The sequence below is a fragment of the Peromyscus californicus genome, unplaced genomic scaffold (assembly GCF_007827085.1).
Source record: "Peromyscus californicus insignis strain IS unplaced genomic scaffold, ASM782708v3 Scaffold_5__1_contigs__length_169319896, whole genome shotgun sequence".
Taxonomy (NCBI): Eukaryota; Metazoa; Chordata; class Mammalia; order Rodentia; family Cricetidae; genus Peromyscus; species Peromyscus californicus.
The window spans coordinates 102,475,982-102,617,099 of NW_026294573.1; the positions used below are offsets into that span (position 1 = coordinate 102,475,982).

Below are 141,118 nucleotides of genomic sequence, written 5' to 3' on the forward strand. Positions count from 1 at the left end.
ACTGCAAAATCGGTTCAAGTCTGTGTGTCCCCATATCTACTACCAGTACTCAATCCAATCTCTTGTCTTTTCACTACAGAGTAGCAGTGTCAAAACACCCACCTTCTCCACCCCTTCAATGGCTTCCATATACATAAAAGAAAACCTTTATCATGCCTTATGAAATACTAATGACCTCTAATACCCTTTGATCTAAGACGGGGGTGGTGGTGAAAGGGGGAATTGGGGTGAGTGCACATGGCTGGACAGTCAGCTTAGCGGTTAGGAGGTGTATCGCTCTTGCAAAGGATCCACTTGGCAGCTCACAATGTCTGTACTCCAGTTCCAGCAGATCCAACTCCCTCTTCTGGCTTCCAGTGGCTCCTGCAAGCGCAGGGTGCACATAAACTCAGGAGAACACTCATACACATAAAAATAAAAAAAAAAAATGTTAAAAAAACAACAACACAACACTTTGTATTTCTCTAAGGAGCAATCTTGCCTCCCTTGACTTATGAGTCTTCTCACACAGACTTTCCCTGCCCTTTTCCATATGGCTACTCTGATCACGTCCCTCAACCCCTAGTTTTAAATACATATGGACTTAAATAGCATCTCGTGTTTACCATCTCCACTAGAGAATGGATTTCAGAACAGGAGCCATCACAGCTTTGTTCTCTCGGGCCGTAACTAGTAGTTGGAGCAACAACTACTACACATCATTTACATACATCACCCACTGCTATACCAAGCAAGAGCTTTCCATACAACCATGGCCCCAGTGTCCCTCCCGACTTCTAGCCAGGGTCAGTCTGTTCGCGGGGTGAACCCAGCTCCTATGTGCTCATCCGCACGGAGCCCATGGGGCTGTTAGGCTAACGGTGCCGGGAAGGATCCGCGTTGACCCCCTGGGATCCTCCTGCAGTTCTCGCCCACGGATGCTATTCCTGCCCCTTCCGAGGCCAGGCTCGCCCTCCGCCGAGGCTCGCTAGCTCCGCCTTCCCTCCGGTCTCGGGGCGGCGCGCTCACTGCCGGGCTCCACCCCCGCGTCACGTGACGGCGGTCGGGGGCGGGGCTCGCGGCGAGGTCGTTCCTCCTAGCGGCCCGCCGCAGTCCTTGGGCAGCCCTGCGGCTTCCAGGGCGTCGCGGCCGCGGCCCCGCAGCGCCGCTCCCTGAGGTAAGAGCGCGGGTTCCTCGACGCACCCCGGAGGCTTCCCGGAAGCCCGCTGGTGCTCCAGGCCACCGGCCACTCGCTCCTGCCGCGGGCCGAGCCTGTGGCTGGGGTGCGGGGACCCGGCCTGGGGCAGTGCGGGGGTGGGGGGGCTTGGCCGCCGGAGTTCCGGGAGAGCCGTGCCTTGTCGTCCCCCGCCCCCCCAACCACCCGCTGTCGCCTCCAGCCCCAGGCTTTGCGAGGATGCAAGAGAATTAATTCTACTTTGCGGTTTGCAGCCTTCACCTGGGGATGCAGGAGCGAGTGTGCAGCCGGGCACCCAGTGGGTCTGGTTTTAAGCAAGTTGCGGAGACTCGGTTTCTAAAATCTTTGAAGGAGGAGGGATAACCCCTGTCCGGCCTCCCCCCTGCACCGAAGAAGTGATGGCAGTGCCATTTGGTGAGCCAGAACTCCGGAGTTGGTTTTAGTTCCATCACCCACTAGCCAGGCAATCTTGAGCCACGTCGATGGCGCTTCTGTTAAAAGTAGAGATGAGTACTTCGGCCAGAGGCTGCGGTGAGGATTGAGTGTGAAGAGACCAGCACAGTGCGGGCCAGAGGGCTCCTTAGAGAGTGCTCTCAGTATGAGCATTATTAAAATAGCAAGCTAGAGAGGGCTCCAAGAGAGACGTCTTTCTTGCAGTAAGCACAGCGTCCACTGTGTATGTGATCCTGAAAACAGTGCCGTTTTTGGCTGTAGAACCCTCTCCCCTTTCCCAGGCCCCCTTTGCCTTCTGGTTCACATTGGCATGGGAACCTGTTGTTCCTACCGAATGAGTCAGGCAGGATGGGAACGCTAATTTACTTGAGCAGATGGGTATCAGATTCCCTCTGAGGGGAAAGAAAACTGCCAGGCATGCGCTCCCACCAAAAAAAGCACAGTAGAGTGATTGACTGTCTATTGGACGATGCCTAGGAGCCCATGGAATCCAGCTGTCTCCAGCACATAAAGGAACTGGACCCAGAACGAGGCCAGGACTTTGATTTTGCTCAGACTTCAACACTGTTGGCGCTGGGTAGTAGAAAGAATGCGTGTGCTTTCCTGTGTTCGTTTATCCCGGCTGCGTGTTTGTGCATCTACAAGAAACTGGATGGAGAGAAAGCTAGGAACCAGACGATGGTGTCTGCCCCCGTGAAGCTGTTTCCATAGCTGGTTGTTAGTTTGAGGTTATATAAAAGTCTGTTTTGTGCACGTGTGTGTGTGTGTGTGTGTGTGTGTGTGTGTGTGTGTGTGTGTGTGTCTCCCTCTGATGGGTCTCAGTATGTTTTAGGATAACAACAAGTTCCAGCTCCCAGAGAGCTTGCCTCATAGCAGCTGGCCCCAGGGGACCAGCACACCAGAGAGGCTTGAATTGTTTCATGAACCTTGTCAGGTCTCCAGCCCTGGTGGAAGCTTGATGAGATTTAGAGTCCGGAGAAAATGGCACTTCGTTGAAGCTTTAGGAAAGGATTTCCTCAGGCCTAGAACGCTGCATTTCTTTGTTTCTCTGGTTTCTGGCCTCTTAGTGTTTCTAGATAGCTAAAGCGAGCAGCCTTCACCATAGTGCCTTCATTTGGTTTCCATGGTTATCAGGGGAATTACATTTTCATGATAGCACCCAGTAGCGACCGAGCTGTGTGGCCAAGCAGCAGCCTCTCCCCCACCGAGCCCTGCTTCCTGGTTTGGTTTGTTTTTCAGTTGTAGTACAGACATGGTCTCCCTTTCCTTTGGTCCCTCCTTTCATCCTTCCCTTTAATGAGTGGCAGTGTGAAGAGGGATGGGAAAAGAACAGAGAAAACAGAGACAGACCTTGGCCTGAGAAATCGGGAGAATCCTTTTTAGGCCCAACCCATTGATGATGATGATGATGATGATGATGATGATGATGATGATGATGCAGTGCTGTGGCATAAAACTGAGGGTGTTGGCCGGTCGGTGTCAGGGGCAGGTCAGTGAACCCCTGGAAAGGTGTAAATGGTGAGCCAGCAAGAGCTCTCCTAGGCAGAGTGGCAGCGCTGGGCAACAAAAAACACCTCACCTGCTTTTCAAAGGAGATGTGAAGGAAACATGTTCCTTTAATGGGCCGCAGTCACAGAGGAACACTAGGTAGCACAGTGGCCAGTAGCCTTTTCCTCTGGAGTCACCTGCCGTGGGCTTTGTATGAACGAGCTGCTGCTTTCCCTTTTAGCTGACATGATGGGATTGTCAACAGAAGGGGGCTAGAAAAACACCTGTTTGTATCCATCTATTTCAGTTTCAGTGTCTAATCAGTGCGTCTCATTTCTCAAGTTGGGCACTAATGCAGTCACGCATTTGTTTATTTTTTCAAGTACCCTCCCAAGTCTTCCAAAACCCTCACTAGTAAGGATTCTGAGCTCTGTAGAGGCGTCTGTCGCCCAAAGAGGTCCTTTGAGAGGAGAGAGAGCAGTGAGCGATGCACCCGGATTGTTTTCTCTGACAGCTGCATGGTGTCACTGTGGAAGAGTTGCTCTTCACAGTTCAAGATCATGTGGTAATTGCTGCTCAGTGCCCTTTAGGGACCAGCTCCACACCAGCAAGATCCCCTGCTTGGACTCTGAGGTTAGAGCTTTTTTTAGGTCACGCTCACGTGCTTAGCTTTGTGTTTCCCAAAGCACCACTTGTTGGGCCTTGCATTGAGCCTGCTACTAGGCTGTCTTTTTCTAGCCTTCTGGGGTCACTGTCGACCACCGACATCCTCCTCTTTTTCAAGCCTTTTATCCGAATTTAAGGACTGTGTCTTCCTTCCCTTCTCTAAGCTTAACCCAAGTCCCTTTGGTCAACTGCTTCCACTTTGTCACCAGGGTTTTACCTAAGCAAAGATGCTCAGGAATGGCAGATTTCAGGAAGATGCCATCCTAGGCCTTTGGGTACCTCTTCAGCCTTGTTTTTCCAAGTGTAAGAGGGGTGGGTCCTTGGGTGATTCTTGGCAAAGGCTACATCTGTTCCCAGGTGACCGATTCCACCTGCAGTCCTGAGAGGTTAGGCAGTTGCAAACATCTGCTCCTTAAGCTGAGGGTGGTGCATGCTTGCAGTCGCAACTCTCTGTAGGTGGAAGCAGGAGGGCCAGGAGTTAGGTCCACCTAGGCTACGAGAGACTTTATTTAAGGAAAAATGAAAAGAAAATAGACTTTACTGAAAGTGAAAATGTATTTGGTATATATTTGGAATTTGGAAAGCAAGGTTTCAAATTAAAAACAAAGGACTGTGGTTGGCAGTGTGGCATTGTAGCTCTTGAAAGGCTGAGGCAGGAGGATTGCTTGGACCTAGAAGTTAGAGTCAGTGTGGCAAGATCTCAACTCAAAAACAAACAAAAAGACGGTTACAGTTGTTTTGTTTTTAATGACAGTTTTTGTGTTCTCAATTTTTCTAAGAATCAGTGTATTTATTTTGTTATCTTTGTTTTGAATGTTTTTTTACTCAGAAAGATAAAATATACAGATGGGGCCCACGAATGCATAGTTTAGCAAATAATTATGAGGGAAATGACAATGTAAAGATTGTAACCTTAAGAAGTGGAGCACGGGCAGTGCCTCCTTCAGACTCTAACCTGGGCAGCTGCCATCTTGACCTGTAGATGAACATCATCTCTGTTCCCTCCATCGTTTGTGTGCACGTCCCTACACGGTACCATCTAGTTAACTAGTCTAACTTCGTCCGTGTGAGATCACCCTGTCTGCACCTTGTGTTTTGCTTCTTTGGCTCGGTGTATCACTTGGCGTGCGTCCATGTGGTAGCCCCAGTCTGTCGCTAAAAGCAGGCGAACAGGTCACCGTGAGTGCAGTCAGCAATGGATGGACGGGGGCTTGCCAAGAACTTTCTCAACATATTCTCTCTCTTCTGAACTGCGTTGGCTCGTTTGTCTGTTTAGTGGCGGGGGGCATGCACACCTTGGTTCTCCTTTCACTGTGTGGATTCCCAGGATGGAACTCAGATCATCAGCTTGCCTCCTGAGCCAACTCTCTGGCCCTCCTCAGGCATAGTCTGTTGTGCATCTGAACAGACTTCTTTAGGTTCCATTCATCTAAATAGAATTGCTTTGTTGGTGGTGGTAGCACGTGCTCCCTCACCTCCCCCGACACACACCTTGATTGGTTGGTTTGCTTTTTGATACAGGATCTTACTGTGTAGTTCAGGCTGTCCTGGAACTCAGTATGTAACCGAGACTGACCTGGAACACACAGCAATCTCCCTGCCTCATACCTGTAGCCAGCATCTACAGATGTGAGCTGCTATACCCAGCTTCTAAATTTCTGTCTTACTAGCAGTTTGTGAGTTCTACTTGCTTCCAATCCTTAGAGATTCTTGCTTTGGCCAGTTTATTTAACTATTCTTGGGTGTATAAAATCTCTTGAGGCTCTAACTTGCTTTCCTTGTTAGTCACTGATATTGAGCACTTTTTTTTTAAGGTTAATAGGCTAGCATCTTTGTGAAATACTCAAGTCATCAGACTTGTTTTTTTTTTTTTTTTTTTTTTAAAGATTTATTTATTTATTATGTATACAGCATGTATCCCTGCAGGCCAGAAGAGGGCAGCAGATCTCATTACAGATGGTTGTGAGCCACCATGTGGGTGCTGGGAATTGAACTCAGGACCTCTGGAAGAGCAGACAGTGCTCTTAACCTCTGAGCCATCTCTCCAGCCCCCCAGACTTGTTTTTTAATGTGGTTCCAGGTTGGAAGGGTTGACAGGCACTTTATCCAGAGATCCATTCAGCTGGTCCTGCAGGGACTTTAAGTTAAACACACACTAGATCCACATATACGTGAAAACATGCACTGTTTGTCTTTCTAGGTCCGGGTTGCCTCACTTAGTATAATTTTTTCCAGGCTCATCCATTTACTTCCTCCATTTACTTTCATTGTCTATAGGTACCAGGTTTTCATTATTGATGGACATCTGTTCATCTATTTGTCAACAGAGTAGCAGTGAACATGGATAAGCAGATACCTCTGTAGTAGGGTATGGAGTTCTTTGTGTATGTCTGGGAATGGTATAGCTGGTCATGTGGTAGGTGTATTTCTAGCTCCTTGAGGAACTTCTACATTGATTTCCATAGTGGCTGTACCACTTTGCTTTCCCACCAACAGTGAATGAGGGGTTTTCTCCCCGTACATCCTTGCCAGCATTTATTCTCATATGTTTTCTTTCTTAAAAAAAAAAAAAAGACTTATTTATCACATATACATTGTTCCACATGTATGTATGCCTGCCTGTTAGAAGAGGGCACCAGATCTCATTGTGGATGGTTGTGAGCCACCATGTGGTTGCTGGGAATTGAACTCAGAACCTCTGGAAGAGCAGGCAGCGCTCTTAACCCCTGAGCCATCTCTTCAGCCCCCTCATTTGTTTTTTACTGTTAGCCTTTCTTACTGGGGTAAATGAAATGTCAATGTAGTTTTAATTTGCATTTCCCTGATGGCTAATGCAAATGTTAAATACTTTAAAAGATATATCTTATTTGTATTTAAGTTTTTTTTTTAAAATTGGATGTGATGATTTAAATATGTCCTTCTTAGTCTCAGACATTTAAATACTTAGTCCCCATTTGGTGGCACTGTTTGGGGAGGATTAGGAGGTGTGGCTTTATTGGAGGAAGTCTGTCACTGGAGGTGGGCTTTGAGGATTTAAAGACTCACACCCTCTGCTTCCTGCTTGTGGTTTAAGATGTGAGCTCTCTCCCTGCTGTTCCAGCCATCACTCTAACTGTGGATTCTAACCCTATGGAACCACAAGCCCAAATAAACACTGTAGTTTCCTTGGTCATAGTGTTTTATCACAACAATAGAAAAGCAACTAATACGCTGGGTTTCACTGTGTATCCCAGGCTGACCTAGAATTTGCTATGTAGACCAGGCTGGTCTTGAACTAACAGAGATCTAGCTGCCTCTACCTCTCAGATGCTCAGGTTGAAGGCAGATGCTACCATGTGTGCTCAGTGGTCATCACTGTCATCATCTTCTCCTCATCTTTTATTACATTTAGTGTGCGTGTGTGTGTGTGTGTGTGTGTGTGTGTGTGTGTGTGTGTGTGTGTGTGTGTATGTGTGTGTGCGCGCGCGCGCGCACGCGTGCGCGCACTCACGCGCATGTGTGGCGGTCAGAAGACAGTTTTCAGAAGAAGGTTCTCTCCTTCCACCTGTGGGTTCTAAGGATGGAATTCAAGCTGTCAGATTTGATGGCAAAGCCCTTCCCTTCTAAACTATCATGCTGGCCCTTGTTTCTCCTTCTTTCTTCAGTTCCGTTAAAATTGGGTAGTGTGTTTTCTTGATGTTTAGTTTTCTGAGTTCTTTATATAGGCTAGACACCAATTCTCTGTCAGATGTGTGTGTATGGCAGAGGATTTTCCCCCACACTCTGTAGGCTGCCTCTTCAGTTAACAGTTTCCTCTGCAGTCTAGAAGCCTTTTAATTTCATGAGGTCCCTCATGTTGATTGTTGGCCACTGGGGCCCCATTTAGAAAATCTTTACCTAAGTAAGTATATCATCAAGTATACTCCCTACTCTCCTTGTGAATTTTCAGAGTTTCAGGTCTAACATTGAGATTTTGACCCATTTAGAATTTTGTGTACGGTGACAGATAAGGACTAATTTTCCCCACAAGACTAGGAGAACATCTCAGAAGAGGGAACAGAAAGATTCTAAGAGCCAGAGTTTGGGGAGGACCAGGGTGAAATAGTATCTTCTGGATATGACAGGACTGAGGGACACATGGACCCACAGCAGCTGTGTTACCTGAGAAGATCAAGCCAGTCAGTATTCCAGCATGGAGTGGGAGGGCCTCCAAGGGGGAGCTATTGACAGCTGATGGCATCTGCAGGGGGGAGTCAGTTTTCTTTTAAAAAGTAACCTCAAAGCTGGGTGGCACACACCTTTAATCCCAGCACCCAGGAGGCAGAGGCAGGCGAATCTCTGGGTTCAAGGCCAGCCTGGTCTATAGAGCGAGTTCTAGGACAACCAGGACTACACAGAGAAACCCTATCTTCAAAAAGCAAAAAACAAAGAAAGAAGTAACTTCTGATAGGTTGACAGTGGGCTGTCCCCCACCCATGCATATATGGGCAACAGAAATACCAGACTCAAATGCTGCCTCCCGAGTGCTGGGACTTTCCTCTTTGGGAAAGAGATGAGTTAGCTGGAGGTTAGAGGACATATCTGGGAGGAGTGGGGGATGAACAGGGTCAAATACATTTGTCTTAGTCACTGTTCTATTGCTGTGAAGAGGCACCATGACCAAGGCAACTCTTACGAAAGAGAGCATTTAGTGGAGAGCTTACCGTTCAGAAGGTCAGTCTGTGATCATCAAGGCGAGTAGGTAATGGCAGGCAGACATGATGCTGGAGAGGTAGCTGAGAGCTCACATCTCATCTGCAAGTTGCAGCGGAGGGGGAAACAGAGACAGAGAGAAAAAGATAGGCTGGGCCTGACTGGCATGGGCTTTTGAAACCTCAAGCCCACCCCCAGGGGCACACCTCTTCCAACAAGGCCACGCCTCCTAATCCTTCCTAAACAGTTCACCAACTAGGGACTAAGCAAATATATGAATCTGTGGGGGCCATTCTCATTCAGACCACCACAACGCTATATACGTGTATTATTGTCTCAAAGAATTAATAAAAATATTTAAAAAAAAATCTCAGGCTAACAAGATGGGTCAGCAGGTTAAGGTGCTTATTGCCAAACCTAACAACCAACCCAGTCCCTAGAATCTGCATGGTGAAGGGGAGAACTGATTCCCACAAATTGCCCTCTGACCTCCACAGATAAGCGATGACAGGCGCCTCCCTCCAAAATAAAGGAAATAAATGTTTTTGAAAAAGAAAGAACATGTCTTTGTCTCTCTGAATCCCTTTCTTGCTTGCTCTAGTTTGGCTACATTCCTTAGTCCCTCAGGTGATGTCTCCTGAGTTTCTCCCATTCCTGACAAGGGACATGGATATCCTGTCTACTTTGGATCAAGTATCTATTCCATGTGGTACCTTGCCCTGGCTAAGGCACTGTGAAGGACAGCCCATTGGGATAAATGGACTGGACACAGCTCTAAGAACAAGGAAAGTGCTAGTGTCACAGGCCTGTGATCTCAGCAGCTTGAGAGGCTAACGAGGAGGATCACAAGTTCAAGGCCTGCCTGGGCAGCAGAGTGAGCTCAAGAGCAGCCTTGGCAATTTAGTAAGACCTTGTCTCAGAAGGGGACGGGGGATGTAGCTAGCACATACAAGGCCCTAGGGTTGTTGCCTCTACCATACAATGACTGAATACAAATGAGGAGCATACACTCTGAGGCTTGTGTGCAGAGGTAGACAGAGGCCAGCCTAGGCAATACAGCAAGACCTTTTGTGAAAACACAAAGATGAAAAGCTTGGTTACGTGTGTAACTCAGTGGAAGCAAGCTTGTTGAGTGTGCACAAGGCCCTGGGTTCAATCCCTCATGCCACCAGAAAAATGATGTAGAGTAAAATTAAGAGGAGGATGGGGAAGTCCGTTGGTGTGGCTGAGGGCCTTGGGGCTGCAGGAATCCAGACTTCCCACTGAGTTCTGGAAGGCCCAGCATAAGGTCCTCCAGTTCTTACCATTCACTCCCTTAGCTGTACTTGAAAAAACCAACTCCCTAGAATTTGACGTTGGGAACTTGGGGGCCATGCCCACCCGGGTGAATTTCTGCTGTCAATGCTGTTCTAATCATCCTCATGAAGAAGAGAACTTACTCTCGTTGCCATTTGATGTTCAGGACCCAGGAACCTCCTTCCCTCAGTTACAATAAGGAATTCTTGGGACTGGGGAAATGGCTCAGCAGTAAGAGCACTTACTGCTCTTTCTGAGGACCTGAGTTCTGTAGCCCTTAGTAACTCCAACTCCAGCTCCAGAGGACCCAATGCCACTGCTGGTGAGCAGCTGATCATAGGCCAAGGCCATGCATAGTCAGCACTATCTCCTCTGCACTTCAGACATCTTTTTTTTTTCCTTCTGTGTAGCCCTGGCTGTCCTGGAACTCTGTAGACCGGGCTGGCCTCAAACTCAGAGATCCTCCTGCCTCTGCCTCCCAAGTGCTGGGATTAAAGGCGTGCGCCACCACCCGTCCACTTTAGACATTTTTGTTTCTTCCTAAGGTGCTGAGAAAAGTGGCTCAGAATGTGGTGAAGAAGTAGAAGGGTGTGATTTAGGAAGACACAGGAAAAGAAGTCTACCATTTACTGTGCGTTTACTGTGTGTCAGGCTCCTGGTAACTGCTTCCCAGACATCTTTCATCGGCCCAACGAGTCCCTAAGGTAGTATTAGCTCCATTTTTATAGATGAGAAGGACAGCCAGAGACCAGTCTGACTCCATTGAATGTCTAATGTCACCAGCAGAGTAGCAATCACTTGGTGTGGAAGTTGCCTCAAGCTGAGCATGATTAAAGGGAAGCGGCTAGAGCGGTCTGTGGCTGGCTGGGAGGCAGAAGGTGATGATCTGATTGATAAAGTTTAAATGGTTGAGGTCTACTCACCCTGCAGGTAAAGTGCCTTGGATTTTTGTAGATTTTGACTTGAAATCCTAAGTCTTTACACTAGGCTTCCTAGCAGAACACTGCCAGTCCAAATTAGACCTTTTATGATGCTCAATAATAATTGCAGGACCAACTGAATCTTTCTTATGGTCAGTGAACATAAGCATACACCCGTGATGTGTGGCCAGGGGTGCTGTACCATCACTAGCCATGAAACCCAACATTGTAAGAAGGAACCTGGGCAGCAGGTGGTTGTACTCCAGGGACTTTGGACTTAGTTCAGGTTAGGAGTCCATCCAGATATAGTACTGCCAGATGCTGGGGATGAGATGTGCAGTACAGTTTGCATTGTGAGTGCTCTCCAAGATGACACAGCTCCTGAATAAGTAAGCCCTCAAAATACCTTCCTGGTGGGTGTGGTTAGCCACGCTTTAATCCTAGCACCCAGGAAGCAGAGACAGATGGATCTCTTGAATTGGAGGCTCGCTGGTCTATCTGTTGACTTTCCAGGCCAAGCAAGGCTATCTAATGAGACTCTGCCTCCCAAAACAAAAACAAACCAACAAAACCCCGAACACTCCCTTCCTCGCCCTTTCAGCTCTGCTTATTAAGTTTGTGAGAATCAGGATGAAGGGCCAGTTGAACGATTCCCTGATGCATGTTCCATCCTACGTCAGCCTCAGTGAACAGCCCTGGGCTCACAGAGAAGGGTAAAGAGAGGCCCCGGATGGCCTGAACCGCTTAGTGCCCCTGACTTTGATCAAGCACACAGTGTTCTGAATTACAGCATCTGATTTCAACGCTGCACATATCGTCTCTTAGATCAAAGAGAGCTGAGGCTTGAAGGAACGATGGAATGCCCAACTGAGACATTTGTCACCTTCAGGGTTTACGTTTTTTCTCCTTTCTGAAATCTGTGGATGTGTGTGGGTACAGGCCTGTGTACAGGCTTTTTGTGGCTCAGATTTCCCTCTGTATGATATTAGAATGGACTTGAACTAAAATCCACAAAAGTAGAGACATATCCTTTGGTTTGAGATTTTAAATCATTAACCTATTACAGTTGCTCTGCTGGACGGTTTGTTCTTACTTAACTGGTGCTTTGTATGCCTCACAATGTGGGTAGAAAATCTTGTTTTCCCTCTACATGGATACTAAAGGTTTGAGCTGCCCTAGATCCTTAGTTCTTATTGATTTTTAAAACTTAATCTAATCTCCCACCACTTTGAAACTAAGTAGGAACTAGAAAGTGGTTTTTGTTGTTTGGGTTTTGTTGAGACACCAGGTCTTGTCTACAGCCCAGACTGGCTTCAGACTCACTGTCCTGTTTGCCACCACCCAAGTGCTGGGATTGCAGGTATGTGCACCACGATGGGCCATTTCTGTCTTTATATCTGATCATAGAACATGAAAGCAGGGTTCAGGCACCTGCCCTCAAGGTTAGCCAGTAAAGGGGAGGCAGAGCCCAGGCTAGGATGGGAAGCCCATTGGGTCCTTCTTGTAGGAGTCATTTTACCAGGATAGGTAGAACCTTTTGTGCAGGGACTCAAGGCAGCTCCCAAATTAACTAGTGACTAGTTGAGGTGTCCATGGGAACCAGCTGGCTTTTCTGGCTGACCCTGGAACTGTATCAGTCTAAGAACGGCTTCCACTCCAGGCTCTTACTGACACCTGGCTTCTCTACAAACTTTCTTCCATTCCTCGACAGGCTGTCTTACTCCTGTCCGAATTTCAAGTGCTCACCCATGAGGCTGGCTTGCCCCACCCCCCAATTCTCCTCCCCAGCAGTGACTCGGGCACGTCCCTTGTCATTCGAGTTCTCGCAGGCTGACTTCCTTCATTTATCTGTAAAATGAAGACAGGACTGCTTTAATTCAGTGCTTCTCAAGCTTAGAGTCCACACAAGTTCCTTGGTGATCTTGTTAAAATGTCATATCTGGGGCTGGAAAGATGGCTCAGCAGTTAAGAGTACTTGCTGCTCTTGGTTGGTGGCGCACACCTATAATCCCAGCACTCAGGAGGCAGAGGCAGGCAGGTCTCTGGATTTGAGGCCAGCCTGGTCTACAGAGGGAGTGCCAGGACAGCCAGATTGGAGACAGAAAAACCCTATCTTGAGAAGTAAAACTTAAATAAAAAAGTACTTGCTGCTCTTGCAGAGAATCCGAGATTCGTTCCCAGAACCGCACAGGGGCCCACAACCACCTGTAAGTTCAACTCCAGGAGATCTGACATCCTCTTCTGGCCTCTGCAGACACCTTCCCTGATAAGGCATATTTTTATACAAGCACACCACACATATACATAGATAAAAATTTTAAAAATGCCACCCCTGATCCAGTAAGTATGTGATGACACCCAAGATTGAGTGTTCTAACAAACCTCTGGATCCTGGGGACGCTTTTTTGAATTGTATTGCTTGGAAGAGATGCGAAGAGAAAAAGATGAAATAATACTTTGGGAAGAATAGCATTTTATTGAAACTGGGTGTTGCTTGGATGTAGCTTAGGTTGGCCTAGACCCGTAGATCCCCCTCAGCCATCTCCCGATGGAGTTTCAGGTGTGTCTGTCCTTCCAGCAGGTTTTTATTCTCTGAACAAGGGGTTTTCTTCTCTCGAGACACTGAGTGGTCTTCCATTTATGTGTTTTGTTTTGGTTTTGTGATGGAGGGCATTTTGGTTCGAGGGTATTTGGGGGGGGGTGTTGTTTTGTTATTTTGGTTTTTGGGGTTTTTTTTTGGTAGATGAGTCTTTGTCTTCTACCGGCTAGGGGAACAGGACCCTCATCTGCTTCCCGACTGAATCGTGAAGCCGACCACACAGTCTTAAACATGGCAAGTGATGAGCACAGGCTTAGTTAGGTTTTACTTCCTGTTGCACAGGTGTCTGTGTGGCTGTGGTTTGAAGTCTCAGCAGTGTCAGCCATGTGACAGTTTATTCATTCCGTGTTAAGTGCCCACCATGGGCAGAGTTCTGGACAGATTACACACAGTAATTCAGAGTTCCTGCCCTTAAGGGGGCTTGCATTCCACTCAGGAAAGGCAAAGAGGAGGAAGTCTCCAGATGGTCTGTTTTGATGAATGTCGGTCTAGGTGGGCAAGCTGGGGTCAGGAACTGAAATATCCCAGATTCTGAGGCTGGGGTGACAAAAAGCAGTGGGAAGACAGACAGAAAACCCAACAAAGCAGAGCCTTCATTCTAGCACTTTCCATGGGGAGAGTACTCCAGTGCTCTGCCTGTCATGTCCACTCTCCCCATGGCCTGTACCTGCTGTACTGGCCGAGGTGACCAGACTTTTCTCTGTCTGCATTCTGTCACTAGTAACTCATCTCACGCCAGGTCTCTATTCAGGGGCACTTCCCCAGAGACTGTCCCTGATAGCCTTCTAAAATAGCTCCCAGCAGTTGTTCACATGTGCATGCGAGCACAGGCGCGTGGGAACACACAACTCCTGCTTCATTGCTCTGTAGCATTTGTGTTAACATTTGCTTAATTTCTTGCCTGTCTCTGAGGATAGGGACTTCCTCTTCCTTATTGCTTTCCAGCACTTGGAACAGTGGTCTGGCTCATAGTGGGCAATCAAGTATTTGTTAACCAAACGTCACTTTTTTTTTTTTTGTAAAAGAAGAGCCACCTGGTGAGTGGTATTCATCTTGGTTCAGAGGTGAGGAAATGGGCTCTGAGAGGTTCAATCAAGGACCTGCTTCAGGCCACAGGGCTGGGAAGCAGAAGTGCGTACTTGCTGAGAGCTAAGTCTTGTGGGCTTCCCTTCCAGTAGGAGGTCTCTGCCCCGCTTCCTGAGGCTGGGGATACCAAGGGGCCTGGAGGCATGTGGCTCTCTCTAGTGGGAGGGTGGAGGAGACCCCAGAAACCCTGAGCTCACCTCTTAGGAACATGTTAAATATGGAGGTGCCGGGAGCCTACCTCACTCAGGACCTACTTTCCTACACATTGTTTTTCCAGTTCTTACAGACGTCACGTTACAGGTTCACAGGCCCTGGGGACTGTTGTTGCTTTTTAATTCCATGCTCAGGGGCCCCAGTGGCAAAAAGGAAAGGCAGGACTTATAGAAGACACTTTTTAAAAAGTGTTACCTAGTTAGAGAAGTCCCTTGCTGCGTGGATCCCCGTGGACTCCTGTGAAGATCGTATACATAAAGCCAAATAGAACAACAGAGAACTGACGGTGGACCTCTAGGGGACTCTTACCTGAGCTTCAAGGGGACTTGGAAGGAAGAACTATTGGCCTCGGCCTCTCTAGACTCAGACCCCTGCAGTTGGAGACACAGCTGAGTCTGGAGGGAGATAGAAACTGCCGGCCTCTTGAGAGGCCGGCAGCTAGACTGTTTGCCTCTTGAACCCCAAACCCGAAGAAGCCCTGGTGGGTTCTGTGTGGGATGTGGTCTTTGATCTTTGTTGTTTTCCATTGATATAACAAAATATTTGAGCACAGATGATAAAAAAAAAGCAAAATAGATTTATTTAGCTTATGTTCAGGAGCATGGCTACACATAGACACCTGGGATGTGCCTGTTCCCAGCTGCTTGAGCAGCTGAGAGGAGAGGATGAGTTGAGTCTGAGAGTTCGTCTTGTGTAACACAGCAAGACCCTATCTTTAAGAATTAAATCTAAGAACATGGTGTCAGCATCCGCTCTGGGAAAGGCCTCTTGTTCTGAAGTTAAATGGCAGAGACGGTTGCATGCTGAGATGGCCGGTGACCTGTCACTAACGCCGTCCTGGGCATCTTACTCTAACAACCTCATCCAGTGGTAATTAGCTCCCAAAGGCACTTTCAGATGCCACTGACATATGACTTTGGAGATTAAGTTTCTAGCACATAGATTGTTGCAAGACATACTCAAATCATTACAGACGCCTTTGCCCCAAATTTCCCAGATAACCCCACATTCCGAGGGGAAAACGTTACCATTTAATGTTTGCAAAGTTGGGAGTTCCTGCCGTCACTGCTCCACTTACATCTTCTGGGTCTCTTAAAATACAGCTCTGCCCAGGCCACGCCCCTCCTGAGAAACCTGTGCTAGAGTGCCAGCTGCCCAGTGTGTCACTCAAGGCCTGTGCCAGTGTGGACCATGTAAGCGTGTACAGCGTGAGTGCCTCCAGGGAGGCAGGAGTGAGAGCAGCCGGGGAAGTAATTGAGAGCTAGATGCCTGCTGGCTTTGAGAAGAGCACAGCACTTCCTGTGGGGCATCCAGGGAATGGGCGATCTCAGGGTTTCCAGAGGCTTTGCCTGTGCCGTTGGAACAGCGGTTCTGAACCTGTGGCTCTCCACCCCTTTGTCAATCCTCTGTCTCCAAAAATATTTGCGTTATGATTCATAGCAGTAGCAAAATTACAGTTACAAAGTAGCAACGAAATAATTTTATGGTTGGGGTCACCACAACATGAGGAACTGTAGTAAAGAGCTGCAGCGTTAGGAAGGTTGAGAACCACTGCTCTAGAGCGTCATGTGCTCTGCTGGATGGCGAGGACTGGCCTTTCCCATAGTAACAGGCTGGCTCCCGGGGTCTTAGCATCTTCCTTCAAAGAGAGACATAGTCTCAGGTGTAGACCAGGCTGAGAACCAGACTGAGATCTGTCTGCCTCTGCCTCCTGAGTGCTGAGACTAAAGGGGTGTCCCACCCCTCCAGGGTTTTTACTCTTTGATTCCTTACTCACATTATTGCTGGAAGATTTTCTGTGTAGAAATTTCTAGATCAGTCTCATTATGCATTAAGCTATGTTTATATGATAGGTTTATATCTGGTTGAGGAAACAACCTGATAATGGGGTGGAGACTTTGTGGAGATTCACCTCTATCTGTTGACTTATTTATAACTAGTATAGTAAGCTTGTATTTTGTGCTCAGTTTTAGATGGGTTTTGCTGTAGTCTTTGTAACTGAATTGTGGCCTGGGTTTCTTTCTTCTTCTTCTTCTTCTTCTTCTTCTTCTTCTTCTTCTTCTTCTTCTTCTTCTTCTTCTTCTTTTTTTTTTTTTTTTTTTGGTTTTCAAGACAGAGTTTCTCTGTGTAGCTTTGGAGCCTGTCCTGGAACTCACTCTGTAACCCAGGCTGGCCTCGAACTCACAGAGATCTGCCTGCCTCTGCCTCCCGAGTGCTGGGATTAAAGGCATGCGCCACCACCGCCCGGCAGGCATTCTTTCTTAATAGGCTGCTATGGTAAAGATGAGAAACCCATCTGGGACAGGAATTGGCATGCTGGGTACTGTAGTATATCACATGGGCCACACAATGAGTTGTCTGGGTCAAACACTTTTTATAGTAAGCTAGGTTGAAGCTGTACTTAGCATGACCAGTGGCTGTAATTTGGGTAGTTGTGATTTGGATGGCTTTTAACATCTGTCCTAGGAATGGGATATTAGCAACAGATCCCAGAGGGACCCTCGTGGACAGATGTGGCAGGCTATATACATGAGGATTAAGGTCTCACTCGGGAGCACCTGCCAGTAGCCTTTTGTAGAAGTAAGGGACTCAATGGATCTGGCATCTTGGGAAGTGCCCCGGAAAGAACAGTACATGGTTAACTCAGGAGAACCAGGATGAGCAAGTGGGACGTGGAGACAGGGAAACGGGTGTAGAAGTAGGTCAGAGCCCCAAGGAGTGATCAAAAGATACTCTCTCCCGATGCAGCAGTCAGTCCTGATGCAGATGAGCAAGGCTCCTGGAGATGTCTAGATGATGAAGTTAGATATTTCGACGAGAAATTTATGGGGATGTGGTAGTTCTGATGCTTATAAATTGAAGTCACAGGTAACAAAGGAGAGTGAAGTGAGAAGCAGCCAGTAGAGTCTTATAAATTAGCTTCTCTTTATAGGGAGGTAGAAAACAGAAAGATAAATAAATGGTGTGGCAGGGGATCTGTTAAGTGGGAGGAGTCTGAGTCTGAGCTAGGAAGCAGAAATGTAGTGTGTGAGGGTCAGAGCTAGGCAGAAGAAATGAAAAAGTGTGGTCCCAGGAGGTGAGGCAGAAGGTTGCAAACTGAAGTCCCGCCTGGGCAGCTTAGTGAGATCTTGTCTCAAAATGAAAAGCAAAAAGAGGACGTGGATTAAAGCTCAGTGGTAGAGCACTTGCCTGGCATGTATAAGGCCCTGAGTTTGATCCTCAGCATTGGGAGTGGGGAAGAGAGAGAGAGAGAGAGAGAGAGAGAGAGAGAGAGAGAGAGAGAGAGAGAGAGAATGAGAGAATATGAATGAATATGCACAAGAGCACTAGCTTTTGGTATTAATAGCAAAAATTGGATGTGGTCAGCTTATGCCAAAAGGAGAACATTTACTTATTCATGACAAAGTCTCATAGCCCAGGCTGGTCTTGAACTCCTGATACTCCCAAGTGTCTGGATTAGAGTTATGGGTGACCACACCCAGTCCAAAGGGAAATCTGTCAGAGGGGCATGGAGATAACTAGCATTCAAAGGTCAAGGGTAAAGCTGAGCTTTCAGACTGCACCGTGACGTACGGAGAAACTGGGATGCCCTTTGCTCCAGTGCGTTCTCTGTTTCCTTCTCTCCATGCAGCTCAGCTTCTCCTTCCTGTCCACCATGGGAAAATGATCGCCAGCACCTACTCCAGAGTTTATTGCTTAGGAAAGAAGTTGCTGGTGGCCCATCATCCGAGGAAGAAGCCAGCAACTAGATATCAACTCATGTTCATCTAGAGAAGGTCTCAGTGTGCCCTGTGTGCCAGTTACAGCCAATCAGATGCAGCCAGAAGCCTGGGTACCATTTTGTTGTGTGTTTTTCTTCAGAGCCCCCTGCCTCTGTAATCGTGGGGTCTAAATTGTTGGTAAGGGGGGAAGATATTTCCCAAAGAAAGCAAGGAGGCAGACAGTGGGGCAGCCGGCCCTGTAGATGGTTAGGACATTGGGCTTCTTGCATCAGGGAGTGGCTGAGCCAGGGCCAGAACCCACACAGCCTTCTCTAGGGAAAGAGTGGTGAATTGTTGATCGGAATGATAAAGGAAAGACAAATAGGTACCTAGTTCTCATTTGTATTTGGGATATCCAGACTCTAAGACCATTGCAGCCAAAGATGGCCTCGCTCTGTATGAATCCAAACTCTGTTAGGTAGATCCCAGGGGTATTCCAGAGATCTGGATTCTGTACTTCCTCAATACATGCACCTGTCCTCACCTTTTTTTCTGCCTTGTCTTCATAGTTCCTCTCTAATCCTTTCTGTGTGGTTGTTACGCTTGTAGTGATTTAAATGAGAATAACCCTCACGAGATCCCCTGTTGGTAGCACTGTTTGGGGAGGCTCAGGAGGTGTGGCCTTGTTGGAGGAAGTCTATCGCTGAAGGTGGGCTTGAGAATGAGAGTGTGGAAGACAGCAGTACTCAGAGCTGTTCAGACCGTGGAGACCCAGCTCGACGTCAGCTAGCAACGAGGCCAGGACCTTTCTGTGACACTTTGGCGAAGAATGTCGCCGCTCCACTAGTATGGTCCATCACACTCCCCTCACCGGGTTTAATGGCTTTTCTGGTCCAGAGTTCCAAAGTCTTCCACATCCTTCCAAAAACCAACATGGTCAGGTCTGTCCCAACCATGGTACCAACTTCTGTATGAGCCGCTTTTCTCTTGCTGTGGTAAGACACCATGGCCAAGGCAGCTGATATAGGGGAAGGTTTATTTGAGCTATGGGACGGAGGGGTACGAGTCCCTCACTATCATGGTGGGAAAGCAGACAGGCAAGGGGGCAGGGACAGCTGACAACTGGCAGCTTGACGTGCAAGCAGGGTACAGAGAGGGCGGACTCAGAATGACAGGACTCTGTAAACTCTCAAGCTTACCTCTAGTGACACACCTCTTTATCCTCCCCAAACAGTGCCACCAACTCAAGACCAAGTGTATAAACATCCGAGCCTGTGGGGCCCATTCTTCGTCAGACCACCACATTCTACTACCACATACTTAACGCCACATCAAAATATAAGATGTATGCAGTCCTCAAAAGTCTCAACACTGTTTAAAAGTCCAAAGTCTCTCCTGAAACTCAAGGCGCTCTCTTAACTGTAACCCCTTATAAGAGCAAATCACATACTTCCAGCATTACAGTGGCACCGAATATACATTGCTGCTCCAGAAGTGAGGGAAGGGGGCATAGTGAGGAAATGCTGCATCAAAGCAAGGCTGCTGCCCAGCAGGGTAAACTAATCCTGCAGCTGCCTGGCTGGTGTCAAAGGCTTAGACAGCTCCGCCCTTCCTGCTTTGCTGCCTGGGACAGTACCACAGGGTTCTCTTCACAAGGTGGGACTCTGGTTGCCAGGAGGTCTGGGGTCATATTCTTGGAGTACCTGACTGAAGAGAGTGGAGGCTGACCTCCTGATGGCGGGGATTAGGTGAAAATCCCCACCGGGTCTATAGTAGTGACTTTTCTTGTCATTCTGACCAAAACAGCCTAAAAGAATTACTTAGTTTGCCTCTTGCTTTCAGGGTTGACAGTGGCTTTTAAGTATATGTGGTTGGGCAGAATATCAAAATGAGAGAGTGTGTGGTAGAAAAGGAATTTTGTTTGTTTGTTTATTTGTTTTTTAAGACAGGGTTTCACTATGTAGCTCTGGCTGTCCTGGAACTCACTCTGTAGACCAGGCTGGCCTCGAACTCAGAGATCCACTTGCCTCTGCCTCCCAAGGGCTGGAATTAAAAGCATGTGCCATGTACCTGGCTCGTAGAGTACGTTTTTAAGATATTTATTTTATGTGGAAGTCTGCATACATATATGTTCTTATATACCATGTAGTGCATGTGCCTGTAGAAGCCAGAGAAGGTGTAGAATCCCCCGGGAACTGGGGTTACAGGTGATGTGGGTTCGGGGGTCTGAACTTAGGTCCTCTGGAAGAGCAGTACGTGCTTTTAACCACTGAGCCATCTCTGGCCTAGAGCAGGTCCTTTACCCAATGACATATGGAAGCAGAGAATAAGGGTATTACCCGAAGAGACCAGGGCAAGATACAGCTCCAAGACCATGCTACTGGGTCCTGCTTCCTGTAGCTAGGCCCTCCCTTTCACTACTGATAATGCCATCATAATATGAATCTATCCAGGGGGGACGAGCACTTTAATTCTGTCAGAGTCCTCCTGACCTTCTGTGTCTGCAACTGCATCGCAGACTCACCCCAGGAAGGCTTCACTAATCTCTTAGCGTTGTTCCCCCCTCCCCCAGACAGGGTTTCTCTGTGTAGTTTTGGAGCTTGTCCTGGATCTCGATCTGTAGCCCAGGCTGGCCTTGAACTCACAGAGATCCGCCTGGCTCTGCCTCCCGAGTGCTGGGATTAAAGGCGTATGCCACCACCGTCCAGCTTTTGCTGTTTCTTAATCTAACCAAGTTAACAGTCAAAGTTAGCCATTATAGATTCTTATTGAGGAAATGAAGCCCTCTGATTGGCTGTGCCTTGCTCACTTGCCCCTCCCTGGGGTCAGGAAATGTTATTTTTAAAAAGGAAACAGTAAAAGGGGAGTAGACAAAGTCTCCTTTTGTATCTTTCTCCCAGGTGACCATGGAAACGGGTGGCCTCCCCCTGGAGCTGTGGCGCGTGATCCTGGCCTACCTGCACCTGCCTGACCTGGGCCGCTGCAGCCTGGTTTGCAGGGCCTGGTATGAGCTGATCCTCAGCCTTGACAGTACCCGCTGGCGGCAGCTGTGTCTGGGCTGCACCGAGTGCCGCCACCCCAACTGGCCCAACCAGCCCGATGTGGAGCCCGAGTCCTGGAGGGAGGCCTTCAAGCAGCACTACCTGGCCTCCAAGACCTGGACCAAGAATGCGCTGGACTTGGAGTCGTCCATCTGCTTCTCTCTGTTCCGCAGGAAGAGGGAGCGCCGCACCTTGAGTGTTGGGCCAGGCCATGAGTTTGACAGCTTGGGCAGTGCCTTAGCCATGGCCAGCCTCTACGATCGAATCGTGCTCTTCCCAGGTGTGTACGAGGAACAAGGTGAGATCATCCTGAAGGTGCCAGTGGAAATTGTGGGCCAAGGGAAGTTGGGTGACGTGGTCCTGCTTGCCAGCATTGACCAGCACTGCTCAACCACACGCGTGTGCAACCTTGTCTTCATGCCAGCCTGGTTCTCACCAATCATGTATAAGGTGGGTGCACATTGGATGCCGTCTAGTCCTGACCCCACAACCTTGGCCTCATTCATTCCCCTTTTTGGTTAGAGTTGAGAGTTCAGTAGTTAATTCCTATGCACATACTCCCGGGAATTGAACTAGTCAAGAAGTGGGCACACAGGTCAGTACAGAATTGTGATTTGTACCTTATTTCCCTCAAAGCTGCATTAGAAATGAGAGGTGGGCCGGGCGGTGTTGGCGCACGCCTTTAATCCCAGCACTTGGTTGGCAGATCCAGGCGGATCTTTGTGAGTTCGAGGCCAGCCTGGTCTATAGCGCGAGATCCAGGAAAGGCTCAAAGCTACACAGAGAAACCCTGTCTTGAACCCCCCCCCCCAAAAAAAAGAAAAGAAATGAGAAGTGGACAAAGGACAAAAAGTTTTATACCTCTTCTATTCCTAAACAGATCAGCTAAAGCACCAGGTAGAGCAGGTGGCAAAATGTGCAGCATGGTGGCAGGACATTGGCTGCTCACAGCAGCATGTCCAGAGAGGGGGCAGTGTCTCTCGGCACCTGTGCCCTCATCCTGTGCTGGAGTCATTGCTTCACCTGGAGGGAAAGTCAGGCAATATCACTCCAGCGTGGCATTCGTCTTCTAAACAGAGCACGTGTGGAGGAAGGAACCTGTGGCCCTGCAAAGAGGCGTGGAGCCTGTGCATTGGCTAGAAGCGTGCCTGTTACAGTCAGTCTCGTCTCTCTAATGCTCGGCACCTCACTGGCCATTTGTGACACTCAGTGTGCACCAGGCGTGTGCGTTACAGCCATCCCTCACTTCCTCTTCCCCACAGCCCTAAGAGGAGGTTGCGTCACCTGGCTTTATAGATGAGGGAAATTGAGGCCCAACAACAGCAGCATAGCCGAGGTTTCAGGCTTATGGGCAGAGCTTGGATCCAAGCCTTATTAATAATCCAGACAACCTTCCATATACCCAGACATCTGTGGTGACCAGTAGCTGTGGTTCCCTTGGGCACAGGAGGGGGATTAGCAAAAGTCAGAGATGTTTCCTAGGTGGGTAATTAGTGAGGTTAGAGCTCAAATCCAGGCCCTCTGATTTGTAAAATTACATCATGTCAAAGTCTTTAGGAGCCCCGAAGCCTGCTTTTTAGCTCTTGGATGTTTCAGAAGGAATAATGGGTGTCCCTGTGCTGGTCTGCAGACCTGGAAGTAAAGTTTGCTTCTAGAAGCAAGGCTCCATACCCTTCATGCCTTGAAACCCATTGGTTCTGAGGGTAAACGCTCATTTGAGACTCTGCTGCTGCCTCAGAAGCACAGCTGTAGCTCCTCAGGAGACAGACCTGGTCACAGGCTTCTTTGCAGTTAGCTTTCTGGTTTGGTGCTTCCCATAGGTGAGTTCCAGGTCTATGATTGTCTTTCAGCCAAAAAGGCACAGAGGTCTGAGATGTCCTTGCCTGAAAACTGAAAAGGCCAGGATGATTTCACAGAAGTTTTCAGTGATCTCTTAAGAGAACATTATCATTGACTGCATCTTCAAGAAATTGAGCCGGGCAGTGGTGTCGCACGCCTTTAATCCCAGCACTCGGGAGGCAGAGGCAGGTGGATCTCTGTGAGTCCGAGGCCAGACTGATCTACAAAGCAAGTTCCAGGAGAGGCACAAAGCTACACAGAAATCCTGTCTTGAAAAACCAAAAAAAAAAAAAAGAAATTGAGAGGATCAAGGAGGAAAGACAGCTTCACTGGTAGCAGGGAAGTCAGGGAGCCATGAGGAAGCACCTAGAGCCCCTGAGGTCAGAGAAGTCACCCTCCTCCAAAAACTATCAAGGCAGGTCACTGATAGAGAATATTTTTAACTGCTCAAGGGGGTAGGTCTGTCTGGGTCGTTGATTAGACTCATAGGATGCTCCTTTATTTCATGGTTGAGATGTATCTGGTGGAGTTTATGTGAATCCAGAAAGGCTATAAAGCGTTTGACCGCACCAAGCTTACCTGTCATTCAGGCCCAGGGTCCCAATTGTATTAACAGGTTCAGTGCTTTCCCGTTCAGTGCTACCCCTAGGCTCCGGAAGTCTTTCCTTGTGTCTTTGACCTCAGATCATAGTAGTTAACTGTCACTGAGTGGTTTATAAACTAGCAAGCCCCATGCTACAGACAGGGAAACTGAGGCTTAGAAGGGTGAAGCCATTTGTCCTGGGTAACACACTTGGAAGAGGCAGAGCTCTGGTTGGCCACCAGGGCATCCTCCCACCCCTAGCAGCCATCCTTGTCTTTTCTCTTTGAAGATAAGACCTGTCATGTGCTTTATTCCACCACACACCAGTAGCTGCACAGACTCGACTACCCTAATGCCTGGGGCTAGGCTAACCCCACCACCTGCTCCAGTCCAGGAAGTCCTCAGTTCCTCTCCTGTGCCCTTTAGAAGGACAACAGAATTGGAAGGATGCAGTGATGGGCAGTTTTTCTCGTGCCTCTGTGATGAGGACCTACTCCCCAGTTCCTTTGGGTGACAGCTGGCATGCCAGTCTTTTACGGAAGAGTAGGAAGTAAAAACCAAGAGCCTCTCTGTCTCTGCCCTCCTTGAAGAGCAGCTTGGGTGATGACCATCCAGACAAAGTGTACGCTTCTTACCATGTCTTCTCCCTCTTGTCCCCAGACCACATCAGGTCACATCCAGTTTGACAACTGCAACTTTGAGAATGGACACATCCAGGTCCATGGCCCGGGTACCTGCCAAGTGAAGTTTTGTACCTTCAAAAACACCCATGTCTTTCTGCACAACGTGCCCTTGTGTATGTTGGAAAACTGTGAATTTGTGGGCAGCGAAAACAACTCTGTAACTGTTGAGGGCCACCCCTCGGCAGATAAGAACTGGGCCTACAAGTACCTGCTGGGCCTTATCAAGTCCTCTCCGATCTTGCTCCCTGCAGAAGACCATGAGTTTTTAATGTCCTTGGACCTAGAGAGCCGGGACCAGGCCTGGAGCCCGAGGACCTGTGACATTGTCATCGAGGGCAGCCAGAGCCCTACGAGCCCAGCCTCCAGCTCTCCAAAGCCAGGCTCCAAGACTGGCTCCCAGGAGGCGGAAGTGGGCAGCGATGGGGAGAGGGTGGTGCAGACTCCAGACAGCAGTGACGGCGGCCTGAGCCCCAGCGGTGAGGACGAGGATGATGAGCAGCTCATGTACAGACTGTCCTACCAGGTGCAGGGCCCACGCCCTGTCCTGGGCGGCTCCTTTCTGGGCCCTCCACTACCAGGAGCTTCCATTCAGCTGCCTAGCTGTCTAGTGCTGAACTCCCTGCATCAGGAGCTCCAGAAGGACAAGGAAGCCATGGCGTTGGCCACCTCTGTGCAGGGCTGCCTCATCCGCAAGTGCCTCTTCCGAGATGGCAAGGGTGGTGTCTTTGTCTGCTCTTACGGCCGAGCCAAGATGGAAGGAAATATCTTCCGGAACCTAACTTATGCAGTGAGGTGTATACACAATAGCAAGGTACTTCCTAAGGACCGACGCTGTAGCTGGAGGCCTCGCTGGGTGACCACTGCCGAGAGCGTGAGCCGGGCTTTGTGAGAGGACCCCTGTGGCTATGTGGGAAGGGTGTGAGGAGATATGTGCCTGTTTCATGATTTTCAAGCTTATTAGACACACTTGACTGCCTGTCCGTCATCTGACTTGGATAAGACAGACTTCTCATTTCCCAGAAAAGAAAACAGGCCCCAGAGAGGGAAGGAGTTGGGTTTTTTTTTTTGTTGTTGTTGTTGTTGTTTGTTTTTTTGTTTTTTCAAGACAGGGTTTCTCTCTGTAGCTTTGGATCCTGTCTTGGAACTCGCTCTGTAGCCCAGGCTGGCCTTGAACTCACAGAGATCCGCCTGCCTCTGCCTCCCGAGTGCTGGGATTAAAGGCGTGTGCCACCACTGCCAAGTGGAAAGGAGTCTTACTCGGGGTCATTGAGCAAGTTTGAGACAGAGCCCAGGTCTTGTACCTCCACTGACTGTATCATTCTGCTTCTCAGACGTGTTACCTAGGTGTCTGTAGAAGACATAAGTTTGTTTGTTTGTTTCTTGTTTCTCCCCCGACAGGTCAGAGAAGATTTAGAGAGACGTGATCACTGACATCATTTTAGAATCCAGTGGGATAGTTGAAAAGGGTTGTTCTGCAGGAGCAGGTGTCTGAGCTGAGCAGGATGGAGGGAGGAGAGGGTGCAGAGCAAGGGGAGCATACGTGATGGGGAAAGGGGGAACATTCTAGAAGCAAGTACATCTGTTCTGGGCCCGTTTGTGGGGTTCATTCACCCATGCAACTGGAACACGTTGAGAAGCCGTGGGGCTGGAGAGATGGTTTAGTGGTTAAGAGCACTTGGTGTTCTTCCAGAGGACCCAGGTTTGGTTTCTAGCACCCACATGGTGGCTCACAACCATCTGTAACTCCAGTTCCAGGGGACCCAAAGCCCTCTTCTGAACCCCAAGGGTGCCAGGCAAGCACATACATGTACACATAATACTCATACACATAAAATAATAAATCCTTAAAAAAAAATTAAGACAAAGTTGTGGAGAGCAAGCAGGAGCCATCTTGCCCTGAGTCTAAAAGGGTGGACATCACACTCAGTGCAGCCCGCCAGCCACTGATGAAATGACTCTTGAGGTGAAGTCCCATTGAGTGCTGTAGAATGACCTCCATGTCTATTAGTGGTTGGTCCACAGAGGGTTTTGAAGGGTGAGCAGGCCATGAGAAGGAAGCATGGCTATGCACCTGGAGGGGACTACTACTCCTTCTTCTCCTTCTTCTTCTTCTTCTCCTTCTATAATTTATTTAACTTTATTTTATGTGCATTGGTGTGAGAATATCAGATTCCCTAGAACTGGAGTTACAGACAGTTGTGAGCTGCCATGTGGGCACTGGGAATTGAACCCGGGTCCTCTGGAAGAGCAGCCAGTGCTCTTAACCACTAAGCCATTTCTCCAGCCCTACCTACACTTCTATACTGTGGACAAGAGTGTTCCAATGTGACTTCTCTCTAACGTCTGATGGCCTGGTGCCCTAACATTAGCAGAGGTGCTCAGTAAACCCATAAGCATTGTCCAGAGTTCAGTGTGGGGCTTAAAGGCATCTAGAATGGTTAATTACAATTGTATTTTAACTGTATATTACCAGGCCCACTTCCAAGGGAGGTGTTAGGTGGTGTTACCATGAAAACACAAGACTATACTATATTATAAGTAGGAAATAGATTTTTTTCCTAAAGGAAGAGGGACTAGCATGGTGTGCATATCTGGAATCCTAGTACATGAGAGGCTGAGGCAGGAGGTTCACCACAAAGCCAAGGCCAGCCTGGGTTACATCGTGAGACCTCGTCTCCAAAGGAAACAGATGTGGAAAGAGGCTAGTTTACTTCCACAGGTGCTATGATGCAAGGATTCAGTTTGAGCCCTCAAGGAGGACTTTTCTCTTCACATAGTTATTGATGGCATGGCTGTTGAGCAAGATTCTGGCTCTGCTGCCCATGCTTCCTTAAGGTATGGTGAAGATGATTAAGGTTACGTATGGAAAGTACGAGGTTGGTCATGGCGGTGCGTGCCTGTAAGTCCAGCACTCAGGAGTTAAAGCAGGAAGATCACAGATGGGAGGCTAGTCTCCGCTATGTACCTAGGCCCTAACCTCAAAAAAGAAAGGGGGTGGTCAGGGGAAGGAAGGAAGGAAGGAGGGAAGAGGCAGGGAAGGGGGGCTTAGCAGTGCACCTGGTATATAGCAGGTACTCAGTAAGCCTTTTTCAAAGCGATAGCAGTCTAGTTGAGAGGTTCTCCGATAGATGTGTCAGAGGTGTGGTACAGGAACCAGAAGTGAGGGCACCTGACCCACCCTCAAGGAGCCAGGACAAGACTCCTAAAGTAATGCCATTAGCTCAAACTGCAGGAAGAATAGGAGTTGGCAGGTGAAGACTCGCAGTACAAGAGGTGAGTGAAAGAGCCTGGCGTCAGAGGACGTAGCACCCACAGGGAGTTGTGAGTTCCTCATCAGCTATGGCAGGTGTGTGTGGGGTGACAGGAGGGGTCCAGGGAGGGGGTCTGGTGGCGCTGCAGAGGTTGGAATTCTGGAGGGTGGCTGAGAACCACGGGGAGGTCTTGTGGTCAGATCTGCCTCAGAAAACTCTGTGGGGCTCCTAAAGATGGAAGGGAGGGGAACAAGACTGGAGGTCTGGAGGTAACGTGGTCCGGGGTTGGAGAGGAGAGTGCAGCAACCTGGGAAAGGAGGGCCAGGGGAAGGATGACTGAGAATTGAAGCCTAGATTTCTGGCCTGAGTGCAGAGAGGTTAGGGTGTGGGGAGAGACGAGCCTAGCTCTGGGTATACGGAGTTGGAACGGGTGACATCAGGCAGAGGTGCCGTCTTCTCAGCCCGGAATGTGGAGAGGTGTGCTGATGTGCCGGGAGCATCCGGGAGCTGTCAGTGTGCAGGCCATGGCTGGAAGCATCGACAAGGACAGATGAGAACTTACACAGCCTTAGCTGTAGCTGTCTTGAGTGGTTGCTCCAGGAGACATTTGGCAGGAGTTATGTGGCCAGAAATTCCTGGTTAGTTTCTAGCAAAGAATCTAGAAACTGATTTCCAGGGATTTTGACTAAAAAGGGACCAAGCTGACTTTCCTCCCATAGTCCACAAGTCACAGGCAGGACCTGAGAGTCTTGGGCCACCTGTCATCAAAATATCCCGGGGGCATCTGTTAAAGTGTCCAGGTTCTTGGGTCCCACAACAGAGAATGGGACCAGGGACACGTGGTTGGAAATAAAAAGTGTGTGCTCCGGAAGTACTGGGCTGTGACCACATGAACCCTTACAGGCCATTTGCCTAGCACTCTCTCTCCCATATCTGTGTGGTGGGGCTTTCCTTGAATGTGTTCTATTGTGTGAAGCCCAGGTGGGGAAGGGCCCCCAGTCTCTTCCTGTCACCCAGCTGTCACACCCAGGGTAAAGTTGGCTTTTGTTTTTCCATTCTCCTCTTTCCTAAGGGGCCTGGGGTATGTTGCCTTTACCTCACTACTTAAGGAAAGTTAGAGATGGGTCCAGGATAGTTGTGCTGACTCGTTTTCTGTCAACATAAGCTAGGGTCAGAGAAAAGGGAACCTCAAGTGAGAAGATGCCATTATATGACTGGGCTATAAGCAAACCTGTAGGGTATTTTCTTAATTAGTGATTGATGGGGGAGGGCCCAGCCCATTATGGGTGGTGCCATCCCTCAGCTGGTGGTCCTGGGTTCTATAGTGAGAAAGCAGGTTGAGCAAGCCATGAGGAGCAAACCAGTAAGCAGCACCCCTCCATGGCCTCTGCATCAGCTCCTGTCTCCAGGTTCCTGCCCTGTTTGAGTTCCTGTCCTGACTTCCTTCAGTGATGAACTATGATGTGGAAGTGTAAGTCAGACAAACCCTTTCCTCCCCAACATGCTTTTGGTCACAGTGTTTTATCACAGCAGTAGGAACCCTAACTGAAAACAGGGGTGTGGTGCCTTACTCAGAGTGTCTGCCCTGCTTGCCCCCAAGCCTGTCCTGTCCTATTATACTTTGGTAAAGTTTTTGTGGTTGAGACACAGTCTCACTGAGTAACCACAACTGGCCTCCAGTTCACAGAGGTCTTCCTGCCTATGCCTCCCAAGTGCTGGGATTACAGGGGTGTTCATTCCTCCACACCCATCTCTGCTAGAATTTTACTATAATGAAATTGTTTATTAGTAGAATAATTTATCTTAATATAAAAAATTTTAAAACAATATGAATATGTTTATACTTATTACATACAAGAAATTGGAACAGGAAACACATCCTTTTATGTAGGAGCTACATTGTGCTACCTCGTTTAAAGAGACTTCTTAACACACGAATTTCTGATACTCTGGTTTGGTGTAGGAGGTCTTTCTGTTGGGCCACCAGCTCCCCAGTAATGACATGGAGACTTATTAATTATGAAACCTTGGCCTTCAGCATAGGCTTGTTCCCAGCTAGCTCTTATAACTTAACCAGTTTTGATTCATCTACGGTCTACCTCGTGGCTTTTCACCTCTCTTTCATTTTGTATGTCTGACTTGCTCCGTGTTTCGCTGGCATCTCCCTCACATGCCCAGATTCATCCTGAGTGCCTCCCTCTGCCCGGAAGTCCCACCTAACCTCTCCTGCCTAGCTATTGGCCATTCAGCTCTTTATCAAACCAATCAGGTGCCTTGGGCAGGGACACATCTTTATAGTGTACGAAAAGATTATCCCGCAACAGTTGGGCGTATCAGTAGTTTTTGCATACCAGTGACCACACCAAGAAAGATTTGTAGTTAAAAGGAACAGGCATTTTTCTTACAAAAATGAATTGGTGTGCGCACACACATGTGTGCATGTGTGTAAACGTACAGGTGTGGATTGAGCTCAGGCCCTTTCATCCATGCAGCTAGCACTTTGCTGACGAAGCCATTTCCCCATCACTTAACTAATTTTTTTCATTTTAAATATCTTCCCTTAACTACTTTTTGTTTTCTGGTTTTCTTTTGTTTGAGACAGAGTCTCACTACATAGCCCAGGCTGACCCCTAGTCTACCACCTTCCTTCCCTGTTCCCCCAGCGCTTTAATCCCCAGGGATTAAAGGCATCCAACACCATATTCAGCTTTAACTAAATAATATTTTTTAAATTAAGAATTGGCCATGGGCCAGAAGTGGTGGCACATGGCTGTAATTCCTGGCACCCGAGAGGCAGGAAAGCCCGTGAGTTCCAGATGAAGCTGGGCCTCAAAGCACCATGGGCTGGGCTGTATCTCAGTGACAGAGTACTTGCCTAGCAGGTGTCAGGTCCTGAGTTCGAGCCCTGACACTGCAAGGAAGAGGACAGGGTCTTGCCGGGGAGAATGCGTTAGCACTGTACTTAGCACTGGCTGCGTAATCAGCACTGGCTTGGGCAGGGGGCTTTTGATGAAGGTTCAGTGGGAAGGACAGATCTGGAACTGACTGAATTAAAAATTGCTGTGGGCTAGGGATGTGACTCAGTTGGTAGAGCTCTTGCCTGGTATGCGTGAAGTACCAGGTTCAATGTCTAGCACTACATAAAATAGTGTGTGGTAGTGCAGCCCTGTGATTCCAGAGCCCGTGGCTCCCTGGAGCTCAAGGTCACTGTTGGCTAGAGTGAGTGTGAGGTCAGCCTGAGCTACTTGACACTTTTTAGAATGCAAGATCAAGAGCATGAAGTTTGAAGATGAATGGAAATAAACAAAATAAATAAATGAAGGAAGGGAGGGAGGACATGGCTGCTCCTAGGTGTGGTGGAGGAGCAAGTTTATTGTAGATAAAAGGGAGAGCGTAGCCAGAGGCAGGGACAACTGGGAGAGTCCAGAGTGGACATGACCCTGAGCTGGGCCCTGTGTGGAGAAAGGGGAGAGCCAGGAGGGTAAAGGGGAGACAGGAAGGGAGAAAGGCTGGGTAGGTAAACCGTCTGGATTATATAAGGAAGGGCAGCTGGGGGAAAGGCAGCCTCTGGGCTGGAGAAGTTTAGGGTAGAGGGTGGGTGTGCCAGCCAGAAGGACCCTGTAACAGGGAGGGACTGAGGGATGCTGGGAGAACCTGGCGGCCAGGTCCACTGATGACGTTAAATGGGCACCTCAGTTAGCCCATTGTCCTGGGTTTGAGACCTAACAACGACCACTGGGTCCGTGAGCATCTCTCCATCCCGGCATCTGATTATGAGGCTTGAGCCCAGGACCAGGCTTCTGAGCTTTAGTAAAACCCTGGCATGAAGTAAACAGCGCACAGGGCAGTGTCCCACTGGATAGAGAGATTGTGTCCTCGGAAACAAGAGTGGGAACTCTTACCAACTGTGAACTGCTGGGACTGTGTGGGAAGGAAAAGACTTGCATGCTCTTCTTGTAGGGTTTGTTATTACTACACAGTGTGTTATTACTGCACAGTGTGTGTGCGCGCGTGCGCATGTACCACAGCGTGGGTGTGGAGGTCAGAGGACAACTCTAGGGAGTTGGTTCTCCCCCCACACTCTCCTGGGAATTGAACTCAGGTTGTCGGGCTTGTCAGCAAGTGCATTCACCCCCTAAACCATCGTCTCCGGCAGTTTTTGACCATCCTTTGACTTTGTCTTTCCTCTGTCCCGCTTAGATCATCATGCTCAGGAATGACATCTACCGCTGCCGGGCGTCAGGCATCTTTCTGCGATTGGAGGGTGGAGGCCTGATCGCCGGCAACAACATCTACCACAACGCAGAGGCTGGCGTGGACATTCGCAAGAAATCCAACCCACTCATCCTGGTACTTTCCTCCGTCCTTGGGCCGTTCAGCCTGGCTCTCGATTTTTAGAAACCTTGTCTGAGGATGTTTAAGTATTTCAGATTGGTTCCTGCCCATTTTTGTGTGTCCTCGTCTCGTGACTCTAGGTGTATTAGTGATGACTTTGGAGAAGTCACCTCCTGAAATCGTCACACCAGTAGGTTTACTGGACAGTGAGTCTAGTCCAGTTGGTGAGTCCCAGCTTCCATGAGAGGCCAAGCCTTAAGAGATAAGGTACAGAGTGATGGAGGATGATACTCAACATCAGCCTCTGGCCTCCATGCACATGCACACATTTATACATGTGCACATACACAAGCACACGTTTATCACATACACAAAGTCCTTGCATATATGACCAGTATATGAGAGGCTGGTTCCTTCTCTATTCTGGCTTTTCCAGAGATTTCCAGAAATGGGAATGTTGAGTTTAGAAAGGTGGTAGGCATCCTGAAATGGATGCTCATTTCAATACCAGATGCTTCTAAAGCTGTAGATATTAGTCATCCTATGAAGGAGAATGGGTTTCTAGGTGGAGGTGTGGGGTGCAGGGGGGTGAAGGACCTTGCTGGCTACTAACAGGACTATGATTTGAGTTCAGGCAATCTAACTCAGGATGGATGTGCTTAGCTCATTCTAACCAAACGGGCCCTGAGAATTCTGAGAAGAGAGTTCATAATGCACTTAAAAAGACACACCCAGCCAGTGACTTCTGCCCATCCCTTCCCCTCACGGGGTCGATGCTGTGCAGCTGGGTGATCCACTGCCTCCACGTAGGAAGTTCCTGACACTGTTACTGGAAAGATGCCAGGAGTCTGCTGGCAGAGGGGCAGGCTGCTTCAGCAGGCAGAGCAGGGTCCTGGCTTAGTGCAGTGAGGCAGGTAAGTCCTGTCGCATGTGCCCACCTCTCTAAGATCTTCAGTCTTTTGAAGGGCATCTCGGGCAGTGACTGCCTGTGAGCTAGCCAGCGCCTTCAGAGATCTCAAAAGAGAGCAAGTTAGGAGAGCTTGTAGCCCTGTAACCTGCTGTGGTGGTTACCTCTTAGTGTACAAAGTCAAAACAAATACAGCCAGGGCACCTGGGTAGAGAAAGGCTGAGCTGAGCAACTGTGGCGTGAGTGTGAGGTGTTTCGAAGATGACTTCCTCCCTGTGCAAGGAGGCGTGGGGACTTTAATCCAGGAACTTTGTACATGTTCATGTAGAAAACACTGTAGGGGTGGGCACATTTCCAGGCATGCTCACGTAGGGATGCATTTTAGTTTAAGGCCATAATTTAAGAAGAGAAGATGGTGAGCACACTTCAGACATGCTTAGCTCAAGGTCATGGAGCACATGCTCAAAAGGTTAAAATGATGGACAGAAACACCAGGACATGCTTTGATTTTGTCATAGTCTTACTTGAAGATAAAGGAAAGAGTATTTTGATGGTGCATTAATGTAGGAATTTTCCTACTTTGATTAATGGCTCAAAACAAGATGTGTTTTAAGGCTCTGTGACATTGTTTTGTTTGTTTGGTTTGGGTTTGAGTTAATGTTTTCTTTAATAGGGGCTTGTTATAGCTCTAGCTAGCCTTGGACCTGGGATCCTCCTGCCTCAGTGCTGGGATTACTGCTCTGCCCAAGCTGGGCAACCTGGATTGTTTGGAAGGGCTTGTTGACCTCTAGCATCTACACTCATTCACATACCTGTACATATAGACACATACACATGCACACACATATACTTCTACACACATAAGTAATTAGAATGAGAAAATTTTACCAAAAGTTTTGTGATCTCAAATTTTGAAGTCTCTACCCTAAGAGACAGCAAAACTAGGTTTCAGATCAGCTCTCTCATAGACATTTTTTCCAGACTCATTCCTGTTCCCTGTTTGTACAGAGAGGAGTCAGAAGTGAGTCTCCTCAGCATCCTGCACTGATAGACCTCCTCTGGTCTTTGTCCATGAGGCAGGTAGCCCCTCAGTCCTGCATCCTTTCACAGGCCTCCTTTGAAAAAGGACCAGAAGCCAAGTGATTCTTACCCCTCTGTGAGGGTAGCCTCCATGGAACTGTCACTGGCCCACATTTTCTTGTACTGAACTGATGCCTTTCCCTGAGGGGTGGCCACATGGGTCCAGGTTGGTGTGGCCTGACTGGATGATTTTGAATTGGGGGTGGGGAGCTCTGGAGAGGCTCAGACACTTTCCTCCTGCCTTGGAAAAAAAGCACAGGGTGCCTCAAAGGCAAAGGGCACATAGCCATTCCAAGGCTCCAGGGAGGACCCCTTCATCTTCACATCCTACTGTTTGCATGCACACACCTGTGCAAGGAAGGCAGCTACAGAGCTTAGTCCCTTAGTTGGGTGCTAGGGAACTTGTGATGGTGTTCTCGCCATGGTTGCATCCATCTTGGTGCAGCTGTGAGGCGGTGTGCAAGCATTCTCCGCACTCTGACATTCTGTCCGCCACATCTCACTTTCACTTCCAGTGTAACCAGATTCACCACGGGCTTCGATCTGGCATTGTTGTCCTTGGCAATGGGAAAGGCGTCATCAAGAACAACCAAATCTTCTCAAATAAGGAGGCTGGCATTTATATCCTGTACCACGGAAATCCAATTGTGAGGTAGGTACTGCTCCGCCCAGACTATCTGGCTCTTCCACGGCCCTCACGCCCCTTCTCCGTGTCTGTCTTCCACTTGAAAGCCTGTTTGTTTACTACAGCTGTCTGCGAAGAAGCCTCTTCAGCCATAATCCCACCCCAGTACCACAGCTGTCCTGCCACTCCCGTCTTCCCTTCCAGCTAGCTGTGAGCAGGCATTCTGTGTGGCTGGCAGACACTACTGTGCACTTCTAACAGACACAGCGAAGGCAAACACGTGCCGACTGCTCCCCGGGAGCTGACTCTGTCTGGAAGGAGGAAAGGCACTTGCCAGCAAGCCTGACAAGCTGAGTTTGATCCCAGGGACTCACAGAGTAGAGAGAGAGAACCAACTATTGCAGGTTGTTCTCTGACCTCTGTAGGTGTGCTGTTGTATATGTGCCCAGACACACAGACACCGAATGAATGAATGGATGAATGGATGGATGAATGAATATATAAAAGACGACGGCCCTGGCTGTGGGAGTCCAACTTCCACCTTTTGAAGGGTTCTTGGGTGGAGGAGAGAGGAATGAGGAAATATTAGGTAGAAAGACAGAGATGTTAAGAAAGATAAAAGACACAGGATAGGTTTGGGAGGGCCCTGGGTCAATACCCAGCCACCCAGAGCTTTATTCAAAAGGGCTTTTTATAATATTCGAAGGGGAGAGGCAAAAGACCTCCCCCTTGTAAGATCAGAGCACACCGTACAGCCAAATGCAGACCCTTCCAAACACCTGGTAACCACACCCGTGGCCAAATCATCCCATTATGCAGCCCTGCTGGGTAAAGAAGCTCAGATTCTCTGAGTAATTCTGGCCTCCACATGAATGCGGGCTATGATCTTTATGTGCTGTAGGTCATCGGTAGGAAGGGAGGGGCAGGGTTGGGTGTGTCCGCCATCCTAGCAGTAGTCGTGGGGCAGACTGATGGGCGCCGTTGGTGCTGTCAGGAGGAAAGAACCATTCTGGCTAAGAGCATGGAGGAAAGCCTTTCACTAGAAGTGCCATTTGAGTTGATTTCAATGGCTGGGCATAGTGCATGGAAGAAAACTTGCCCAGCATGCACTAGGCCCTGGAAGGTTCAGTCTTCCACATTAAAAAAGGAGGAGGAAGAGGAAATGGCTGGGTTTTTAAATACGGGTAGGACTTGAACTCTCTCGGAGCTGTAGTGGCCGGTTCTAGGAACAAGAACAGTAGGAGGACAGGTGGCCAAGCAGCCAGGGAGGGGCCCTCCGCAAGGGCAGCAAGTGCTCAGCCATCTCTCCTGTGCCAGTCAGTGTTCTAAAATGGAGGCTGACCCTCCATTTTAGTGAATCAGTGCCCGGTGGGCTCTGTAGTGCGACCTTCTGTACCCACGGGTATGCCTCTGCCTCTGCCATGCAGCGTAAGAGTGGAAAGAAATGGCGGAAGGCCTTGTACTGAAGCGGACAGGCTGCGGCAGCCAGCCTGAGAAGGGTGGGCTGAGATTCTGAGCAGAAGCCTCAGTTACGTCGGAGCGTTAGGAAAGCTGGCTTTGGTGTGCGGCAATGCGCTCTGCGATGCTTTTCCCCGGCACTTGTCCATCCGAGTTTGTCTGAACGTTGTTGGGTGGCACTTAGCGATGTCACTTGGGGAAGTTCCAGGTCATAACCGTATCGTTGTTCCCCATGTTTTATCTAGTCCTCCTACTTTTAGGCAGATAGTATCCGTTGCTGAAGACAGCTTGCATAAGCCTAGCGTGTAGACCTAGTGCGCCCTGCTTGTGCTGGGAAACCATGAAAGAGTCAAATGAAGACTCCCAAGTCAGTGTTGCTGTTTTTTAAAACACAGTCATCCTGAGAGGATGGGCTGTGCTTTTATTCCTCCACATTTCTCTGTTTTAGGAGGTGGGTACAGAGGAGGGGAGGAGAGGGGACACAGCAGAGTCCTCGATCCCCAGCTGAGGCACCACAGCACTGAGAGCTGTAGAGCTCTGATGAGTCTAAGAAAGCTTGGTACAGCATCCTAGGAATTCTTCATGCTGCTAAGACTTGCCCTGTGATACGTGCACCATGGTGACATCTCTGTTAATGGTGTGTGTTGACTGATGCAGTACAGAAAAGCCATAGAGAGTTGGATATTATTGTGCTTATATCCAGAGTTATGAGTTTAGTGTTGGGTCAAGCTGTCCCAGGGCAGATCAGGATTTCCAAGTGCTTAGCTTATGGGATTTCAAAAGGCGGCTGTTTCCTGTGATGTGAACTTGGGCCATTAGGAAGCCTACTAAGGAAGGAAATGGGGCAGGTGAGGGGTCTGTAGGTAAAAGCACTTACTATGTAAGCCTGATGACCAGAGCTTGATCCCTGGAACAGGTAAGTCATGCTCTGACCTCCACATGTATGCTGTAGCACTTGTGCACCTGCGCATGCACACACACACACACACACGCGCGCACACACACACACACACACACACACACACGCGCGCGCACACACGCACGCACGCACGCACTCGAACAGTAACATTTTGAAAGTGTTTTAAAGGAAGGCACCTTGAAGTATGACATAGGTGCCTTGGTCTCACATCTTTCCCTGTCTTCTGTTTTAGCGGAAACCACATCTTCAAGGGCCGTGCAGCTGGCATAGCAGTGAACGAGAATGGCAAGGGCCTCATCACAGGTACGTGATAGGAACTACTGGAGCCATAGCCAGCCAATGCAGGTGGCAGCTGAGCCCCCGTCCCCCGGCATCACCCCCACCAGCTTCAGGCCCTTATGCCACTCCTTTGCTTACCCCAGACCTCCTTCTGTGATTAGCAGGTGGGCATTCAGGGTGCCAGTTCTATGGGGGTCATGCTTTTCATAGGAGGGCCCAGCGCAGCGTAGGGGGAGTACCACCTCTGCCAGCTGCTGGCCAGCCAGCCCACACCTCCAGCTGCACCAATTAAACAGGTGTCTGAGATTTCCATACTTCAGTGTGAGCTTCTGCCTGCTCTGCAAGTCTGTCTGCCCAGTCCTTACGTGTCTGTGATGTCTCAACTCATGCCGCTTCCTGTGGGGAAGCCTGCCCTAGCTCCCCTCATCCATAGAGAATGCCCGCTGTGCCCAGGACACCTCCTCTGTTGAACAATTTACAGAATTTCTTAGTGCTTTGTTTTGTCTGTCTCCTCTGGTGCCAGGCAGGGATCACATCTGCCCGCTATATCATTAGAGCCTGGCATTTTCTTTTCTTGGTTTTTTGAGACAGGGTTTCTCTGTGTAGCCTTGGCTGTCCTGGAACTTGCTATGTAGACCAGGCTGGCCTCGAACTCAGAGATCTGCCTGCCTCTGGGATTAAAGGCGTGCACCACCACCTCGCAGCATGGAGCCTGGGATCTTGATTGCATGTAACCATCCTTTACCAAATACTCATAACTCAGTTGTAGACCACATGCCTGGCGTGTGTGTGGCCCTAGATTAGATCCCAGCATTGAGAAAAAGGAAAAAACAACAGACAAACAAAACCACTTATTGAGCACCAACTGTGTGCAGCCCTAGTTTCAGGAGCCGGACATGGGGTGAAAAAGGAAACAGATACCAACTCTGCTTTCAGTTAGAAGAGAAACCATGTAAATAAGTAAAAGCATATGTAGACAAAACCACCCATCTGAGAGTGATGCAGTCATTTGCGTAAGTTGGTAGAAGGACTGTGTGGGCACTTGAAATCGTCTGATTGTCGTGGACCTCAAGGATGACACATAATTCAGAACCTGAGCGATGGGAGGAGTCCGGCTCTGGGTGCAGGGCCACCTGTGGAAGCAGACTCACACCTAAGCAGGACTGCTTGTAGGATGGAGTGTATGAGCAGGAGGTGAAGGGGGTGAGATAGGCTTGCAGAGGCAGGAAGAGCCCATCACACGGGGTCTATAAACACCTCAGCCGGGTGGTGGCGGCGGCACATACCTTTAATTACAGCACTCGGGAGGCAGAGGTAGGTGGATCTCTGTGAGTTCCAGACCAGTCTGGTCTACAGAGTGAGTTCCAGGACAGCCAGGGTTACACAGAGAAAACCTGTCTTGAAACCCTCCCCCACCGAAAAAAAAAGTGTCCCAGTCCCTGGAACCAAGTCTGCCTTGTCACTGTGCTGAGGTAGTAGTGTCCAGGACCACCCTTCTGATGTGAGACTCTTCTAAGTCCTAGAAGAGGTAGCTCCCAGGGATGGGGCAGGGCAGTGAGGTCAGGGTGCAGGCCTAGGCTGAGGACAAGCAGTCTCAAGGCTGCTGGGTAGAGTGGGTATGGAGACACAGGAGTGTACAAGACAGACAGAGACTTTGTCCTTGGGAAAGCGGATGAGTCCCTGAAGCAGCCAGTGAGTAAGCGTACTGGCTGCTGGCGGCCTAGGGGTGGGTGTCCTGCTCGGGGTGAAGGTTGGGGAGTGCTTTCTTTCAGCTGTCCTAGTCATCATGGCCTGCGCCGGAGGTGGCTCTTGGGTACTGACCTTTCCACGTCTCCCATAGAAAACGTCATCCGTGAGAATCAATGGGGAGGGGTAGACATCCGCCGTGGCGGCGTCCCTGTCCTCAGGAGCAACCTCATCTGCTTTGGCTACTCCGATGGTGTGGTCGTGGGCGACGAAGGCAGAGGACTGATAGAGGGGAACACCATCTATGGTGAGGAGCATGTCCCCGGGGCAGTGTTCTACAGCAGCCCACCTGGGAGGCAGAAAGCCCAGCTTTCAGCGTTAGCCTGGGGGTTCTGAGAAAGCAGTCAGCTCCTCCAGGCCTCAGAGACATCCTGTGTAAAACAGACATGGTCTCGGGCCTCTTAGCGGGAGGGCTCCTCCTATACCTCCTGACGCACCTGGAGCCCAGAGGTCAGCAAGCAGTACTGCGTGTGAGACAGTAAAAGGCAGGGTGTTCTCTGCTACAGTGGCCCTGTGAGCTCCAGTTCATGGGCATCTAAGTCCTCCCATCCCTTCAATGCAAACAATGGGAGATTTCACAGAAAAACAGGGTTATTACAGAAAATACTGTTCTCACCATGGGACTGGAAGCAAAGCCTTAACTTTTCTGGACTGTATCTAGTAATGTCTGTAGCTAGTGTTCTTCAAGCCTAACTGTGTGCGTTGTCACATTTAATCTTCAAGACTACCTTGTAGAGGTACAGTTATCAACCCCAACTTAAAGATGCGGATGTCTACTAAGGCACACAAGCCAGTAACTCACTCGGTTCCTCCTAGGAAGTGGTAGGACGGGGGTCACACTGAGTCAGTCCCTCCTAGGAAGTGGTAGGACGGGGGTCACACTGAGTCAGTCCCTCCTAGGAAGTGGTAGGACGGGGGTCACACTGAGTCAGTCCCTCCTAGGAAGTGGTAGGACAGGGGTCACACTGAGCCTGTCCCTCCTAGGAAGTGGTAGGACGGGGGTCACACTGAGTCAGTCCCTCCTAGGAAGTGGTAGGATGGGGTTCACACTGAGCCTGCTCCCATGCAGAAGCATTGGTGCCCCCTGTACACTGCCCCATGGAGCTCGGCAGTGGTCAGAGCACTTCATACCCTGCGGAATGGCTCCAGATAGTGAGGCGGATTGATCATTGCCCCTGTGTATGAAGGAGAAGCCCATAGCCAGAGCTGTGAAGTGACTTGTCTCAGTACGTTTTAATTCCCCTTTTGGGGTGACACTGGGTGCTGCTTCACCAATCTTGGGTGTCAGTGACAGGCTTTTTTCACTGTCCCAGCTAACAAAGGCTGTGGTGTGTGGATGATGTCCTCCAGCCTGCCCCATGTCACCAGCAACCATGTGAGCTACAATGGCCTGTATGGAGTGGCAGTGTTCAGCCAGAAAGATGGCTCTGGTGAGTTTCCTGGAGGCCATGGGGCTCAGGAGAACTTCAGCGAGGATGGGGATGCCATCCTGTGGGAGACGGAGCTGGAGAAGGAGGATGACCCCCTGCGGCGGCCCGTCACCATAGCTCTCGTGGAGTCTAACAATATTAATCACAATGGAGGTGAGTGGGCCCCCAGCCCCTGTGGTACCTTTCCATGGCTCCCACTGTCCTGGGGCTCTCCATGCGCTGCTCCCAACCCACCCTTCTAGCTTCATTAGCTGCTTAATGAATAACTCAGCCCCAAGACTTTCCCCCAGACTCAAATCCATTTCTTCTTCCTCTGCCCCACTGACTTCAAAATGTGTGGCTTTCGCCTGAAATCCACTTTCTTCCTATCCACCCCACACCGACGAGGCCTTTCTAACTGCAAACACACCCCCTCACCCTTTCTTCCTTGGATTTGTGCCCTGACCCATACCCAATGTGACCTGCATGTGTATCTGTATGCCACATTCATGCCTCATGCTCATGGAGGTCAGAAGAGGGCATTGGATCCCTCTGGAACTGCAGTTACAGGTGGTTGTGAGCTACCATGTGGGTGCTGGGACTCGAACCAGGTGATCTACAAGAGCAAGTGAGATCAGTAACAGCAGCCCCAGGGGAGCGAGTTCTGCCTGCACACACCCAGTGAAGGAATTCTTTCATGAAGCTCTGCTGCCTGGTAGCACAGGCTAAGCCATGTAAGATGACTCATCCAAGCTAGGGAAAGCAGCCCCGGTGTTACCAAGAGGCTGGCTCAGACAGCTGAACCAGCCTAGGGCGTGTCCCCAGCCGCCCCCTCCTGGTGCTGCCTCGGTCCCTTTACTACTGCGACCTCCTACCACTATAGGACGAGGCTGTAGGAGACCTGGGGTGGAAGCGTGGGCCGGAGGACTGTTGGACCTAAGGGATCTTCTTACAGCCTGTGTCCCTGGCCACCTTAGCAGGGACTCGGTGCCTCTCCCCACCATCCTGCAGCGCACTTCAGGCGAGGCTGTTCCTCCTGACTGGCATTGTCGGGATTGACTCTGGGATGGATCACCTATGCTCTTCCCACTCCCACACTCTGTAGCATCAGGACTCTTTGTCCAGAGCAGCGAGGCCCTGCAGGTCATCACCAATGTGATCCATGCCAATGGGAACAGAGGCATCACCATTGTTCAGAGCAGCCAGCTCACAAGGGTGGCCAACAACAGCATCTCCTGCAACCGCCAGAGTGGGGTCAAGGTCGAAGCCCAGTGCAAGGTGGAGCTCTGGGGCAACGGTATCTATGACAACCGAGGCCATGGCATCATTACCAAGGGTGACAGTACTGCCGTTGTGGAAAATGACATCATTGGCAACCGGGGCAGTGGACTGCAGCTGCTGCCCAGGTCTGACACTAAGGTAAGGGTAGGATGTGTATGATGCAAGGTACCAGCGGGCCTCAGGCCTGGCATGCACACTTTGCTGAGAAACAGAACCGTCAGCACTCAGAGCTGTAAAGAGAATCAGAACTCAGTCTGGATGACATGGTCCACAGAGGGGGAGCCTCACAGAGGGGGAGCCTATAAACTGGGCCCCAAAGGAGGGACAAGAGTTCTTCAGCAGGAAGCCAAGAGTCATGGTGCTGGGAGCCTTCTGGGTGTCTTCTTGGTCTCTGTGTCAAAGTCCCAGCTATTTCAGCTCTTTGCTGACAGAATAAGCCTGCACTGGACCATTGTGCAGTAGATACTGTATGCCAGGAGAGAGTCCGTAGGCCTTTGCACACACTGTGGTCTGTATGGGGAGGCCTCTTAGTCATCCATATTCCCGACTGTCACATTTTTAAGGAAGACCTGCAGAGTCGCCCAGGCTATTTGAAGTGCTCTTTTTTGGACCTTTGGGGCATCTGCCCACAACCTCCTGAGCACTCCTCAGAGCTTCATGTTTCCTTACCTGTCCTGGCACATGACCATGAGCTCTGAGCACCTTTAGGTAAAGCACTGCAGGGTGCTAGGGCTTCTTCGTGGTAGAACCAGACAGACACAGCCACTGCCCTGTGGACTGTCCCAGAGGTCCTCAGCTCTGTAGCTCCACAAATCCGCAATGCAGGCAAGGAGTAAAGAACTGGACTCTCTGAGTCCCTAGGAACAGGAGCAGGAGGGGTGCACTGTGAGCTCAGTCGGGCTGCAAGTAGGCATGGCTTCTGGCACAGCACCCTTCTCTGTTCCTTCTTCTGGGAAGAACTGTCCCCAGCTCAGCCCCCCTACAGCCTGCCCGTCAGCTCTAGGACACCAGTGGCTCCAGCAGGCTACCCTCTGCTCTCCACCCAGAGCTCCTTGCTCCGTGCTGACCTCTCCAGCACACGTAGACTCGCTGGTTTTATAACAGTCACTCACTTGCCCGGTGTCCAGCAGTCTGTGAGTCTCTGTGACAAGCCCTGGCTGCTTCTCCCAGGTACTGAAGAACCGGATCCACTCCTTCCGTGCCTATGGCATTGCAGTGCGGGGCCGTGCGAAGGCCCTGGTTCAGGAGAACATCATCTTCCAGGGCAAGGCCAACAAGACCATCTTCCAGCAGATCACTAACAACTGCGAGTGCATCATGCAAAACAACAAGTTCCTGGTCTTCAAGAAGAAGTAAGTGGGCTGTGGAGATGGCCCTGGGTAAAGCACTTGCTGTGTGAGCCCGGAGACCTGCATTTGGATGCCAGCACCCATGCAGATGCTGGTCATGCTGTCTGCTGAGCCTCTTCCTTCACTTAGCTGAGTGCAGTGTAGCTGGCCTGGGGCATTGCTTGAGTCGCTCACTCTTTCCCATCCTCCTTTTAGGCTGGCATACAAAGCAGGAGGTTTTATTATGGCATTTTTATCCATGTGTCATTAATACGGTGCTCTCCCACTGCCTGTCCTGTTCTTCCTGCACCCCTCTTGCTGGCCCCCTTATTCTCCCAAAATAGTCCCCCATTCTTCCTTCCTTTCTTTTTTTCTGTTCTGGATAATTTATTTAGTTACCTTAACCCTCAAAGATGAGGAATACGAACAAAACTTTGGTTGTATGGTTCATGCCTTTAACCCCAGCCCCGGGAGGCTGATTCAGGAGACCACCAAGTATGAGGTCAGCCTGAGTTAGAATATCTCAGAAAAAGTGTGAAGATACGTTTTGATCCATTTGATACTGTGACTAATGCTGTCCAGTTCTCAAGGCCTGAATTTCATTCAAAGATTGTCAGTGTTACTAATTCTCTTCTGCTACCTCTTTATGAATGGTCTCTGGGAAACTAATTATTTTAACCTTGTAAATGTTTGGGAATGTGTTGACCCTGAATGTTTTACTGAAATTCCAAGTTTAGTATTCATCTGTAAGTTTTATTGGACTCTAGCTGTCTTCATTTGTTGATACATTGTCTAAGCCAAGCCTGCTTTTCACACACAGTTGCAACACAGTTGTAAATACAAGACAATATAAACTGTCTTAGGGTTTCTTTTGCTGTGGAGAGACATCATGACCATGACAACTGTTACAAAGGAAAACATGTAATTGGGGCTGGCTTACAGTTCAGAGGTTTAGTCCACTGTCCTCATAGTGGGAAGCATGGCAACACACAGGCAGACATGGTTTTGGAGAGGTAGCTGAGAGTTCTACATCCAGATTTGAAGGCAGCAGGAAGAGACTATGAGACACACTGGGCCTAGCTTGAGCATCTGAAACCGCAAAGCCCATCCTCAGTGACATATTTTCTCCAACAAGGCCACACCTCCTAATAGTGCCACTCCCTTTGGGCCTGTGGGGCCATTTTCTTTCAAACCACCACATTCCACTCCCTGGCCCAATAGACTTGTCATCATATCATGATGCAGAAATGCATTAAGTCCAACTTCAAAAGTCCCTATAGTCTATAACAGTCTCAACCCTGTTTCAAAGTCCAAAGTGAGACTCTTCTGAGACTCGGTGGAATCTCTTAACTGTAATCTTCTGTAAAATCAAAATGAAAATACAGATCATATACTTCCAATATATAATGGCCCAGGATTACCATTCCAAAAGAGAGAAAAAGAACATAGTGAGGAAACACTGGACCAAAGCAAGACCAAAATCCAGCTGGGCAAACTGTAAACTCTGCATCTCCATGTCTGATGTCCAAGTGCTTTTCAGATCTCCAACTCCTTTCAGCTTTGTTGACTGTAACTGAGAGAAGTGTAACACACTTCTCTCTCTTGGGCTGGTTCCACTCCCTGTTAGCATCCTTCCTTGGTAGGTATCCCACGACTCTGGCATCTCCAACATTCACCTTCACAGCTTCACTCCATGGCCCCTCGAGGCCTCCATGCAGGGACAGCTCTGACATTCGCCTGACCTCAGTGGCTTCCTTAGTCTCGGAGGGAGATTCTATAACCTGTTTTTTCTGTCCTTGACTCTAAGCTCAGAACCACATGGCTAAAGCTGCCAAGTTCTGCTGTTTGCTGGAACTGGAACGTGACCCCCACTTTTCCCCACTCCCATCCCTTGTTCAACTACATCTTCACCAGCTTTCTGGTTTGTTTTGTTTTTTAAGATTTATTTATTTATTATGTACACAGAAGAGGGTACTAGATCTCATTATAGATGGTTGTGAGCCACAATATGGGTACTGGGAATTGAACTCAGGACCTCTGGAATAACAGTCGGTGCTCTTAACCTCTGAGCCATCTCTTTAGCCCCAGCTTTCTGTTTTTGATGGTTTCCTTGACTGCCTAAGTTTGGCTGTCCTGGAACTTGTTCTGTAGACCAGGCTGGCCTTGAACTGTGAAACTTGACTGCCCCAGCCTCCTGAGTGCTGGGATTAAAGGTCTTTTGTTTCTTCTCACAAGTTGGAAGCTTAGCCGGAAGGGATCTTACCCTGACGTCACCACTCCCTTTACTCCATCTAACGTCAGGCTTTCTTTAATCTGTTTATCCCCTTGAACACAGGACTTAGCTCCATCCCACTTCCTGCTGCCCCTTTCGCCTCAAGCTGTACATTTCATATTTTCTCTTGCTCAGCTTGCTCCTCTTTATTATAGATATGCATAAGAGTGAACACTAGGGGGCTGGAGAGATGGCTCAGAGGTTAAGAGCACTGACTGCTCTTCCAGAGGTCCCGAGTTCAATTCCCAGCAACCACATGGTGGCTCACAGCCATCTGTAATGAGATCTGGCGCCCTCTTCTGACCTGTGGTCATACATGCTGTATACATAATAAATAAATAAATCTTTAAAAAAAAAAAAAAAAAAAAGAGTGAACACTAATAACCACATGACAGACTATTTTGAGATTACAACTGCCAAAGCAATCAATCCAAAACCCTTCAATTTAGCCTCAGGCAGATTTTCAGACAAGGGCAAAAAGCAGCCACATTCTTAGCCAAAATATCACAAAATAGTCTCTAGTCACATAAAAATATTCTTCTCCGGGCGGTGGTGGTGCACGCCTTTAATCCCACCACTCAGGAGTTCGAGGCCAGCCTGGGCTACAGAGTGAGTTCCAGGAAAAGCGCAAAGCTACACAGAGAAACCCTGTCTCGAAAAAAAAAAAAAAATTCTTCTCCTCTGAACCGTCTTGAGCCAGGCCCCCACAGTTCAAATCACCCTCAGTATCACTGTCTTCCATGCTCCTACTGATATGGCCCATTAAGCTTACTTAAAGTGTTCAACTGCCTTTCTAATCCAAAGTCCCAAAGTCCACATTCCTCCAAACAAAAACATGGTCAGGCCTATCTCAGCAATACCCCAGTCCCTGGTAACAGCTTTGTCTTAGGGTTTCTATTGCTATGAAGAGACACCATGACCGTGGCAACCCTTACAAAGGAAAACATTTAATTGGGGCTGGCTTACAGTTCAGAGGTTTAGTCCATTGTCATCGTGGTGAGAAGTGTGACAGCATGTAGGCAGACATGGTGCTGGAGAGGTAGCTGAGAGTTCTGTATCTAGATCTGAAGGCAACCAGAAGAGACACACTGGGCCTAGTTTGAGCATATGAAACCTCAAAGCCTGCCCCAAGAGACACACTCCCTCCAATAAGGCCATACCTCCTAATAGTGCCGCTCCCTGTGGGCCTGTGGGAGCCATTTCCTTTCAAACCACCACATAAACCTAAGATATTTACTGTCAGGGCCATTATAGGAACTTCATAGACCTTTGATTTTAAACAGCCAAGTTCTAAACTTTCTGGAATGTTCTGAGCTATTCCAAGATGACTACTATCTGAAAAACTGCTCTTACTTTTTAATTAACAAGTACCCAGCCATATGTAGTGCACAACTATCATCTAGCACCTCTAAAAGTGATAGCTGGAGGTGTAGCTCAGTGGCCCTTGGCCTAAGTCCATTGCTGCCCTATCCCCCAAAGCATGGCTGAACTTAAGCATTCTCTAGAATTCTGTCATAGCGCACAGTAATTCTCTGAAACAGTGTAGATTTTCCTTCCCATCTGAGCTGAAGTATTTCACTTAGGACTGCATGTGAGAGGGACTGTGTACATTACTCAACAAGACACCTGACATCCTGCTGGAGCCCTATTTACCGTGCACACTGGTGTGGGCTACTGCTTTCCTACGGTGATTGGGGGGAGAGGTGGGGTGAAGACCACCATACTTTGAAGTCATCCTGGGCTGGCGTGTCCAGAAACTGGCAGCTAGCTCTTCTGCACATGCTCGGAACTCCACAGGACAGTTAGGTGCAGGCCTCGAGGAAAGGCCCATCCTTCATCTCACCTGTGTCCTCTTTCCTCCCTTCCCCACCCTCCCCTCAATGGTCCCTCTTCTTGCTGATGTCACAGAGTGCCTGACAGAAGCAGCTTCGGGAAGGCAGGGTTTATTTTCCCTCAGAGTTTGAGGGTGGAGTCCGTCACAGTGGGGAAGCCATGCTGGGGAGTCAGCTCAAGCTGTGTCGGCAGGAGCGTGGGACAACAGCTGGTCACATCATGTCTGCCATCAGGAAGCAGGCGGATGGATGCCAGTGTTCTGCTTGATCTCCCCTTCTGTCCCCCTCGGCCCTTAGGGTGGTACCACCCACATACAAGCTGTGTCTTCAAACTCCTCAGACTTCTCTGGGAACACCTCCCTCCCCGATACACTCACAGACAGGTCTGTTTCCTAGGTGTGAGGGCTGTTCTTGGCTGTCAGCTTGACTATATCTTGAATTAACTAACACCCAATGGCTGGGTACACCTGTGAGGAGTCGGTCTTTAATGCAGTCTTCTGAGGTGGGAAGATGCCTTTATCTGGGCCACAGCTTCTGGGGACAGTCTACATAAGGACACGAAGGAGGACGCTCTCCTCTTGGCCTGCTTGCTGGCACTGGCAAGGCCATCCTTCACTGGCATTAGAACCTTCTTTGGGATCTGGCATGTACTGAAGACCAGCTGAGACATCCAGTCTCACGGACTGACCAACTGCTGGATTCTTGGACCTTCTGTTAGTAGATGGCTGTTGTTGGACTAGCTGGACCACAGCCTGTAAGCCAGTCTAAGAAATCCCATATATATAGAGAGGGGGTGTTTATTATATATATTATCTATATAAAGAGAGAGGTCACGGAGGAAATGAATATATATGTGTGTATATATATATATGTCCACTGTATATACATCTATATGTATATATTCATTCTATTAAGCTCTGCTCCTCTACAATAAGTTAATCTAGTCACATTGACAATGACGATTAGTTATCATAGTCTCTTTTCACACAAAGGCACTTACAAACCTAAGTCTAGACTCTGCAGGAGATGTGGTATTTGACTGAGTCTGCTTCTCACACATGATGTAATTCTCTCCAGCCCCATCCGCTTTCTGCCAATGTCGTTTCACTCGTCTGTTGATGGGTGTCGCAGCTGGTTTTCTCTGATGGCTGCTGTGCACAGTGCAGCAGTGAGCCCGGGTGTGAGGGTCCCTGTGGTGGTTCCAGCTTTAGTTGTTTTTATTTTGTGTGTACATGTGAGTGTCACATGTACTGCATGTGTGTCTGCGTCACGTGTGTGCCTGGTGTCTGCAGAGGCCAGAAGAAAGTTGGATCCCCTGGAAGTCATTCTGTGTTTGTTTGTTTGTTTGTTTGTTTGTTTGATGGAGACAGGGTTTCTCTGTGTGGCCCTGGCTGGCCTTGAACTTGGTAAACCAGGATGGCTGGAGTACTGGGATTAAAAGCGTGTGCCACCATGCCCGCTTCATTCATTCCTTTCCGTTGTCGAATGGTTTCCATGCACTGATGCAGCAGCCGGTTTGCCTGCTCATCACTGATAGGCTGAAGGGCTTTTAGGTGGTTTCTAGTCTTGGGTGATGATAAATAAGGCTGTTATATCATTCATGCTCACAGAGCTAGTGTGTTTGTGCATGTGGGCGGGGAATAGAGATAAAACCCACTGATTCATATCCATATCCAGAAATATGGGGAAATTGAGGACCACAGAGGAAATGTGACCAAGGCTCCATGCAGAAATGCAGCAGAGATCTGTCCCTCAGTTTCTTGCTTCCACCTCATTGGGCAGTCACTGATTTAGGAGATAAAATCCACACCTAGATTTAAACTCCGAGATCCAGAGAACTGTTCACCCAGTACTCTCAGCCTCCGACTCACTGGCTTTCCTTTCGCACCTACAGGTCTGACACCTGGCGCCTGGTGAATCCACCAGCACGGCCTCACCTTGAAAACTCAGGCAGGGGCTCCTCTGCGGCCCACAGTGGGCATATGGTGACAGCCATGGCAACCAGGATCTCAGCCCGTGTGGAAGGTGGTTACCACAGCAACCGCAGCATCTTCTGTACCATCCTATAAGCAAGAAGACCTGCCTCAGACCCAGGCCCCAGTGGGTGCTCAGAAGAGCTAGAGGCTAAGACTCTTGGGATGGAAGTTATGCCTGGGAAGACTCCCAGCCCCACCCCCATCCTGCACACCACTGCTCCTGTAAAGAGGGTCCTAGGCCTCCTGGGGACTAAGAACAGGTACCTCTAAAACCCGTCAGCTCCACAGCCTTCAGCAGGGAGGAAACATTCCCCTAAGAGAAAGGAATAGCAATTGGGAGTGTTTCCAGTTGCTCCAGCACTCAGAGGTTATGAAGAGCTAGGGAAGTTCAGATAGCACACGCGGTTTTAGGTCAGTTATTCCACGCTGCAGAGAACCTCACTTCACACAGACCAAGCCTAGACTCTTCTCAGGGAAGAAGGGAAGTAGCTGTGGTAAGGTGGATAGCTGCCCCCTTTCCTGGACCTGCCCCTCTTGGTCCCTCCGTGGACTGTACAAGCCTCCCAGCTGCCTCTGGGGGCTGCAGTGTTTTCACTAAAGACGGTTCTCAGACTGGCACATGGCCTTGTGAGCAAGGAAGGGGCTTGGAGCAGGGAGTTCCTCCTGAAAAGCTGCCCCAGGAGTGACCAGGGGACATGCTGTAAAGAAGAGGGACAGGTGGTGCTGGGCCATCAGGTGTGCAGGCCGGCCGGGCGGGCTGCATGGGGATGAACACAGCCCCACTGTCCTCCAGGAGCCCCCCAAGTTCAGAGCATTAGCTCATCCTGCCACAGGATTCAGTGTGTGTGGGCACGCCTCCCAGCTGCCCCTGCGAGCTCCAGGCTGTCTAGCTGGAGGAGCCCTCTGCCATGCCCACGTCCTCGTGGATGATCGGCTGCCTCGACCAGCCCTACCATAGTCCCCACTTGTGCCTCGACCAGCCCTACCATAGTCCCCACTTGTGCCTTGGCTTGAGCTTGTCCGTCCTCCTGGCATGCCCTTCCCAGCCATCTCCATACGTGCAGGCCCCACGTTTCAGTCAAGGGTTAGCTCAGACACTGCCATCTCCATGTGACTCCCCTTGCTGCAGGTGATATTGTCCCCCCCAACCCCAAGCCTCACCGACCCTCTCGCTCCCTCTCAGGGCACTGAGCACTTTCTGCCTTGCTTTGGAACTCTCTGGGTCCATACCCTGTCCTGCCTATTTACCTGTGACTCTGAAGGCAGAGCCACCTCTGTCTGTGTCCTTAAGTCCCAGCCCAGGGCCAGAGTTGAGTTAGTGGCCTATGTGATGAGACCAGCTCCCAAAGGGCCTCACTAGACTGTACTGTGACTGTGACAAGCTTCGAGAGCCAGGTGGGCTTGGACCCCACTGTGGAAGGGACTGCATGCAGGGCCAGCTCCGCCTTGACGATCCCTCTCCCACTGGGCCTTTACTGCAGGGCCCTCCCCAGTCTTTGGGGTCACTGTCCTCCTGGGCCAGATCCCGCTGGCCCTGTGGAGCCCTGGGTGCTGCTGTTGGGTGGGCAGGAGGGGAGCTGACTTCTCCCGAAGCACTCTGGGAACAAGAACACTGGTCTGCAGTACTGTCCTTTGCACTTCTGTTTGGTGGACGCAGTGTGAGTCGCTGTATAAAATGCTGCCTTTGTTATTTTGTAAGAAATGACTTTTCTGTGAACCAAGTACTTAAAAAAAATCTCAGCAACCAAAATAAAGTTCTATATATTTTAAAGGAGGCGCTTCCGGGGTCTTAAGTTGTCCACACATTTGCTGGAGTTTCAGGTGACCAGCAGGCCCCTACGGGTGCCTCTGCCTCCACCGAGACAGCAGGACTCGGGACTCATCGTATCAGCTTGCTCCCACCATGCTGAATTCAAAAGTTGAACTCCAGTCCTGCCTAGGGGCCCTTCTGAAGACAAACGCTGACACCACCTCCATGCAGATCACCTGCTGAGCAGAGTCCTCAGATACATGAGCATGCCTTCCTGGACTTGGGTCCCTCCCTCAGCATCTGAGTTTTTCTGTACCCACCTCCGCTCAGGCTTAGGTGATGAGCTCGGGCTTAGGACTGTTTTATATTAGTGTTTTGACATGTGTGTGTGTGTGTGTGTGTGTTGTCAATGGCACACATGTAGAGGTCAGAGGGCAACTTTGGGGGAAGGTGGTTCTCTGCTTCTCCGGTGTGGGTTCCAGGGAGTGAACTCGGGTCGTCAGGCTTGGTGGCAAGTACCTTTACTGAATACTAAGCCATCTCCTGGCCCCAGGATTAAATACTTTTGTCAGTTTTCTTAGTCTTATTTCCTTTCCTTAGAAAATGGTTTGGTTTAACTCTCAGCAGCTCACCCCTAAGCTAAGGCAAACCCATGTTTTGAACTCTTCTCTGAACAAGGGATGTTCAGGGAGTGCTCCCTCTTACTGACCTCCGCCATGGGCTTCTTACCGACTGCTTTGTTCTTCAAGCGGTCATGTGTAGCTGAAGCAACCTCTCAAATGCTGGGATGACAGGCATGTGCCACCACTGCCAGCTCAGACGAGACCTGTGAGTTGCCTTATGTATCTCTTTCTTCCAGTGTCCTAGAGGATCCATCTCCTTTGTGTAGTGTGTGGCATGTGCGCGGAAAGGCCGGAGTATCCGGTGTCCTGTGACTCTGCCTTCTTCCTCTGAGGCAAGGGCTCTCCTGGAACCCAGTGTGCATGCTTTCCAGTGAGGCTGGCAGCTAGGTCTGCTTCCCGGTGTTGGGCATGTGGGTGTTGGGCTGGAACTTAGGTGTTTGTGGGACCTTTAACTACTGAGCTCTCCAGCCCCCAAAGAACTGTTGTTGTTTTGAAGTCCTGTTGGTAAGGATGTGTATGCGCCACAGCTCGTGAGAGGAGGCAGGACAACCTGCATGTGTTGGTTCCCCTCACACCGTGTGGACCCATGACAGGCTTCCAGTCAGCCTGTCTTAAACTCACTGCAGTCATGACCACAGGATTACCTGGTGCTGTGAAGACTCAAGCCTCTAGGAACCAGTGGGTCTGCCAAGGCCTGAACCCAAAACCAAGTGAGACCCCATGGTGATCACGCTTTCCATTTGCATTCATCTCCAAGTCCCCACTCACTTGGCCAACCGGGCCCCTCTGTGTGGTCTCCACGAGGAAGAAAAGCTGTGCCTGTCACTTCCTGATCTGGCTCTGCTGTATTGTAGTAGCTGTCATTTTAGATCCACCACCCACCCTAGCAGAGCTGGGAGCCTCCTCTGATCCCTGCTCTGCTCGGTCCTCCTCCACCTACTGCGGGGTCCTTCTGAGTCCTCTTTATAAATCTTCATCCTTTTTTGTTTTGTTTTTTCGAGACAAGGTTTCTCTGTGTAGCTTTTGGAGCCTATCCTGGAACTCACTCTGTAGCCCAGGCTGGCCTCGAACTTACTTTTTTTCCTTTTTTAAGGTTTGTTTTCTTTTTTCTTTTTTTCTTTTTTTTAAGATTTATTTTATTATGTATACAGTATTCTGCCTACATGTATGCCTGCAGGTCAGAAGAGGGCGCCAGATCTCATTACCGATGGCTGTGAGCCACCATGTGGTTGCTGGGAATTGAACTCAGGACCTCTGGAAGACCAACCAGTGTTCTTAACCTCTGAGCCATCTCTCCAGCCCCATTTTCATCCTTTCTTTAGGCTCTAAGTTGAGCCTGATGTGATCCTTTGACCCAAATGTCCCCAGAGTCCCCCAAACTCTGCACATGACCCAGCAGGAGAGACATCTGCCATTTGTAACCACAGCAACACCAAAGGAGTAGGATGGAGTCAAACCTGGGCCATCGCTTTAATTTCTGCATGAGAGGTATAACTGGGATGCTGGCTTCAGGCATGATAACCATGTGTAAGGCCTCAGGGGTCGTGGAGCACAGCAGAGTCCCAGACAGGCCCAGGCTCTGCAATTCTCCTCCTGCCTCAGTCTCCTGAGTACTTGGGTTATAGATAAGTCCCACAACATCCAGTCAGCTTCCTTTCAGAAAATAAAAATGGGAGTGGCCAGAACAGCCCGTCTGGAAACATCTAGCTCATCTTCTTCCGCTTTGAGCGGTCTGAGGTCTGGACCGGAGGCAGGGGGACAGACAGAGTGCCCAGTTTGTGATCCTCTTCCCTGCCATCTGCCAGGGTCACCTTTCTTTTGGAGATCTTCAGCCTCATGGCTTTTGCTATCTCAATCATCCTAGGGAAGAAACAGAACACATGGAGAGGGGCCCTGTGTGTGCAGTTCAGGTCTGACAGGGGCCAAGAGCACACTGTGCTCTGGACCCTGAGGCTGGGTTGTTCTCTGCCTCCACCCTCGCTTCTTCACCCCTGGCTCCACAGAGGAGCCCTCCCTAGTCACAGCAATTCAAAGCACACAGGGCTACTCAGAACAGAAAGCACACTTTTGGGGAGTGAGATCTTGAGAAAGTCTTTACTTCTCCAGACCTTAGATTCTTGTTAGATTTTGGGAAATCAACGAGGGACTGTGAATGAATTCAGTACCATGCCTTGCAAAGAGAAGGCACTCAAAGTTTCTCACCAATCAATCATTCATTCATTGAAAATTGTCTTCTGGTCCCAAGATATTTCCATGAGACTCCTGTCCCTTAACCACCCTTCAGCAGAGCCTCGTGCTCTGGGCAGGAGTGGAACCCAGCAGGCGGCTGCAGGGCCCAGCATTGCTCTACTTTGCTCACCTTTTCTCACTGAGTTTCAGGTCCCCCTGCAACACTGTCAGGTCTATCTGGAAGTTATTTATGTGCAAGGCAAGTACGATTGCATACGCAGTGATCTTGGCCTTCATAGAACTTGAAATTAAGTTCCGTAAACTGCAGAGTCAGAGGCAACGGAGGAGAAATGAAGTTAAATTCCAAGTGCTATGTAAGGACACCAGAGCCCTATCCTAACTCTGTAGTCAATGTCCCCAGTTTGGGGAGCGGGGGGTCAAGCCACACAACCTGTCTTCCAAGGTGCCCAAGTCTCCCAGTGGACAGTGAGTCAGCCCCTGTTTCTCCTGACAGACAGACAAAGCCCTGCCCACATTTCCCCAGGTGGTGTGGTAGCACTGCACTCATGAAAGCCCTCTGTATGAGTCTGTTACTGTCTGCTCAGCAGGCCTACAGGAAGAACCACCCCAAACTCAATGGCGCCCAGGACAATCAGGAGCAGGAAGCACAGCCCCATCAAACAGCAGCAGGCAGGGCCAGGAGACTGCTGGAAGTTGTCTTCTAAGTCACCATGCCTCTTCCGCAGCACTGTGCTCATCAGTGAGCACTTCCCTGCAGGGTGCCCCACAGCCAAAGACCAATGAACACTTCCGAGGGGGACAGTGGAGGATGGAGATGTGTCCCCAGGAGCCTGCCAAATGGCAGTGAGCTCTTTGGCACTGGATGTCTGGACGGAACTGTACCTGACCCCCCCCCCCCCCGCCCCCCCATCCGCTTCTCCTTCCCCGGAAGAGCTCCCTGACCTGCCGCTGTTGTAGGTCAGGCAGGTGAAGTGCTTCAGCAGCTTGGCGTTGATGATGTGGGGGATTCCAGGCCCCAGGGCACCTAGAACACAAGGTTGCATGGATCATTTTCCTGGAAAGTCCACAGGCCACACATCCATAAGGGGGCGTAGAGGGCTGTAATGGCCAGAACCCCATGATAAGAGGAACAGGGGCCCAAGATCCAAAGCAGCCACTTTAAGATCAGACGCACACAAGACGTGTTTGTGAAGGGTGTGTGAAAAGGCAGAATAAACAGGCTGAGGAGGACTAAGAACACACACTAAGATGTTGGAAAATAAAGTAGATTGCAGATGGAGCCAGTGAGAAGGTTCAGTGGGTAAAGACATGCCACCGGGTTCCATCCCCAGGATTCACGTGGCTATACGGACAACTGATCCTAAAGTTGTCCTCTGAGCATAGATACACTAGGCACGCACCCCACACGACCTCCCACTGGAGAGACTGGGATACGAAACATGAGTCAAGGAGGTGGGCACACCTCCATCCTCGGTGCCTTTCACAGTAACAGTGAACAGACACACCTTATGCTGAAAACCCCAGGTGGCTCCTGCTGGCTTTCCAACTTGGGGTGGGTAGGAGAGAGGACCACCACATATGGTCCTAGAAAACAGGTGGAACTGAATTTTAAACATTCAAACTAACTCTCTCAGTGTGAAATAAACTGCCACAACACCCCCCTCCAAAAAAAGAAAGAAAATGCCAAGCACAGTGGGGCACGCCTTTAATTCCAGCACTGGAGAGGCAGAGGCAGGTGGATCTCTGAGTTCCAGGCCAGTCTGAACTGTACAGTGAGTTTCAGCCAACCAGGGCTGTGTAGTGAGACTGTCCTAAAACAACGCCTGCCTCAAGCTTCTTCCCAGCAAAGCCCTGACTTCTGCTCCTTCTCTAAGTGGTGTGTGTGCTAACAGCCTCCCTTAAATTATTCATCTCATCTGACCTGGATACTGTGTTTTACCTAACAAAAGAGAAGCAGGGAATGTGCTCTCTGGAAGCCCCATCACCCTGTCCCCATTTCCAGAACGGAAGAAGGAAATACAAAGAGGAGAGCCCCGCGAGGCTCAGGAGGAAGGGCAGATTGCTCGGAGGGCCGGACAGACATCCCTGGGGTGATGAGAGAATTACAGACAAGTAACCCGTGGACAGAACGAGGATGAAATGTCTGGGGGGGGGGGGGGGGCTTACTTTTCCCCTTTATCACTTTCTGAGCTCGAAATCTGACGAGGGCATCTAGAAACCAGATGCTCCGGGCCTGCCGGTCTCGACGCCCCTCATCTGACGGCAGCGACTTCAGCATTTCGATGACGAAGGAACAGTGGCTAAAACAAGGAGGGGAAGAGCAGCACGTGAGGGACAGACAGACAGACAGACAGGCTGTCAGGAGCCCACCAGCACACTGTCCCCACACCCTCCATACACTGAGCAAGGGGGCTAGGGAGGCTAGGCCTGGCCGGTGCGCAGGGTTTGAGTGACAGACTCCACCTCACTGCTCAAGGCCGAACAACAATAGGGAATAATTCCCAAGATCAACCCCAGACCTCACATGTACACAAGCCCCACACAAACACCACCGCACACACTCAGACACATACTCACACACTCAGACACACACACACACACTCACACTCAGACACACACAAAATCTAAAAAAAAAAAAAAAAACAGAAAAGAGCAGGGCTGAAGAGGTGGCTCGGCAGTTCGGAGCACTTGCTGCTCTTGCAGAGGGCCTGGTTTGTTCCCAGCACCCCCACTGGGCCACTCACAACTGCCTGTAACTACAGATCTAGGGGATCCAGTGACATCTTCCACTGGCACCCACACTCATGCCATATACACACATACATAATCTTAGAAAAAAAGAAGAAAGGAATAATTAGAAGACTCAGAACTAAGAAATAATCTAACCACAATCAAAAAGTTGTTTTAAGAGGGTTAATCTCTGTTATTTCAACTAAATACACAATATTTAAAACATGTATATTTAATTTTAGAAAGGTTGGCAAGCACACCGTCACAGAGAACCTCTCACTGTGGCTAGCACCCACGCCAATGCCAGCCTCTGGGCATTGCCAGTGACAATCAGCGTCAACACAATGGTGGGTCTGGAGCTGGCTTTGGTCCCAGGCCCCATTACAGGACCCTGCCACCATCTCTCCAGCTGTAGGCTCTACACACATAAGCCAGTCCTCCCCCTGAATCCACCCACAGCTCCTGGAAGCCTAGCGTCAAAGCTTGCTCCTTCATTCCCCGGCTGAGCAGACCCCTCCCCACTGACTCTCCTTTCGGAGTGGTCTCAGCACTCAGTGTTCTCTGTCAGGTCCTGTTTCCCATCGTGACTCACAGCTGCCCGTCTGCCCATGAATACCTGTTCTCCTCAACCATCTTCAGGATGTCTTCTGATGTGACCTTTCTGAACGCTTCGGATGGGCTCTTAAGAGCATCATACTCAGCCGGGGACAGAACTGGTTGCAGGTCAAGAACATGACTGACCACAATGGAAAACCACTGAGCTAAGTCATCTCACGGGGCCTCATTTCCCAGGCAGGAAAGCTAAGGCCACAGAGAAGGGACTCACAGAGGACGTAAGGTGGAGCGCAGACCCGAATCTTAGACCCCAGTCCAGGGGTCACTTCCTCCCTGGACCTCGCCCCCTTCTCTTCATTACCAGAGCCTCTGTCAGCATTCTCCAATTAGCCAGGAGTTCTATGCTCCAACCCTTCTTTCAGTGTTCTGCTCTAGTCTTTGATACCAGCCAACTCAAAGGTTATATTCTGATGATTTGTGGAGAATGACTCCCACAGGGCTAAGCTGTGCCCCTCTGTCCTGTTACTGAATGGTGGGTTTGATTCCCAGGAGTGGGTCCCTCTGCTGATGAGGAAGCTGAACTGACCAATCTCTCACTAACAGCACTGGGACGTGGGAAAAGGTTTGGATGTCACGCTTATTAATGTCACGGGACCATGACCACCCTTACACAGCCTGGCTCTGCCAATGTGTACAAACATCATAGCCTGCAAATTCGGCACCTTTCCAGCTGCAAGGATACTGTCTTCGAATCTGTACACGTCTTCGGGCTTGGTTGCATCAGCATAGCAGGGAGGGAGGTAGAGGGAGTCATCCTGCAGGTCATCCTGCATGGCATCGCTGACCAGAGCTTTCAGTGGAGGAAAATTCATGTGAGTGGCACCCTGTCTGGCTGCAGGCTCTGCCTGGATGCAGGCTCTGCAACACTCCATGAACCCCATGCAGTGGAGACCACATGGTCCAAAACTCAAATCTGACACCTGCCAAGATCTGAACTGCCCGTCAGGCTGATGCTCCAGGAGTCCCAGCCACGCAGAAGGTGGATACAGTGGGTTTGCCCTCAAGTAACTCAGAATGGAGTTAAAGAGACTCGTGCTAATAAACAATCACTACACAACATCAGAGAAGCTACGGCCGTGCACCAAGGGCGGGGCTTGCACATGTCCCTTCCCATGCCTGCCTCCTCCCCTTGACTGCAGACAGGACAGTGTCACCACCTGCATCTGTGAGGTGAGTGGCAGATGTCAAGTCTTTTCAGGCACACTCTTTACCCCAAGTTCCAGCGGCTTACCATTCACACCCTTTGTATCAATGATGTTCTCTGCGGCTTTAGTTACTGTGAGATTCAAAGATTCGCTGCCAACTTTGTTCATTCTCCTGGAGTTCAGGGACCGCTTCTGCTTGGTGCTTCCAAAGGCTTCAATGCAAGAATCCAACTGTGTAAGAAACAAACTCAATTCCTAAGGACAGGCTGGGCAGCACGGCTGTTTCCAGGTATGTAAGCACGAGCAAGCTCTGGGCTCCCTAAGTCAGGATTACCTCATCTGTCCATCAGGCCGAGTCCTTTCTCATACCTGTCCACCTCGCAAGACTGTTCCACATCAGGACTGGGGTTTGCTGCACTGACTCCCAAATCTATAGTTAGCTTTCCATCAGTACAAAAAGACGACTTGACTGCAATCGGGGTGGGTAAGTCGGCGGCACAGAGCCTACCAATCTGCCATCTGCCCCAGTAACAGACACAGTGAATAAACCACTCACTCCCCACCGAACCACAGGGTCGTCTTCTCGCTGCAGTGGTCCAGGCAACACGGAAAGCTCAGGCCGCCACCCCGGGCAACATGACCTCACCAAGAACTTCCTTTGTTTATGTGAGTCTCCAGTACAACCATTTTCTACAGTGTGGACCAAAACCTCAAAAGCTTTCTGCTACAGCTCTAGCAACCCAGAGAACAGGGTGCAAATGCTGACATTAGCGTGTTCACCTGGCCAAGGCAGCAGCAGGCCTGCTCCCTAGGAAACTGGAAGGTCTCTGTGGGTAGCAACCAGGCAGAGAACCACAGACCGACTGAGCTGGAGAAGCCAGTGAGGCCCACGTTCAAGGCGGCTGTTGCACCGAAGGGGAAACCAGGCCCCGGGAAAGCTTCCATAACTGTCACTCACCTTTTCCCTGAAAGTCTTGGTCTGATTCTCCTGAGGAGGCTCATACTCAATAGCATCTTCTACAGAAACACAGAACAGGAAGAAGGTGCACTGTGAGGCTCACAACGTGAGTATTTGACTATTTTTTTAATGGGCTCTCACGATGCTGCCCAAGATGGTCTTAAACTTGTGAGTTCAAATGCTACCCTGGTCTCAACCCCACGAGCAGGGGGAGGTGCAGGCCATCAGTCACTGTGCTCAGCTCTGCAAGACCTTCAAAATATTAATAGCGCTTAGCATTTATTTGGCATTAATCTAAGAAAACCAGACTTCCTTATTCCGAGATTTCCCTAACATGAATGTACACTGTGACTACTGACTGTACGCCTCAGTACACAAGTAGGAGAACCGGAGAATGGGCGTCCCCCACTTTAACCTCTTAGTCAGAAACAAGGACAAAAGAGGCCTGCAGACACAGTCACCTGCCCGGGCATTGTCCCAGGCCAGGCCAGAGGGAACGGAAACCAAGTCCTTGGCTCTTCCCATAAGAAGATTTGCTTTTCTGGTCAAAGACTTAAAGGCAGCTGTAAATGGAGTGTGGATTTTCCCACGACACTCTCCAGCTTCCCACAGAGTACTCACATAGCGAGCCATATAAGCTGGTGGCAAGAACACAAGCGCTGCTATGGCCCTGCCTGAGTTAGCTCAGCAGCAGGTCACCTGACTCAGCCAGGTTCCAAGGCTGGTAACAAAGGAATAACAGCGCGTAGGGAGGAATTCTGTGGTGCTCATGAAAGGTATGCACAACAGGGAGGGGCACACAGCAGGGACCCACAGCTGAAGCTGTGCGTGTGCTGGCCGGAACAAGCCAGTGCTTACAAACTACTTACACAAAACACAAATGTACCCCGTCAAGACTTAACCTCGGAGTCTGAAGAGATGACTCGGCAGTTAAGAGCACTTGCTGCTCTGGCAAGAGGACCCGAGTTCAGTTCCCAGCATCCACAGGATGGCTACCAACCATGTGTAACTCCAGTTCCAAGGGATCCAACTCCCTCTTCTGGCCTCCATGAGCAAGGTATGCATGTGGTGCACAGACACACATGTAGACAATAGAACCATACACAGAAAATTAATAAATCTTAAAAAAAGAAAAAAAGAAAAAGAAAGAAAAGAGCCAGCTGGTGGCGGCGACACACACCTTTAATCCCAGAACTCGGGAGGCGGAGACGGGTGAGTCTGTGAGTTCGAGGCCAGCCTGGTCTACAGAGTGAGTTCCAGAAGAGGCTCCAAAAGCTATATAAAGAAACCCTGTCTCGAAAAAAAAAAAAAAAAAACGGGGGAAAAAAAAGAAGAATTTAAACAATTTCACCTTGGTGGGCTGGTAGAGGGCCAGCAGATAAAGGTTTTTGTCACCAAGCCTGGTGACGTGAGTTCCCATTCCTGGATCCACATGTTGGAAGGAGAAAATCCACTTGCCTGAATTGGCCTGTGACCTCCACACATGCACTGTGGTGTACATACACACACACTAAAAATAAACTAATATAATAAGTTTTTAAAATTCCCACTGGAATTAAGAAAGTCTTAGGGATGGTTCAATGCGTAGAGAGCTTGCTATCCAAATGTGAGGACCTGAGTATGAATCCCCAGAACCCATGGGAAGCTGGGCATGGTAGCACACATCCGGGATCCAAGTGCTCCCACGGTAAGATGGGAAGCAGAGACAAGAGAACCCCAGATGCTCAAGGAGTAGCCTGCTGGCCTACTCAGAGCCAACAGACACAAGGTCTCAAACAAGTAGGTCAGGACAGCATGTCAAAGTCTGCTTTGACCTCCATACAGGCTGTGGCATGTGAACACCTGTACTCACTCACATGAAGAATTAAGAAAAGTCTGTAATGAAAAAGAATGTAACTATGAGACACCTCCCTTGACAGTCTGTACAGATGACTACTCATCTTGCCTTAAAGGCTGGTTTCTGAGACAACATCTGTAAATGCTGAAGAGAGTCTTACTTGTCATACACGGTCCTTAGCTTAGTACTTGAAGTATAGTATGGAATCAATAAATGATACACTTAAAAAATATATATCTAGGGGGCTAGAGAGATGACTCAGTGGTTAAGAGCACTGGCTGCTCTTCCAGAGGACCTGAGTTCAATTCCCAGCACCCACATGGCAGTTCACAACTGTCTGTAACTCCAGTTCCAAGGGATCCAACACCCTCACATAGACAGAAATGCAGGCAAAACACCAATGCACATTAGATAAATAAATAAGTAAATAAATATTTTTAAAATATATATATAACTTTTCAAATTAAAAAACAAAAACAAAAACAAACCACTTGGCAAGAAGGCACCCTATTATGGCTGAGGATAAGCTGTGTTTGCCGGGTAGACACCAAGTTTTGAGTTCACACCCCTTCACCAGATAAGCCTGCATGGTGATACACACCTGTAAGGCCAGCACTCAGGAACTGACAGCAGGAGGACCAGAAGTTCAACGCCATCCTCAGCTACCCAGCAAATTCAAGGCTAGCCTGGACTACATGAGACCTTGTCTCAAAAGGGTGTATGTGGGGGAAGCCGTTTAGAAAAAAATTACAAATGCCTTTTAGAAAACAAAAACAAACTAATTCAACAAACCCAAAGTATGCAGCTTTTCAGTGAGTCTTCATTTCTGGAACCTACCAGCAAAGAGTGGCTGCATGTTGAACAACTCAGCATCATATACTTCCATCTGGCCAGAGGTCTTATTAAGAATTCCCACAAAGTGTCTGAGTAAAAAAGGAATAATACGATAGTAGGTTATTCAAAAGGTTATTATTTATACAATCCTCTTTTTTCCTATTTACAAATTCCTAGCTTCTTTTAGCCAGAGAAAGGCATCTACTTGTTCACATGTAACAACAATCCCTGCATGGAGCGGGAACAGGAGGTGATGAAAGGGGAGGGAACATCAAATGGTTGTGGACTGAAAAAGCCACCAGACTTCTGATAACTGGTCACATTCAGAGCCACTGCTGTTAATGGAAACACTTCTGAGGTCATAAGAATCTAGAATTAAATGGAATTTAGGCACACATGAATTTTATGGAGACAAATACCGGTAAGACCTTGTTCCTCCTGGGGAGAAGATCTAGCTGAAGCAGGGCATCTTTGTGAGGGGGATGCAATGTTAAGATTTAGCACACTATGTTACTCTGCCTTCAGGCTGGAGCCCAGCAGGGACTGAAAGGCCTTCAGTGTTGGCCATCATGAGAGCCCCTCTGCACTGTGTCAGCCTGTGAATTAAAGACTCTTCAAGCTGGGTGGTGCTGTTACACAGAGGACACCAGAGGCGTGCAAAGAGCAAAGTTGCCGAAGTCCTTCACTTCACCAGTGACATCGCTGGGTTCCTTTCTTCCAACCCAGAGGCCTTGAAGATACCAAATCCTCTTGTGCCAAGGCAAGCCTGAGGCAAGCTTTGACCTACTGATCACACATTCTAAAACAGCAGACACAGCTGTCTTTTGGGACAGTCAGTCACAAATAATGTCATAACAAATGAGGTCTTTAGGAACTTGCCAAACGCAAGCCATCTTTTCCTTTCGAGGGGCGTCTACACCAAGTATAAGGAACTTTTGAGTCTAGAAACACAAGGCCTTAGTAAACCTGCAGGTCCCCCCAGTACCCCCAAGATAAAGACTGAAGATGTGGTGTCACTGTCACCGCTGAAACCCTCTTGGCACCTCTGCCACTGCCCAGCTGTCCATTACCTGCAAAGAGTGTTGCATTTGAGGGCGCCAGTCCCAAAATTGTTCCCAACATAGGAGAGCCTGTCTGTTTCAGCTGCCTGAAAAACAGGGAGTGTTCCATTACAATCAGTGTTGAGGGGTGCTGAGCATGGGCTCTTTTTGACATGTGCAGAAACCTTAGAATCCAAGACCAGAATGTATCAGCCCGAGATAGCCTCCAGGAGGTGATCTAGCCCCACCACATCTACAGGAATCTAGGGTGTCTCTGGGGGAAAGGCAAGAAAACTTTAGAGAGGGGACTCCAAATACCATAAGGAAGCTTCGACGTGACAGGTGAAGAAGTTCTTGGGGGAAGTGACACCCTGGATTGCATGAAATTGAAAAGCTTCTTCTCAGCAAAGCGAATATTACCCAAAGTATAGAGAATAGAGATGGGGCTAAATCCCCGCCAAGGATAGTAATATTCATCCAACAAGGGATTACTATTTAGAATATACAAAGAACTGTAAAAATTAAATATAAAATCAACCCTCAAATAATCTAGTCAATAAGTGGGCTGATGAGCCAGGCAGACAGTTCTCAAAGGAAGTGACGCAAACTGCTCAAAATATTTGAGACGTGCTCGAGACCCTTAACCGTCGGAGAGATACAGAGGAAAACTGCGGGGAGGCCTGCTGAGCTGGCTCTCTGGAGAAAGCTTTTGTGGTTTAGATGATGGATGGCCTGAGTTAGAGCCCCAGACCCCACAGGGTTAAAGAGCAGATCCAGTGCCCTAAGTTGTCCTCTCACTTCCACATGCATGTGTACACACACACACACACCCACATACACACACGCACATACACACATGCACACACACACACACCCACGCACACACACGCACACCCACGCACACCCACACACACGCACACACACCCACACACACGCACACACACATACACACGCACACACCCACGCACACACACACATACACACACACACGCACACACACCCACGCACACACACACGCACACACACCCACACCCACGCACACACACACACATACACACACACACGCACACACACACTCACACACGCACGCACACACACGCACACACACCCACGCACACACACACTCACGCACACACACACAAGTATATACACACACACACGCACACGCACACACACACGCACACACACGCACACACACCCACGCACACACACAAGTATATACACACACACCCACACACACACGCACACACCCACGCACACACACACACACACACGCACACACACTCACGCACACACACACACGCACACACACACACACGCACACACACACCCACGCACACACACAAGTATATACACACACACACACACACGCACACACGCACACACACTTTCTCACACAAAATAAACTTAAAAAATACAGAAACAAAAAACCTGCCTTGAGGGCTGGCAAGATGGCTCATTGAGTAAAACTGGTTGCTACTAAGTCTGATGACCTGAGTTCAATCCCCAGGGCCCGCCCGCGTGTTACAAAGGACTCCCCAAGTTGTCCTCTGACCTCCAAATGTGCATCACAGCATATGTGCACTCCTTCCTCCCTCCCCAAACTCACACAAATAAGAAATGTTTTTAAAAATTGCTTAGAGAGCCCGACAGTGGCGGCGCACACCTTTAATCCCAACACTTGGGAGGCAGAAGCAGGTGGATCTCTGTGAGTTCGAGGCCAGCCTGGTCTACAGAGTGAGTCCCAGAACAGCTACGGCTACACAGAGAAACCCTGTCTTGAACACCCCTCCCAAAAAAATTGCTTAGCGATTCCATCACACCCCAACCAGAATGGCTATCCAAAGAAAACAAACAACAGATGCTGGTGAGGATGTGGGGAAAGGAACCCTTATTCACTGCTGCCGGAAGTGTACACTGTTGCCGCCACAATAAAAGTCGATGTGGAGGGTCCTCAGAAACTGAAAAAGGAGCGACCCTGGGAGGCGGCTGCACCGCTCTCGGGCATCCACCCAAAGGACTCTTCTGCAGTCGTACACAGATATGTCTACGATCATGTTTATTGCTGCACTATTTACAACAGCCAGGAAATGAAACCAGGCCAGATGCCCATCAATGGGAAAACAGAGAAAATGTGGTACATGTACGCAATGGAATTTTTTCAATCATAAAGAAAAATAAAACCACAATATTGGTGGGAAAATGAATAATTAAATTAAGTTAAATAAATCAGAATTAGAAAAACAAATACGGTTTTCTCTCATATGCAGAATCTAGATTTAAGTGTGTGTGTGTGTGTGTGTGTGTGTGTACATGTACCCGTTCAGGACATGAGAGTAGAACCATGAGAAAGAGTAGCAAAAGAAGGGGGAACGAGAGGGTAATAACACATGTATGTAATGAGATATTCATGTGTTTGATATGCATGCCTTAGTTACGCAGTGCTGCTGGAAGCCAGGAGAGGGTGTTGGATCCTGTGGAACCGGAGTTACAGACAGATGTTGCCCCGATGGGGGTGCAGGAAATTGAACCCAGGTCTTCCAGGAAAGCAGGAAGTGCTCTTAGCCATTGGGCCACCTCTCCAGCCCAGTACGTATGTCACGAAAGGGAGAATTACTTGGGAGGAAGGCAGCAGGAGGGAAACGGGACATGGCGGAAGGCACTAGGCAGAAGGCAGTGATAATACAGATGCAATTTTATTTTAATTTATTTTGATTTTATGAGCATTGGTGTTTTGCCTGCATGTATGCCTGTGTGAGGGTGTCAGGTTCCCTGGACCTGGAATTACAGACAGTTGTGAGCTGCCATGCTGGGAATTGAACTTGGGTCCTCTGGAAGAGCAGTCAGTACTCTTAACTGCTGAGCCATCTCTCCAGCCCCCAGATAAAAAATTTTAAAATGAGAGAGAAAAATAAAGCACCACAGAACCGGACAGTGAGGTCTTGGTCTTCCAGCACTTATGGGTACAATGGTTCTGTGAGTAACTGCCTTGGCCCAAGCTCTAGAGCTTTGCCAACCTTTCCGACATCAGTTCTTCCTATACCCCAGACACTGGGAATGGCTGGCTGATTTCCCAATCAGACAAGCTTTCCTTCTTTTCACTTTGGCCACCAAACCCCAGCTGTCCAACTGTCCCCGACTCTTGCAGAGCTCAACTCTGATGCACCCTTCCCAGGAAGGCATTCAGACATGTGGAGACTTCTTTTCCTCCTGAGCTCCCCAGGCCCTAAACCCTGAAATTTTTCTGCTGTACATCTGTACTACCTAGACAAATTACATCTCTGGAAAGCAAACATCTCAACCCTCGCACCTACTGGGTAGAGACCAGAAAAGGTATTAAGCAGTGGAGCCAGGTAGTGGCAGCACACGCCTTTAATCCCAGCACTCAGGAGGCAGAGGCAGGCAGATCTCTTGAGTTCAAGACCAACCTGGTCTTCAGAGTGAGTTCCAGGGCAGCCAAGGTTACACAGAGAAACCCTGAAAAACCATGGAAAAAAAAAGAAAGAAAAAGAAAAGAAGAAAGCATCCTGTAATGCACCCACTCACCCATAACAAAGTATTAGCTGGCTCAAAAACATCAATGGTGTTGAAGCTGGGAGCTGGAGAAAAGGCTCTGGAGTCCTCCGAGAGGACTGCATTTGACTCCCAGCACCCACGAAGTGGCTCACAATACAATGCCGCCTTCTGGCCTCCACCAGCTACACACACACACACACACACACACACACACACACACACCAGCTACACACACACACACACACACACACACACACACACACACACACACACGTATGCACGGTGCATAGACAACAATGAGAAACACCCAAACACGTAACACGGTGCTGAAGCTGAGCTCTTGAAGAACGCTGCCAAAGCTGACTTAGGCGCTTCCTGAGCCTGCTACGTGCGGACACAGTGAATATTCAGTAAGTTCATGTCGGAAAAAGAAATACAGGAAGCCAGGAGTGGTGGTGCACACCTTTAGTCCTAGCACTTGGGAGGCAGAGCCAGGCGGATCTCTGAGACGAGGCCTGCCTGCTATGTCTACACAGTGAGTTCCAGTATAGCCAGAGTTACACGGAAACACCGTGTCGAAAGACAAATAAAACCCAAATATGTGAAAAGTCGTCGTCTCACCCAAAGTCTTGCACATCAGTGCAGCCACAGTTCCATTTGCTACTCCTCCTTTTCTCCCCTCAAGACCTCTCAGATCTGCCCTGGAGAGCCCAGACAACCTGTACCTGCAGCACTTACCAGGATCCGCTGATTCTTCAGCCTGTGGTTTACCGAGTCGGTGCTGTTGTACAAGGTGAAGCGCATGTTGCCTGGGTTCTGCAGCTTCCCATTGGAGAACTGGACTGTAAGTGTAACCCAAGAATAAGATGAGCAGGACCAGCAGGGTGTAGGGGGAAACCCGTGGTTGGGAATCCGTGGCGATAGCAAGGGAGCTCATGTCGGACTTTCAGGGGGACCGAAGAAAGTCCTGGTCCAGTACTAAAGAGGGAGATGGGGGGTGGAGGGGTGGCCTCTGGGCAGAGGTTATGACAAGAGAAAATGACTGCGGGAATGTCATTAACTGGCAGAAGAAAGCGGGAACTCTGCTCCGTGGAGGGGGAAAGGGGCGAACGAGAGACCTGGTGAGATGGCCAGGTCCTGGGCATTGCCCTGAGAAGTGTCCCCGCGTAGCTGTGAAGTCATGACAGAGGAATGGGAGGATGGCTGGGGCTCTGTCCCAGCTCCAGGCAGTGGGCAAGAGGGCTACGCGGTGCCCAGACAGAAGGGGATAGGGCTAGGCCGGTCCGGTTCCGCAGTCTTTACCCAGCACAGCTTTCTGCCTGTCGTCAGGCTCCCCACAGTACAGCCACCTTGCACTCTGTTGCACCTCGGTCTCCATGTCTTCAGTCTGTCCGTCCAGCATGGCAGACGCCGCCGGGGTAGCCATGAACTCGCCGGCTCGCACGCGGACGCATACACCGGAAGTGACTCTCTGGCACCGCCCAGAGCACAGTCGCGAGACCACGCCCCCTCGCATGGTGGACTTCGTCGCGGACCACTCTTGGCTCCTCCCGCGATGGCCACGCCCCCTGGTAGGAGGGCCTCTGCGAGATGCGGTACCTGATTGGGACAGTGCTCCCGGCTGCGCCCTAAGTTTTATCACCGCCAGCATCCCAGCTGGCCAAACGCAGAAACACAGCATCTTCAGCCTAGGTTTTGCATGGAGCTACCTCCAGCTTAGCTCCATGTAGGTAGAGGACTGTCTTTTCTCTCACCCACGAAAATACCTTCCTAAGACCTGAAAAGGCCAAGTTGAAACTTAGAATCCTCAAATATGAAGTCCTAAAGCACCAAGCGGATGTGGTCGTGGGACAGCGGCAGCTCCATAGAGCTTCCCATCCACACGCTTGGAGAGCAAGCTCTATCCATCTCCCACCATGATACCTCCTCTGGCAGAGGCGTTAATGCTCTTTGTCCCAACCAACTCCAGAAGGATAGGCCATAGGGAGTCACGGAGAACTCAGGTCATTTTGATGACAGCTTCTGACGTGGAGTAGGAGGAAGAGTCTTGGGTAATGGACAGATTCAACAACTCTTTTTTCCTCGTGGGGAGCTATCATAGGAAGAGGAGGAGCATAGACCTAGGCCAGAGCCCCTTTGCCCAATACAGGTCAAGGCTGATTCATCTTTGTTCTCCAAAATACTGTCTTTGGAGAACCTCATGCCCACTTCAACACCCAGACAATTACAGTGACCCTAATGCTTTCATGAGCCTTTGCCACGCTTTCCTAATTACTCCATTATAGAAACGGCAACATACAAAAACATTGCGAGCCCAGCGGCGGTGGCGCACACCTTTAATCCCAGCACTCCAGAGGCAGAGGCAGGCGGATCTCTGAGTTCGAGACCAGCCTGGTCTACAGAACGAGTTCCACGACAGTCAGGGCAACACAGAGAAACCCCATCTTGAAGGAAAAAAATTGCAAGTACATTACAAAGAACTTCTCCCCTGAAAATTAAAATTGTCAATCTGATAACCCACTCACCACTGAAGACTAGACTTTCCTATGTCCAAAGGACTTGGTATAGTTTGAGTGTAGACTGTCCTCCAAATACCTATGTATTAAAGGCTTGTTCTATGTGGTCGGAAACATGACGCAGCGGTCAAGAGCATTTGCTGCTCTTAAAGACTACTCAGGTTCAGTTCCCAACAACCATGTCCCTGGGCAACTACCGGGAACTCTGGTTCCAGGGAATCCTAAGCCCTCTTCTGGCCTCCTTGCCGCCTGAACACATGTGGTCTGCACAAGCACATTCATACACACAAAATAAATAAATCTTTTTTTTTTTTTTTTTTGGTTTTTCAAGACAGGGTTTCTCTGTGTAGCTTTGCACCTTTCCTGGAACTCACTTGGTAGTCCAGGCTGGCCTCGAACTCACAGAGATCCACCTACCTCTGCCTCCCGAGTGCTGGGGTTAAAGGCGTGCGCCACCACCGCCCGGCAAATAAATCTTTTGAAAAATCCTTTAAAAGCTGTGCAACAACAGGAGCTGGAGAGATGGCTCAGAGATTAGAGCAGTGGCTGCTCTTCCAAAGGACCAAGGTTCAATTCCCAGCAACCACATAACAGCTCACAACTGTCTGTAACTCCAATTCCAGGGGATCTGGCATCCTCACACAGATATGCATGTAGGCAAAACCTCAGTGTACATAATAAATAAACAAATCTTAAAAGGGGGGGGGGCTGGAGAGATGGCTCAGAGGTTAAGAGCATGGCTCAAAGGTCCTGAGTTCAATTCCCAGCAAGCACATGGTGGTTCACAACCATCTGTAATGAGATCTGGTGCCCTCTTCTGGCCTGCAGGGATATGTGCAGACAGAACACTATACATTATAAATAAATAAATCTTAAGAAAAAAAAAAAAAAGCTGTCCAACCCCCATGAAACTGTTGGAGATGGTGGAAACTTTAAGACTTGGGATGAGTATCTTCAAGAGACTGGATTGCATGAAATTGAAAGGAAGGGCATGGCCTCAAAGAGAAAGCCACCAGGCCTTCCTCCTCTTTCCTACCTGACTGCCAGATGAACAGCTTTGCTTTTGTGATATACTGCTCACCCCAGGCTCTAAGCTATGGGACCAATCAGTCATTGAAAACGTCCAAACCTATGAACCAAAAGAAAATAAATTGTTCCTTTTTATGAGTTGTTTGTCTTCATTTTGTTGTGTTGTTTTAGACAGCAGTGTGTGTGTGTGTGTGTGTGTGTGTGTGTGTGTGTGTGTGTGTGTGTGATCCTGGCTGGCCTGGAACTCACTCTGTAAACCAGACTGGCCTCAAATTTACAGAGATCTGCCCCCCAGCTTTGTCTAGTCTATTTTGTTACAGTAACAGAAAAAAACTGACTAAAGCCGGGCCTCTCCTTAAGCAATTTCAATACAGTTACCGGAATAAGAAAATTAACTTTGATACAACTATATAATCCTCCCATTATTCAAATTCACTACTGTCTTGGTGCTTCTTCACAGCTAAACGATCCTGTCAAAAATCCTGTTACAGCCTGATGCTATGCCTTACGCTTGTGATGCCAGAATTTGAGAGGCTAAGCTAGGAAGACTGCTGTGAACTTGAGGGCGGCTTGGGCTCAAGTGAGAGCTGTCACACACACACACACACACACACACACACACACACACAGCTTTGCTTTTAGCTGTCACAGCTCTTTGACTGGAAGGTTACTTTCTTTGCCCCTACTCAATTGTTCTCGGTTAATTGTTTCCAGAAAGGGAGATGAAGAGATGGAAAGGGATTCGTTGTCTAATTATTCATCCGCTGCTTCTGTCAATCTTTTCCATGCTGTTTCTTTGATGTTAATAACTAATTTTGGAGCTAACTGGAAACACATTTCATTTTTAAATTATTTATTTATCTGGTTCCCAAGAAGGAATGTGTGTAGAGCAAAACTGCTCATTTGGTGGACAATATGAAATGGGGGAGGGGCTGAGGTCCCTTCTTCCCTTTAGGCTCAGGCTGCCTTCCAACTCCACCTACTGTGTCCCTGAGGGTGACTATGAACTCCTCACCCTCCTGCCAAGGGCTGGTGTTGCATGCACCATCACACCCAGCCAGCGAATTTATCTCTATTCTTTTACTTCTGCACCTCCAGCTCCTCGGAGGTCCTGTAAAAATGGAGACTCTCAATAAACGTTGGTTGAGAAAGCTGGCAAAATAGCTCCGTGGACAAAGGCATTTGCCATCAAGCTAGACGGTCTTCGTAGGACCCCCCTAGTGGGTAGAACCCACCGGACGGGAGAAGAGAGCTTACACAGTAGCATACACTTGCACACAATCACAATAAATAAATATGTAAATAGATGTGAAAAAAATAAGTATTGAATGAATGAGTGAAAGGGTAGGTAATAGGTCACTAATTCTTGGAGCCTAGAACATTCTTAAAACCAGTTAGCATAGGGTTTATATATAATAGATACTATGTAAATGTTCGCTGGTTAAATAAAAATGAACAGATATATCAAAGTTAAGAGGTGCCAAGAAGCCGGGTGATAGTGGCACACGCTTTTAATCCCAGCACTCGGGAGGCAGAGCCAGGTGAATCTCTGAATTCGAGGCCAGCCTGATCTACAGAGCGAGACCTAGGACAGACACCAAAACTACACAGAGAAACCCTGTCTTGAAAAATCAAAAAACCAAAAACCAAAAACCAAACAAACAAACAAAGGAGGTGCCAAGGAAGACCTCAGTATAAGGAATCAAATACAGTTCTTGAGGTAAGAGTCTTGCCCCTCTATAGGATAGGGACACTATGGCCGTGCTACTCCGAGGGCCATGGCCTGTGGAAACAACAGCATGATTACCTGGGGCCCATCAGATCTTCTGACTGGAAATCAACAGTAATGAGGGTACAGTTGAAGTGTGGGAGGCGCTGTCACACCAAAGTGACCCCCTTTTAACGAACCTCATTGCCGGCAGGACATGGTCACTGAGAGCCCTTTGCATTGGCTGCTGTGTTACCGGTGGGAAAGTGATGAAGTCACCACAGGCAGGACTTCAAAAGATAGACATTCTGCCCAGGAAAGGAGGTTTTAGAGATGGGGAGCTGGGTCAGAACTGTAGTGCGCCTCAGTGTTGTTCAACTAGTTAACAGTGACGCAAAATATACAGACAACATATGCATATGCGTACCTTAAATAATAACTGAAATGGGACAAGGTGCTGGGAGCCTCGTAAAGTCAAAGATTCACAGTGGCCTCTTCTGGATTAGAAGTGTGGATTACTAAAGGTATGCAAAATTTACCATAAGAATCTTTACTTCTTAAATTTAGTTGGAGATTCAGAGGTATTTGGGAAACTCTTTTGGTGTGTTTTTAAGAAAAGGAAAATTTGAATAGGGGATGGGGAGCTGCAAATTTCTCCTTTTTCAGGGCAATATCCCCATCTGCTGGTGTTTCAGGATATCGCTATGTCACTAATGAAGGAAGAAATGCAAGGGAGACCCTGGTTTGCGGTGGTTTACCCAGAACTTCCAAACGCTGCCCCTGCCCCATCTTATTTCTCTCCTTCCTTTCTTCACCTCTGCCTCTCTTTGTCTTCCATGCTCCTCCTCTGTGACACCCCCACGCTTCTGAATCCTCTTCCATTCTTCCCTTTTCTTCTGAATCACTTGATGCAGGCTGCTCGAATGCCTATAGACAGGGCTCTGGGAGGCTGACTTCAGTGTGGGCAGCCTTTGTTTGTTTTCTTTGCACAGAGCTCAATCTACTGCAGCTTCAACCTATACCTGTAACCCGGGTTCTGATCTCCAGGGCCATGGAGAGACCAACCAGAGCCTTGTAAAAGTCTCCCTCCTCTTCCTTCTCCTCCTCCTCCTCCTCCTCCTCCTCCTCCTCCTCCTCCTCCTCCTCTTCCTTTTCCACCTTCCATGCTTCCCATTCACCTGCCTCAGTAACTCCTTCCAACCTCTCCACTGTTCCTCACACACCAGCACTTGTAGATCTTTTTTTATCCTGGTTACCTCTGTGAGCCACAAGTCAATATACCTAGATCTGATGTCCCACATGAGTCAGTACCCATCCCTGGGCTAGGCAGCGCAGAACAGAGAGTCCATCCTTTACACGCCGCCGCTATGTGCATTGTTTATTTACTTATTTGTTTATAGACAGGGTCTTGGAACATGCCCCTGACTGGCTTAAAATGCACTGCAAAGACCAAGCTGGCCTCTAATTTGGGGTAATAGTACCTCTGCCTTCTAATATGTGGCTGATTGTGTTCATTTCTAAGTATCTCTGCTTCTTGATTAACTTTGGGACAGCAGTAAGGCAAACAGTAACCTTTCTTTGATAGGTTCTTACTTTAAGGCTGCCCTTACATGCACCAAGTAGCCCAGGTTAACTCAGAACTTGAGATCACCTTGCCTCTTCTTCAAATAATCAGGATTACAAGATGGGCTTTTAGATAGAAATCTCAATGCCAGGCAATGGTTACTAGGTATTGATCAGCCTGGTCTACATAGAGAGCTCCAGGCCATCTAAGACCCTGTCTTTAAAAAAAAAATTCCAGCCCTGAGTGGGGAAGGACCCCTAAGGCTGAGGAGCTATTGGCAGTTGATTGGCTGCTGGGGGAGGTGAAAGGAGGAGAGGGAAGGAGGGAGGGAGGGAGAGTCACTTTCCTTTAGGATTATGGCCATTGGTAGGTTCCCCAAGCCCAGTAGATGATCCCGTGGCCCTGTGCATACTGGACTCAGTGGTTTAAATGAGAAAGAAAGCCATTATAAAGGGAGGACATGTTAGGAGATAAGATGAGGGAGTCCTGGGGGAAGTTGGGGAAGGAGGTGTGTCATAGATAGGCTCAAGATAAATTGTATACATGTGTGAAATTTTCAAAAAAAAAAAATACACATTGAAATTTAAAATACAAAAAAAATTGTACTGGATATAGTGGCTTATACCTGTAATCTCAATGCTATAGAGTGGGAGTGGAGGATCAGAAGTTCGGGGCCAGTGGGCTCTCGTAAATGCTTTCTCAAATCTCATATGACAGTCAACTGAAAGTTGCTACAGTGGTTACACTTCCAAACGCATGTGTGAACATTCAGGCTATTTCCAAAATTCTCACCATTATCTGCATTATTTCAGAGATCATTTTGCACAGAAAGCTTAGCAATTTTTTTCTCCCCCACCCCTTTCATTCCTCCCTCCCTCCTTCTGCTCAGCCCCCCCCGCCTTCTTTCTTTCTTTGAGACAGGGTCTCCTGTTGCCCAAGTTGGGCCTTGTACTGATTCTCCCACCTTTACTTTCAGACTGTAGGAATTACAGGTCAGCAACACCACACCCTGTCTAGGGTTTTAATTAATAGTTCAAAACCAAATATTTTTGAAGATTCTTTTTAAAAAGAACTTTTATGGCGGTGGTGATGGCGCATGCCTTTAATCCCAGCACTTGGGAGGCAGAGGCAGCACGGTTATCTTTGCACCATGTGCCCCACGGAGGCCAGAAGATGACGTCAGACCCTTTGGAACTGGAATTACTGACAGATGTAGGCTGCCATGTGGGTGCTGGGAATGGAATCCAGGTCTCTTCAGGCTTCTGCAACAAGTGCTTTACTTGTGGAGCTATCCTGTTGGCCCTATATTCTGTCTTTTTGTTGTTGTTTTGAGACAGGGTCTCTACATACAGCCCTGCCTATCCTGGAAGTCACTCTGTAGACCAGCCTGGCCTTGAACTCCAGAGATCAGCCTGTCGCTGCCTTCTGAGTGCTGGAATTAAAGGCGTGCTCCACCATGCTTAGCTCACATTCTGCCTTTTAATATTGAGTCAGTCTCTGGTTTTTGTTTGTTTGTTTTAATCAGTCTGATAAATCTCTGCTCTTTTAGTCTTTTCCTTTTTATTTTTTCCCCCTTTTTTTGGACAGGGTCTTACTTTGTAGACCTGGCTGCAATACTGAATAAAAATAACCTAAAGGAATAAAAATGATGGCACAAATATAAAAGAGTAACTAGACAGCAGATTTAAATATTGAGGACTGGGGAAAAACTCTAGAAGGTACAGAAAAAAATGTTTAGTGTTGCACAGGCTAACCTGCCACTTCTGGGCTCAAACGATTGTGTTACCTGAGCCTCCTAAGTATCTGGGACTAAGGTACACCCCATAAGCCTACCCATTTTTAAAGATTTATTCTATGTGTATGTGTATGAGTGTTTTGTCTTCATGTATGTATGTGTGCAATGTGCCTGCCTGGTACCCTCACAGGTCAGAAGAGGGCATCAAATCCCCTGGACCCAAAGTTATGGATGGCTGTGAGGCGCCGTGTGGGTTCTCTGCAACAGCCACAACTGTTCTTCACCACTGTACCATGTCTCCAGGTCCAGGAAATGTTGTGATACAAGTGAATTCTATCAACAGACATACCAAATTGCCTTCTATAGAGCTCTACCCATTTCTACTCCCACTAGCAATGAGAGAATGAAGGTATTTTGTGCACAAACTATGTTAGCATGATACAAACTTTATTTTTTTTCCAACCTGAACTGACATCGGTGATGTCATATTGTACTGTTTTTTAGATTTTATTTTTATTTTCTATGAGTGGATGTTGTTGCCTTCATGGATGTCTGTACACCACATGCATGTAGTGCTCACAGAGTTGAGGTGTTAGACCCCTGGGAACTGGAATCACAGATGCTTGTGAGCTGCTCTATTGGTGCGGTGAATTGAATCCTGCCCCTCTCAGAAGGTGAGCAGCCAATGCTCTTAACAGCTGAGCCATCTCTCCAGTCCTAGACTGTGTTCTTTTGTATGAGATAGGAGATAGAAGGAGAATCTTTGGTACACTTGTGAGTTATCTGTATGCCCTTTCTGTGAGTCGTCTCTGTATCGTGTTTTCTGTGACCCGCGCCCTCCCCCCAGTGGAAGCATTGAACTCGGGGCCTCATCCAGCTAGGCAAGTGTTCTCCCACTCTCAGTACATGCCCAGCCTGTTTTTGAAAGTATCTTTTTTTGAGATAGAGACTCACTACGTACACCTGGCTGGCCTGGAATTCACTATGTAATCTAGGCTAGCCCGGAACACAGAGATCACTTGCCTCTGCCTCTGCCTCCAGAGAGCCAGGACTGAAGGTTTTCTACCACTGAGCTATACAAGTTCCACCCCTAGCCCCAGTGCAGGTTATTGGTCTTATTTATTTTTGGGGTGCTAGAGACAGACCCAAGTGCATGTTAGGCAACATTCTACTACTGAGTTAAACCCCCTAGGTGACTCGGGTTTTTTGAGAGAAAAATCTCGCTCTGTAGTCCAGGAAGGCCTCAGACTTCTGCTTCACTTGCCCCTGCTTCCAGACTGCCATGTTTGTTAAACGGGGTGTAAAACCACGCACCAAGCTGGTTTTATTTTGTATGTATACAGGTTCACTAGTGAAGAGGAAGGCATTGTATATATATGCCAATATTTTAAAGCCCTTGTACACACATTTAGATTGTGTCTTTCTTTCTCTTCTTTCATCTGTACTTTCCACATTTTCTATTTTTCAGTTGCATGTGTTTTTAGAAAGAAATCGTTGGCAAGAAGAGAATGTATAGTTTACCACCCCCCCCAAAAAGGAAATGACCTGATTTACAAGTTTTTTTTAACCAATTGGATGATATGAAATATTATCTAGGTTACAGAATTACTTTAAGATCCACATATGTGAAAGGCTTTGTCATTAGTGCCTGGCTTATTGTCACAATTCCATATTGTCCTATTAGTTTCTATGGGGGTCACTTGGGAGTAGGGAACCCGAATTGAAGAAGTGTCTACATCAGATTAGACTGTGGGCAAGCCTGTCTAGCATGGTCTAGATTGCTTGCTAACTGATTTAGTAGGGCCTACCCGCTGTGGGCCTTACCATCCCTAAGCAGGCGGTCCTGAGCTGCACAAGAAAGAACGCTGAGCCTAAGCCGGGAAGCAGCATTAGTCTATGGTTTCTGCTTGAGTTCCTTCTACGGCCTCCCGCAAAGATGGTGATCTAGGAGTGTAAGAAATATAAAGCCTTTCTCCCGAACGCTTTTGGTCAGAGTGTTTTATCAAAGCATCAGAAAAGCAATCTAGAATAAATATCTTGGTTTTACTGCTCGATGGTGTATCTGTATGAGAACTATAAAATGTCAAGAACTGTGCATATTTTATCAAGGCCTTAAAGAAAGAAACCCTCAGGCCGACACTTCCAGGCGGTAACGTCCAAAGGGACTCGCCAGACATGGTACTGGACGGTTCTGAAGGTGCATTTAGAAGCCTGTGCCGCCTCCTGCGGTCACCCTGCTCACAGCCCGGCGGCACTCGCCAGCCTGTCTTTGTCTCTAGCACAGAGCTGCGGGACAGTGACCCGAGAGGGCGGCCACCGGGAGGCCGGGGTGGCCGCTGGGCCCTCCCCTTCCCCACCCGGTTCTACAGACTCTTGCGGCATTGCTAGGAGGGCTGAGCCCTTCAGATTCAAGGTGGTGGCGACTGTAAACTTGGTTCTGGAGCCGTGATGGGCAAGCGTCAGACTTGGAGTTGGGACCGGCCCGTGGCTATGCCAGGACGTCCCAGCAACCGAGACGAGACGTGGGCGACGACCCGCCCAACTACCATTAGACAGGCAGCGTTTCCTACTCATTGTGAAGCTTGCATTTGGGTTCCATTCGATTCAAACGGCTTCTTGGGATTTCGTTTTTCTCTTTTCCCAAATCTACAAGTTGGGAACTACCTTCGGGGCGCTGCGTGAGGAAGCCCCGGGTGGGGACCAGCTTCAGACGCCGGGTCACTGCCGGACTAAGGTGGGAAAGCTGTCAGCACCAGCCAATGGAGGGACACAGGACTGGCAGTCTTCATTGCGATTGGCTCAACTAGACGGAAAACCCTAGCTTTCCTATCCATGGTGGATTTTGATTGGGTGTGACCCAAAGTCGCTTTGCTACAGTTCAAACCCGCTGTTGCTTAGTGATAAATCCCGCCTTCGAAGGCCTTGGAGAACAATTTTACATGCTGTAAGGCAAACTGGGATTGGTCGGAGCGCTCACGGATGCTTTGGTAGTAAACACGGCCCCCGTTCTTGGGACCGCGGATTGGTCAGATTTTCAGGACGCCCCTCCTTGCCGTGGCACCGCCCTCCCTCCTGCTGATTGGCCATGGGCGGTTTATGAGGGCGGGGATATGCACACCTCACATCCGTTTACCGTTGGCCGCCGCCGGGTTCGCAAACAACCGCGCGAACGGGCGGACGGAGCCGGGAGCGAGAGGCGGGGCGGGCTGGGGGGCGGGGCGGGCGGAAGTCACAGCCGGGGAAGCCAGGCTGGACCTTCCCGCCTCCTTCCCCAGGGTCGGTCCGAGCGGAGGAGGGTCACCGCCTCCTCCTGCGCGGAGAAGGGGGGCGGAGCCCGACTCAGGTGAGGCGACCCGACCAGCTAGAGTGGCCTTGGCCCGCGCGGCGCGCTCACGTGTAGGCGGTTGAGCGCCGGGAGCGCGCCGAGGCTCGGGGAGCGCGCAGGCACGTACCGGTGCCGCTGGTTCACCCTGTCTTGCTGCCGAGGGGTATTGTTACCCTTCTCCTCCCAGGGGCCAGGCGGGTGGGAGCCGGGTTCTTGTGCGCAGGCGTCCCCTGTGTCCCGACGCCCGGCTGTCTATGCGGGGTGGGGCAGGGGCCGGTGCCCTGCAGATCTCCCGCTGGAGATGGAGCCTCCCGGGATGCTGTGGGAACGGGTTCCCGAGCTGCATCCTGACAGGATGAGCCGAGGAGCGGCTGCCCTGCGGGATGGAGGCGAGTGGTCCTCTTGCCCCTGTCCTGGCTCCTTCTGAACGATGAGGTTTCGTTTCATCAGAGCAAGGCCACAAGCGGTCTGGATTCGGGAGCCAGCGGCCGACTACAGGGGTGGAGTCAGCGTTTGGGAATGCCCCAACTTGTTAGACAAAAGTGTTTAGTAGGCATTTATTGAATGCCCACTTCTTCCAGGCTTCGTGCGAGGAGCTGTGGGATGCGGTGGTAAGAGACAGCCGTCCCATCTTCTCCCCGTGGGGACCGACTGCTTTGCACATAAACAACAGTAGAAATAAGGCAGTAGGGTAAGGGGGCTTGGAGGTTAGGGTTTTTGTTTTGTTTGTTTTTCTGAAGTGCCACTCACTATGATCAGTCTCTGCCCCAGCATAGTGGAGGATACTGTAGGAGCCACATTTTGGTTATTTAATTTGGAGGAAATTTTTAGGTTAAAGACTCAGCGAGGTCGTGTGCTCTGAGTCTAGTTAATTTAAAATAATAAAGCTCGTCTCTTTCCAGGTTTGAAACAAAAATATTTGCAAAATGTGTTCTTGTAATGTTGAGTTGAAGTAAGACGTTGAGAGAATACTGTGCCTTAACCATTCGTGATTTGTCTTTGTATGAGATGTTGAGCTTTACATGATTTTAAAAGGTGGACCGGGCACGTCATGGCTTTACTAGATGTTTTTGTTTTCATTTGACCAAAAGTCTTGTGGTTGGCAGTAAGCTAAAGTTGTGGCGAGGGGAGAGGACAGATGGGCAAAGGAGAGAGTGTTAGAGAAAAGCCCTGAGCTAAAGGAAGGCCTTCCACTGCTCCCTTTGGAAATCTCGGCAAGCTTGAGAAGACAGACAGACGGACGGACCTGGCCACTGCTGCAGACTTGGTGACCTGCCAGGTAAGGTTAACAGATTGAGAACTCATTCTGGGCTCTCGGGTTTAGCTAAATGAACCAAGACTTTTCGAACAGTCTGTTTTTCGAAGATTTGCTTTTTTTTTTTTTTTGAACAGTCTGTTTTCCGAAGATTTGGTTTTTGTTTTTTGTTTTCTCCCTAAAAGTTGTGTGAAAGCAAAACTTTCTGTTTGTTGGGGATGCTGGCCATTTTTATTCTGGGTAATTAATGTGTCTCCAGCAGAATTTTGCTGAATTGATGAGTAGTGAGATTTTGGGAAAAACGTTTTATAGATGGGGCATTTTCCTGATTTTAGGGGTCAGCGTGTTCAGAAGGGACTGTTGGAGACTGTCCAAGTGGAAGGATTTAAAACGTCGTTTGAACAGCAAAATGCGTGTGTGTTAGTATTCACCGCTCTTAGCATTAGTTATATTTGAGACTTAAAAATACCCTGTATTCAGTGAGAATGGCAAAAGGTGCTGTGGTGCTGAGAGTCTTGAGCCTGCCTCCAGTTTTCCTAAGAAAGGAGAAAAAGAATCCAAAATACAGATTCCGTGTCAGCTTTCACCTCAACTAACTTTTCGAACTGTAAATACGTTTTACCCCCATCTGTTTTGAGCACATGGTTTTTCTCCTAGTTTACCTCCTGTTTCTTAGATAGGGATGTTGTCTGCTGGAGGCTGACTTCTCAGTGTGCAGGTGAGATGGAGTGTAACTATATACTGCATCTTTTGTCTGTCTGAGGTGAACTTCTTATGCTCAAGACCAGATGTTTCTGAGAAAACCCCTGCTCTTTACAGTTTCCTGGGGGTGCCTTTGATTTTATTTATTATCATTCTGTGTTTTCTAAAAAGTTCTTAATATGGGAACTGGAGAGATGGCTCAGCGGTTAAGAGCACTGCCTGCTCTTCCAGAGGACCAGTGTTTGATCTCAGCACCCACATGTCGGCTCACATTTGAAACTGCAGCCCCGAGGGATCCAGTGCCCTCTTCGGGCCTCCTCGTGCACAGACATACTTGGCAGGCAAAACACCCATGCTTATAAAATAAAAATAAGGGAAATTCTTTCAAAAGCTTTTGTTACTTGCTTAAATAGAAATTATATTGGAGCACTGACTTGTTTGTGTCACAGAAGAGATGGTAGGTTCTTGATAGTCAAGCCTATTTTATCTGTAGATGCTTTGGCTTTTGATCTCCTAATACATTGGAATATTCCTAATACACTGGAATATGTTATGGTTCCAGTAGTTCCTCATTTCTAGAACTAGTTTTTTAAAAAATAATTTATTTATTTTTACTATATGTGCATTGGTGTTTTCCCTGCATGTATGTCTGTATGAAGGTGTTGGATCCCCTGAAATTGGAGTGACAGACAGTTGTGAGCTGCCTTGTGGGTCCTGGGAACTGAACCTGGGTCCTCTGGAAGAGCAACCAGTGCTCTTAACCACTGAGCCATCTCTCTCTCCAGCCCTAAAACTAGTTTTATTACATTTTACTTTCTTTGAAGATAGGATAGCGTAAGTGAGCTTGTTACAGCTTAATTGATAATGTTTAGTCAGGTATGATGGCTTACACCTTCAGTTCCAGCACTCTGGACACTGGGCAGGAGACCCTGTCTCAAAAAACAAAGAAAATAATCAACAGCTTTCTTTTCTCCTCTTCTTGTGTTACACAAAATAATGCAGTTTATAACCACTGACATTTTAGACTTAATAAAATGTGGGGCAATTAAAAGACCTGTCCTCAATTAGTTCATTGTAATCAGTGAATTTTGCAAATTTGCCTTTGTGCTCTTAGGAAGTTTGTTACTAAGAAGAGCTCATTAGGAATGGGGTTCTTCCTTATGTAAATGGAAATTAACAAACTGTTTGTTTTACAAACTTTAATGAATGATTAAATGGTGGTGTGCTTTTTGGAAATTATACATGATAATCTGTTGCTTTTTTATACTCAATAAATGGGTTTACAAATCCTTTATAGTCAACTTCTTAAATGATTGAAAATGATTAGAAATGAATTGCTTCCTGTTTTTCCCGTATATGATATTGTTAACGTATAATTGATTTTTCAGTACATCTTAATTATTCAGTCATAATTTATAATCAACCGTTATCTTTCTCTGAAACTGCGGAGTGCTCACCTTTATAGTCCTGTTTTAGTATCTACTGCGGGGAGGTGGGGGAACGATGTCAAGGAAAACAAAACCTGCTCTTTCCTGCACCCAGAAAGGCTACACACACTCACACTCACACACACGCACACACACACAAACCCCAGACACATCTAGTACAACAACACACATTGTATTCTGTATTGAAGAGATGGGCAGAGGCAGCTTAGCGTGGTCAGGTACTGAACACTCTAACTTTTATAAGTGACTCATACTGCTTTGAAAGTAAACTCAATAGTAGAAAGGAATTCCTTTTTCTTCTCTATCTTTCCTACTGGTAAGAGACTATTCCCAGAGCTTTAGGGCAAAAGTCCTCTAGGAGTCCCAGTGGGCTAGTCTCAGCGATTGGCCCAACATGCCAATCAAAGACAGCATTGGTGCAGGGTGGGAAAGCAGCTGTAACCAGTGTGATCACATTGAGGTGGAGCACACAGGTTCGGTAATCTCAGGTCTGTCTTGTATCGGCTGACAAGAACTTGAGATTTTGTAGGAAAGGGGAATGGGCTGAGACCGAAGGTTTGCAAAGCCTATAGAGCAGGTCATCTTGTCGGGCCAGTGACCCCATTCCCATCTTGGGGTAATTTGTTCCCATCTGGGGCTGATCTCATCATGGGGAGGTCTTTTTCTGCCAGATTAGCATTGATGGGGTTAGTTCCCCTTCCCTGTCCTAAAGATGGTTTTTCGTCTGTCATCTTATTCCTAGAATCCAAGGTAACCACAGAACAAAGGTTAGAGAGGACAGAAGTTAGAGAGGATGGAAGTTAGAGAGGACGGAAGTTAGAGAGGGCCAGAATGGACTCAGTTAGGCCTGATTGGGCTGTTCCTCAGTCCTACAGAAATCAGTGTCCCCGATGCTTAGGCATTGCTTTCTTCTTAAGAACCGCCCCCCTCTCAAGAAATAAAATTCCAGACCAGTGTCGTGGCACACACCTTTAATCCTAGCACTCAGGAGGCAGAGGCAGGATGATCTCTGGGTTTGAGGCCAGCCTGGGCTACAGAGTGAGTTCCAGGACAGCCAGGGCTACACAGAGAAACCTGTCTCAAAAAACCAAAATCCCTTCCTTTACTTCCTCTTTCCTTATTTTGAGACAAGGTCTCTCCGTAGCTCTGGGTAGCCTGAACTTGCTGTGTAGATCAAGTTGGTCTTAATCTTGTTGCCAGCCTCGGGCCTCTCTGTCTTGTAAGTACTAGAATTATAGATGGATGCCATAGTGCCCAGCAAGAAGTAATTCTTTGTTAGGAATAAACTGCAATGAAAGCCGTCTGTGTGTACATGTGCACCCCGTTGTGCGGGTGTGGAGGTCAGCCGGTAACTTCCAAGAGTCTTCTCTCCCTCCACCTCACGTGGGCTCCAGGAGTTGAACTCTGATTGTCCAGCTCATACACCAGGTGCTTTTACCTGCAGATTCATCTAGCCTCCTCCCTTCCCCCTTTTGAGGCAGGATCCCATGGAGTCCAGGTTGGCCTCATGTATTAGAGAATGACCTTAAACTTCTTATCTTCCTGCCTCTGTCTGCTGTGTGCTGTGATTATAAGTGTTTGCCACTGCAGTTACTTTACTTTTAATTGATTCTTTTTTAACCTTTATTTTTATTTGACGTGTATGGTGTTTTTGCCTACTTGTTTTCTGTGCACCGTATTAGAGCAGTGCCTAGGGAGGGAGAAGTTGGATCCTCTGGGGTTGGATTTACAGGTGATTGTGAGCTACCATGTGGGTGCTGGGAATCTAACCGGAAGAGCAGCCAGTGCTGGTGACCACTGAGCCATCTCCAGCCCTTACTGCTTCTTAGTAGTAGTATTTTAGAATTTATTTTATACATGTGGCTGTTTTGCCTATACTTATGTCTATGCACCACATGTGTGAGGAGGCCAGAAGAGGGTAATGATCCCCTGGAATTTGAGTTACAATTTTGAGCCACCATGTGGGTGCTGGGAATCGAACCTTTATTCTTATTTTTTAAGGTAGCATACTTGTATCTGACTATACAAATTGATACTAAGACCTAGCTTCATTGTCAGTGTTGCGAGAAATTGGAGATAACCTTTGTGTTTTCCACATTTCACCTGTTACACACACTGCTTTCCACTTTGTAAAATGCTCAGTTGTGTGCGTCTCATTTCCACTAATCACCTGTGACTGTTAGCACTCTACCATATAAATCTATGTTGTACAGCATTTTACCCTGAGCAAGTTAAACACTAAAAAACATCAGTACTAGGGAAATAGCTCAGTCTGTAAAGTGCTTGCCATTCAAGTGTTGGGACTGGGTTTGATCCCCAAAACTCATATTAAAAATGAAAGCTAGTATAGTAGCCCACGGCTATAACCCGGTACCGGGGAGGTGGAGACAGTTGGGGGTCACTGGCTAGCCAGCCTAGCCTAATTCTAGCTCCAGGCCAAGTGAGAGACCCTGTCTCATAAAACAAGGTGACTGGCTCCTGAGGAATAAAACCCACTGGAACATGCAAACACACACAGAGCATTAGCTGGGTGGATTTATATACTAGACGTACATGTGCCTCCATGTGCTGTTGAGACCGCTGGGTTCATATATATAGATATATATGAGCTGTATCACCCTGCACAGCGTGGCTCTGTGCTCTCCTCTCCTTGTCTCCTGTGCAGCTGTCAAGGTACCTCAGTCAGGCAGCCACCCCCGCCCTCATTCTGGAGTTGCCCTCGCTCATAGTCAGGGAAGAAGAAACACCTACATTTGATTTAGAAAGACAGACTGAGGGCTTGAGGGACTTTCCTGTGCGGAACTCTTTCACACATAGGCTTTGGCCTTTATTTGGCATGTTCGGAGACATTTTCGTTCTCTGTTTTGGCTGACTTTAGAGTTAGTTGTTGATGTCAGAAAGCTGATTATTGAGGAGTTAGGCTGATTGTCTCATTTAGATATAGCCAGAGTTCATTCAAAAGATTTGTCATTATATTAATATCAGTCATATGGAGTTGCAGGGAGCAGTCCCTGTTCTCAGCTGTTTTAGGGAAAGAAACATTTGAATTTGTGCTAGGATTATAACTGAGGAACTGATGACATTTCACTCAAACTCATTTACCAAGTTTCAGGTTGGTTCACCCAGAGATTCTGGAAAACAAGGTGGCAAAGTGATGATGAGAAAGGCTTTGACCTGAGCGGCCTTCTCAGCCGGACTCTCTTTAGGTGGTGACAGGCTCTGTCTAGTTCCGGAGACACCCTGAGTACAGCTGGAGAGACGACGTCAGTGATGCTGGCAGCTCTAGTCCCCAGATGCACCGAGTTGCAGCCTTCCCGGCTTCTGCTTTCCTGTCCAGGCAGTCGGAGCAGTGGCTGGGTGGTCCACCACTCCGCTGGGCCTGACTAGGAGCTGTGTAGACCTAGTGAACTGATTCCACCGCTGGACCCCACCCACGGAAGGCGAGTACTGACCCCAGGAAGATGTCCTCTCTGTTCTACACAGGCTCATGCAGGAGGGATGACTCTGTCACACGCTGATGGGAACATAATACAATAATAATAATAATAATAATAATAATAATAATAATAATAATAATACCTGTCTGCTCAAGTGGAGCTTCCTTGGTTTCTTCTCTGAAATTGATTTTCACCTATACCTTCTCTATAAAAATGGAGAAGGAAAGGTTCGTTGGTTCTTTCCTGACAGGATTTTTTTTCCCCAGCTCTACAGTAAATGTTGAGAATTTTTAAGATGCTTCCTTATCCTTAGAATCTTAAGATGCTTCCTATATACAACCTCACCTGGCAGGCAAGCAGGCAATCACCTGATATGGTGGTAGATAATGTTTGAATATGGGTGTGCTGTTCTTTATGAATCAGGTATGCTGTTGAAAAACTTGTGAGTGTGCCACTATATAAATCAGATATTTGTAAATGTATTACTAGTGGCTTGTTCTCCTAAGATACAAGCAGGTGTTTCATTGGACTAAATAGAACATTATTCAGGAAGCTAATCTATAGAGAAAACAGCCCATTTTTGAATATTCACATTAATGTACAGAGCAGCAATGTTAATGCATTTTCTTCATTATACTTAGTTTTGACATTACTGAAAATCTGTTTCTGCAGATCATAAGTGTACTGTACACTCATTGTGGGTCAGAGGCACCAAGTGATAGATTGTTGTACCTCCATCCATATAGATCCGGAGTGAATCCTGTTTTGAAGTCTATTTAATAAACATGAGCCTTTCCCCCTTTATTTGGAGGTTTTAGGGGTAAAGATTTACCTTCACAGTATGAGCTCTCACTCCCCCCCCCCCACACAGGGTTTCTCTGTGTACTTTGGAGCCTGTCCTAGAACTTGCTCTGTAGACCAGGCTGGTCTTGAACTCACAAAGATCCGCCTGCCTCTACCTCCCAAGTGCTGAGACTAAAGGCATGCATCACCACTGCCCAGCTAAACTAAGGGAATTTTAAGAATATCTCTTTTATCCGAAAAGTTTTGGTCATATTATTATTGAGCCGGTATGTGGCTCATGCCTTGCTATGTAGACTGGGCTGCTCTGAAACTCACTTTGTAGCCTATACTAGCATCAAACTTGGAGTCCGTGTGTCTCATCTTCTGAATGTTGAGATTACAGATGTGCTCCATTGTCCCTGGTTCCAAAAAGTCTTGTAATATTTATTTATTTCTATTTCATATGTATGGGTGTTTTGGCTGCATGTATATCTCTGTACCATATATGTGCCTGGTTCCCAGGGAGGCCAGAGTAGGATGTTGGATCTCTGGAACTGGAGTTATTGATGGTTGTTAGCTGCCTTGTGGGTGCTGGGAATCAAATTGGAGTCTTATGGAAGAACAGGTAGTTATCTTAACTGCTGCGCCATCTCTGCAGCCCCGTCCCCCAAAAAACTGTTTTAAGATAGCTGTTACTTGGATTATTCTGGGAGATCTAATTTGAACCTCATCTTTGATTTCATAGCAAAGATCCAACATAAGCCAGGTGCTGTGGTTTGGTTGTGGCTTAAATGTGTTGTCTAAAGAGTCACGTTTTGGAAGCTTGGTCTCCAGAGGAGTGATGTTAAGATGCGGGGCTCTTTGGCTTCCTGTGATCTCTTCCTCTTGCTTTCTTCTTACAGATTGTGATGCTACCTGTCATGAGGTGAGATGCTAGCAGCTTTTACCAGAGGTGTTTTATATATAGACTGTACATTTCATTATAGTAATAGAAAAAACACGGAGGTTAAGGTAAGAGGAGAATTTATTGGCTCCTGAAACCAAGAAGTTCTGTATATTAGCTTTAGTCATGATTGGATCTTGGGGTCTTGATATCTTCAGGGTATCTTCTTTGAACACTGCTTCCTCTTGCATTGGTCTTGGGTTAGTAAAAATGGCCACCCTCAATGATAGATTCAAATCTCCCTCATGGATTACATTCTCCTTCTCTACCCCTCCCCTCACAGTGACCTGGGTACAAACAGTATCTCCTTGATAGCATCAATTAAAAGTTCATAGAGCAGATTAACTAGCGTGGCTTGGGTCATATAACTCTCCTCTGAAACCATGTTGGTGATTAGTGCAGTGGGTATCAAGTTGGCCAGGCCACCCTACATCATCTGTCAGAGCTTGGCCAGTATGACCTTTACTACATGGGTCAAGAAGGGGTTGGAAGGGGCTAGGATGTGGCTCAATTGGTAGAGTGCTTACCTAGCAACCACAAAGCCCTGGCTTTGAATCCTGACACTGTATACTTAATCCCAGCTATCTGGGGTGGAGGCAGGAGTATCAAAAGTTCGAGGTCAGTCTTGGCTTAAGGAGATGGCTCAGCAGGTAAGAGTGCTTTCTCTGCAAGCATAGGAACCCAAGTTCAAGTCCCCAGAACCATGACCTGAGTTCAGACCACAAAAGCTCTCCTAAAAAGCCAGCTGTAGTCATGTGGTGAACATAGCATTGTGATGGAGACAGGCTCACTGGAGCTTGGTAAGAACCTAGCTCCATGTTCAGTGAGCTACCCTGTCACAAAAGGAATTGGACAGAGATCGATAGAGCTTCTTTGACCTCCAGAGAGCGCCCGCACAGGCACATTTGGCAGACACACACACACACACACACACACACACACACACACACACACACACTTACATACACAGAGGAAAAAAGGTAATTTTTGGTTGCATAGTAAGTTTGAAGCCAGCTATATTAGACTATCTCAAAACAAAACATAAAACAGAATGGGGTAGAGAGCAGTGTCCTCCAAAGACATAGTAGACAGACAGACAGACCAAAAGAGCCCTTTAGAGATAGTATTTGAATGCTGATTTGTGAGGAAATGTTAACGGGTTTCCTCCCATTGGGACATTCACCTCAGAACTTCATTCAGTTAGGTCTTACAGTTTGGGAGGGTGAGTAGGCTCAAGACGATCCTTGGAGTTTTCATTGTCAGAGGCAGCCAGTTGCCGAGGCTGAAGTCCTCTTGAAGTCAAGCCTACGTGTCCAGAAGGATTCAGTCAGCTGACCTTCAACTAGGCTTCCCCACAGTTGGTAGCTGGGTTCCAGGAGTAAGCCAAAAAGAAGAGGCAAGAGCTACCTTTCTTTGTTGTTTGTTTTCGAGACAGGGTTTCTCTGTATAACAGCTTTGGCTGTCCTGGAACTCACTCTGTAGCCCAGGCTGGCCTTGAACTCAAAGAGATCTGCCTGCCTCTGCCTCCTGAGTGCTGGGATTAAAGGCGTGCTAAGAGCCTTTTAATGGCCTACCTGCAAGTCACATAGTGTAACTTTTCCCATAGAGACTCAGCTGGCTTCGAGGGGTGGGAAGAGACCCTATTCTTGGGTAGGTGTTAAATGACACTGTAGGAAGCATGTGGGATAGAGATCTTAGCGTGCCCAGCCACTGTGACACAGAATCTGCTGCATGCATTGCCTTACTTCAGCGAACTAGTTTATGAAGAACATGAGATAGAAATTAAGCTACGAGTGCCATTCTTGGGTTGACCTTATTTTGTCTACATGATTTTGTTGTCTGGTTCCCTGGGAGAGGCTAATTCCCCCTCTCTTCAATAGTCATTAATTGCCTGTAGTTCTTTGTCTAGGGGTGGCACTCTGAGAATCTCCTCTCCTACCAGAGTGGTTCCAGTTCCCACCCTTTGCTTTTAGACCTCAGTCTTGAGGGATTGGCGTGATATGCTGGATTTGGTGTGAAAGTTCCTGGATGGTGTCTGAGACAGATCATGAACAGAATACAAGTGGGAGCCATTAGAGGACACTGAGTGTCAGGGAACGGTACCTAAGAACCGGCTCTCTATAAGCCCTTGGCTCACTTACTTTTGGAAGCGCTGGGACAGATGAAAGGGTCTCCATACGAAGCACTGGCTGGCTTCAAGTCCACAGTTTTCCTGCTGTGCTGGGATTGCTGGCAAGCACCTCCATGCCCAGAGTGAGTTCATTTTATTCTGGTCATTTCCCCTCTTGCCTCAGAACAGTTTTCTCTGAAGACATCACTGATTAGCCATCTGGTGGCTTGGTCTCACTTGTGCCTGGATGGTCTCACCTCATCACTGGGATAAGATCTGCTCTGGTTGATCCAATCTGATCCCACGTTGTGAGTGGGTGGAATGACAGATGTTAAGGGGTTGGTGCTTGGAAAACCCTTTGTGACCAGATTTAACCAATGGTATAAAACCAACGGTATAACCAGAGGTATAAAAGTGACTCTGAGGCCAAGCCCACGTGAAAGGCACTGTGTGTATGTGCAAGTGCGTGCACATGGAAGTCAAGGAAGATGGCAGGTTTCATTCTGTCCTGCTGCTCTGAGACGGATCTTTCACTGAACTGAAATCTTGCTGTTCAGCTAAGCTGACTGGCAGGAGAACTTTTGGGATCCTCCTGTCTTCTGCTCCTCGATGCTGGGGTTACAGTCACGAGCAGCCCTGCCTTCTTACATAGTGCTGGGATTGAAACCCAGGTTCTCATGCTCACAGCAAGCACAATTATCTATTTAGTCGCCACCCCAGTTTCTGGAGTCTTAAACATTTTCTGCATTTTTTTTGTATGTGCATGTGTGTAGGGTATGTCTGCCACAGCACGTATGTGGAGGTCAGAGGACAGTGGGCAGTCGTCACTCTTCTCCTACTACATGGTTCTGGGACTCAATCAGCTTGTTAGGCTGGGCGTCCTGCACTTCACCTGCAAAGCTGTCTCACCAGCCCCGGGGTCCGTTCTGGAGTGTACTTTTGTCTGGCCTGTGGGTGATGTACTAGTGTCTGAAAAATAATAATATCTAGTTGTTGGTGTTGTTAAGTTGTACTTGTGTGAGATGTTGCTAGAAAACAGTCACAGAGCTTTACAGAGAAAATACAAACTTCAGTCAATAAGAACAAGTGTTTTAATTTTTAAATTATATATTTACCTTATTCTCTCTCTCTCTCTCTCTCTCTCTCTCTCTCTCTCTCTCTCGTGTGTGTGTGTGTGTGTGTGTGTGTGTGTGTGTGTGTGTCTTGAATAGGTGCTGTGATGAAAACCATGACCAAAAAACAGCTTGGGGAAGGCAAGGGTTTATTTCAGCTTCACTTTTCACTCCATCAGTAGGGAAGCAGGCAGGAACTGAAGCAGAGGCCTGAAGGAACACTGCTTACTAGCTTCCTCTATGGCTTGCTCAACCTGGTTTCTTACACAACTCAAGATTATCAGGATGGGGTGGCACCACCCACAGTGGGCTGGACCCTCCCACATCAATCATTCAATTGCCAGGGCAGAAAGATTGTAAGAGCCAGAGGAACAGGGAACCAGCGGTGAGGTTGTGACTCCTAGGAATGTCAGAAGCTGCATTCATAAATCCTCACTAACATGACTGCCTAAGCCTGACCTGAACAAAGACGACACCAGACCTGCTAAGACCTCAGCCCTGCACAAAGAACCACGGGCGACTAAGGAACACTGAGAGTGGGAGAGATGACCTTCCCAGGGAGGAGCCCAGCAACATACAAGTAACAGACTGAGCAGGTTGTGTTTGTGTACGTACACACACACACACACACACACACACACACACACACACGTAACACATATATTCATATATGCAGGTTGTGTTTGTGTATGTATACACACACACGTAACACATATACATATATGCAGGTTGTGTTTGTGTATGTATACACACACACACATAACACATATACATATATGCAGGTTGTGTTTGTGTATGTGTATACACACACACACGTAACACATATACATATATACATGTACATATGTGTATGTAACAACAATTAATGAGTAAAAGGCACCATGAATTTGAGAGAGAGAGAGAGAGAGAGAGAGGAGGGATGTATGGAAGGGTATAGGGGGCAAAATGATGTAATTATATTGTAATCTCAAAAAAAATAATTTTTTAAAATGCCTCACAGATATGCTCACAGCCCAGTCTGATGGAGGCAAGTCCTCAGTTGAGGTCCCTTCTTCAGGTGACTCTAGTTTGTGTCAGGTTGACATCCTGCAGCACAAGGTGCTGTGTAAGTGCCCTGCTGCTCAGTTGCCTGCCCAGAACGTCTCGGTCTCCGGGTTTTAGTGCCTTTGCGTGTCTGTGGTGTGATTTTTGTAGTCCCACCCCTGTCCTGGTGCTGGGGACTGAGAATGAAACCAGAACCCTGAGCTTGAAATGTTCTGGCTTTGACTAAAGCCCAGCCTGTCTGCACGTGAGTTAGGTCTTGTAGTTTTTAAAGAGGTTGACGTAGAAGACAGCATTTGAGGCCTGTCTGGGGCCACGTAAGGAGACCAGTTCTTTTCTTCCTTTCTCTCTCTCTATCTCCTCCATCCCTCTCTCTCTGTCTGTCTCTCTCTTAATCTCTATAGCCCTGTCTCCTGCTTGACTCTGCCTCCCACGTGCTGGGAGTAAAGGTGTGCTACCAAATCTGTCCCTGTTTCTTAAAAAAAAAAAAAAAAAAAAAAAAAAGATGCACCGTTTTCCTATCTTCCACTATTTAAACCCTTGTCTCGGGTCATTCCAGCTGCCTCAGTAGCCTCTTGTTAAAGGTCTGTGGCTCATGGGAAATTTTCTCCAGAAGAATGCTCCTGGAATCACGGTTTCAGTTTGTGTGTTCTCTGTAGAAAGCAGGGTCGGCATTAGACCTTGACATTTTACTGAATGACCTTTCACAGAAGAGTGGTGTTTTCTTCCAAGATTCTACTGACATTTTAAAATTGAGCAGGTTTTTCTCACAACTGCTGCTTGTTGAAAAGGCATTGAATAGAATCCTTTTGTTTTAAATCTGGGTTGAAGCTGGGCAGAGTGGCACACCCTTTAATCCCAGCACTCAGGAGGCAGAGGCATGTGGATCTCTGTGAGTTTGAGGCCAGCCTGATCTACAAAGCGAATTCCAGGATCAGCCAAGGCTATTGTTACACAGAGAAACCCTGGGTTGAAACACAGTTTAGTTGAGAAGTAGTAATTACTTCCTGCAGGGTTGCTGGAGACTAGGAGTAATGTAACTAGAAAGTACTTAGGGCTGGGGAGATGGTTACATGGGTAAAATGCTGCTGCACAGGCCTGAGGACCTGAGTTCAGATCCTCAGGACCACCTCAGGCTGGAGGCAGTAGTGTGTGTACAAACCCAGCACTCCTGTAGCAGGCTGGGATGTGAGGTGGAGACAGGAGAATCCCAGCTGGTCTGGCACGTGAATGGGGAACAAGAGACCCCATGATAGAAAGTGAGGACCAGTACTCAGAGTTGCTCTCTGACCTCTACATGTGCACTGTGGCGTGTGCCCTCACTCACATACAGGAACATACACATAGATTAAAAAAAATAGTACTCAGCACAGTGATTGGCAGGTCTACAAGCACAGGCTTTGAGAGGAACTACTACCACCAGCCAGTCCCTGCATTACAGTCCCTCTGGAGACTCACATCGCTGGCTCTGTTCTCTGCAGTGGGAGAGAAAGCTGCTCGCTTTTCTTAAAGGTTCAGCTTTCCCCCTTCTCTTAGTTCTTAATGCAACTCTGAGCTTGCATCAGTTTACTCTGGAAGGCAGGGGACTCCCTATCTGTGCTCAGTAATTACACTGTTCGTTTAGTTTTTGATATTTTAAGAAAGGGTCTCACTGTGTAGTCTTGGCTAGTCTGAAACTATGTAGATCAGGCTGGTCTGGAACTCATGGAAATCTGCCTGCCTTTGTCGCTAAGTACTGGGATTAAAGGGTGTGCCACTACATCTGGCCCAGTAGTTACATTTTATTTCATCTCCCCAAAGCCTTAATCTCTTGGCCCTTGTGAATTGGGTGCAGGTCTGGGGTGACGTGTGCTAGCTACCACCTGCCGCTCTTGGTAGACTACGGGAACCTTGATAGAGCAGGTAGGGATGTCTGCTGCAGTAACTGCCATTCTGTGTGACAGATGGGAGATGTGTGTTTGGGTGTAGTTTGCTGTTGGAAAGTCATCGAAGGTTGAAAAAAAGGAGGGGAGTGGGAGATGGCTCAGCAGGTAAGAGTGACTGCCATACAAGCATAAAGACTTGAGTTCAAATCCCCTGTCACCAATGTAAAAACCTGGGCATTGTCGTTCGTGTCTGTAATCCTGGCTCTGAGCTGAGAGGATTGCTGGGGCTTGCTGGCCATCAGCCTAGACCCGGTCGGTTTCAAAGGAACGTTGTGGACAGTGGAGAGCAGAATACCCAACATCCTCTGCACTGCCCCCCCTCCGCCCCCAGAATCCTAAGGTAAAGAATATCTAAGGCTGCTGTTCTGAGGAATTCTGCTGTTCTAGTGGTTACTTTCCAGGCAGACCAAAGTGGCACAGTGCCCGAGTTGCTCCAATAGACCTTTGGTGTTTGTGGACTAGGAGTGGCTGTGATCTGGTCAACTCTGGCTTGTTTGGGAAGACCAGGGTACAGAGCAAGTGAGCTTCTTGGCATGTGGCTGCCACTTACAACTCTTTTATGAAATACCGTGTGGCATTGGTGAATTTGGAGATTGCAATGATCTTAGGGTGCATACCTTTAGAATTTCAAGGATCAACCATGATTTTTAAATTTTGTGTATGTATATATTTATGGGTTTTTTTGTTTGTTTTTGAAACAGGGTCGCTATGTAGTCCTGGCTGTCCTGGAACTCACCACATAGAGCAGGCTGGCCTCAGTTCAAAGAACTCTTCCCACTTCTGCCGCCTGAGTGCTGAGATTAAAGGCATAAGTATTATAATGTGCGTGTGTTCTTTTTAATCCCATGCTTCCACTAAGCTATGAAACGAAATACCAGTAGTCCCTTGTTCTACCCCTTTCCTCCAAATTTTTACTCCTCAGTGGCAACCATGTTCAGGTGTTTATGCTGCCTTCCATCACTGACTTCTGAAGATCCTTTCAGTATTTTTGAGACAGGCTGACAGTTGGCCTTCTTAAGGGGGGACCTTTATCACAGCACTTTGCCTCTCTCACTGTCCCACTGTCTCAGATAAGGCTGGTGTTTGTACTAGGACAGTGGAGTACCGTCCACAGCTGAGCAGCACAGTGCACTACAACCAGCAGCTGCCTTTCCCCACAACATGGCCTCGTTTGAAAAATGCTTGCCTTTTCTTTTTGTAAACGACTTTACTTTTAAACTTTATGCATGTGTGTGTGTGTGTGTGTGTGTGTGTGTGTGCGCGCCTTAGGTGATCAGAAGAGGGGGTCAGATTCCCTGGAGCTGTAGTTACAGGCAGTTGTGAGCTATTCCATGTGGGTGCTGGAAATGAATCTGGGTCCTCTGGAAGAGCAGCAAATACTGTCAGCACTGAGCCAGCTCCCCAGCCCCTCCCCCATACCTTGTTTTCTCAATGATATGTCTTCACATTGGTGAAACTCCTCAATTCTTGACATTCAGCCACATCAGAGCTGAAGAATACTTCAACTTAACTGCTCCAGCTGACCAACCTAGCTTGCCATGTTGAGATTCTCTGTTTTCAGACTTCTCTCTGTCTGCTATTGTGTTGGCTACCCAAATGTGTAGGGTCAGAGCCTGGGACCTGGTGGTCCCAACAAGCTAGGCTCTGTCCCTTGTCCCCAATAAGCCAATTAAAGAGGATAGTAATAGTGAGAAGCAGGGAAAGAAGATGTATTCACCATGGCCATGTTGGGGAGAGAAGCAAAGAGGTCCAGTGACCTTCCAAGTCCATGTTAGGTTTAAACAGCGTGAGCAGAGGACATTCGCAGTCCCTGAGTGTGAGTGTGGCTGTGCCCATCTCTGGCCCACCCTCCTCCTTCCCTCCCCCAGCATGAGAGTCCTGGGGAACTGAATTCTCAGGGTCCAGCACAAGTGCCTCACTAAATCTCTTCTCTCCTGCCAGGGTACTTCAGTGGCTCTAAAGGTTCCTCTGTTGTTCCTTTGTTTTTTTTGTGTGTGTGTGTTTGTTGTTTTCCTAGCTTGCTTAAGTGCGTCCTTTAGTAATGTCCTGAGGCAGAAAATGTAAGAGATACCCTTTGGGTTCTTGCTTCTCTAAAAATGCCTTAGTTTACCATCATAATTGATTAATCGGCTAGGAGTAGAATTCTCTGTTGGAAATAATTTTACTGGAGAATTTTGAAGGAATTATCTTTGAAAGAGTGTGATGCTAATTTTATTCCTAATTCTTTGTAAACCTGTCATTACGAGCCCCCCATTGGCTCCCAGACTTCTCTTTCTTTCTTTCTTTCTTTCTTTCTTTCTTTCTTTCTTTCTTTCTTTCTTTTAATGTAAGGTTTTATAGCACTGATTGATTACTTGTGTGTTTGTGCACGCATAGTCAGAGGACAACTTAGAGTTGTCATTTCTCTCCCGGGATGGAATTCAGGTCCTCAGGCCTGTGGCAAGGCCTGCCTTCCCTTCGGAGCTGCCTGCCCTGCCCTAGCTCATTCCCTAGCTCATTCCCTCTCTGTCTTTGAATTTCTGCAATGGACTTGGGCTGCTGCTGCGTGAACTAGTCTTCTCTGTGTTGTTCAGTTCTGCTTCCCCTTGTCTTGTTGAGAGGTTTGCTCAGTGATTTTCTTCCAGCTCTGTTAACTCTACATCTTTTGCCATTTTGAATTTCCAATGCTTGTTCCTTTCTCTCTCCCACCCCCTTGTCCCTTCTTTCCTCTTTCCTTTCTCTCTCCACCCCCTTGTCCCTTTCCTTCCTCTTTCCTTTCTCTCTCCACCCCCTTGTCCCTTTCCTTCCTCTTTCCTTTCTCTCTCTCCCACCCTCTTGTCCCTTTCCTTCCTCTTTCCTTTCTCTCTCCCACCCCCTTGTCCCTTTCCTTCCTCTTTCCTTTCTCTCTCCACCCCCTTGTCCCTTTCCTTCCTCTTTCCTTTCTCTCTCCACCCCCATGTCCCTTTCCTTCCTCTTTCCTTTCTCTCTCCCACCCCCTTGTCCCTTTCCTTCCTCTTTCCTTTCTCTCTCCACCCCCTTGTCCCTTCCTTCCTCTTTCCTTTCTCTCTCCACCCCCTTGTCCCTTTCCTTCCTCTTTCCTTTCTCTCCCACCCCCTTGTCCCTTTCCTTCCTCTTTCCTTTCTCTCTCCACCCCCTTGTCCCTTTCCTTCCTCTTTCCTTTCTCTCTCCCACCCCCTTGTCCCTTTCCTTCCTCTTTCCTTTCTCTCTCCACCCTCTTGTCCCTTTCCTTCCTCTTTCCTTTCTCTCCCACCCCCTTGTCCCTTTCCTTCCTCTTTCCTTTCTCTCTCCACCCCCTTGTCCCTTTCCTTCCTCTTTCCTTTCTCTCTCCACCCCCTTGTCCCTTTCCTTCCTCTTTCCTTTCTCTCTCCACCCCCTTGTCCCTTTCCTTCCTCTTTCCTTTCTCTCCCACCCCCTTGTCCCTTTCCTTCCTCTTTCCTTTCTCTCTCCACCCCCTTGTCCCTTTCCTTCCTCTTTCCTTTCTCTCTCCACCCCCTTGTCCCTTTCCTTCCTCTTTCCTTTCTCTCCTCACCCCCTTGTCCCTTTCCTTCCTCTTTCCTTTCTCTCTCCTCACCCACAGGCTGGCTTTGAACTCCCAGTATCCCCGCTTCAGCCTCCCCAGTGCTGAGATTACAATCATGTGCCACCAGAGGCACATGATTTCTTGTTCCCAGAACATTCCTCCTTATGTGTATTTAAAAAGGGCGTGTTGGGGGGGGGGGGTAGAAGCTGGAGAGATGTCTCAGTGCTTAAAGCACTCGTTGCTCTTTTAGAGGATCCACGTTCAGTTCCCAGCACCCACAACCTCACAACCATCTTCAACGCCAGCTCCAGGCCATCCAGTGCCTTCTTACGGCCTCCACAGGCACCAGGCATGCACATGTTCCACAGACATACATGCAGCAAAACACCCACACATATAAGATAACAATAAATAAATCATTAAAGACAGAAAGCCGGGAAGTGGTGGCCCAAACTTTAATCTCAGCACTAGAGGGCAGAGGCAGATGAATCTCTGAATTCAAGGCCAGCCTGGTCTACAGAGAAAGATCCAGGATGGCAAGGACTGCACAGAGAGACCCTATCTTAAGAAAACAAAAACAAAAACCAAAAAAAAGAAAAGCCTTATTTCCTGGATGTGATCTCTGCTCTTATTTGAGGATATTAAAGGTGGTTTTTTTAACCTCAGTTTCCCCCATATCATATCTGTTTGTTCTAAATGTTCCCCTATGCTCCTCTGTTTATCACTTGCCGTCACCATCATTATTATTCCGTTTTATGTGTGTGAGTATTTTGCCTCCATGTATATCTGTGTACCACATGTGTGCCTGGTATCAGTAGAGTCAGGAAAAGGGCATCAGATCCCCTGGAGCTGGAGCTACAGACAGTTGTGAGCTGCTACGTGGGGGTGTCCTCTGAAGAGCAGCCAGGCCCCAGTGCTCTGAACCAGTGAGCCAGCTCTCCAGCACTGGCGCTTTGTGTTCGTGCTAGAGTTCTGCTCTCTCTCTCTCTCTCTCTCTCTCTCTCTCTCTCTCTCTCTCTCTCTCTCTCTCTCTCTCTCTCTGCTGTTCCTTCACGTTCATAGTGGGAGGTGAAGCCTGGACTGACTGGGAGCCGAGTGGATGGGTCAGCCTTGAAGATGAATGTATTTTACCATGTGGAAGTTAGATGGGACTCAAGTATTTTATTGGGCATTTCGGTTGTCCTACACATACAAAACTCCAGTCTCCTTGGGGAGTGTGAGCCTGGCTGCTCGTCTTCAGTCTCTGAGCAGGCAGAGGTGGGAGTGGTGGAGGTGAGGGACTGTGCACACTTGAAAGCTTCAGCTTCTGCAGCTGAAGCTCCAGGTGCTCTCAGTAGTCGCTTTGGGCTCCCCAGCCCTGGAAGAGCTCTTCCCCAGCCAGCCTCCAGCACCTCCTTCCCCGGTCAGAGGCAGAGCAGACCTGAGAGTTGTCTGTCACTGGTCTGTCTGTCCTGCCTGAGGTTTAGTCCTGTCTTAGTGGCTCTTTATCTCCAGTACGGACATGCTGTGTGTTCTGTGTACTTGCCTGCCCTGGGCTTAGCGGGAAATTCATTCAAACCCCCGTCCTAGGAGCCAGAAGTTTCTCCCGGGAGGAAAAATAGCCTGTTCTGTTCTTTCAGCTGTAGAGCCCGTAGAGGGGCACAGGAGTGCCTCATTTTTGTTCCTGACCTTGTGTGTGTGACCACACAGGGAGGGCGGGTCCCATAGTCAGAGGTGATTCATGGAATGGAGGGGAGCTACAAAGTTCCTAGAAAATGTAGTATAATGAAAAGAAGCAAGTTATTATTTCAGATAATCCCAGGAAGTATGCAGATATTTACTGGGTCCAGACTCGGCATTAAAAGGCACACCTGGATTCTTCTTTTTCTCTTTTAACTAGTTTTATTGAAAACTTTCAAATATATGAAAATAAATACTTTTGAAGCAAATTTACTGTTTTATCTGTAAATATTTCCATCTCTTAAAAATACTACATTTAAAAAGAAATCATAACACATGCTACCTAAAGAAAAAAATTATATAATTTTACCAAACACAAATGATATTAGAAGCAGTTATTTTGGTTAGTTTTGTAGGTGCCCTATGGTTCCTGAAAACATGGCTTTGGGTCAAGTTTATTTGTGGTCTCTCCCTTTTCTATCTTTTTTTTTAAGGTACAATCTGTTAGGCCTTCTTGCATTATAATGTATTGCTGTAAAATATCTTATTAAGCATGTATTCCATGCACTTGTAGCACATTGTGAGTTATGCCACTGTGACCACAATTGAACTTGGTTACATTTCTGTCACACACACTGGGATCCCAGTCTAGTCCCAAGTTAGTATTAGAAACCGTACATTTACTTTTCCTGTGCCCTGATTTTTTTCTTCCCTTTTTAAAAAAAAATGTTATTTTTATTTCATGTGTATGAGTGTTTGCCTCCACATATGTCTGTGTACCATGTGTGAAATATCCACAGAGGCCAGAAGAGGTCATCACATTCCCCTGGAACTAGAGTTACAGTGGCTGTGAGCCGCCATGTGGGTGCTGGGAATTGAACTGGGTCCTCTGGAAGAGCAGTCAGTGCTCTTAACTGCTGAGCCATCTCTCCAGCCCTGGCTTTATACCCTTAGAACAACAATGCCTCCAAAAGACAGTGTCTTTGGTGCTAGATTCAGGGCCGCAGCCTGGGATGCGGGAGGGAGTGCGTGTGTGAAGTCGGCCACCGTCTCTATAGCTAGAGTTCTTCTCTGCTCTTGACTTGCCCTTTTCACCAGGGTTGCTAAGGCTGCTGCAGTCTCTTGGCATTCGCTGTTCTAGGAAATGCTGAATGCTAACAAATTTCAGTGGGGCAAATAAGCTTCCTCCCACATACTGGGCTTTTCTCACACAGACTCTCAGTGTCCTACACAAGTTACGAGAAGGGCTAAAGGATCTCGTGTGTACATGGATCTGGAGCTGAACTGACTTTTGCTCCTTAGTTGACAAGTTCTTACATGTAGGCCCATTATTAGACATCACAAGCTTTATAAGCTCCAAATGTGGCCAGCCATGCTTTAAAGTTGTCTGAAATCACATTTTTATTTTGTGTGTGTGTTTAGCAGTCAGATCACAGCTTTCAGGAGTCGGTTCTCTGGGACCCAGGGATGGAACTCAGTTTGTCAGCAGGAACATTAACTGGCTGAGCCATCTTGCCAGCCCCACACCTCTCTTACTGCAGCATTCTGTGGACTGGCTCTGAGTTGAGCTTTTTGGGTCTTAACCCTTTTTTCCTTTGTGTTTTCTATAGGACAATGGATTTTCCTGGTCATTTTGAGCAGATCTTTCAGCAGCTGAACTACCAGAGACTTCACGGCCAGCTCTGTGACTGTGTCATTGTAGTGGGGAACAGGCATTTCAAAGCCCACCGCTCCGTGCTGGCGGCATGCAGCACGCATTTCCGAGCTCTGTTCTCTGTGGCAGAGGGAGATCAAACCATGAACATGATCCAGCTAGATAGTGAGGTGGTGACAGCAGAGGCCTTTGCTGCACTGATTGACATGATGTATACCTCCACCCTCATGCTGGGGGAGAGCAACGTTATGGATGTCTTATTGGCAGCCTCTCACCTGCATTTGAACTCCGTTGTTAAGGCATGTAAACATTACCTGACAACAAGGACGCTGCCCATGTCTCCCCCTGGTGAGCGTGTTCAGGAGCAGAGTGCTCGCATGCAGCGCTCTTTCATGCTGCAGCAGCTGGGACTGAGCATTGTGAGCTCAGCCCTCAGTTCCAGCCAGGGTGGCGAGGAGCCGCCAGCCCCCATGAGCTCATCCATGCGCAGCAACCTGGACCAGCGGACACCCTTCCCCATGAGACGCCTTCACAAGCGCAAGCAGTCTGTGGAGGAGCGGGCCCGGCAGCGCCTCCGGTCCTCCGTGGATGAGTCTGCCATTTCAGATGTCACTCCAGAGAGCGGCCCTTCGGGAGTGCATTCTCGGGAGGAGTTCTTTTCACCAGATTCTCTGAAAATTGTGGATAATCCTAAACCCGATGGGATGGCTGACAACCAGGAAGACAGTGCTATGCTGTTTGATCGGCCGTTTGGTGCCCAAGAAGATGCCCAGGTGCCCAGCCAGTCAGATGGCAGTGCTGGCAACATGGCCTCCCGAGCAACTCAAGTTGAAACTAGCTTTGAACCAGAAGCTGTAGCAGAGAAGGGCAGTTTCCAGTGCGAGAACCCTGAGGTCGGCCTTGGGGAGAAGGAGCACATGCGAGTGGTGGTCAAGTCGGAGCCCCTGAGCTCTCCCGAGCCGCAGGACGAAGTGAGCGACGTGACCTCCCAAGCAGAGGGCAGCGAGTCGGTGGAAGTGGAAGGAGTGGTGGTCAGTGCCGAGAAGATAGACCTCAGCCCTGAGAGCAGCGATCGGAGTTTCTCAGATCCTCAGTCCAGTACGGACAGGGTCGGGGACATCCACATTTTGGAAGTCACAAATAATCTAGAACATAAGACCTCTTTTAGTATTTCAAATTTTCTCAACAAGAGCAGGGGGAATAACTTCAGTGCAGGTCAGAGCACCGATGATAACATCCCAAACACCACCAGTGACTGCCGGCTGGAGGGCGAGGCCCCTTACTTGCTGAGTCCAGAGGCTGGGCCTGCAGGTGGGCCTTCCTCTGCCCCTGGTTCCCATGTGGAGAACCCATTCAGTGAGCCTGCAGACTCCCACTTTGCCAGGCCTATGCAGGAGGTGATGGGCCTGCCCTGTGTGCAGACCTCAGGCTACCAAGGAGAACAATTTGGGATGGATTTTTCCAGGTCTGGCTTGGGTCTCCACTCTTCCTTCTCCAGGACAATGATGGCTTCCCCAAGAGGAGGAGCCAGTAACTTTCCATACTACCGCCGCATAGCTCCCAAAATGCCGGTTGTAACTTCCGTCAGGAGCTCCCAGATCCCTGAAAACTCTGCCAGTTCCCAGCTAATGATAAACGGGGCCACCTCATTTGAAAATGGCCACCCTTCTCAGCCTGGCCCTCCGCAGTTGACCAGGGCATCTGCTGATGTCCTGTCAAAGTGCAAGAAGGCCTTATCAGAGCACAATGTCTTGGTTGTGGAGGGGGCTCGAAAGTACGCCTGCAAAATCTGCTGTAAAACCTTCCTGACTCTGACAGACTGTAAGAAGCATATCCGGGTTCACACGGGTGAGAAGCCCTACGCCTGCCTCAAGTGCGGCAAGAGGTTCAGCCAGTCCAGCCACCTGTACAAACACTCAAAGACCACCTGCCTGCGCTGGCAGAGCAGCAACCTCCCCAGCACCCTGCTCTAACTGCTGTCCTTGTGGACAGTCCAGGGGCAAGGTCTGGACTGAGGTGAAAGTCGCTCTCGGCAGGCAGCTAAGGCCGCTGGACTGGAGGCCGCAGCTGGCCGGTGGCTCCTGGAATTTCAGCCCGTAGTAAGCAGAGGACTGTGAGGTGCGGCATGCACAGCGCTGCCTTTGAGTGAGGTGTCACCAGGGAAACTGACGTGAGCGCCGGAACCCAGGCCTTCCTCAGGGGTGAGGAATGCAGTCGTAGTTTGTCCTTGATGGTAAGAGTGGGAAGCTGGAAACATTGTAACACTATTTTAAAGCCCTGGGAAGCGTTAATTAAATTTCCTACATCCTCTGATGGGAGTATTCCAGCCCTGTACAGAAATGCAAAACATACGTCTGTGTAACCAGGTAACTTGGTGCTGTCTGGAAAAAAAGGCCCTGGAGGGCAAGCCTGTCTGCCACAGATGCTTTAAAGTGTATCCTGAGCTAGTCCTAGGCCTCAGAAAGTACTGTATTTGTTTTTTTTAATCTGAGTTGCAGTCACAGACACTGCCCTCTGATGGTGCTGGCACTGGGTCCAGGTAAACATGCCCTTGGACAACAGGTGTATAGTATATACTTTTGAATCATCTCTGTGGAGTAGGTGTTTTTAATAATTGTTTTTCTAGTCTTAAAAACAGTTGTAGTGGAGTATGTACCTGTATGGAGTGACAGTGGGTGTTTCTGTACGTGCTGTGTTAGCAGTGTTGAACCAATGTATTGCCGATGCTGTAGTTGTTTGAAGTCAGGAGGAAGCCAGTGTCTGTCTTCGTTCTGGCGATACAGCGTCCTGTTTTGTGGGTTTTCCTGGTGCATTTGCCTTTCATTCCACCCAGATGGCCAAGGCACAGCCACCCAAGATCAGCTGCTCTGCTTTGTCACTTCTCACTCCCAAGCTCCCTAGACCATCTCTCCCGGCGGAACCAGCTGAACTAACCACAGCAGCCATGGTTTATTACTGCTCTGCTAGGCTGCTAAAGCTACCCCTCAGCTGTCAGCAGTGTCCTCTTTAACAGTCCTCAGTGGTTAGTTATTTAAACCTAAATGTGGTGGTGTCCATGACTCAGCGCTTTCCAGGCTTTGGAAGAGTTAGGTAGCCCACAGCACAGAACTCACCAGAAACATCCAAGGCTCTTGGGGAGGCATTCGGTTCCCTGTCCAGGATCTCGTGTCCTCCGTCTGCCTTGCTGTCAGGGCTGCTGCATCTTGGCGTGCACCCAGGGAGCAGCATGGGCCTGTGCGTATCTGTAGGCTCGTTTACTTCATTCATGGACAAGAATTCCTGGTTTTCTTTCATAAATCAGAGATACCAAACCATTGTGCATAGTTCAGAGAAGTTCAGTCAAGTGTAGAAAGCTATGTATTTCTGTATTTCCTACAACAAAAATGAGTGTGTGTCTTCTCTTGAGCTAGTGTGACCATGAATCTGTGGATAGACCTGTCATGTTCTGAGAGAGCATGGCATCTGAACTGATTCCTAGGGAAGAAAGCCCAATGGAAACCTGGACCCTCCTAAGCAGGTGTGTGAGAGAGACACCATTGGAAGCAATAGGGTCACTTGAGAAACTGCTGTGTGGCTTATTGTCATCAGTCCTGTTGAGACATGATGGGGGTGGGTCTGTATCCACCTTCATGGTGTGGGGACCAGTGGGAGTCGTGGGTCAGCATGGAGAAGCAGAGATGCCCTGCTGGGTGAGGAGCCAGTGTCACAGCAGAGAGGCAGTCCCCTGCCATCCTGTGTCAAGGATGTAGTGTTTGGAGTCTGCCCCTCACCTCAGCTTGGATACAGATGGATTGGCTTTGGGGCCTGTCCCTGGCGCATGAAGGAGCCTGCCTCTCCACAGCTGGATGGACCTGGAATCTCATCTACCTCGTAGTCGGTCTCTACGTGTGAGAAGCAAGCTTGCAGGCCAGTGTCCTCCAACATGCTGTAGCACTTAAAGATTTCCATGGGTCCCTGGGGAACTAGACCCAGGGTTGCTGTGACCTCGAGTTCTACTGGGATTCTAACTGGTACTGGGGACCTGACTTTTGATTTTTGTAGCCTTAATTCTAGCCTGGCATAATCATGTACAATCTTCTGGAGACGGCATCAAGTGTAGAGGCACCCTGTTGGTGCTAATGCTGGTTAAAACAGATTTTGAAATAAAAAATTTGTCATAGTCACGCCTCTAAATACGTGTTCTCCTCTACTTAGATGGAAACAAAACAGGGAAGTGCTTCTCTATTGGCCCTGCTGCTGGGTGGTCTTCAAATCAGTGAGCCTCCACTGGGAACGCTCCCATCCAACACTTCTCCCCTGTCCCCTGTCCCCGCACCTGCCTGTCTGCTGTGGCTGTCTGAGAGGTTGGCAATGGCAGTGCTGTGGCCTGGCCTTGGGGAGGAGCTACCTGGGATGCAGAGGGAACACTGGGTAGACTAGACAGATTTGAACCTGGGAATCCCGCCGTCACTGTGGCTGACCAACAGTGCTGGCCTCACCTCTCCTTTCAGAAGTTTGCTCCATGTTGTCTGCTCTTTCGCCATGGTCTAGGTCTTGGGTTCAGGTGCTATGTTTTCCTGGTTCTGCTTGTCTTTCCTCAGTGAGGGAAAGCAGTGTGGGAAGCAGAGCCCAGGCAGATGAGCAGGCACCCAGTCAGCAAACACAAGAGATGGTCTTTGTGTAGTGCCCTCAGTCACAGGCCCCGATGCTGAGTCAGAAATGATTTAATGCAAGAATTACAGGCTTTTGGCTTGGGTGTGGCAAGCCCATTTGCTAGTTCCCTTGTCCCCCTGCAGATACAGTAGAGGAGGCTTCCGCCAGGCTCTTTCCTGAGTCCAAAGTCCGGCAAAATGTCTCCAGCCCACGAAAACCCGTCTGGCTACAGCTTGAGTTCACTGGGCATCGGCTCCCCTCGTAGGCCAGCCAGCAAGTTGTTAGCTGCCAGCACGGACATGGTGTTGCGGGTTTTGTAGGTGGCGCTGCCGATGTGGGGCAGGATCACTGGAGGGAGAAGGAAGCGTTGGTACCAGGCTACCAGTTAACAGGACAAAGGTTCCACCCCAGTGCCTGTCACTACAGTGTCCTCACAGGCTCAGTGAACTAGACTCAGGACTTAGTTCCCTGTGAACGCCATGCCTTCGGGTTGGGGTTCAATGGAGCAAATGCTGAGACCCAGATCCAAACAAAAGACCTGGACCCTTAAAAATATGGTAGGCAACAGGGAGTCTTGTTGCCTGTCTGGACGGTGAACCTAGGCACCAGCTTAGGAGCCTAGCAGCTACCACCCCCCGCACCTTTGAGAGTCATGGCACAGGCACCTCTGGTCCCAGTGCAGAGCAGATGAGGAATTCTCTCTGAAGAGCTGCCCGCCTCCCAGAGCTGCATGCGGATATGAATGGGGAGAGCGCCCGCTTTCCTGGCTGTGGACAGTAACCCTCACATCACAGCAAGTGTTCCTTGCAGGCTGGCATGGGGATGGGGTCAGGAGGATTGCCAAGGGCTGAAATAATGGGAGCCTTCACTTAAGAGACAGCAAGAACATGTTTGGGCTTCCTCCCCAGAATGCAGAGGGACATCCATAGCCCTGATGCCTCTCGGTGAGTCTGGAGACAGAAATGCCACCGTTTCCTGAACAGAGAGGAAAGGCAAGCCGAGGCCAGGGTCTCAAAATGCTCCCAGGGCCAGAGGCACCAGCATTGTGTCATCAGGAACCTGTAAAGGGCACTGTCTCAGACTGCAGTCCAGACCTGCAGAAGCCCTTAGGGCAGGACCTGGCAACCAGTGGCTCAGTCCCTGCAGGAGACAGGAAACAGGAAACTGGAGCCACTGCACTAGCTGACAAAGTGGCCGTAGCCAGAAGCATCTAGGGCCCTCAGACAAAGGGAGAAGGGAGACTTAGCCCAAGGCTGAAGAATGGCCCAAACTCCGAAGTCGGGGCACTGATGGCTGGTGAGCCAAATGTTGGAAAACCTAAAGCTGGACTCTTCAGCCACAACATGAATGAGCCGTTGGCTGCTAGAAGCTTCATAATGGACACCAGTTGTTAAACACTGTCATTACTTTTCCATACACTGGTAATAGCCATTCAGAGTGATGAGTTAGCCCCATGAGTAGCTATACGAGTGTGGTCAGCCTTCCTTTAACAAACCCATGCTCTCCTTGGATCTGTCCCCGTGGGACAGAGACTTAGCTGAGCATCACATTCCTGTTAAACACCAGTCACTGGTAGCCTACGCTCTCCCAGGCCCTGCTGTGCCCTCTGGGTTAGCATCGCCTCGGCTAGCTCCATAGCCAGTGGTCTCAACACTCCACAGGGTAGCTCTGCATTTGCACCGGAAACAGCTCTCACCACAGTTCTTGAGGGTCAGCAGCGGGTGGCTTGGAGGCAGTGGTTCTGGAGTGGTCACGTCCAGTCCTGCTGCTGCAATCTGGCCGCTGGTTAATGCCTGGTACAGGTCGTCCTGGTTTACCACATCTCCCCTGGAAGTGAGAGGTGATCTGGGGCCCGGACACTCCCTCCACCCAAGCCACCTCTAGGGCAGAACAGCCCACAGACTGTAGTTTTCCACTCATCACCTGGCCCTGCCACTTACTAGCTTGTGACAGAGCTAATAAACTTCCCTAGGCTCCCGAGGAAACCCTAACTTCCAGAACACTGGGGATGGGAGTACTTAGCAGACTCCGAAGGTCTCTGTAGACCTCACTCTTGGTAGCAGAGAAGTGGGCCTGCTGGGAGCCCTGGTGACTTGCTCCCAGAATCACACTACTGTGGTGAGCCAAGCCCTGAGCAAGGTTGGGCTCCTGCAGGGAACAGGAAGGCTGGGCCCTGTGCTCACTGATCTTCCTCACCCATTTCTCCAAGGGCCTTTCCTGTATTTGAGCTGTTGATTTACAGAGGTTGACATGTCATCTTGACTCACTCATCACCACCAATGGGGACAGCAAATCCAGGTCACAGGGGTCGGAACAGCCCTCTCCAGCAGTCCCCCAGAGATGAGGGCAGCCCTCAACTACCTGCTGATGTTGACGAAAACAGCCGTGTTCTTCATCTTCTGGAATAAATCCTTGTTGCAGAGCCCCCTGGTAGCAGGTGTTAAGGAGCAGGCCACTACAATGAAGTCCGACTCTGCAGCCAGCTGAGCAATAGGCACTGGAGGGGACGGGGGAGGGCTTCTTCAGAGACTGAGTACCAGTGAGGGACGGTAAGGTGGCAGAGGCCATGACGTGGAGTAGCTCCTACCTCCCACAAAAGAAACTCCGAGGATGCCAGGCATGATGGCAACTATTCCAGTGCTCTAGAGGCTGAGGCAGGAGGCTACCTTAACTTGGAAGCCAGCCAGAGCTACATAGTGAAACTGTCTCTAAAATCAGTGGGCTAGGGAGATGTCTGTCAGTAAAGTGCCCGGTGCATAAGCGTGAGAACCTGAGTTTGGATTCCCAAGACCCACCTGAAAATCTCGGGAAGACTGTAATTCCAACCCTAGGGAGATTGAGACAGGTGGCTTCCCGGAACTCACCGGCCTGCCGCCACTCTTAGCCACATCAGTGAGTGTTGGGTTCAGTGGGACACCATGTCTCAAAGACTACGATGGAGGGGCTGTAGAGCTGGCTCAGCAGTTAAAACCATCACGAGAGCCAGAGTTCGGGTCCCGGCACCCACATAACATCCTGAGTATGCCTGTAACATCAGCTCTGAGATGGGCAGAAACAAATATCAATTGCTAGGAATCCCCACCTAGATGAGAAAACTCGAGGTCCAGGACACATGCTAGAGGTCTGTGCTCCTGAATGGCCTTCTGTGTCCCAAGCAGGTAGACTAGATAACACATAAGGGTCACAGAAGCCCCTGACACTTCAAGCTCCTGCATTCTGCCTGCAAATGACACCCACCCCCACCATCATGGAGCACAGATGGACTCCAGGAGAAATCGGGGTTTTACTTACCAAACTCCGCCTGGAATTCTGCTGCTTCCTGAGGCCTGGGCTGGCGCCCCGTGTAGAGAAATCTCTGGACACCAAATGGTTTCAGTCGTCGGGCAATCGCCTGACCTAGAGGCGAGGAGTCCACAGCTTGCTCGCGCCTTCTAGAGGGGGGGGCAGCTGACCCTTAGAGGTGGATCCTTCTGACTTAGTGGACTAGGCTGCCCCACTGTAACTAGTCCCCGGACAGTATACTGTTCTCAAGGATTTAGACAGTGCCACACTCTAAGCAGACTGGCTCACACTGGCTGCACAGTCCCAGTCATCGTGAGGGTCATTTGCTGACTTTCTCCAAGAACCGGATGCGGCACCTCTGAAGATAGGGGGTCAAGAGGTCCCCTCTCTCCTGAATTCTCCACTTCTGCGAACACAGCCCTACTGCCAACTTGACCGACAAGAGTTTTTCATACATGCTACTACTGCCAACAGGCTTGGACAACTGGGTCCTCAGACCCCAACACATCCCAGGTTGTTGGACTCCTCCAAGAAGCTCCAAGGATTGCCGGCTGGCCAGACAGGTTACCTCACTCTCCCCGCCACCCCCCACTCCTCCGGCTGCCTCTCTGTACAGGCAGGATGACAGCACCCTAGTCTCCTTCCAGGCTTCTGAAGTGACAGCACTGAAGGAGAGGGGACCCTTATCTGCAATGGCAGAATGGGAAGTAGCCTGCCTTCCAGAACTGGGGTCCAGGGTAGGTGCAGGCTTTCCCACAGTAAACCGCTTCCATGGCCAGCCCCGCACCAGACAGCCTTCACGTTCTTTAGCAAACTCAAAAGAACCCTAGCTCTCTGCAGATTGCTCCTGTGAGCCAGTTGAGTTCTTTGGAATTCTTGAGCTTATTTTATTCTTTTAGCCACACACACAGCCTCCCCGAAGGACACCCATTGTCCAGGCTCATAGCACTGGAAACTCAACCCAGTGGAAAAGGTTGGGGAGCAGGTGGTGGGGAGCAGGTGGTGGGGAGCCTCACCTATGCGTCCCAGCCCCACAATGCCAACAGTGCTCTGCGAGAGTCCGTAGCCGCACATCCATAAGGGATTCCAGGAGCTCCAGCCGCCGCTGTGGGGAGGAGGGGTGGTGATTAGCCTGACCTTGGGAAGAGGTGAGGGGCCTTGGGAGCCCACCCTGAGCACTCCTAGCCTTGGTCTGAAGCTAATCCTGCCTCCAGGTCACAGGGCAAGAGTGCCCAACAACAGAATGGCTCTTTTGAAGCCAACAGGGGACACAGGAAGCGAGGCCACAAGGAACCTTAGAAGCACCCCTGCTTTTGTAGATGGGGAAGGCGACAGAAGGGTGGTCTGCCTGAGGTGGCGCCACCAGGGAGTCGGGAGCAGAGGCTGCAAACTGAAGACCTGGGGTTCAGAACAAGTTCTGGAACCAAGCACTCTAGAGCATCACAGAAGCTGCCCTCCATGCTGTGCCCTGTGGCCCTGCGTGGGCCAGACTCCGGCTTCTCACCCAGAACCCTTGCACCTGCCTGGGAAAATGCTTTTTCAGTTGTACCCACAGTGTTCCCCACATGATGCCCTTGGGCACTGTCGGGAAAGCTTCCTGTTCCTCACATTGAAGAGCCACGATACTGTGGTGTGGGCAGCCTTGGCTCCCAAGGCCATGTCCAGTCCTCCAGCTTGTCAATTTCAGCATAGCAGGTATGCAGTGTACGTTCAGCAGCTACTGGATCCACTCCACTGCCCCCAGCTCAGCAGAATTTGTCGTCGTGTCCATGTCTGTCCCCGGTCGTGTGTCCGTCCGTCCGTCCATGTGTGTGTCCCTGCTTAGCCTCATCTCTCACGACTTCCCTTCCTGCCCCTTTAACTGTTTCAGCTGAGTGCGTTCTCCCCACTCGAGTCAGAGAGCAGATCTGAGCCAGGCTGACCGAGCATCCAGGGCCCCTGCTTTCCCACCAGCCATCAACTTACTTCTTTACTTCCTCTATGGCCTCTGGCAGCCGGCGGCAGGTCGTGAGTAGCAGGGAGACAGCGAGTTCTGCGGTGGCATCTGTCAGGACACCTGGCGTGTAGCCCACCCGGATCCCGCTAGGAATCAAACATCTGCTGTGACACTGGCCTCAAGCACCTTCACCAGTGTCTACTGATGGGTCACTTCCGAGATGTCGCCCTGCTCCTTCTTAGCGCTGACTGCCAGGAAGCTCAGAACTGTAACCGGTCCTCATTCCCATCATCTCCCACTATGGGGAGTAAGATCAGGGCTCAAGGTCTGGAGCAAGAAGCTACTTAATGGTCCTGATTTCTTCACTGGAAAGGGAAATAGTGACACTTGCCCTTTCTACTTCCAGGATATCATGGAGATCAGAAGGGATAGTAAACCTGACAGGTGGGGTCAGAGGTCACCCATGGCTTCTAACCTGGGTTTAAGTGGCTTGTGCAGATGTGGGTGATTTTAGCATCGGCCACTCTGCACTCTCTGGGGGGGCACACAACACGAGCAAGCTGAGACCCCTTCTTGCCCGCTCTGGTTCCGCCCTCACCCCAGCTGTATTTACCGTTTCTTGATTTCATCCAAGGCCAAGTGGTCAACCCCCACTGACAAGGTGCTGATGACTTTGAGGTTAGCTCCTGTTGTATAGAAAACACACATGTCTGTCCTCATGGGATTCAAAGCCATGCTCTGGGGACAATCCCGGGACACCTACTTATTATTTCTTAGATGAAGGGGAAAGCTGTCAACTCTGTCCCTCGTATAAAGCTGAACAACCTCTGCCACCTGCAGAGGCTCAGGGATGGGCTCAATCACAGCACACCTGGGGTCCTGTCAGGACTCACACCTGTGCCCACCAGCGGCCTTGGTCTCCATTACCCACACCAAAGGCTTTCCCATGGACACTCCAAAGATGCTGAGGTGGCGGCTGGGATGTAACCCCCAAATGCGCCCTCTACCACTAAGCATCTAGGTCAAGGCCAGGGGCGGGAGTGAATCTGGCAGCTGCTGGGGCCAAAGCTTTCCTCAAACCATAGCAGTATGACTCACAGGGTGATGGTCACCCTACCCAGGAACAAGAGCTGGGACCACAGCTGTGCACACATGTGCTGGGTGCCTATCAGTGCTGGGCACAGACAGTGCTGGGTCCTCTGTCCTGCAGCACACAGGCCCAGAGAGATCTCAAGGTCACAAAGCAAGGCTATGGCACAGTAGGAAGGTTCTGAGCCCATGGTACCCTCCTCTGCTCCCCACCCTATTCATGCAACACGTGATCTTGGCCCTCTTGAAGCCTCTCAAGAACTTACAAGCCAGATGGGGGACATGTGCCAGATGGAGCCACCGCTGGGGTGCCCTCAGAAAGACCAGCTCAAAAGGCCAGCTGCAGCAAGCTGATGTGCTCCTAGGGCAAGCTCCCACTCAGAATTCTGCCCAGGCTGGCTCTGCACATACCTGCAGCATCCAGAAGTTCCTTGTCCACGTGGTCAGTGAGGCGGCAGAGCAAGCCATGAGCCCCCACCACACTTTGCTCCAGTTCCTTTCTGGGGATGGGATCGTCTGAATTCCACTGCTCCACTTCACAGCTGAAGGGAAGGGAAGCCCCTCAGAGGATGCAGGGGGCTGACCAGATGCTAGAGCACGCACAGCTGGCAGACATGGCCTTCCACCTGCTGTGGCTTTAGGCTGGCCAGAGTTAAGGGCAGGTGTGTGGCGCCTCGGAACTATCTGGAATGTAGTTGGGGGAGGGAATGAAGGGCTGCCAGAGTCGGGGAGCTGACAAGAGCTGAGTGCCCCCCCAGGACAGAGCAGAGCTCAAGCTGAAAAGGGGAATGTCCTAGGGACCACTCTCAACCCCAGAAAGAGCGCTCTCCTATACACAGTGAGGCTCCGGGCAGCCAGCTGTGGAGAAAGTTGGGGGAGGGTAAAGAAGTGGAGGGGTGTCCGACATCAGATTAATAGGGCTTATCTTCCATGGCCAGTTGCAGTTCTGAGTTCACAAAACAGAAAACTTTGCCCTGTGGACTTGCCAGCTCAAGGCCGCCTAGCTGTGGGAGCCCCACGTGTGAGGTGCTCCTCCAAACCTTTGCCATTGAATTCAGAGTAGTCCCAGTATGTGTTCACAGGAGGTACAGGACAGTGGCTGGCAGGTGCCCGGGTCCACTTGTCCCAGCACTTCAAGACCCAAAGTCCCAACAAAACATGTCCTCAGGAAACGTTTGTACTATACTAGAAAAATTCAGAACAAATCACATTCCCCGCAACCCATCAGAACGGAGTGCCTAAGGGGTCTCACCTTCTCCCAAACTGTCAAGTGGTCAGACTGCAATGGGACAGGTCTGAGTATAAAGGCCAAGTCTGCCACCTGGAGCTGAGTGACCCCGGGGCAAGAAACAAGCCCATGTAGCCTGTGTTTTCAAATAGGTGATGCAGGAGTTCTAAGGCTGACTTCACAGTGTTGGGAGGACTGAAAGTTTGTGTTCACAGCTCCTGGCAAGGCTAGCGACCAGAGGCGGTTCGACGGGAAGAACCAAAAGGCCCTGTCGAACATCCAAGGAGCCAAGCCAGTGATTATCACAGTCCCTGACCCCTCCTGCCTGCCAGCGAACCTCAGAGGGTAAAATCCAGAGCCCGGACCTCTTACCTCGTAGGCAATCTCCCTTCCCCAAAGGCTGGAGACCAATAGCCTGAAGCAAGCTGCACCCGGAAGAACTTTCTCTAAGACTCCGAGCCCATCCCCCGCGGACACAGCTGGCAACTCGTAAGCAAAGCCCCCAAGCGCCAGCCCCAGCCTCTGGGGTCCTGGTTTCACCCCCACCCCCCCCACCCCCCCGCCTGCCAGGCACCGGGGTCTTGGAAGGTAGTCCCAGCGGCGTGTCTGGAGACAGCCAATCCACCCCGAGAGGTTCGGGAACACCCGCCGGGTGGACCGGGCAGCGGGCCGGAGGCTCAGCTGCAGTCCCGGTACAGACGCGGGCGCTTACTCTGCGGCCTTGGCGAGCACAGCCCGGCCCTCGGCCGGCAGCGGACCAGTGACGAACACCTTCATGAGTCGTGCTAGTCTCATACGATCCGCAGCCGCAAACACTAACCAGCCGGGCCCCGAGCACCGCGACGGAAGTGGGGGCGGGGCCGGCGCTGGGGGCGGGGCCGGGGGCCGGGCTCTCAGCCTCCCCAATGTGGGTGGGGCTTGTGGCTCCGGGGATTGATTGATTGTCCAGGAAAGAGGCGGTGTGTTGGTGTAGGTTGAGTGCAGGGCTCTGAGAGCCTTCATGGGAGTGCGTGCCCTCAAGGGTGATGTGGCCTGGGGACGGCCAAGCATCCCTAGGAGCCTGGATGAGTGAGGAGCGTACTGAAAAGGGACCTGTGTGGGTAGCTACGGATATGAGAGTCTCTTGAGTATGCTGCCAGAATGAGGAGGGGAGATAGCCATGATGAGCCACGCTACGTCTATTTTAGCCACAGTATCCCAGGCAGAGGCCTTTGATTAAACACACCAAACTCTAAGCCAAGCCTGACCTGCATACTCTCAGGAGGCTTGGGGAGAAGGTCTGAATCCAGATATTATACCTCTAATATTTAGGATGATTCCCTACATTAAATCCACAGCTACCTGGGGCTGAATGCCAGCTCCACCACCATGAACAATTATTAAGATTTTGTGTGCCTCAGTTTCTTCATTTGTAAGATGGGAATTATAGTAGTACTTGCCTCTTGGCTTGTTGAAGGATAAGTATGTACGGTGCTTGTAATAGAGACACCGAGCAAGATGTGCTGATGTATGCTTATAATTCTAGCATTCAGGAGGTAGAGGCAGGTTTGCAAGTTCAAGGCCAGGCCAGACTTCACAGCCAGGGATGCAGATCCTGAAGGCAGTGTAGGACTAGCTCAGGACCCCAGGCCCGTCCTTCAGCTCTACAGGCCTCATTTTGGTCTTAGAGCTGCTTAGTGACTTGCTCTCAGATCGGGGCAGTGGGGGGTGGGGGGAGGCTGCAACATGGTGATTTCTTTACTGATTTTATGGGGACCCATAAGGGCTCCAGTAGATAATGTGCTCAGGGTTGACAGATGTCAGCTGGGCCTTCTGGGGTCTTTATTTTATTTTTGAAGCGTGTAGCCCCAGCTGACCTCCAGCCCACCATACAGCAGAAGATGGCCTTGAAGTTTCTGAATCTCGTGCACCTAGCACCACTCAGCTCTCATCTGGGTTCATGCCAAGGTTTCGCTCTGCTGCCCCAGTCCTAAGTAACACATTACTAAGTGTCTCCTCTACTGCCCTGTATGTGTGTTGCTAGGCCACTGCAGAGAAAGGGAAGGTCCTGGAATGTGTCAAATATTGACACAGAGAGATGTTTTTGTGCCCCCAGGCCAGGCCTGCTGGGGGAGCTTGTGACTCCACTCAACTCTCTCCACACACCGAGGGCAGGCAAGGGCACGGGTAACTGGGCAAGCATGTCAACAGGGGTCATGGGTCCCTCCCTCAGGGTGAAGCATCCTGGTGACATGCAGACGGTACTATAAGCTGGTAGGAGAGAAAACAGAACACAAAGCCAGCCAAGGGCCCTGGAGCCTGCTCCCTGCTTCAGAGCCTAAAGCCGACGAGCATCGGACACTGATGATGTTTATGGGACCCTTAGTAGGCACAGGAGACCTACTAACACTTCCCATGGGAACACCCTCGTCACACTGTTTCCTTCATCTACAGACCGGAAGCTGAGGACAGGAGTCGGGGAAGATGTTTGCCTGGAGTCACACGGCCACTAAGAGGCAGAGCTTGCACTCAAGCCCTCACCTTGGCTCTGGATCCCAGCTCTAGAAAGTGTTGTAGGAGGCAGAAGACAGGGAGTGCTAGGTACCTGGGGTGCAAAAGTCAAGGCCAGGAGGGGCTTATGACCCTGAAGCTTACTGTGTGGTGGGCTGAAGCTGGCATTCCAAGGTCCTGGCTTCAGAAGCAGGAGCCTAGGAACACTTGGCCACCGCTAACGCATGGGGAGGAAAATTCAGTGTGCAAAAATTCAGAATGACAGTAAGAATGACTCTATATCTTGTTTACACAGGTTAACAACCACCATCTGACCGGGGGCGTGGCGCACGCCGTTAATCCCAGTACTCGGGAGGCAGAGGCAGGCAGTTCTCTGAGTTCGAGGCCAGCCTGGTCTACAGAGCGAGTTCCAGGACAGCCAGGGCTATACAGAAAAACCCTGTCTCAAACAACAACAAAACCAACAAAACCAACTGCCATCTGCCAGCACCAGAAGTAATTTATCAGCCACCAGCAAATGTACCAAATGTACCAAATGTATCAAAGGCATCTATCAGGAACACTCGACACAGGAGCGTCTCAATCACACTAGGTGAACCCCCTCACCCAAGACTATGAAAGGAGGACCCCAAGACTGAAATATGGTCGGCATACTGACCAGTCACCTGGTTACTCACCATGAGCCTCATCCAGGAAATTGTCACAGTGCAAAACTCGGTCTCTGTCCTTGGACACCAGTTTAAGCACAATTTCTCCTGCCCACGTCACCCAAGCTGCCTCAAACTGACCTTCCAAATGGCCTGTCACCTGGACCTGTCTTCTATGGCACTGAGCCCCATGAGCTGTACACCTGCAGCTTCCTGTCTGGCCCTCTGGAGACGTCTAATGGAGTCTGTGTCAGCTCTGTCTCCAGCTTCAGGTGAGCCAGGATGGACTCTGAAGCCACTTCACTCCCCTGTAACCTGGGTTGTGGGAGTCTGTGGGAGTCCAGCTCTGGGCTGCTCCCACCTTTTGAAGGGTTCTTAGGTAGAGGAGAGAGAATTTAAGAAATGATAGATAGAAAGAGAGACCTAGCAGATGAGAAGAAAGATAGAAACACAGGATAGCTTCGGGAGGGCCTGGGTCAATACCCAATGAAAGGACCAAGCAAACGCCATAACAGGCTGCTCAGTCTTCTCTCAGAGATGAGGCCTCAATTTCAGTTTCCTGAGACTTGAGCAAGCAGTTTCTGGGAGGGCCATGAACAAAAGACATAGTCCTTGCAGTAGCTCCCTTTCTGCATGTACTCTGAATGCTCAAGGTCCAGCCAGTTGTTTACTGTCTGGGACCTCTCACCAACTTAGAGCTACGTGCATGGATCAATGTGAATATGCTAGGCCAGCCAGCCTCCATGGCAGCTCAAGGACAAAGCCTGGGACTTGTCCAGGCCTGCCCAAAAATGATAATTGCAACCCCCAAGTAACCCTAGCCAGTTAAAAGTTACTAACATGCTTGCCACTCGCATAAACCAATCCTGAGTCTGTTCCTATGTGGTCTGTAGACCCCAAGCCCTACTTACTTTAAAAACCCTGCCCCATTGCTACTCGGGGTTTCTCCTGCTCTGCTGCTGCATCAGTCCTGAGTTAACAATATGAAGACTCTTTGCTTTTGCGTCAGATTCAGTCTCTTGATAGTCTTTGAGGGATTCTGGGTACAACACCCAACAGCCTTGTCTTTTATTGAAAAGGGCTTTTTATAACATGTCAAGGGGAGAGGCAAAATATCCCCCCCTTGCAAGATCAAAGCACACCATACAGCCAAATGTAGACCCTTCCAAACACCTGGTAACCACGCCCGTGGTCACATCTTCCCATTATGCAGCCCTGCTGGGTAAAGCAAGCTCAGATTCTCTGCCCTTGAGTAATTTGGGCCTCCACACTGTGTGGAATGTAATGTATTAATATCCGAACGACCGGGCCACTGGGGAGGAGGCGGAGCCAGGACTGTCAGGAGTCAGGACACCCTGGGCTACAGAGTGAGTTCCTGGCCAGCCTGAGACACAATGTGGGATCCTGCCTCAAAAAGGAAAGAAAGAAAGATTAGAATAAAAGAATGTATGATCACCCAAGGCCAGCTGTTCAGGAAAATGGGGATTAATTGGCAACGTGAAGCCAGCAAAACTGACTTAGCTTGTGAGTTTGTTGTCTATCAGGAATTTCTGACACCACAGAAAGCCATGGCTTGCTCACTTATGCTTCTGTTCTAACATACTGGAAATGCTCTGTTTGGACCATGTTGTGTCTATGGCTCAATATGAGACCTTTCCCAAATGGCTAACAAGTTACTCAATAGCAACAAAGGTTGTGTAAACACACACACACACAAATGTGTAGGATACAAGTGACCTATGGTACAGAGGCATGGAGTAAATAGTATCTCTCTCCTGCCCTGTCCACCAATCTCTCCCATACCTGTGGCCTCTTCCCAGATGCTGGGACTATTCCTCGTTTCTTCTATAATTTTTTAGAAGTGTTTATGCTGGGTAGTGGTGATGAATGCCTTTAATCCCGGCACTCAGGAGGCAGAGGCAGGTGGATCTCTGAGTTCAAGGCCAGCCCAATCTACAGAGCAAGTTCCAGACCAGCCAGGACTACACAGAGAAACCCTGTCTCAATAAAACAAATAAGCAAAACAACAACAAAAGAAGTATATGTACATATTCAGGACTAGGGAGCAGGCTCAGCAGGCTCTGAGGACCCAAGTTCAATCCCTGGAACACATAGAAGGAGAGAGCCAACTCCTGAAACTGCTTGTCCTATGACTTCTGCATACATCTTATCACACACACACACACACACACACACACACACACACACACACACACACACACAAATGAAAACTTTAAAGGACATGCATATATTCATTCACATGAGTGATAAATGCTTTCCCCTGAACAGAAATGTCTTTGGAGTTATTCCACACCAGGAGCACGGCCCTCCCTCCTCTCTCCACCCCCAGATTGGAGATTGAACCCAGAGCCATGCACACTAGGCAAGGGCTCTGCCGCTGAGCTGTCCGCCCCCAGCATCCCTTTAACATTTTGTTTTGAGACAGTGTCTTAATAAGTTGCCCTGGCTATCCTTGAACTTGACAGTCTCCTGCCTCAGTCTGTCAGGTAGCTGGGACTCCAGGCCTGCATCGCCCTGCCTGGCTGCCTTATTCTTTCTGTTGGTGCAGAACTGCACTGTAGGAATGTGCCATAAACAAGAAACAGCCCTGTGGATGGACCCTTAGTTGCTCCCCATATTTTGCTCTAATGATACCGCAATGAAGAGCTCCTGACACATGTGAGTTCTGTGGTGGCTAAAGAAACTTCCTTTTATGCTAAGCATCCATCTTGGTACCACAAACCTCTGGCTACAGTCCCTGGAAGATAAGTCAGCAACCCTGACTCAGTGACCCCCAACCAGAAATGTACAGAGGTGACCATCTACTTGCTATGTTACGACGAACGGCTTTTTGTCTTCCACAACCTGTTTTTGCAGACATTCAAGGACTATTTTGAGGTTGCCTTGAGTTGTGCAGATACTCATTCTTGTGGGTTTTGTCTTTAAAAGTCCTTCCCTCACCCCCCCCCCCCATACGGCAATCTCAGTTTGGCTCAGAGACTGTGTATCCTGCTAGCAGTAATCAATAAACCTTTTAACTATAATTCGATTGTCTCTATGGTCTTTTCCCAGGGGTCAGCAACTCCATAAGTTTGAACTTCTGTAACTGCATCTGCATGATAAGTTCCTAGAAGCAGAATTGCTGGGTCAAATATATGTGCGCTACAAAAAAAGAAAGAAAAATATGAGTACTGCAAATTTTGATAGATCCTGCCAAAATACTTTTCACGAAAATTGTTCAATTTAATTTCCTAACAGCAATGTATAAAAGCACCCATTTCCCAGGATACTATTTTTAAATGGTAATGTATCATGGTTTCATCTTTCTTGAGCAAAGATGAGCCTGTTCATACATTTAAGAGTTCCTGGACTACAGAGATGACTGGGGGGTTAAAAGCTCTTGCAGCTCTTGCAGAGGACCCAGGTTTGGTTCCTAGAACCCACATGGTGGCTCACATGTATAAATCCAGTTCTAGAGGGTCTGATGCCCTCTTCTAGCCCCCATGGTACACATGTATGTGTGCAGGCAAACACTCAAACATAAAAAATAAATCTTTTCCTTTGTAAAAAGAGCCACTTCATTCCCCAGGACCTGTTGATGCCCTTGGCTTCTTCAGATGGCCCGGCTGTCTTTGTCTTGGGAATTGGTAGCACAATAAGGAATTAGCCACTTGTCTGTAATAGGGGTTGCCAATATGTGGTATGTCTCCCAGTTTTCTGTGTATCCTGTGATTTCATCAATTCTTTCCTTCCCTCCTCTTTTTTGGGGGGGGTGATGATGATAAGGATGGACTCCAGCCCCACCCCACCCCCATCTTAGGAAAGAACTCTAGTACAGAGCCAGACTCACCCATGCCTGATTTTATTAATGTTTGTTTGGGACACAGTCTGCCTCTACCTCCTCAGTCTGGGATCACATGCGTCCTCTACTACACTCAGCTCTTGTAAAATTTTTTTAATGAATAATGTTTCTATTTCTATGACTTCTAGGCTTTGTCACACAGAGTCACTATCACGTGTCTATGTTGCAAAATGAGTGATCTCCCAAACATGGTGGCTTAAAGCAACAGGCACCATTTTCCTGTCGTTGCTTATGGTTTCTGGGGGTCTTAGGCTGCACACACACACAGTGGCAGGCAGGTAGTAGGTGGGCTGGGCCACCCGAAGCCTTTCTCACACTTTCTCACAGTTTGGCTGTTGATGCCAGCCAGCAGCTGAACTGTTGGGAGCAACATTTACACAGGACCTCACTGTATAGCTTGGACATCCTTAGGGCCGAGAGACTGGGTTTCCAGCATGGGCCATCTTGAGAGGATGAAAATGGAAACTTTCAGTTGCTGAGGCCTGAGCCTGGAACGTACCAGGCAAGTGCCCCCACACTGAGCATCTCCAGCTTCAAGACTCCCTTCTGATGGAAGAGGATCAGAAAGCCAGGGCATGCATTAACACTGTTGGTGCCAGTGTGCACTGCAGCTTAAACACTGCCAGTGTGCTCCCACGGTATGCACTGCAGTTTTAACAACACTGCCAGTGTGCTCCCATGGCATGCACTGCAGCTTTAACAACACTGTCAGTGTGCTCCCACTTTTTTAAGGCCTTTTCCACAATGAATTTAGTGTTTAAAAAGCAAATCTCACACTTTCTCATTCTGGGACTTTTGCGGGGTCTTTGATTGTTGTTGTTTTTGCTTGTTTTCTGAGACAAGCTCTGACGGTGTGACATTGACTGGTGTAGAACTGTAAGGACCAGGCAGGTCTTGAATTCAGACTCACCTCTGCCTCCCAAGGCTGAGGTCATGGGCATGTGCAGCCACATCATTCATTCTGCAACATAGGTAAGTGATAGTGACTTTGTGTGACAAAACCCGTCAACTTTACTGGCTCTTGGAGTTTTGGAAATTCATTTCTTTTTTTTTTTTCATTCAATTACCAGTAGTTTAATATCTTTTACAAAATAATACACCTTTTCCTGTCTGATTTAAAATTTCAGGACTGGAGATGTAGCTCAGCTAAGGTGCTTGCCTAGCATGTACGAAGCCCCAGGGTTAATCCCAAGGATTTTATGAACGGGGTGTGGCAGTGCATGTCTGTAATTTCAGCACTCTGGAGGTGGAGCCTGGAGGATTGGAAGTTTAAGGTCATCGTCAGTCACATAGTGAATTAGAGGCCACCTTGATACCCTGCCTATAAATAAATACATAATAAAAATTTACCTCTATCAGATACTGAACTCAGATCTCCTGGGATCTCTTTCTAAACTTCATGTTCTCTTCTTCAGAGCTCAGTTTGTCATATGTTACCTGGTACCACACTAGGTACATTATTGTACACTTGTAGTATATTGAAAACATCCCAAGGTTATTTATTGACTAGTCTGTCCTGTGCAGACTAAATTCCAAAGTCCACTTGTGTTCTGTCCGGATGTTGGACCTGACTTTATTCATCTGCCTGCTTAGTCCATTAGCAATTTTAGTCATAAACAGATCTGATTGGAAATAGAGTTTTGCTACATGCTAATCCAAATGCCTTGGCTGCTGACGTGTTAGAATTACAGGCAGGCACCACCAGCTTAAAATTCTTTTTAAACTGGGCAGTGGTGGCACATACCTTTAATCCCAGCACTTGGGAAGCAGAGGCAGGCAGATCTCTGTGAGTTTGAGGCCAGCCTGGTCTATAGAGAGAGTTCCAGAACAACCAAAGTAACACAGAGAAAACCTGCTTCGAAAATTTTTTTTTTTTTTTAATATTGAAGTACAGCAAGTCTCTATGCAAGAAATCCTAAAAGATGTTAACATCCCTCCCTCCCTCCCTCCCTTCACAGTAAATCCCCGATTTTTCAGGAAGCAGGCACAGCCATGTCTCCTTTGGGAAGCAATATTGGATTTGGAGACCCCTTCTCGGGGCTCACGGACTCTAAGATTCCTGAGGTTGGGGGTTCCTGTACCTGTATGGGGAGGCTATCCCCAGCAGGTCTACCCTCATCATATCAAAAGGTGCAGCATCAGAAGCCCTCCTGTCGACTGTGAGGAGGCGACCCCCTCTGTGGTGGAGAAAGCCTGTGTCAGAGTGATGCAGGGGACCTCTACTTCCAGGACCTCAGTCCTGCAGTTACATGGAACAGACTGTGCTGACAAAGAGACCGGAGTTCCGGGAAAGCCGAGCAAACACAGGCTCCTGACTGTGGAGCTGAGAGGCAGACGAGAAGTCTGTGGTCCTAGCGATGCTGCAGCAGGGTTTAACGATGATGTAGCGGGGGTGGGGTGGGGTGGGGGTGGGTTGTTGCTCTGTGGAATCAGCCAGACTCTGTGGCTTGAATCTTTGCTGAGGCATGATGAGAAGCTGGCTGCTCACAGGACTGGGATCACGGACTGGTTGGGTAATCACTGGGATCTCTTCGTGGGCTGTAGGTGCCAAATCCCGGACCAGGTCCTCAGGGAGCGCAGGACCCGGTGGCACAGTGGGATTGGCTTACAGCGCAGCCTGCTGGCCATAGGAGGAACTACAGCCTTAGCATGTCCCTGTCCTGGTTGGGCTCTGTCGCCCCCTGGTGTTCATCCTCACACTTTTGACACATGCCCCTGCAGGGTGGCTCTGAGTCTCTATGACCTTGGTCAGAGGTGCCGAGGGACATGAACCCAGGTCAGCTTGGCTAAGTGTCCTGCTTGGTCCTTGGCGACTTTTTTCTGGTCACCCAGCTTCTGTGAGACCCCCAGACTCGTCTCCACCCTCCATTTCTGGAATCTGGAGGCTGGCAGGCTTGTACTAACCTGGTAGCTCTCCTAGCCCTCCAGCAGCTGCCCCAGAGTTCTGTGTCATCCTCTTCCCCGCTGTCCTCAGCTCTGTCCAGTCTTTGTCCTCCGCAGGACTCCAAAGCTCTCCCCGCCGCCTGGCTTCCTCCCTGCGTCTGCCCAGCACACACACAGGCAAAGAGTGGCCACGCTGGAGACCTAACACCCAAGGGCTCAACTCACACAGAGTTTGGTCCGTTTTCCCAGCCAGAGGAGGGGCTGCAGGAAGAGCCAATTTGAAGATGCAGCGCAATACTGGGTATGTACAGGTACTATAAATAATGCATTAGAGCTCCAACCTCAGATCTAGGATTATGTACTACCCAACTGTTTATTCAACAAATGGTTAACAAAACTAACATTATGCCAACATTAGAGTTAACATTTACCGCCTGCATGGATGTCAGTTATCACACTGTGGTGGTGATATAGAAATGTATTGTATAGAAATAATGGGATAAAAGGGTAGATGGTTGAATCTACCCCGAAGAGAAAAGAGATATAGAAATAATGGGATAAAAGGGTAGATTAATGAATATACTTCTGGAAAGCAACTACTGGTTTTAAATATTTTACATTGGATTGGATTTTTGTATATTGTCTACAAACTGTGTATATTGATACAAAGTTGAGATTATTTTTGTTGGAACATATACTGCACATATATTTCTAATCTTGTTCAAGGTATTGTACCTATACAACTCATTTAACACTGTAATGCAAATTGCTAGTCCTCGAAAGTTATTATTACCAACTAATTAGGATATAAAGAAAGCAGGTTAGCAGTTAGTCACCTATCACAATGGAACTTGTCAGGTTGGGTATGTTTTCAAGGTCAAACAGAGATATATTTTAGATACACAGGTCATCTTCAAACATTTCAGAGATCTACAGAGTATGGTATTTCAGATGTTTTAATAACATAGGTGGTTTTTTTTTTTTTTTTTTGACAATAACACATGTTTGCTCCTGGCAGCACCAGTCTACTTCAGAGAAGATGGTGGGCATTGAGGAAACTCCATATGGAGCTTACTTTCTTTGTGGCAAAAGTTAGCCACTGGGCAAGAAAATGCCCTTGGTTCGACTGCTGACAGTATGCTGTCCAAATAGACAAGCAGGACACAAAAGAAAGGCCTGCTGAATCTTGCCAAGACAAGGTAGGAAGGCCCTTCAGAAAGTCCTGCTTCACAGATGAGTCTGTCAGATGTGCTAGGCCTGTAGGCTGGAGATGGACGCCCCAACACTGCAGAGGAGCCTTGGGTGACGGTCTGTTTCTGTTACTTCTAATAGTTTTTGGAAGTCACTTGTTTGCACTTCCTGCTTACTCAGTTAATATTATTTCCTTCTCAGGTCTCTGAGGGAGTTGAAGATGAGATAGATATAATTTAGTTTTCCTTGTTAACAAATTCAGAAAAGAAACTCACTAAAGAGGTGAAAAGTGTGTAAGTTTGAAAGATATCAAAAGATACTTTTCAGTTGGTAATACAAGTTAGGATAGAAAGTGAATTAGGTTCAACATTTTGAACTCACCAAAATAGGATAGATAATGGAGTATTTTCTCTGAATTTGTCAAATGTTTATGGACTGGGCATTGTTAGTGTAATTATTGACTATATATATTGTATATACTTATTGTACTTTTTGTATATAGTTTTTCTTATATTAGTTATAACCTTCTTTTATTATTTTAGACAAAATAGGGGAAATGTGGTGATATACTGTGTACCGTAACAAAATTTGCCTGAAGATCAGAAGACAGAACAAGCCACTGGATTAAACATAGAGGCCAGGCAGTGGTGGCACACACCTTTAATCCTAGCACTTGGGAGGCAGACATCTCTGTGAGTTCAAAGCCACCCTGAACTACATGAGATTGACTCAGTCTAGGAGAGAAACAAAGCCAGGCAGTGGTGGCACACCTTTAATCCCAGCACTTGAGATCTCCTGCCTTTGCTTGGGAAGCACACACGCCTTTAATCCCAGCTCTAAGAAGGAAGTGACATGTCTGGGTGGAGAAAGGTGTACAAGGCGTGAGGAGACAGAAACAAAAGCTTTTCGGCTGAGGAAGTCCTTTTGGCTAGAGGCCTTTCAGCTGGAGAGCCTTTTCAGGCTGAGGAGTCCTAGAGGCAAGACATGGCTGTGGTTTGTTCCTTTGTCTCTCTGATCTTTAGGCAAATTTTATTAGGGTACACAATATATCACCACATGGTGGTTTGAATGAGAATGGCCCCCATAGCCTCCTATGTTTGAATGTTTGGTCCCCAGTTAGTGGAATTGTTTGGGAAGGATTAGGAGGTGTGGTCTTGTTGGAGGAAGTGTGTCACTGGGTTTGGGCTTTGAGGTTTCAAAAGCCCATGCCAGTCCCATTCTCTCTCTTTCTCTTTCTCTCTCTCTCTCTCCCCCTGCAATTTGCAGATCAGATGGGAGTTCTCAGCTACTTCTCCGGCATCATGCCTTCCTGCTACCATGCTCTCCACTGTGATGATCATGGACTGACCCCCTGAAACTATAAGCAAGGCCCCAGTGAAATGCGTTCTCTTATAAGTTGCCTTGGTCATGGTGTCTCCTCACAGCAACAGAAGAGTAACTAAGACAGCTAGTTGCTTATTCAACAAATGGCCAACAAAGCTAACATTACCTCAACGTGCCACTAGAGCCAACATTTACCACCTGCAGGAATATTGGTCATGCACACTTTAGCAGAAAGGGCCCAGTTCTCCCAGATACCGCCCACATCTCATTCTGGGATGAAAAGTAACTTTCGTTGAAGTAGAATTTAAAAAGAATTTTTGCTGTGGTCATGATGTTTTATTTATTCATTTATTTATTTATTTGTTTGTTTGTTTGTTTTTCGAGACAGGGTTTCTCTGTGTAGCTTTGCGCCTGTCCTGGAACTCACTTGGTAGCCCAGGCTGGTCTCGAACTCACAGAGATCTGCCTGGCTCTGCCTCCCGAGTGCTGGGATTAAAGGCGTGCGCCACCACCGCCCGGCGATGTTTTTTTTTTTTTTGGTTTTTTCGAGACAGGGTTTCTCTGTGTAGCTTTGCGCCTTTCCTGGATCTCGCGCTGTAGACCACGCTGGCCTCGAACTCACAGAGATCCGCCTGGCTCTGCCTCCCGAGTGCTGGGATTAAAGGCGTGCGTCACCACTGCCCGGCTTTATTTTTTTAAGATAGGGTCTCATGTAGCCTAAATTGGTCTCAAACTTACTATGCAGCCAAAGATGGCCTTCCTGATCCCCCTGCCTCCACCCATCAAGTACTTGGAATACAGACCTGAACAACGATATATGACTTGCTTTTGCTTTTATTTATTTATTTATTTATTTGGGGTTTTTTTCGAGACAGAGTTTCTGTGTATAGCTTTGGTGCCTGTCCTGGAGCTCACTCTGTAGACCAGGTTGGTCTTGAACTCACAGAGATCCACCTGCCTCTGCCTCCTGAGTGCTGGGATTAAAGGCATGTGCCACCAACGCCTGGCTGTGTTTGTTTTATTTTTGAGACAAGTTCTGTTTACCTGGCCCAGACTGGCCTCAAAATCTTGATCCTCCTCCATCACCTTCATGAATGCTGAGAACACAGGTGGGAACCGCCATGCATAGCAAAATTTAAGATTTCTGATGATGCCATCACTTTGTTTTATTATTATTATCACCATGATTATTTTGGGTCAGGGTTTTACTGTGTTGCCCTGTCTAGATGGGAACTCACTGTAGAGATCAGGCTGGCCTTGAACTTGTGGCCGTCCTCCTGCCTTTACCTCCGGAGTGCTGGGATCGCGGGCTTTGGCCATCACTACAAATCTCAGAGACGCTAACCTTTTCAACAATGCACTCTCTAGACGCTGACAAGGTGAAGAGCAATTTGAAGCAGAGGCTGACTTGTAGATCTCACGGTTCCTTACGACTGCTTCTTCATTCATAAAGCGTGAAGCAGATGGCTTGTAGCAGGGATCAGCAGGCCTTCTCTTCAAAGGGCTGGATAGTAAATGTTTCCAGTTTTCAGGCCATATATCTTCTGATGTAACTCCTTGGGCTGTGGTGACCCCACAAAGGCTGCTGCAGACAGAACAGATGAGCATATCTGCATCCCAATAAAACTTTATTTGTGGCTACTGAAACTTGAACGTTGTCTCTTTCTCATGTATTGCAAACTGTTCATTAGAATTTTTTTTTTTTTTTTTTCTGAGCATGATTCATTTTTAGTGTGGGAACCTATAGGTGACCAGAGTTAGCCCACAGGTGTCATTTGCCGCCAAAGCTCTGGGGTAGCTCTCCCACTTCAGCATGGGCGTGAATTATGCCAGGATCTTGCTAAAAGGCAGGTTCTGATTCAGCGCATTTGAGGAGCTCGGGGGAAGTTGCAGCTCCTGCGGCATTCAGAGTGGTAAGGAGAGAGACAATCGTCGGCTCAATTGGAAGAGGTGATTTTATGATCGATCCCGGCATGCAGTGAAGTTCCAGTCATGCAAGAGGAAACGCTGGGATCCTGCTTTATCTAATTTCTTACTCTTTTTGTGTCCCCCTCCAGCTTGCCTCCTTGAGAGCAGGGCCCGCACCACACTGCTGGTCCTGCCCTACAGCCTCATGCCCAGCGAACATGCTGATGTAGCTGGGACGTCTTCGTTCTATCGCCACCTAGTGGGCACTTTTCTGAACTGCGGGATAGGGGAGGAAGAGGCACGTGATTGACCGGGCTCCATCCGGGCAGGTGGAGGTGGCTGCTCTCCTGGTACAAAGCTCTTCGGAGGAGAGACTTCCTGGAGGAGGTGAACAGCAGGGGCAGAGGCTGTTAGCTTAGGCATGTGCCAAGAAGAAAGAGGATCAGGGACCGCTGAGATGGTCTGGAAGATGAGGTAGGAAATGACCAACAGAGGAGGAAGAGAGGCCCCAGGAAAGGGAATTTCCAGGCCAGTCACTTCGAATGCATGATGAGGTCATTTAACCCCACAAAGATCAGTGAAGCATATGGCAGGACTCCGGTTTTATACATGAGTGAAATGGCATGTTCTAGGTCTCAGATCCTCACAGAAGCAGATCTGAACGAAGGCCATCTTGGCAGATGAATAAGGGTGTGTGCTTAGGTTTGTGTTTGGGGACTGTGTTTGGGGACTGTTGGTGGGTACAGGGTATATGCAAGATGCCCTTAAGGCAGACATGAGCACAGAAGCCCAGGATTGGGGGACAGGGTCGGAGTGGCTTTTCTCCTGTCTAGACTCCAGTTTGTTTACTGGAGGTCCACAGTCTGATCCTTGACCACAGAGGGTAGCAGAGAGCTTTGCTGGGACCAAGTAGGGCGACCAGGCCTCTGAGAACTGGAGAATAGTGTTTGGGTTTCGGTTCCCAGTGAGGCATGTCCCTGGGGGCAGCATGAGTGTATAGGGTGCAGGTGGGGTGGGGGTTGGGCCTCCCCAAGAGGGAAGGGAGCCAGCAGGCCCTGCCTCTCGGCTGTCAGGATGTTCCCCTCATCAAGGCAAAAGGAGGGGTGTGGGGCACCCAGTTCCCCCAGTCCAGCAGCAGAGCTGGGCAGCCCCCACCTGCAAGTCTCACATCCCACAGTGGAAGTCAACTGCCCATCTTCTGGGGAGCAGAGGGCTCCAGCCCGAGAGACTCAGAGAGATGAGGGAGCTACACTCTCTCGGACTGTGCCAGAGCCCCAGGCTATGATATTCACCTCCCAGCAAGCCTGAGGGTGAGCCTTGTTAGAATTCCCATTTTTGTTTGTTGGTAGTGCTGGGGTTAGACCAGGAGCCTCTTGCTAGCTAGGTAAGCACTCAACCACTGAGCTACATCCCTAGTATTCTTTTCACTTTTTATTTTAAGATCGAGTCTGGCTCAGTTGCCCAGGCTGGCCTTGAACTTGCAGCTCTACTGCCTCTGCCTCCTGAGTAGCTGGGATTGCAGGCCTACAGCTCCAGGCATGGCTGGTGTCCCTCTTTTGAGGTGAGAAAACTGAGGCTCAGAGGGCCACAAGTCCTCCTGCCAGAAAGATACTTCTCAAGGTCGCCAAGTTTAAGTTGGATCTGAAATCCATGTCAAAAGACCCTAAAGTGTTCGACAACAACTCCAATCACTGTCCTAGGCCACTACTGCTCCCTAGGCCATGTCCACAGCTGTCCATCCTTCCCCAGCCTCTGGGCATCACTGGAGCATCCACTTCTGCCCAGGACCTCAGCCGCCCTCCAGTTTTCCCCTAACAAAGTCCACACCTACACATCTGACATCTCTCTCTGGCCCTCAAAGTCCCCCCATGCTTCCACTGTGGAGCATGGGACCAGCACAGAGCAACGGAGGGTGGTAGTGGAGCAGGGTGAGAGCCCTTTCTGAGAACCTGATGCTCTAAGTCCTGCGGGCTGGACACTTGTAAACCCGTTTTTTTTTTTTGGTTTTTTCGTAAACCCGTTTTTATCAACAAGAGAATCCTGGCAGTGGTGGACCCTGTCCCCATTTTTAAACGGAAAAGCTGAGGGGTTCACAGGGGACGCGGCCAGTCTGAATCCTTGTAAGTTCCAGGCACAGCAGCAATCCGTGCAGCCTCGACTTCCTGTCACGGGACTATTTGACCTGACTCAGCTCCCCAGCAGCTGCTCAAGGTCCTACATGTGCATCAGAGAGCTGAAGCCTCTTTCTGCCAGGCAGAGACTGAGTGTCAGCTGCCCACCAGCCCCACAGTGTGCCTCGGGGAGACCTCAGGAGATTAGAAGTAGCTGGATTCTTGGGACTTCCTAGGGGGAGCATGTTCCTTCTGCTGGGCCTTCCTTTACGCAGCTCAGGGCATGGCTGGCCTGAAGTAATGCTGCAATAGTTGATTCTGTGAGCTGGGACCCAGCAGTTCATTCTCACACGTACAGTGCTTCTCTCTTCTCTACGATCCAACAGAGCCACTGCAGGGTGGGGGTGGGGAGCTGAGACCCGGAGCCAGGAGAGCCATTGCTTGCACAGGGCCAGAGCTCAGCTCCGGGTCCTACAGACTGAGCTGCAAGGGTGCTAAGAACAGCCTCAGTCCGTGCAGGCTCAACCGTGGGCCAGGCCAGCGGGAGGCGCTGTCTCCTAGATCCTGGCTGGGCATCAGTGCGAGAGCAGGGGCTTCCTTGGCCACCAGAATCTCAGGATGGGACTTTCCACTAGCAAAGGGTCCCCACAGGCGAGTCGGGGGGTCAGAGAGACGTCTTTCCCATCCTGATGCCACACAGAAGTCCCATTCCACCTTTGCACTCTGTGGAGCTGTCGAAGCCACAGCAGGGAGGCCATGCACCTGCCCTCGGCTTTACCTCTCCAGTTACTTTAGGGCAAGTGTCTAACTCCGGAGTCACCAGAGCTGTGCAGGTCTCATGCGACCCTGCCTCTACCCTAGGGGTGCCGTGCCTGGGACACAGCCTTCCTCTCAGCTCCAGCGCTGGTCTTGAACTGCTGCAGGCTCTCCTCCACAGCTCTCTCGTGTTTTAGCTTTATCTTAGGAGAACTCCAAATAAAACTCCGAAGATCTCATTTCCACAATCATCCGGGGGACTCAGAGGCTCTCGGGAGGCTCTGGAAGCTGAGAAGTCATCCTGGAAGCAGAGTGCAGCTCACCAGAGTCCTCTGGGCTCTACCTCTATGCGCACGCGGAAGCCCCTCCCCCTACCGGTCCTCTGGTCCAAGCCACTGGTACCCGCTACCTCTGAGGCTGCCTCCCGCCTGTCTCCCTGCTTCTGTTCTGGCCCAGTCCTGCTCCAGGATCTTCAGCCTGGCTCCCTCTAAGCCTCACACTTGTCCTGGGAGGAAGTGCTCGAAGGTCCCCATGTCCTTCAGGTGAAGGCCAGAGTCACAGCGAGGCCTCACAAGAGGCGTAGGTACCCCCATCTCCTTCCTCCAGCATCTGGGCCTAGCTGTTCCATTTTGTGCAGCCCACAAATCCCCTACGTGTGTCCCCTACCTGGAGCATAGCTTCATGTCATCAAGTTCATCCACACAGGCTTTTTTTTTTTTCATAGATCTAGATCAAGAGCGAGTCCTCCGCACACCTGCCCGATTGCAGACTGCCCACACCTCTTTTCCCTCTGTTCATCCCCAGCCTGACTGAACCCATTTCTTTCTTTACTGTCCACCCCCTGGCCCCGCACCCCCACTGCTGATGAAGATGGGAATTCTGAGGGCTGGAGCTTGTCTTTGCTCTCCGCTACATGTCTACAACAGAGCCTCATGGCCAGTGCTTGGTGAATAATCACCAAATGAGCTTATAAAAGGATCTTGTCTGTCATACGTCAGGGTCCCAGTATACGCAGAGGGTGTTCCCTGGGCAGATGGCATGACATATCTGGATTTTAAATGGACGTTCTGGTTTCAGGATGGGTGTAGACAGCAACTGATCCTGGATAGATCCAGTTTTCATTCGGGGGGGGGGGCAGACACCTCCTCCAGGAAGCCCTCCCAAAGCTCTTCCAAGCCCCCAGTGAAAGTGGTCCCAACCCCCTTTAGTCTGAAACTTCCTTTCTTGTGGTGAGTTTTAGGCCAGTGAGTAATATCCCAGTGGGCCCCTGAGTCACAGCCAGAGAGCACCTGGGGACTGATTAGGCTCAGCTTCATGGAGCTCACAACCACCCCAAGGTAGTCATCGTCACCCCCATTTTACAGATGAGCAACTGTGGTTAGAGGCTTCCCCCCCATGCTCCACGGCTGGCATCACAGAGTAACTTCTCCTGAGCCTGAGGGCTGGCCAGGGCTCAGTGAGTGCTTGGAGGCTGACTGAAAAAGAAAATCTGAACTGTTGGGCTGCACCCAGCGACACAGCTGCACGTGCCCATCCCCAGCACGTGCAGACCGCAGCTCGTGAGAGCCGATCTGCAAGCATGGGCCTCCCCTGCAGAACATGCCTACCGGCAGCCCCACTATGGCCTGGCCTCTGCTCTGCTGGGATGAAGGGTGCTGCTTTGACGCTGTGCTGTGAAGAAAGCAAAGGCTGAGACTTTAGTGACGTCCCCTCTCTGCAGGCTTGAGTGTACCTGCCCCTCATCCTCTCCCGGGAAGGGTGGTACTGAGATAGCAGTCTTTGCTCATAATGGATGCATTAAGGTGTGTGCCTCAGTTTCCTTGTGTGTAATGTGGGGTAACTGTACCTGCCTGAAGGAAAATACTATAAAAGTGTTTGGTACAGCCTGACAGAAAGTAAATCTCCGTCCCCCGCCCCCCCCAGCTCCAGCTTCCTCTGTATGTGTGTGTGTGTGTGTGTCTGTCTGTCTGTCTGTGTGTACACACACGTGTGTGTAGGCCAAAGGACAACCTCAGATAACTGAATTGGAGAACTCAGGCGGCTCAGGGAGGAGGATCCTGAGTTTGAGACCAATTTGGGTTATATAGTGAGCTGGAGGCCAGCCTTGGGTACAGAATGAGTTCTCATCGCAAACAAAATCAACAACAATACAACCCCACCAACAAATCTCTGAAAATACAAACATGTGAAGACGTTACGGAGGTGTAGTTTACAGCTGAGGACTGGGCGACACACTCTACCAATGCGAAGATGATTTAGTGATCATGCCGAATCCTCAACAAGTCTTCATCTAATAAAGATCATAACCCTGATTCTCTGCAATGACTGGTGATGTTTATGTGAACAGGTTTCTTTCATATTTCTTTTTTTTTAAGACTTAATTTATTTCATGGGCACTGGTGTTTTGCCTGTATGTGTGTCTGTGTGAGGGTGTTGGATCCTTGGAACTGGAGCTACAGACAGCTGTGAGCTGCCATGTGGGTGCTGGGAATTGAATTCGGGTCCCCTGGAAGAACATCCGGTGATCTTAACCACTGAGCCATCCCTCCAGTCCCCTGAACAGGTTTCATAGCAAAGGAAACATGGGGCCCCTGGGAACACTCATGCCTCTACTGCCAGAGAGACTTTTCCCCTCTCTCTGTCTGATTCTCCAGCAGTCATTTGATGTAGGAAAATAAGAGGGGGGGTCAAAGGTCAATATTTATTCTCCCCTATCATGGAGGGGTGAAGACTGAGCTGGGAAACACCAGCAGAAGCTCCCTTGGGGCTCTGGCTCTGGACTGGCTGGACTGGCAAGTCTTCTAAAGCGGAACCCAGCGCTGCCTCCGAGGAGCAAGCCTTGGGCAGGGAGACCCAGGACAAGGGTGTGGGACAGACAGACTGCCCTGGCCCACCCTCTCCACCCCACTCAGGGCCTCTGGGCTGTCCCTTCTCACTCCCCCAGGGAGACATGGAAGACCCCAAGCCCCAGGCTGTTCTGACTTGGAGCTGGGTTCACAGGAAGGCCTGCTGCATCCTTTACCCTTTGGGCAAAAACCCTGGGAAACCTTCCAACACCTGGTGCAGGTGTGGGCTGGCGCTTTTTCAAAACTTCTTTTTTAGTTGCAATACGGAAATTTTTTACTATGCAAACTTTGCTAGAAATAATATGCAAGCTGTGCTGCTGCTGTTGCCCAGCTTGGGAAGGAAACCTTCCAGGGCAGCGTCTCCAGGTACGCCTACTTCGCTGCCTTCCCAGCTCCCACCAGGGCTCCCCCAATTCCACTTCAGCATTTCTCCACCTACTTGGCGTAGCCTTTCTTTTGCTATTTTCCTTGGAGTTGTTTTTAGAATTACATTTGTGTGTGTTCGTCTGTGTGTGTGCGCATGATGTGCACGGGTGTGGAGGTCAGGATAACTCTGTGGAGTAGATTCTCTCTTTCCACCAGGGATCAGATTCAGGTCACCAGAGGTGTGCCGTGTGCAGCTTGGGGAGGAAAGGGTTTGTTTGACTCGGGCTCACAGTCCCTCATAGAGAGAAATCAGGGCAGGAACTGAAGCAGAGGCCGCGGAGGATACTGCTGACTGGCTGATTCCATTCAACCTTCTTTCTTTCTTTCTTTCTTTCTTTCTTTCTTTCTTTCTTTCTTTCTTTCTCTTTCTTTCTTTCTCTCTCTCTCTTTCCTTTCTTTCTTTCTTTCTTTCTTTCTTTCTTTCTTTCTTTCTTTCTCTTTCTTTCCTTCTTTTTCTCTTTTTTCCTTCCTTCCTTCCTTTCTTCCTCCCTCCTCCTTCTTTTTCTTCTTCTTCTTTTTTTTTTGTTTCTGTTTGTTTTTTGAGACAAGGTTTCTCTGCTCACTCTGTAGACCAGGCTGACCTCGAACTTACAGAGATTCACTTGCCTCCCAAGTGCTGGGATTAAAGACACATGCCACCATAGCTTGGTTGTTTTGTCTTTTCTAATTTGCTTTATTCCACTGTATGAATGCTTTGGTTGAATGCATGTCTGTGCACCATGTGCATGCCTGGTGGCCCAGGAGGCCAGAGAGGACCCCAGATCCCTTACAACTGGAGTTACAGATGGCTGTGAGCTACCATGTGGGTGCTGGGAACAGAACCTGGGTCCTCTGCAAGAGCAACAGTGTTCTTTTTTTTTTTTTTAAAGATTTATTTATTTATTATGTATACAGAAGAAGGTGCCAGATCTCATTACAGATGGTTGTGAGCCACCATGTGGTTGCTGGGAATTGAACTCAGGACCTCTGGAAAAGCAGTCAGTGCTCTTAACCTCTGAGCCATCTCTCCAGCCCCCTTTTTTATATACCCCATGCCTACCTGCCCAGAGATGGTACAGTCCCCACCCCCACATTAGCAGTCAAGAAAACACCCCACAAGCTGGGTGGTGGCAGCAGACACTTTTAATCCCAGCACTTGGGAGGCAGAACTCATCTCTGTGAGTTCGAGGCCAGCCTGGGCTACAGAGTGAGTTCCAGGACAGCAAGGGCTACAGAGAGAAACCTTGTCTCAAAAAACAAAACAAGCCGGGTGGTGGTGGTGGCGGCGGCGGCGGCGCACGACTTTAATCCCAGCACTTGGGAGGCAGAGCCAGGCGGATCTCTGTGAGTTCGAGGCCAGCCTGGGCTACCAAGTGAGTTCCAGGAAAGGCGCAAAGCTACACAGGGAAACCCTGTCTCGAAAAAATAAAAAACAAAACAAAACAAAAAAACAAAAAAAAAAAAACAAAAAAAAAAGAAAGAAAGAAAGAAAGGAAGGAAGGAAGGAAGAAAGAAAGGAAGGAAGGAAGGAAGGAGGGAAGGAAGGAAGGAAGAAAGAAAGGAAGGAAGAAAGGAAGGAAGGAAGGAAGGGAGGGAGGAAGGAAGGAAGGAAGGAAGAAAGGAGGGAAGGAAGAAAGGAAGAAAACACCCTACACACATGTCCATAGGCCAATTTGATGGCGTGACTCCTCAGTAGAAACTCCCTCCTCCTATGTGTGCCAAACTGACATCCAAAATTAGCCATCACACACGGCAAGTGCCTTTACCACTGAGTCATTTCACCAGCCTCTGGAATGTTGTAACTTTAGGCAGAATGTCACCCTCCCTGTCTTGATAATTTACTCCTCAGTCTGATCATCTTTGGATGAGGGTGCTATCTTTAGAGGTTATACTTAGGATTTTTTTTGTCTCTTTTCTTCTCTTCCATTCCAACAGCGTTACCCTCAACAAATGTCTTTTTGTGCCCACGATAGCAAATTCCCAAGGCCAAATTCAGAGCATGTTGAAGCAGACTTAGCCAGAAGATACCAACAGATTCTCTGAAGTCATTAGAACAGTGGCTCCCTAAGGATCTGGGCATTCCAGTCTCTTCCCCCACATTTGCTACTGCCAGAGTTTTAAAAATACTCTCTAATCCATCGTACAGGATGCTAGACAATTATTTAAATCTAAATCTGCCGGCTAACCACTGAACATATGTTTATTGGCTTTTGCCTATCCAGGAATCTTCTTAACCAAATGATTGGTTTGTAAGTTTCTTTAAGCTTCCTAAACAGACAGTGATGCCATCTGCTGATAATGGCGTGGAGTGGCCTCAGACACGAGGGAGAAGCTAACCTGCTTGAGTGATGTGCCTCCTCTGGAAGATAAGGTTGAAGATATCCCCCAGAATGAAGAGATACAGCGGAAATGCAAAGAAAGAGAAAATACAAACTAAGCGTGGCGGGCTGACCCGGGGACTCCGACTTCTAAGGCACAGCACATCCAGGAAAACAGAAGGAAGAAAGTAATTACATTTTCTCATGTTTCTTAGAATTGGAGCACATTAATGCTGAGACCAGTGGATGAAATAGGCCCACACAAAGAGATTCCAGGGCACTGGGGACATAGAAAACATCCTCCAAGTTTGCAGAGACAAAGAAGAATAGATGGTTGGTTAAATTTGTGATGAACACTAGATCAGGCCAACGATAAATGTAAGTCAGCTGTTAAGTCCAGGGAAAATGAAATGCTCTGCCAGAGAGATTTAGTGGAGGTTAGTTTCAAACTCAGAAACTGTAAAAGCAAAAGCCCTCATTGGGGATCTAGGTCACAATTGGGGGAACACAGGTATAGACACTGCTGAGCGAGACCATGGAGCTGCTCAGGTAAGCAAGAGGACCTGGGAACTCCCCCAAGTCCCCCGGGAGGAGGCGAGGGCGGCAAAGCTTCATCCGAGCCTGGCCTCTGCCATGGGCTGGATCAGGAGGTGCTTTACAGTCTTAGCCCACGGTGGCCCCCTCTTGCCCTGTCAGGAGCATAACCGTCTCCATTTTCCAGTCTCAGCGAACTCCACCATCAACTCTCACGTCTCCACCGGTTTGAGGGTCTAGGAGGTATTTTAGGGCTTTGGTGTGGTGTTTGGTTTTGTTGTTTATTTTGTTTTTCCAAGACAAGGTCTCCCCATGTGACCAGTCTAGCCTGGAACAAATCTCTCCCACCAGCTTGAGTGGCTTCCTCATTTCTCTGTCTGTGTGTAGCCTTGAGAACTTAGCAGACTTCACGGTCTCTAGCTCTTCTTTGGTGAACTTATTGTTGCTGTCTCTTGCCCATTTTGGTCATGGCGAGTTCCTCTCTTTCACTCTTGAATGGTAAAGTTGCCTTTAAATAGCAAGCCTACTCATTCTTTATCTATCACACCCCACAAACACTTTCCGTCGGGGGGGGGTGTGGGGGGTCCTTCTCTTTTCTGAGGTCTTTTTTAGTATAAGGGAGTTTTCATTCTTATGTAGCCCAGTCTCTCTTATGTATGTTTTACTTTTAAGTTCTTATCTGTGGGTCTTCACAGGCACCTTCCTATGGTGTTAGCCTACAGCATTTCCCATTTCCCATCTCTGAGATACCACAGCACTCAGGCCACAGTCAGCGCCTATCTACCACTTATGATGGGCAGAAAGTATCAGTGATTCAAACCAAAAAATCTGGAGGCAGTTGTAGGACACTTAAGAAGCATTGTGCCCTCATCTGTTTTTTTTTTTTTTTTTTTTTGTTTGTTTGTTTTGTTTTCTTCCTGGGTGAAAGATCAGATAGCACTTTCCAGCTTACCTTGTTAGATGGGGCCATGTGACTGATCTGGCCATGGTATATGTGTGAAAGTGCATGAGCCCTTCATGGTCCCTCAGACTTCCTGTGCGATCTTCTCTTTCCTCCTGCCCAGTGTGGAGCAGCTGCTGGGCATGTGCTAAGTGCCAGCAGGGACAGAAGACAGGAGGCCCTTCCTCTAGGAGCAGCAACTAGCTGGAACCCCATCGCTCTGTGTGTGAATAAGTACTACACTTTTCTTATGGTGTCCCATCAGGAGACTTTTGTGTGATGTTATGGCTGCAAGCATTACTGAAATCCAACAGAGGCCTTTGAATTCACCGGGACAGCTGTTCTGAATTCTGCAGAGTGGAGCTCATATTGTTTTATTGGTATGATGTCGGCTCTCAGTTTTAGAGATGCATTTTCCTCTTGTGCTCATTCTAAAATCAGATCTTGGTATTGGAGTTATGCGAAGTATGCAGAATTAATTGGGAAATTTGAGCTTTCAGCTAAGCTCTGGGAGAGGTTAATAGCACTGACGTTAGCTGCCAAAGCCCGTCCTCAGAATGGCTGCCTGTCTCCTCACAGCAGGTACTTTAATGAGCTGCATTTTCTCTTTTTCAAATTAACTTTTGGTGTAGACTGAAGTGCATGTATGTGCAAGGCCCTGTGTTCTGTTAAGGGGGAAAGTAGAAAGAGAATGAATGAATGAATGAGAGAGAGAGAGAGAGAGAGAGAGAGAGAGAGAGAGAGAGAGAGAGAGAGGATGTTCACAGGAAGGAGACACGAAGCTGGCTATCTGCAAGCTGAGGACAGAACCTTCTGGATAAAGCAGCTCCGCCAGTGCCTTGAACTTTGACTTCTAGTCTCTAAAACTGTAATAAAATAATTTCCTGTTGTTTACAATGCCCTGACTATGGTGTTCTGTTACAGTATTCCCAGAAGAATAAGATAGTTCCTTTTTTCTTTAGTGATAAAATATAAAAAAGAAATCTACTTATAATTCTACTTCCTAGGAATAGGAAAGGTTTTAACCAGAGGTGGTGGTGTACACCTTTAATCCCAGCACTCAAGAGGCAGAGGCAGAGGAATCTCTGTGATCTCTTCCAGGTCAGTGAGACCCTGTCTCAGGGAAAACAACAACAAAAAGAATGAAAAAGTTTTGTTGCAAATATTTCCAAATATGGGGTCATTCTCTGTGTATACAATTTGAAATCTGCTCAATGTCCTATTTCCATATGTTCCATTTGCATGTTTTTGTTTTTCAGATTCTCAAAGTAATAAATGCTCATTATAAAATATTTAAATATCATTAATAGGTTTTCTGCCTCCCCTCCCCCTAATAAGTTTCTCTGCTGACACAGTAAGCCAGATCAAGCCAAATTGAAAAAGTATAAAAACAGGTATATTGAGCAAAGCAACTTCCAGGCAGGTTCACTGGTCCCAGAGATCAAGGCCAGAGAAGTCACACACCTGAACTAAAGCAGAGAGGTTGTATAGGTTGTACGTGAGGGGTGATGACGTGTCTGTCACAAGCTGGGTTTGTGCCCAGGTCAAGAGCTGAGTGCTTAGGCGGGGACGTGAGTGACTGGTGGCATCAGAGGAGGAAGCTGCAATAGACACCAAGAACAGGGAACTGGGCTTTTTGGCACCGCAGAGACTCCGTGAGTGGGCAGGGTTTGGAGAGAGAGAGGGGGCAGGAATGGGGCGTTCCTGACCATGCAGGGGTGAGCCAGAGGCTCCAACCGAACAATCATAATATAGAAAGCATTTACATTTCTTCTAAGACTTCAGGATTTTTTTCCTACTTTTTTTCCAGTCTATTAAAATTCTTTTTTAAAAATTGTTTTGGTCTTCTTTTTTTTTGAGACAGGATCTTTCTATTATGTAGGCCTGGTTGTCCTAGAATTGCTATGTAGACCAGGCTCACCTTGAACTCACTAAGATCCACCTGCCTCTGCTTCCCAAGTGCTAGAATTAAAGGCATGTGCCACTACACCTGGCTTCTATTAAAATTTTTCTTTGTTATTATTGTGTGTGGGGACACATGGCCTTGTACACCTGCGGAGGTCAGAGGATTCCAGGGGTAGATCTGGGGTTGTCAGGCATGTGTAGTAGGTGCCTTCACCTGCTGAACCATCTCCATGGATAGAGTCAGTCTCGTAAACAGTCTCATAGGAATGCATCCATTTTTGTTTTCAGAGATGAGGTCTCACTATGATGCCCAGGCTAGCCTTGAACTATCCTAAGGCCCTGTAGCAGCTGGGACTGTGGATATGCTTCACGGTGCCATCATTGCTGATAGAAACTCCCCAGTACTGTTACATTTCCCTGTGCCCACAGAGATCCATCCAAAGGCTCTTCACGTTTCTCTCCAGCCCCTCTGTCTAACATCCACTTGTCCTTCAACATCCGGGCTTCCTGGATCCTTATAAACATTGCTTTCCCCTCCCTCTCCCTATGCTTCCCTTCTTTCCTACAGCCACGCGGACACCAGAGGGAAGAGCTGGAGGTGGCGGAGAAGGACAGGGCTGGGCTTGTCTCAACTCTGCCATTTTTCTTTTTGGTGGAGGGCCCATTATTTAACCTGTCTGAGCACGAATATTCTCTCATCTCTAAATTGGGATCATAATTGTGCCTACTTCCACGGTTGAGGTGAGAATTAAATGCAAGATTCTCATCACTCATTATATTTGACATAATTCCCAGCTCCATCAGCTCCATAGTTGAACCAGACACAGCATCTCAGTAATTCCGGGAAACTGACTAGACACCATAAGAAGCCCTGAGAGGAGCTGGTGGGCCGGCTCTTCACTTCCAGTTGGTTTTCCAGCCTTTGAGACGTCTGAGGCCCAGTTGGTCCAGGAGACCCTGATAGCAGGCTGGTCTCTCACACTCTCACCTGATGCCTGGCTCAGCCTTTAGACCAAGAGCTGGAGGTCGCAGAGGCAGTTGATTTAAAAATATTTCTTCTCAAGAGCTGAGAATGTAGCTCAGGTGGCAGAAGCCCCTGGGTTTGATCTCTAGCACCACGTAAAGGCATGATAGCCCATGTCTTTTTTTTTTTTTTTAAAGATTTATTTCTTTATTATGTAGACAGTGTTCTGCCTGCAGGCCAGAAGAGGACACCAGATCCCATTACAGATGGTTGTGAGCCACCATGTGGTTGCTGGGATTTGAACTCAGGACCTCTGGAAGAACAGCCAGGGCTCTTAACCTCTGAGCCATCTCTCCATGTCTTAATCCCAGAACTTGGGAAACAGAGGCAGTGAGATCAGCAGGTCAAAGTCATCCTTGGCTACATAGTGAATTTGAGGCCAGCCTGGGATATACGAGGCCCTTGCAAACAAACCACAAGTTTCTGTTCAGAAATGTTAACCATAAGGGTGAGAGAGAAAGCTCAGCAGTTAAAAGCACCTGCTGCTCTCACAGAGGACCCAGGTTCTGTTCCCAGCACCCACACGACTTCTCACAAACAGCTGGAACTCCAGTTCCAGGGGATCTAACGCCCTCTTCTGGTCTCCTGGGGCACCAGGCATGTGCATGGTGCACAGGCATACTTGCAGGTAAAACTCCCATACACATAAAATAAAAATAAGTCTTAGCTTGGGCTAAATAAGTCTTAGCTTGGGCATGGTAGTATACACTTTTAATCCTAGCACTTGGGAGGCAGAGGCAGGTGGATCTCTAGAGGCGAGTTCTAGGCCAGCCTGGGCTACAGGGGGAGTTCCAGGTTAGCCACGAAAGACAAATACAAATTCCACTTACGTGAGGTCCCAGGGTTAGTAAAGTTCACAAGTACAGAGGGTGGAAGAGCAGTTCCAGGATGGAGACGGGAAGGTGTTAGTTCTGGGAGGTGAAGAGGGCTTTGGAGGTGGGAGTGGCCATACTAACCTAACAGTAGAAATATCATCAGCGCGGCAGCCTGAACACTTGAAAACAGTTACAACGTAAGGGCTTTGTTATGTCCTTTTCCCACAACTGAGCAAGACGAATGCTTCTTGGGCCTCCTGGTTGCCCAGGCTGGGGAGTTATGAGCCACCACACCTGGGCCCACGGGCACAGAGGGCACAGAGGCATGCCCTGTGAGGTCCAGGCTGCTCCTGCGAAGCTGCCAGCACCCAGCCGGCACCCTGCCCACAGCCTTCTTCCCAGACCGCAGGTGCCAAACTCTCAACGAGGTCGTGAAACAGAGCATCCACGGCTCCTTCCCAGCTCCGAGGAGCTCAGATGAGGATGAGAGTGGAAACGGGTACTTTTTAAAAAGTAGAGAATTAAAAATTCAATCGAAAATCACGCTCAGTATTCCAAGATTAAAAACATTCTTTAGAAACTGGCTTATTAGAGGACATGCTTCCTGCGTCGTGCAGGAGGGAGGGGGTCAGGTCAGCGGGGCTCTCGGTAGGGGGCACGCAGGTGCAATGATTATAAAATATGTCAAATAAATGGTCCTTTTTCTCTTGCCGGGAGATAAGGAAAGGTAATTTGGTCCGTCAGTTGTGCACACAGAAGACGTCATGGTCAACTGCATTAATACTGAATACTTTGTCCAGAGTCATAGAGCTAAAAGAAATTACAGCATCTCGCCGCTGTGAGTTCTGGCATGACTCTCAGCAAGACGTCCTCACCTGAATTCACAAGAGAGACTAGAGATGAAAGGCAGGGCCCAGAGTGGCTTCCCTCTGGGACTTCATTCCCTATCACATCCAGTCCCATCTCTGCTCCAACCTTCTGGGTCTGATTTTGGCTGGACACGATCCCAGCTGTTTCTCATGACTTCCTGGGACCACCTGTGCCTCTGGCCCCAGACTTGGCTGGACCTTTCCCCAACCCGGATAGTTCTTCCTTAATACACACCCGTCAAAAACAACCTCTTCCAGGCCACTTCTGCAGGGCACTGTGCAGCCTCCCTCCATCCCGGACTGGAACCT

At 48.9% G+C, this 141,118-nt stretch overlaps 4 protein-coding genes across 18 annotated transcripts; 2 read left to right on the forward strand and 2 right to left on the reverse strand.

Moving 5' to 3' along the window:
• The first annotated feature begins 1,025 nt into the window (after positions 1–1,025).
• Fbxo10 (F-box protein 10) lies at positions 1,026–50,882 on the forward strand. Of its 4 annotated transcripts, none has more exons than XM_052715117.1 (12): positions 1,048–1,156; positions 18,198–18,398; positions 21,168–21,758; positions 24,391–25,224; positions 31,865–32,014; positions 34,502–34,638; positions 37,221–37,291; positions 39,108–39,260; positions 40,327–40,596; positions 41,528–41,841; positions 42,874–43,055; positions 49,030–50,882. In XM_052715117.1, exons 2-12 carry the CDS (start codon positions 18,381–18,383, stop codon positions 49,202–49,204), a joined length of 2,895 nt encoding a protein of 964 aa, XP_052571077.1. In that variant the 5' UTR covers positions 1,048–1,156; positions 18,198–18,380; the 3' UTR covers positions 49,205–50,882. The 4 variants fall into 4 exon arrangements, with proteins under 4 accessions (XP_052571078.1, XP_052571077.1, XP_052571079.1 ...); XM_052715119.1 differs by having other exon boundaries at positions 18,198–18,342; XM_052715118.1 differs by lacking the exon at positions 18,198–18,398 and having other exon boundaries at positions 1,026–1,156.
• A 2,048-nt stretch (positions 50,883–52,930) lies between these two features.
• Polr1e (RNA polymerase I subunit E) lies at positions 52,931–67,822 on the reverse strand. 2 transcript variants are annotated; one of them, XM_052715121.1, is made up of 12 exons: positions 67,652–67,822; positions 67,088–67,191; positions 62,864–62,940; positions 61,797–61,882; positions 59,123–59,181; positions 58,251–58,395; positions 57,702–57,809; positions 57,021–57,117; positions 55,841–55,974; positions 54,617–54,698; positions 53,844–53,975; positions 52,931–53,344 (listed from the first exon to the last, which is right to left on the reverse strand). In XM_052715121.1, exons 1-12 carry the CDS (start codon positions 67,773–67,775, stop codon positions 53,188–53,190), a joined length of 1,305 nt encoding a protein of 434 aa, XP_052571081.1. In that variant the 5' UTR covers positions 67,776–67,822; the 3' UTR covers positions 52,931–53,187. The 2 variants fall into 2 exon arrangements, with proteins under 2 accessions (XP_052571081.1, XP_052571082.1); XM_052715122.1 differs by having other exon boundaries at positions 67,468–67,764.
• A 10,301-nt stretch (positions 67,823–78,123) lies between these two features.
• Zbtb5 (zinc finger and BTB domain containing 5) lies at positions 78,124–103,974 on the forward strand. 9 transcript variants are annotated; one of them, XM_052715480.1, is made up of 5 exons: positions 78,155–78,244; positions 78,808–78,837; positions 79,333–79,505; positions 93,684–93,804; positions 99,772–103,974. In XM_052715480.1, coding segments are annotated over exons 4-5 (2,019 nt in total). In that variant the 5' UTR covers positions 78,155–78,244; positions 78,808–78,837; positions 79,333–79,505; positions 93,684–93,802; the 3' UTR covers positions 101,789–103,974. The 9 variants fall into 9 exon arrangements, with proteins under 9 accessions (XP_052571435.1, XP_052571439.1, XP_052571443.1 ...); XM_052715479.1 differs by lacking the exon at positions 78,808–78,837 and having other exon boundaries at positions 78,130–78,244; XM_052715478.1 differs by having other exon boundaries at positions 78,138–78,244; positions 78,808–79,505.
• A 528-nt stretch (positions 103,975–104,502) lies between these two features.
• On the reverse strand, positions 104,503–112,852 carry Grhpr (glyoxylate and hydroxypyruvate reductase). 3 transcript variants are annotated; one of them, XR_008213558.1, is made up of 10 exons: positions 112,695–112,852; positions 111,166–111,296; positions 110,279–110,351; positions 109,695–109,811; positions 108,746–108,834; positions 107,739–107,843; positions 106,809–106,944; positions 106,144–106,274; positions 105,113–105,294; positions 104,683–104,795 (listed from the first exon to the last, which is right to left on the reverse strand). XR_008213558.1 is itself a non-coding variant. In XM_052715484.1 (9 exons), the coding sequence occupies exons 1-9, from the start codon at positions 112,775–112,777 to the stop codon at positions 104,674–104,676; spliced, it is 987 nt and encodes a 328-aa protein (XP_052571444.1). In that variant the 5' UTR covers positions 112,778–112,847; the 3' UTR covers positions 104,503–104,673. The 3 variants fall into 3 exon arrangements, 2 of the variants coding, with proteins under 2 accessions (XP_052571444.1, XP_052571445.1); XM_052715484.1 differs by lacking the exon at positions 105,113–105,294 and having other exon boundaries at positions 104,503–104,795; positions 112,695–112,847; XM_052715485.1 differs by lacking the exons at positions 105,113–105,294; positions 110,279–110,351; positions 112,695–112,852 and having other exon boundaries at positions 104,503–104,795; positions 111,166–111,281.
• Between the last annotated feature and the right edge of the window lie 28,266 nt (positions 112,853–141,118).

Coding starts and splice junctions, on each gene's coding strand:
- Fbxo10 (XM_052715117.1), top strand. Junction 25,225..31,864: donor GGTGTATACACAATAGCAAG/GTACTTCCTAAG, acceptor TGTCCCGCTTAG/ATCATCATGCTCAGGAATGA. Junction 41,842..42,873: donor TGCCCAGGTCTGACACTAAG/GTAAGGGTAGGA, acceptor TGCTTCTCCCAG/GTACTGAAGAACCGGATCCA.
- Grhpr (XM_052715484.1), bottom strand. CDS start 112,777: ATGAGACTAGCACGACTCATGAAGGTGTTCGTCACTGGTCCGCTGCCG. Junction 110,352..111,165: donor GGAACTTCTGGATGCTGCAG/GTATGTGCAGAG, acceptor TCTATACAACAG/GAGCTAACCTCAAAGTCATC. Junction 106,945..107,738: donor AGAATTCCAGGCGGAGTTTG/GTAAGTAAAACC, acceptor CGTCCCCTCCAG/TGCCTATTGCTCAGCTGGCT.
- Polr1e (XM_052715121.1), bottom strand. CDS start 67,775: ATGGCTACCCCGGCGGCGTCTGCCATGCTGGACGGACAGACTGAAGAC. Junction 62,941..67,087: donor TGAAGAATCAGCGGATCCTG/GTAAGTGCTGCA, acceptor CCTGTTTTTCAG/GCAGCTGAAACAGACAGGCT. Junction 53,345..53,843: donor CTGAAACTCAGTGAGAAAAG/GTGAGCAAAGTA, acceptor TTTCTTCCCTAG/GATGATTGAGATAGCAAAAG.